The following is a 124,571-nucleotide window of genomic DNA, read 5'->3' as shown; positions in this document are numbered from 1 at the left end:
CTCTGGTGAGTGAAAAGATGTAGTCTTTGGTGGGATCTATCTTTTCTCAGTGATTTTAGACAATTTCTGGCATCTTGGCATGAATCACCTTGTGGAGTTTCCAACCCTTGTTTTCTATTTGGTAGAAAGATTCAGCTATAGTTTCTTAAACCTGGTGTTATTATATGTATGGTATATTAAGGCAAAATTTATGGAAAGAGCTATTGTCTCTATCAGACTGATGGAGAAAAAACAGAAGATTTAGGCTCTCAGCAAATCTTTAAGACATTGGAAATGAAAGACCTTATATTTTGCTTAGCCCCAAGGCTGATTTTCAGACAACTAAAATAGATAGCATGATGACTGCGGTTGACATATTTTAAATATCATGTGTTCTTTCTTCAAAAGCCATAAGACTGTTAAATGTCACTTTGTAACATTTGTTTAAAACTGTGCCTAAAGTCCATGTCATGTAAGTTAGCTGCTTAGGTGCTCTTACATCATTCTCCACAGATAAGGCTTGTACCATAGCAGTTGTTCTTATCACCTCTCAGCATATGTGCTTCTTGAGAGTATGTCTGGAGCTGGAACAGAAATTGTAAGAAACTTTTGGTGTTATTATTTTTTGAATTACAAAAACTGAATTACGTCTAAAAATCATTAGAATTCTCACAATATAACTTCAGCAAATATCAAAAAATCTATGCTAGTACCAGAAAGGAAACAACACTCAGAGTATCACTATAAAAATAAGTTTGTGAAAATAGAGTTAGAAAATGGAGAAATGCATTATTTGACGTGCTGAATCTATAAGTGAATGTCAAATATCTCTTACTTCACCTGTCTATGGGAAACTCATACTCAGAAACATCTCAGCTTTTCCAGGGACATGAACAGCTAAGTCTAAGCCAGGGAGCCAAGTTCTCCTTGCAGTCTTGAGAAAAAGGATCATCCTGGTACCATTTCATCTCACCTGTTATTCCTCCTATTCCACATCAATAGGGAACGAGAATCTTTTAAAATTACCTATGAAAGTAAGAAGGACAATGTCTGGGTACCCATCAGTAGCCCAGAAGGATGCATGATGCTTCAGGGTGACACTTCTGATGCAGGTGACCTCTTCCAGCTCCTACTGCTGCCTTGCTCAGATGCCAGAGCTGAATATCCAGGGCACAACAGTTGTCTCTTTGGGGAGGAAGCTGTCTCATAATTCTCTGATAATTAATCATTCATCCTTAAATGTTCATTGGGATAGAGAGGGAGGAAAAAGAAAGCGTGCAGATGGAAGGATTTTCAATTCCTATCACCTTGTTTGTAAGGAGGAATTACATGTCAGAAAATAGTCCAGAAAACTCCTAAGACTTTTGCCAAAACTATGTGCCTGCCTCTAAGAGAGATGGGTTTTTGTAGATTAATATTTTCTGAGAAAACCATAGGTCTCAGTAAATTTTCACCAAGCTTCAGTTTCAAATACACTTTGTACAAACATCTTTGTGGCTGCAGGAACCCTGAATAGTGGCATATGGTTGGAGTAGAACTTCAGACAGGGAGAAAATCAGGGCTGTCAGAATTAGTCAGAGGTATCCTATAAATTAAAATATTGCCTTAATTTGATCGTATAAATGGCTTTAATATGATAGTAATTTGGCCGACAGAAATAGGATAAAGCAATGAAGAGGAAGAAATTGCTTCCAAAGTATTTCTATATGTAGTGATTATTTATTTGTTCAGCGTTAGGTAATAAGTAATGTGCAGGAAAGTGTTAAAAACACTCAGGGAAGAGTTGTAACTTCAATTTCTAGTAAAAGGACAAGCCCTTCATACAGGTAACAGAATGGAAAACTGATACAGTTGAATATCTGGGTATGGTTCCCCCTCTTGTGCTTTGAACTAGAATTGCAGTCCTATGGAATAAAATTTTGCTGGTCTAAAACAGCAAGGGAAGGTAGTTAAGAGGGATCAGTCCTGCTCAGGGCTGGCATATGTGACTCAGGACCTGTGGGAGAACAGTGTCATCTTAAGGAGCAGCTGGAGGTGTGATGGGGCACCGCAGCGCACCCTGCGTGGCACTGGGTTGTGGTGTTTGCTCTGCAGAGGCTTGGGAGGACCATCAGGAGGAAGATTAGTGGAAAGGATCTCCTATGTTCATTGAGAAGATGCTTTTTTGGCTGTTTGCACGTTTTTTGATGTCTGTCAAAGTTTATAAACTGGAAGCATAAAGAGCTTCTGTTTCCTATATATCTAGCTTTTTATTAAAGTCAGAAAAAAAATGTGTGTGGGTCTATGTATTGCATATGAAGATAAAATCACAGTCTGTTTCACATTCATATTGCTGGTGTAATCTGGTCTAAGCATTTTCTGGAAGTTTGGGAGAAAATATCCCCCTATTAATAAGTATTTTAGGAGACATGGACTTTATTTTTCCCTTTTCTTTTTTTTTGAGGCTGTATTTATACATACATATATATATATACATATATATATAATACATATATATATATATGTATAAATTCCAAGCAAGAGAGGGACTTACTCATAGAGAGTATGGAAAGGCCACCTCTTTCTTTGTATAAATGGTTTTAAAAAGCTTCTCATTTCTTGACTGTTGGTGCTATATTAGAAAAAATATATATAATTTATCACTTGGATATACAGATGTATCAGATTTGTGTTAAGGCCACATGGCAAGAGTTGGCAGATTCAAGGAGTTCCTCTTATTTTGGCTGTGCAAAATAATGCTTTTGGCTCTTCTTTTCTTTTCCTCATTTGCATAAAGTTTTGCAGATCCTTGAAATACTCATAAGGTATTTTCCAAATGGAAAAATTATAAACAACTTCAGTGAAAAGCTCTGTTTGTGAACATATATTTATTTAGCAGGAATGTATTCCATTTATAATTGAAGAAAAGGTAACAGAAGAAAGTTAAGTGGAATTTAACATATTTCCATGTTTTAAAAGTGTATTTCCTGTTAAAAGGAAATGAATCAGTGGAAGATCCACCACAAGGAAAACCAAAAAGTAACACATGAGTAGCTTAATCATGATTTCTATAAAGCCTAAAATAACATCAGAGGTTATCTGAGCTTCTAGACTAATTTGGGACTGACATAATTGTGCGATTTCATAAAAAAAAAAAAAAAGTTTACATACAGGTCAATCTGAGCTGATACACTGAGCATGAATGCGCTTCGTGGTCAGTTCTACTTTTTCCTAATAAGTAAGTCCCAAAGCAGCTACAGTGACATCCACCAGCATATTAGATGATTTGAGTGTTGCATTTACAGGTAGCAGCACACTTCTCTCTCACCACCGAATGGCGGCAGCCAAACAAGGTTTTCATATTTCTGCAGTTTGGAAATGCATCTCGATGCCTGCAAGGATTGGCTAAAATAGAACAGATAGAAAAAGAACATGAAATATTGATTGAAAAAAACAGTGCTGGTCTGATACTTCTGCATTTTCCAGCATGCATCTTCTCATTAATTTTCTTGCCTACTTAGCCTTTATACCTTTGCTCTGCTGTTCAAACTGCTTGAATATTGTGTAAAAGGGAAAACAGACAGAAAGGTGGTATCTTACAGTTCCTGTCTATTTGTATACTTGGAGTTGCTCCGCATGGAAGTCTACGATACCCAGGGTCATGTGGAGATCTTTATGTATACATGGACATATATGAACCTTGACAATCTGTCCATGCACTTAAGATGCACATGCACATCAAGACGTTGTCTTGAGCTTTCCAGAAGAGGGCAGCAGAAGACTGGCGATGTGATCACTCACTGCTTGGCAGCAACACAACGCGCCCACTGGCATAGGATGGATGAGGCTGGAAGGGATTTATGGATCTCATCTGGTGCCCCCCCCCTCCCCCCCCCCCCTTCCCCCGCTCAAAATCGTGCCAGTTGTGGTGGGCTATTTAATCACTATCATGTGTAGAAGGAAAACCAAGAAGCAATTCTACGATATCCTACCTGCAGATTGGCAAAAGGTAAGTATCAAGAAGGAAAAGCGAATGTTATTATTTGAGGTAGTGCAATGTTTGTTGTAAGGAGGCAAACACTTACTGCAAAGCCCTTTGTCGCAGTGGTCGGGACAATCTGCACATCTTGGTCCACTTTTGTAAGGTGCAGCCACTTGCATTATGTTATTTCCTCTGAAATTTGAAAGAAACACAACACAAAATGAGATCAAAGTGTAGCTCTGAGCTACTGACAATTGACTTTCTTTATCCCAATGAAAGACATCCACAGGTTTTGGGTAAAATTATTTTCATAGATAGTCATGTTTCAGTTTGAGCTATGCATAGAATATAAGAACTGTGATTTTAAATCAAATAGGCATTTGGGGAAAGAAAACTAATTGACTATTTGCCTTTATATAACATTATCAGTTTAAAAAGTCTTATGTGCTTCCTGGCTGTGCTTTTCTAATGGCTTTCAAGTGCATCGTGGCTCATAAGAAAATTACCTCAGCAGCCACCTTCTGACATGAAGGAGTCAAAGATATGCTCTTTACCGCTGTGAATATTCATTTGCTGTTGGCTTTCACTTTTTGTCTGTCTTCTTTATGGTCAAAGTTATAGCATGACTTGTGCATGATGCCTTATCCTTACACAGACAGACCTTTCTTTATTCAAATGCTAAAATTTCCCAAATTTCTGTTTCAGTGTGAAATGAAATAAATATTAATATTTAACCTGATGTTAAAAACACAATTCACATGCGTGTTTTCAAAATTACAAGTAGCTAAAAGAAACTATAGGCATTTGATCCTACAAATCACCAATGGACTACTGGAGTTTTTGAAAACATATCCAGGATTATCACATTTTAAGAAAATTAAAAGTCAATACTTACGGAGGACAGTAATGGCAAACATAAAAGTAGTTGTACTGGTTCCTAGGACAGTAGGCAACTGCACATCCAACCTGGTAGCTGTTATACCACACTAGCTGTAGAATCAAAAATAAACATATTATTTCAGAGACATATTTTATTGAATTCTATCAATGAGATTTTTTTTTTCTGATAATAAATACCTCTCAGCAACCTTGATTGTACTCATATAATTCTAGTGTATCATTGCTATTTGCTTCAATTATCCATACCTGAGCGTAGCTCTTGACATTGGCATTCTTCGTAGTTGCTCCAAAACCATACTTGAAATTGGAGCCCTGACTGTTCCAGACTTGGATTGTTTCAGCCCATGTTTTTGGTTGAGAGGAGAGCAATATATTCTCACCACAGGTGATGCCTGAAGTAGAAGTAGGTGTATTTTATTACATAGGAAGGAAGCAAGTTGTAGGGTGGAAGGTATGATGGGGGGAGTGTAGTTACATCCTAAACAAAAGGTCTGCAATGCCAACCTATTTCCCCTGTGATTTTAAAGAGGACAGTACACTCTATCTTATGAAAGCAGCAGAGAATACTATTTTGATTTTGGTGAGCTTTTAACTACAATATGCTACACAAAAATGTCTATACTTAGTCATACCCACAGTCTTCTATTGTGCTATCTTGTCTCCAGCAGGAGCTAGGAGCTAAAAGAGGGTACTTAAAAAAAGGTACAAGAACAGGGCAAGTACACAGCTTCCCTCTCTCAAGCTCCAACAGTTTGTCTTTCAGGGAATTTCTCTGACAAAGATGATGTTTTTGTGTTTAATAATCCTCCAAAGATATTCTACGACAGCTTAAAATGTATTCGTATTTCTAGTTCACATGAACAAGGGTCATCTGCAAATCAACATTAACCCATAAGCTTAGGATCCATGTTGTTTATGTACCATCAATAACTCTCTGATCTGTTGGACTGATTTCCATTTCACACTTCTTTGCCCATTTCTGAGCATTTTTAGCAGCTCTCTCATTCCAAACCTGAAAGACACAAAGGAAGAAACAAGTCACAGGCAAATTTGTGCAGTCCATGAAGGAGAAGAAAAACATGGGGAATTATTTGCGCATTGAGTGCTGAATGCTTTGGGTTCCTCAAAAGAAAGCAAAGGAGCTGTGCCACTTTACACTACCTGGCATGGGGCATGGGCACCATGTTTCTTCAGCCCTTAAGGGCTGCAGATCAAGCAATTTTGCAGAGTATCACACAGTCCTGATCTCCAGAAAATCCCGATTAATAGAAATGTTAAAACATACTATTGCCTTCTTTTACCTTTGTGTCTGAATTAACTTTGTATGGTACAGTGCTCTAAATGGTACAAATTTGAGCTTCAGCCTAGGTGGAGCCGAGATGTAGTGATAGACACCAGCTGGTCTTTGAACCAGGGGAATGTTTGCAAGACTTACCGTGCAGACTTAACCATAAAGCACTGAGCAGCTCATCTGCACGTTGGATAGGTATAACAAAAAATATCAAGAGTGATGGGTATGGTAACAGTGATGAGCAAAGCAAGTTCATCTGAGGCCAGATAGCTATGCAGGTCTAGGCCTTTTTTTGCCTTCCCAGTTATGTTTAATTCAGAAAATTGCTGCTGGTATCCCAGCTCCACCCTTGCTTTGCCCACTTTCCTTCATTCGGGGCATGTGTTTCTTTTCTTCTAAGGTAAAAGTTTTCCCTGAAAAAGATTGCAGTTTCTGCCTATTGCAATGAGAAAACATAAGGCAAGAATTTGTGATTCACTTTGCAGGCTATATTAATACAGGTTTAACAACAATAAATGGATATGGTTGCAGTAAACCTGTGTTCATATTTCCTCTAGACAGATGTCCCTGGATAAGGGAGACGTGCCATGTTGCTTAACTGAGTTTTGCTAACTGCAGAAACTAAGACATGTTGGTTATGAGAGAGGTTAAGAGCAGTGCTTGGGGCATGTTCTGAGATCTTTGCAATGATTTTACAAGCGCTTACAGCACCGAAGTGTGCAGACTTAAAGCATGAAGCCAGCAGAAACAAAGGGATAAAATTCTGATTTCTTACCTTTCCTGCCCTATCTACTCACTGAGTGTGGGGTTTTTAGGAGGCTACAATCTTCTACTAATAATCTGGAAAACAGGCTAGTGGATATGCGTAGCTTACCATCTTCAGCATGTTCCTGGCTGTTGGAACTACAGATCTTCTTATTTCATTGTGTTCTTTAAGGATGACTTGCTTGTTTTTCAGCTGAATATTATTTTGTTGCTGAAACATCTGTTGTTTGCTTTGCATCTGAAAACCATTGTATTTCTGTTGGGCTGGTCGCTGAGGTAGCTGGGGTTTCTGTAGTGGTATCTGTACCGGTTTCTTTATTGGTTTATGTATCGGTTTGTATATCGGTTTCTTTATTGGCTTCTGTATTGGGTTTTTAATGGGAAAAGGTTGAAAGAGGGGTGTGTCCACTTGTTTACTCTGAAACACCTGGAAAACAGTAAATGATTGTTCCAGTTATCTGAGGTTTAATAAGCAAGAAAGACTGTGAACTTCTTGTCAAAGTAAAGCTGCATGGAAATTCTCAATTTTCCTTTATTGGTTCTTCTATTCTTGTAACTGGTGATTTTTTTTTTTAATCTTTTTTTCTCCCTCCTTTCATTTGAACCATCTTTTTAATATGGAGATGTGACCCTAAATGAAATTTGTAATTAATATTTCTACCTTCAGCTGTCTCCAAATCAAACATGGAGAAAGCTTAGCTCTGGAACCAAACATCAGTACTGGCTTTGACCTTCTGTGAGCACTAAAAAATTCCTAGATCTCATCACTTGCAAGCTTCGGAAATACGTGAAGCTGGATCAGAATTTAAAGCCATTTGCAGACCATCTTCTGAAATACATAAGATCAAGAAGGCAATGAACAATTTAAATTGCCTCTTATCCAGTGATGACAGGTTTTGAATCCTGGCAAAGAACAACGGTTGCAATGCCCACATTAGAGTTTTCAGACTGGAATGTTCCTTGGGAAGGGATTCTTCCCACTTAATATCTGAAAATGAATCCTCTCAGTCTAAGCTAGATACCTTACTCTTATTCATTACTGGAGAGGGCAGACATAGCTCATCAAACAAAACCCAAACTCGTTTTTAGGACTGGAAAAGCTATTCTCTAGAAGTACCTCTTTCTCCTTCCTTTGTTTATAGTAAGAGCTTGGGAGAGATCTAGATGATTAATATTTTGACGCTTAGATTGGTGAGATGAATTTCACCATTAGTGTGATGATTTCCATGCTAGGAACCAATTCATCTTACTTAATTTTAGGCATCTATACCATAGATGTAAATTTCTAAAAGTCATCTCAGTTTGCCCTTATGGTCAATGAGAAAACCACAACATGAGAGAGACTAAATTTTAAGATGTCCCAATAATATGAATGAATCCCACTTCTCACTGCTTTGACTTCAGAGCTCAATTCTAGGTTTTAAAAGCTGTAGTCAGTGGCCTAAAATGGCACCTAATGCCATTTTAAATGCCCAGAGAGCCCTAACTGTTTTTTCCAGAAGGTTAAAGCTCTTTGTACAGCCTGTAGAGCCTCTCATGAATGTCTCAGGCACCCCAGGCAATCTCAAACTGCACTAAGACATTTCTGTTTGGGCAACTAAACCTCCCTCAAGAGGTTTTGTACATCTTGTTCAATTTATGGCATTTACAGTAGTAGAAACTACATCTCAGCCAGTTATTTTAAGCCCTTGGTATAGTCAGTTAAAAAAGCAATTTAGGGCATAGATCACCTGAGCTTTGTTAAAGATGGATAGGATATTTCAGATGGAAGGGACCTACAAAGATAATCTAATCCAACTATCTGGATACTTCATGGCCAACCAAAAGTTAAAGTATGTTAATGAAGGCATTGTCCAAACTCCTCTTGAGCACTGACAGTCATAGGACATCGACTGCCTCTCTAGGAAACCTGTTCCAGTCTTTGACCGTCCTCAGAGTAAAGAATTATTTCCTAAAGAAAGAGATGATTAGCATTCCTAAAGAACCTATTTCTTTTCATTCCTTATTAAGCATATCTTTATAAATAGCTCACATCCAAATGTGTACATAGTAGATATCTACATCTTACAAGATTAATCCTTTCTGAAGAGAAGTGAAGACTAGATTTCTGATACTTAGGTAAATTATTTTAGAGCAGCATCAGTTCATATTATTTTAGGAAAATGTATTTTAAAAATTATTTTTGTAAAGAGGAGAATATTTTTGATAGGCAGAATTTTAACACATAAATCTTAGAAAAACAGGAGTTCATCTTTGTTGTGGAAAGGATGTGCAAATAATAATTTCAACCCTGAACTGCAGAGCTCGAGATCACTCAACCCGCTAATGCAGATATCTATACAACGTCCTCAGATATAACTTTTTTGCATACATGAATGGTCCTACCTGTCCATCAGCTTGGTGTATCAAAGCAACCAGGCAAAGGACTGCAGTTATTGGGCCCATTTCTATGAAGGAAAAAACACGCAAAGAAGAAACAAACAAAAAAACATTAATCTCTGTTGCATAAAATTTGTGGTGTACTGTGATATGTAAGCAAGATGCAAAACAGTTTCAAAATCAAATCCACCACAGATGAGATTTTTTTTTTGTCATTACATAATACCATTGCATGTGCTGAGAATGCACAAATGACTATATGATGGTGAATGGTCACCACTATCTTATACGGAGAGAAGGCTCCACCTTGTACTGAGGCGGAGACCACAAGTAGTATAAAGTTGCATGTTTCCTATAACAGATGGATCAACCTCCTCTTGATTTCTTTATTCAAAATGTCCTGAATTTGTAGCATTTTCTAAATCTTTCCCTCCTTGGATAAAATAAATAAATAAATAAATAAAAATAAATAAAATAAAATATATTCACTGGGGCCACACCAATGTGCTGCTCAAGCAAGCATCATCTGTATTGGGAACTTTTATTCTGGAGTGGGGTACTGTTTCCACACATCAACAGTTGTCTCCATTTCTTTCCTTCTCCCTGTTTCCCAATCAAATCAGCATAATAATCTCTCAATCAGATGGTGCTGATCACCCTCAAGCAGCATCTGGCACATAAACAAAACCTTCAGCCAATACTATTGCTATTGGTCTCTGGCTGATAAGATACTTTACAGAAGCAAATACCACAGTATGCACACAGTCTAAAACCCACTCATATTCATGGAATATTTTTTTCTACATGTCAGAAGAAGCAAATCAAATATTACATAACTTTTTTCTACTGAAGACATACATGAAATTGCATCTTTTCAGTTGTTAAAGAATGAAGATTTGGCAAAATCCTTGGTGAGACAGACTTTGAACTCAACAGTTTATCTTAAAACAGAATGAAGGAAGTAGGGAAAATATGTATAATAAAATTAGTTGAACATAATAAACCTTAGATCTGGCTTCTGAGGAAAATCCAGTGTGAGCAGTACAGGTCAGCGGTAGAGATCTAGCAAATCCTGCTTGACAGGGATACTATTGGTATAATAACTGTTAAAACTGTAAATCTACTATGAAAATATTGTAGATTCACCAATTCATCTCTGCTAAGTGATTAAAGAAACATGTTGATTTTAGGTGAGAAGAATGAGTTAAGAGCTTTTCCTTCTGGCAAGAACTAAAAGATTGGTTAACATCACAAAGAATTAACAGCAAGTTTCCAGAGTCCTGTAAAAACAACTTCCATTTCATTCTTCTTTTAATTAGTGGTACAAATATTTTTTATCCCTAGAATGATGATTTTGAAGAGATGGCAGTAATACTGTTATTAATACTGTTATTAATATCCTGTTAGCTGTTTATTAATATTAATATCCTGTTAACTGTTTAATATCTGAAATTGTCTCTAGATTTATGATATGATTTCCCTTTCATTTATGTTGGGTTTATGTTACTGAAGTCAGAGGATTTTCTTGCTCCTCTGTGTGTGAGTCAGTTCTATATGTGTGGTGTCAGAAATTGATGTTTATTATAGTAATAATAATAATAATAATAAATAAATAAATAATGATAGGGGTCCAGAAAATGTGTTTTCTTTTCTTCCATTTACAAATAGAGCATCAACTCCATTACTTTCATCTTCGCTGAGGAGCACTGTGGTCTCTGCCAGGGCACAAGTAGGTCCATTTCTATTTCTCGTTTGGAGCTAAATCTCTAAGCTAAATTCAGCACTGGGCAGAGGATATGGTAATGGCCTACATGAAGTTTTCCTTATGCTTGAGGTCCCTTTTCTGTTCACATTCTATGAGCATTCCACAGTAGTTTACAACGTAGGAAACACTTTCCTTTATGACTGGAGCTCACTCAACCAGAGAACATAAACGTACCATGTGGCTATGCCTAGCCAAAAGATCTTGCTAATATTATATTATATCTTGTGCTAATATTCACAACAAAGCATTCAGGAACAAGCATAAGGCATGAATCAGTGTATCAGAAGAATTTTTTCTTTGGATGCTTGGCTATGCAGAACTTCAACATACAGAAACAAGATCTTTCTGTGACTACAAAGGAAAGTGCTGCAACTGGAAACATAAAACATTTCTAGCTTCAGCAGTAAACTTGATTAAAATACTACCACACATCTTCAACTGTCAGACCACACAATCAAATCCATCTCTTAGAGTAAATTTATTTGGCATTAGTTTCAAAATCAGAAGATGACTGTTCCCAGATACTTCCATGTCAATACTATACTACTCGATCAACTAAATCACTTCTATGCTTTTGAAGAGACAAATACCGGCAACATAGTTTTATGTAGCTCTGCGTGAAAACTCGGACATTTCATGCAACTTTCATCAGATGTTAAAACAATATTAAAAATCTACTAGTTACAAAGCTAGAAAAAAATTCTATTTGAAAAAGAGAGTGCAGACACATTTTTTTTTTTTTGTGTGTGTGTGTGCATGTCTGTTTAATCCCGGTGCTTCACTCCTCAGCAGAGACTTTTTCCTGCCAGCTGATAAAACTTTCAGGGTATAGCAGGTCTGAAAGTTTACAACAGTAAGGATATTTGTCACTTCAGTTACTTTGATATATATTTTTTTTAAACTGTCTTTGAGTTTGCATCTATAAATTTCATTTTGTAACAAATGAATTTTCATTCTGCATTAAGAAGAAACAATCATCTTATTGTATATGAGAAGATATAAAAGATATTTTAAAACGGTATATACCTGCAAGCTTGGACAAGTACTTGACAGCTATAGATAGCAAAATTATGAGTCTAGCTGTACTGATATATACCCACATTCCAGATAAATAAATTTAACGTAACAATAATTCAAGTTTTATTAGAAAAACATTTCTTGTGATTGACTATAATCAAATACAAAATGGATTAATATATGTTCACATTTGAAGAATGAAGCAAACAAGACCAAGTGTTGCTTTTTGGTATAAAGAATCACAAATTAGACTTCATGTAAAGTGTTTCTCACCCAGACAGGTAGATGGTTTTCTAAGCAGAAAATGTAAATTGTTTTTAAATTCTGCCTCTGTGGTAAATACAAGCATACATTTTCTTTTAATTACCAGGTTTAGTAAAACTTACATATTAACTACATTAGCCTGCACAACACAATGCCCAATTAATGCTGACCAAGTGACTCTATGGATAAAATTTCTAATAAATTAAATTCTCCATACGTTACCTTTGTCTAGCTAGACTTCTCTCTTGGGAAGAGTGGTAGAAGTCAGAGGCTCTCCTCACTCTGGGGTTGTATATATATATACATTCTCTTCTCTTTCTTTGTCAATATTTATTGCAGATAAATGACATCAGCTTTGGGGTTACACATTTTAAAAGAAAGAACTTATCTTAAGAAACAGGTGACTGAAAATGAAACAATCTAACTGCATTGCTCTGGACATTTTTTTTTTCCTCTTGTTTACAGGGCAAGGAAAGGGAAGATAAAAAGACTATTCTTTTGCAACACAAAATGACTTTGCCAAAAAAGCTTATAGGCTGATCAGCAGGCTGTAGTGCTGAAGTTGTGTTCACAAAATGAAAGCTCAAGTTTTGGGATAGCTGCTTGGCAATTGTCTTTTCTGTCTCTAGCAAAAGAGTGGTATAAATGTTTTGAGACAGAAACATAAGTCAGCCAGTCATCTTGTGGCCATGCACAGAATGACCTACAAACTGGGGAACACAGTGACATTTTCCTCCAAGTTGTTCCTGAACTTTCATTTACTAAATAAAATGTGCATTGCATTAGGTCACTGAGGCCAAAAGGCTGTGGCACTGAGCATTATTTATATGCACAATAAAAGACTGTCATCCCATGTGTTGCACAAGAGTAACCTACTTGTAGACTGACTACAGATGTGTATCCCTTCCCCTTCAGTCTGAATATTTGAATTATGTTTGATTTATTTTTATTTTTATTTATTTTTTTCTCTCCAGGACAGCATCATATAACTCACCTCATGGCACCTTTACTTCCACTGTCCCTAAAGTAGTATCACAAATTCAACTTTGACAGATTCTCAATGCTCGGCTCTGTTCTGTTTAAATACAATTTGTCTTCCTTCCTTCTGTGTTACCTGTTGGCTTTCAGAGGTCTAAAAACATCTCCTCATTCTTTACATGTGGTTCCCTTCCTCATCCTTGCCTTTGCTGTGATGCCTCTACACTGAGCACCATCTTGGCTGATGCTCAGTTGAGTTTACTGTCTATAAACTACAAATTCAATTTTGTTTCAATATTTCCTGTTTTCTGCAGAATTTCTGCAGCTGTTGCTATTGGTAACATTTTAATATTGGATTATCGTTCCTTTGTAACAGAGCTGCTTTTGTTCTTTATTTGTATAGCGGGCAGTACTATGGGAAGTCACTTTTGATAAGGTCTCCCATATCCTTCAATGTTTTGAGATAAGGGCAAGGGGGCTTTTTTCTCTGTGGAAACTTTTTTTGTTTGTTTGTTTGTTTTTTGTTCTAACTTCATAGACTACAGTTATTATCACAAGAAAGCCCAATAAATTGCCTACCATCGCTATTAAGACTGCATCTCTCTATTGACTGTGAGAGAAGGCAGAGTTTAGCAACACCAGATACTCAATGTCTTGGAAGATTGTTCCATTTTTTCCCCAATACCATGTAGAAAGTGTTTATCCAAGCTTGACTAGAAGACTTTAACTGGAAGCACACATTCCCTTCTGAATCACCCCATCCATTGCACTCAGTAATTTTCATTAGTTTGCTACAGTCACCTGAGCTTTATTTGTATTGTTAAAATGAAATAATACTACTGCAACTATTTCTTTAAAACATGACACACCTGTTTAAATAGTCAAATCCATTTATTTTGTAAAGAATATCTGTCAGATACCCTACAAATCATGGTCTATGGGTTAAATAACTGGGAAGAAAACAAAGATTAATAAAACTGACATCCGGAACCATGGTACAAAGAGCAATTTAACATATCAATTCCCTCTCTCTTAAGTGGACTACCTGAAAGGGTGGAGCAACTTAATAATAATAAAAAAAAAATTAAAAAAAAAAAGATTACTTCCAAAAGATTCTGCAACTGTATTTTTTAATTTATTATTATTATTATTATTATTATTATTATTATTATTATTTTATTAGACACATCTATGGAAAGTTAGTTAGTTCAAAACATAAACAAATTCAGCTTGAGAGATTTTAATGTGGAAGTTCTTCCAGCCCCTATGTAAATTTGAACTATAAGAGACTGATGTGAGCCCAGGCAATGCAGGCAAAATTCCAGTTTCTTCAATTCTTCAATCCCACTGAAATTAATGACAACTTAGTGCCTTTGATTAAAATTCATTCTGTTCTGTGTTCACATTTTGTATAGATGTTTTTCTTAGCTGCAAAAAACACCTTGAAGTACTGATCATTTTTGCTAATTTTGCTTTGCAAAAAGGAACATTATCAATGCATACAACCTTCCACTTCACCTTCCACTCCAGACGTAGAGTAGAACTATTAACAAGAAGATAAACAATGGGATAATAATTATAACAGATGTTCAGATGGGCATAAATGCCCCCCCAAAAGCTAGCCAATGCAAAGGCAAGGTACAGAAATGCAGAAGCTACAAGAATCTTTGAAAGCTGTCGGACTACCAGAGTTTTGAGATGCTGGGCACTGACAACTTGCATGTTGAAAAGTGTGATTCCAGCACTATTCTGTTACATTGTCTTTGATCTGGAGGAGCTGTGTGTTCAGCCAGTGTGGAGAACAGGTAGAGTAAATCCACCCTGCCCACAGTAACACATGCTGTAATGTCTGCCCTCAGCTTTTGGAGAAGAAAGCCACTCACCATGGCTTTTCTCCTCCATCTTTCAGTCCAGGTAGATGCACCAACTCGAATGCTGCCCACTCTGGCACAACTGCAGACTGAAATTTGCTTTCCCTTTACAAAGGAGATATTTCAGGCACCATTGACTATCAGTGATTTTTCAGGTCCACCCTCAGAAACAGGCCTGCAGACCTGCAGTGTGACTGCTTCCCATGAGGGCTCAGCTCCAGCTTACATAGTTAATGACTTCAGCTATAGCTACCTTTGCCTAAAACAGGCTATACAAACAGCTGAAGGTTTTCATGAATGCATTTTTTGTTTGCTATGTGAGTTTGCTGGGAAAAGGTGTTTCTTAAATATAATAATAGTGACGGGCGACGTGTGGCCCTTTGCCATGAATTCTTGAAAAATGTTTCAGCCATTCATACCACATATAAGCATTTTAACCTTTTCTTATGCTTGAAGTAAAAGTATACCAAAACCATATTGTAGACAACACAACAAGAGGTCTGGTCTTCCTGTAACAGTGTCCAGTTGGTAAAAAATATCTTGAATTTATTGAGACTGAAAAGTGTGTTAAAATGTAGAAGAAAACAGGAAAATCTGATTCACAAGTCAGTGAATTCTACACTGACTATTCCATTGGACTGGCCACAGTAAACAAATGAGAAACTTTTGGAGCAGTGAAAAGATGCATTAAAGATGCTTCACCTAAAGTCACAGTATACCAGCATGAAGAATCACTTGGAAATGCTATTGTTGATTAATCACAGTTTGACTTGTTATAATTAATGAAAGTCCTGTATTTGGCCACAGCCAAGCTTATTTGTGCAGCAGCTTCTCATCATGTTCATAACAGCGTAGAAATGACACTCTGAAATGGGAACCTGCTTTATAAAGGACATATAAAACCTACATAACCAGAGGATGCATTACATGCCCTGTCACAGTGCAACTCAGTTAAGAGGGCTTTCCATGCACCTCGCTGAAACTAATCCATTCCATGGTCTGACATGCAGGAATCATGGAAAAGAGGCAAGAGGGAGCATTTAATTGCATGAAAAAGGTCCTGATAAAAAAGCACTGTAAAGGGAGTCATACAGTTCTGGTTCCTGCATCCTGTAATGCCTTTGCCTTTTGCAGAGGCATGATCTGATAGAAAATGTACACACAGCGCAGGAAGCAGAGCTTGGAACACTCTGATTTCTTGAGTGCTGTAATGAGCTGTAGAAAAATAATTGTTAAAAAAAAAAAAAAAAGTTTCCTGGCTGAAACCGATATACTTTTGCAAGATTCTGATATTGGAAAGTACCCAGTTATTCACACTAATATCAATGATATCTAAGTACATGTGCTTACGTTAGTGCTTTTTTATGATCAAGGTGGGGAAAAGCAAATTCACTTCTTAATAAATGAATCAGATGAACAGACTCTTTTGAAAGAAGTCATGAAAGTTAGTTGTATTTAACTAAAAAGGGTATGTGGATGCCTACATAGTTCACCCATTGTAGATCTATGTCTGTGCAGACCTAAGTCTAAATGCAGAAGCCTATATATAAACTCTTGGCACCATTTCATATGAAACAAGATGTACAAGGCACAGTGCACTGCTAAAGATGTTACACAGGCCATAGGGAAGATCTGCTCCCTTCCAAAGGGTACTTGGAGGTCTGGCAGGATACTCTGGGACACCTCAGCAAGTTCTGGGCTTCCAACTGAATTAAGTGCTTAGACATGACTATCAGGGCTGTCTTGGGAAAGTCTTATCTCATGCTAAGATATGCACATGTTGTCTTCATTGACCTACATTCAAGTGGATCTCTAGGTGAAAGGCAGATGAGATCAGTAGTACCTGATCCCCCCTGGAACAGATCCTCCTGGAAGCAATGTCAAGGCACATGTAGGATAAGGAGGTGATCTGAGACAGCCAAATCGTGCCTGACCAGTCTGGCAGTCTTCTATGATGGAGTGGCTGCACCAGTTGACAAGGGAAGACCTACCAATGCCATCTACCTGCATTTCTGTAAGGCCTTTGACATGGTTCCACACGGTCCCTCATTTTTTGCAGCCAGAAATTGTTATATAAACAGTAAATAAATACTCCCAGCCTTCTGTTTTCTTTGTGTGACAGATGTCTCATAAATTATGTCTATATAACAAATTCATCTCATTCAGAAAATCTGCCTTCAGAGTTATGTGTCTGATGGCTTTGTTTCACCTACCATTACAAATTCAAGTGCATTTACTGACCATGGCTGGTTTAAGTTGTCATCCTTGTTCTGTGTTTTGACTTTCTGCAGTATATTATTGTTTTAAAAACTGTAACAGTGACTCCTTTCTATTTGGTTTGCCTGGTACATGTTAGGACATGTTGGAACCTTCACACAAAACTTATTGAATAGGAAGTACTGAGAAGGAGGGAAAAGAAAGGAGACATAAAAAGAGAACCCTGCAAAAGTAAGATACAAGTATACTGAAAGGAATGTCAGCTAAGAAACAGGACACCATTGAGCATAACTGTTGAATTCATAACCACATGCAGTTATGCTTTGTGGAGGGAGCATGACAATGAACTTCTCAGGTGACTAGAACAAAATTTTGCTTGTCTTGTGTCCATTGACTACACAGCCAACAGCTAGACAAGTAATTTAGCAATCAGCTCTTAAAACAGCTGTTACTCTTTCTTTTCCTCATGTCTACTGCTGGCAGTGAGAAATTACTGCAAAATGTTACTGGATTTGCAACTCGCAAGTGCAAAAAGAAATAGGTATTAACTCTTTTACTGTCCTCAGCTCTTAACAGCTTAATACCTTTGGCTAGTGTCTTTTTTACATTTAGGATTTTGGGGGTGGGAATCCTGTCCCTCACTGCATTGGTGTAACTGCAGAGCAGTAGAAAATATCAGTTTTGCTGTAACAGCTGTGGATGTGGGTTTGCAGAGGCTGCAGCTGGGTACAGAGAGGAAATGGATAGGGTAGGAAACACAGGGCTAACAGTTCATAAAACCCAAAGCATAAGGGCAGAAGTCTATGATCAGCACTTTGCAAACAGTGCAGCAATAGCCTAGGGGAATTTGTTGCAGGTTGAAGCTCTTAGGGTTTAATTTCTGATCCATCCAGCTCAAACTAAGCAGTTAAGTGTGTTTGCCAGACAAATAGAAAAACTGTGGCCCAGTGGAGGAAAGCATGCCAGCTGCGAGTCAACTTGTAGCTGAAAAATAATTTCTGACGTTGGAAGTAGCAGATCTTTCGTGTCCTACCTGTGACACCAAACATGAAGAAGAGGTTGTAGAACTCCTAGCTCCATGCAGGACTGCCTCAAAATCAGACCCTATGAGCATTGTCCAAATGCTTCTTGAACTCTAGGAGGCTCGATGCCATGACCAGTGCCCTGGGGAGCCAGTGCTGTCTTTTCGATGGAGAACCTAACATCCAACCTGAACCTCCCCTGATATGGATAGTATGCCACTTTTTAATGTCAGCTTGGGTTGTGAAGTTAGCTAGGCTGATATTCACTGATTTTGAAGACAGTGCAGCCTGCAGAGAAAGGATATATTGTGGTTTTGAAATGAAACACATTTTAATCTGTCCCCTTTGCAAGCTGTAACAAATCATCCCTCAGCTAGATGACTCAGAAACTGTAGAGTAACCTCTTCAGAGGAAAGGGAATGCCTTATCTGGATGGTTTAATCTAAAGAGAAATTATTACTTTGTTATGTGTCTTCATTGCTTTGAATCTGAGTTTTTCAATCCAGTGAAAAAATGCATAAAAACAATGACAGAAAATGATCAGGATGACCTTGCATGCAGAGAGGTCAGAAGTGTATTTTGGCTGATGAGACAACTACAAACCAATTTCTTAGGTTGGGTCCACAATGTCTATTTTTATGTCACTTCTTTTGATCAGGTTATAAATCTATGAATATTTTTTTAAACTTATTTTGGCCCAGAATGTTCAGTGCTAGAGGTAGAGGAGTGTTTCTTTTGTATTCTTGTTTGGAAAATTGTGACCTAGATGAAAAGAACTCTTTTAGTTACCCTGAAACTACTGGTAGTTTGGGTCACATCAGGCATGTTTTGCCTGAAAATAATTTTTCAGAGCTGAGTAGACACTATTCCTTTTTTCTACCACCCAAGGAGGCAACATGAAATCCATCTTAATTCCCTCTGTGTTAATAGAGAAGACGTAGCCATTCTTAACAGAGTTCTCCAAAAGTGATCTATACATTATTTTGGAGGAGCTGTTCTCCCCTATTGACCTCAAGTCTGGAGCTGTAAGCTTAAATACTTCCCTTGGAAGCAGGGCAGATGTATTGCAGTGTTCCTTTAGAAACTGCAGGCCCTATACGTTTAGATGCAGGTGCCCACAGTGTCTGTGGGTGTAGTGTAGGTCTTACCTTGCCTTTTCCTCCTATTCCAGAAGGGTGCGGATCTCTCAGAAGTGATCTGCCAGACCCACACAGATGTACTATAGACACTGTGTCATCTGATATGGTGTGAGACATTTGTGTTTGGGCGTCTTAGCCACTTCCAACAGAAAGAGGCTGCAGGGGAGAGAAAGAAAATGTTCATGAGCACAAGCTACCTCAAATCCCTGGTGATCAGGGCACTCTTCCAAGAGGGATGTGTGCTTCAGCACATTGAGACAGGACGGGGATCCATCCAAGTTTCCTGCACTGTAGGTGAAGTATTTTATTCACATTGGTGAAGGAGATAGAAATCTAACAATGTTGTGCACTTCTCTTTGTCTTTGATTTCCTTGTAAATATACTGAATTAAGCACATTGTTCCCTGATGACTGGGGTGATCCAGTGTGAATTATTTCTTCCCTAATTTGTTTGAGAAATGGCAAGGAGAATGTCACACTTAGTTATCACAAACAAAATTCCACAATTAGGTCTCCGTTTCAGCTGCAGAAAAAGAACACCCAAAAGTAGCAATTATTTTAATGATCTTTCCAGGAAAAACAAAACAAAACAAAAAAGCAAACAAACAAAAAACAACAACAACAAAAACTCATTTCCAAAGTCTGAGCCTTAATTTTAAAACTGTCTTCCATAAAGTGACTCTTCAATAAATATTTCTTTGTTTATTTAGTTCTTACAGAACAGTTTGGCACTGTAATTAACAAGTTAGGATACTGCATAATTACAGATCTTAGTGCTCTTTTTCAATAATGCTTCACATTTGTATTTCTCTTTGAGAATAGTTTATTACAGTGCAACCCTGGGCAGCATTCAGTTCATCTGTGGTGAGAGAGGTTTAGGAATATGACTGATGTCAGCATTTATCTGGTAGTAGAAAGGAACAGTCATTACCCAGATCTGAAAACTAACTTCTGGCAATTATTTTAAGTACTTTGTCAAGGTACCACCTCATAATCTTGAGGAAACAATGCACTGGATGAAAAAAATAGAGATTGGACTGGTTTGGGGGAAGTACTTAACAACTATGGGAGCCCCAGGCTGGTGACTTTTTCATACTTCTTGTTTTAAACACAGCTAAAATTCTAATATCGTCATTTATAGCATTTTGATGAAATCTTAAGACTGTGGCTGTAGATTTCTGCTATAGATGATTGTTGATTGAAGGGCTACTAAGATGATGAGGGGACTGGAGCACCTGTCGTACGAGAACAGGCTGAGAGAGCTGGGCCCATTTAGTCTGGAAAAGAGAAGACTGAGGGAAGACCTCATCAATGTGTATGAATATCTGAGGGAAGGGTGTCAAGAGGAAGGAACCAGACTCTTCTCAGTTGTGCCCAGCAACAGGACGAGAAGCAACAGGCACAAAATGAAGCACAGGATGTTCCGTCTTAATATGAGAGGGCACTTCTTTACTGTGAGGGTGACAGAGCACCGGAACAGGTTGCCCAGAGAGGTTGTGGAGTCTTTTTCTCTGGACGTATTCAAAAGCCACCTGGATGCCGTCCTGCGCAATGTGCTCAGGGTGACCCTGGTTGGCAGCGGCATTGGACCAGATGATCTTTGGAGGCCCTTCCAACCACAACCATTCTGATATTCTCTGATGGTGTGATTATTCTTATTATCTTATTATATTTTAAACCTTTTTTTACATTATAAAGGAGACATATTGATTTCTGGATTGTGTTTTTTTTTTTTTTTTTAAATGGTGGGCCTATGGCCCACCCAGAACTCTGGCTTGGATTATTATTATATTGCAGTATTGCAGTTTTTATTTATTTATTTATTTTTTCCTGACTACGTATTCATCTTGGTAAAGTTCCTTTTTCTTCCTCAAAAAGAAGAATAAATAATCCCTCTGTCCTTGTTGCTCAGGCTGCTTCCTGTTATATTTCTTCTGAAAGCTGTTGATGTAATGTGTGGCCAAATGCACCCTCACTAAAGGTCCCATTGCCTGAGGGGCAATATTGCTTAAGATGGAGAATTATTACAGTTGTGAACTTTTAGTACGAAAGAATTGCAAACTTCAAATATATGCAGGAAAGAACCTACGTTCTTCTTTACTGCATTTGTGCAGTATTTTAAGCTATCAAGCAAATTACTTAGCCCAACAAGGTTGAACTTGCAAATCTCTGTTCTAAAAAGCTATGGTAGGAATTTCCACAAACTGCAGTATAGTTGTTACATACTGAGTCATCTCTGTACTAATATTTACAGAGCAATATATTATGAATTTATTTGCAATATCAATATGTCAATTTAGGACTTACTGACGGTGAACAAAATAAAACAATTAAGTTACAGGTCTTACTAACAGGATGGTGGTTAATGCATCCCAGAACAAAACATGACTTTTTTTTTTTTCCTTTTAATCTCTAATCCATTGTAGAATATAGAATCATAGAATGGTTTGGGCTGGAAGGGACCTTAAAAAACATCTAGTTCCAATCCCCCTGCCATGGGCACAACACCTCCCACTAGACCAGGTTACTCAAAGCCTCATCCAGCCTGGCCTTGGGCGCTGCCAGGAATGGGGCACCCACAGCATATCTGGGCAGCCTGTGCCAGGGTCTCACCACTGTCTGAGTAAAGAATTTCTTCCATATATCTAATCTTAATCTACCCTCTTTTAGTTTAAAGCCATTATCCCTTGTTCTATCCCTACACTCCCTGACAAAGGGTCCCTCCCCAGCTTTCCTTTAGGCCCCCTTTAGGTACTGGAAGACTGCTGTAAGGTATCCCTGGAGCCTTGTTTTCTCCAGGCTGAACAACCCCAAATCCCTCAGCCAGTCTTCACAGGAGAGGTACTCCAGCCTCTGATCATCCTTGTGGCCTTCCTCTAGACTTGCTCTACTAGGTTCATGTCCTTCTAGTGCTGCTTGGGGCACCAGAGTTAAATGCAGTGTTCCAGGTAGGGTCTCAGGAGAGCAGAACAGAGAGGGAGAACCACCTCCCTTGACCTGCTGGTCACGCTGCTTTTGATGGAGCCCAGAATGCTGTTGTAAACATGCACTGTAGGGTCATGTTGAGTTTTTCATCAACCAACACTCCCAGGTCTTTCTCCATAGGGCTGCTCTCAATCCATTCTCTGCCCAGCCTGTATTTGTGCTTGGGATTGACCCAGCCTAGATGCAGGACCTTGCACTTGGCCTTATTGAACCTTCTGAAGTTTGCACAGGCCCACCTCTCAGGCCTATCCAGATCCCTCTGGATGGTATCCCTTTCCTCCAGCGTGTCAACCTCACAACAAAGCTTGGTGTCATTGGCAAACTTGCTGAAACTGCACTCAATCCCACTGTCCGTGTTGCTGACAAAGATGTTAAACAGCACTGGTCCCAATACTGACCCCTGTGGAACACCACTTGTTGCTGATTTTCATTTGGACATTGAGCCATTGACCACAACACTTTGAGTGCAAACATCCAGACAATTCCTTATTCATCAAGGGGTCCTTCCATGAAATCCATATCTCTACAATTTAGAGACAAGGATATCATGGGGGAGTGTCAAATGCCTTTCCCAAATCCAGGTAGATGATGTCAGTTGCTCTTCCCCTGTCCACCAATGCTGTAACACAATCGGAGATAGCCACCAGATTTGTCAGGCACAATCTGCCCTTAAAGAAGCCATGTTGGCTGTCACCAGTCACCTCTGTGTTTTCCATGTGCCTTAGCGTAGTTTCCAGGAGGATCTGCCATCCCACCTTCTCTCAGTAACGCCAATGATGTCATAGCTCTGCAGGTGTGCGCACATCTCTAACTCCTCTTGTTTATTGCCCATGCTTCCTGCATTAGCATAAAGACATTTAAGTTGGACCCCTGATGAAGCTACTGGAGTGGCTGTAATTCCTTTGTGCAGCTTTTCAGGTGCTCTTCTGCTCACCTGTGACTCTTCTTCAGGCTCTGGGCATCGCTGACATTGACATCAAACTGGGAGGAGTGGGATGGATTGAGGTTCCAACCCCTCCCCCGCCCCTTAAGATTAATTTGAAGGCCCCTTCACTAGCTTGGCAAGCCTATGACCAAAGTTGCTCTTCCCCTTGTAAACCTGTGATCTGATTTTAAATCTTTAGGTCATTTCCTGCCATGTTGTGTTCTAGCTTGTTATCTTCCATTTTGCATTTATATGCCTTGTTATTCTTTTGCCTCGTCTTTTATCATCCCAGACAACATTTCCAATTTATTAGGCTTTTTTTGAATTTCAGTCCAATCCTCTACATAATGTGGAACCTCAACCAGCTTGGTGCCAGCAAAATTTTTTTATAATTGAACTCCTTGTTCAACTGTTCAAGTAAACAATGAAAATAGTGATTGCCTCACACAGCACGGGAGCCCTCAGGGCCACTACCTGATATGAATTTTTCACAACTAAGTGATATGCAAATTGAAACATTCTGAGTTTCAGCTAAGTGTGTGTTCTCATCATGGACATTTAGTCTAAACTCTAAACCGGATTATCGTAGAATCATAGAATCATTTAAGTCAGAAAAGACCTCTAAGGTCATCAAATCCAACTGTTAACCTAGCACTGCCAAATCTATCGCTAAACCATGTCCCTAAACCATTAAACAATGTCCCTTTGTTTGCTTATATGCGATTACGTATAGGAAAATATTAAAAGTCTTACCAAAGTTGAAGTACATCTTGTCTATACCTTTCAGTTTACTCATTTTACCAATTATCCATCTATCAGATGAGAACTGATACACCCTCCTTGCACTGGAAACTTCAGGTGTACCTGATGCAAACCGATTAAGTTGTTTATTGATTATTGAAATTGCCTTGAGGTAATACACAAAGCAGTAAGCAATCTAAATCAGTAATTTAAGTAATCAAAATAATCCATACTTCAATTAACCAAAGAACAAGCTACTAATATTAATTGACAGATATGTAGCTGTGCAGGTGATTATACACAGCTGTGAAACTGTGTTAATTATAGCTCTTAAATCTAATGAATCACATGGAGCCACTATTAAATTACTATTCTATAAATACTGTGATGCAATGGTGTTCCCTCTACACCAGAACTTCCAGATGTTGTCCTGATGCAAAACACAGTGAGTTGTCCTAAAGTTTGTCCAGTGTCCTGGTGGACTCAGGTCCATGAGTTAGCATCACTGATGTCTGCAAGTATCCACCCTTGTACTGCCTGAAGATTCAAATACAACTGTTTTTTGATTTTATTCCTTATTTTCCATTTTTCTGAGTTTGGGACCATCTTTCTGCTCCCTTTGCACCCTCTTTTCTTTGATCAAACTCCTCTCAAATAAATAGTCCTTCCCTAATTATGTTTTCTCCATCAAGCCTAGGCTTTCACTATTCTATTGAAAACATGAAATTTCTGATACAATTCCCTAGGCAATTTTGGACTTATATGGCATTGCTGATATGATAGATATGAGTGGCATTACAACCCCAACCACCCCTATCCTTTCCCAATTCTTATTAGTTATATTTACTTTACCATATCCAGTCACTAGACATAATTATTTGGCTTTAGTCTTCTCTCTTTTGCCTAGCTCCACTTGAAAACAAGCAGGCTCTTATCCTGTGTGCAGGTAGTACGCATGCCACAGCAGCAGGGTAACCTGTTTTTCACACTTCTGCTTTGTGCACTCGTGGTTCCCTTTTAAGGGCTTAGTCACTGTGGGGCCAGGTTCTCTTGATGACTGACAGGAACTTTGACGTCCTACATGTGTTTTGTTCTCAAGAAAGCATTTATGGCCTTATGTATTTTTTTTCCCTAATAATTTGATCCAGGATTTTTCTTTGTATCAAAACAGGCTGTTAAGTCCAAAGTTACAATGATTCTTCCTTTCCCTTTTTATTATGAATTTACATATTCATTCTTCCCAAAGCTCTAAATCACCTCTTCAGTCAGGTGGTTGCTTTTATGAAGTTGGTTGTTCATGGTTCAAAGATTTGTTCAATTAGTTCCTTAAGTATCAGTGGTAAATTTCATCATAATTGAATACCTCTCTGCCATCTCACTGCTATCTTTAATCTTCAAGATGGATTTTTTTTTTCCTATTGTAAGAAAGACAATGTGGAGATTTATTGCATTTCCACTGTGTACAACTACCTCTACTGGATCTGGCTGGAATGGAGTTGACTTTCCTCACAACAGTCCACATAGTGTTGTTTTGCACTCGTAGCTAGAATAGCACTGGTATCACACCAATGTTTTATCAAGACTCTGTCCAACCTCCCCCAAAGCCAGTGGGCTGGGAGTGGGCAAGATGTGGGGAGGGGACATCACCAGGCTAGCTAACCTAAAACAGCCAAAGGGATATCCCATACCATGTTATGTCACACTTAGCAATGAAAGCTGGGAAGAGGGAACTCTTGTTATGAAAATCTGTCCTCCCAAACACCTACTACGTGTATTGAGGCTCTGCTTCCCGAAACATGGCTGAACATTGCTTGCCAGTGGGAAGTAGAGAATAGTTGTTTTCACTCTTTGCTTCTGTGCAACATTTGCTTCTTTTTTTCCTTCTTCTTCTTTTTTTTTTCTTCTTTTTTCTTTTAATTAATTTATCCTTACCTCAGCCCATGAGTCATTTTATTTTCCATTATGTTTTCTCCCCCCCCCCCTTCTCCTTCTTTGTTTGAGGAGAGAACAGTGTGGCAGAGTTTAGTTGGCCATTGGTTTGAAACCACCACACTACTTTGGGCATCCTCATATCTGTGCAGCTTCAGGAGAGAGAGAAAAAAACTTTCACGTCATGACATTCTCATATGACAGATTTGCAGATTAGTCTCATGCACTTTTGTCTTGCTTGTCCTTTGCTCTGTAAAAAGCAAACACTTTGGATCACCGAAGTACCACTCCTACGGAGCTAGAGAGTGTTTACCAGGAAACTTTCTGTTTGCTGAAGTAATTTTTCTTTAATATTCCCTATTGTACAACCTGAGCATTTTTTCACCTATTACAAGAACACTTTAAGTGCCAAGCAACAAATTGCAAGCTCTGTTCAGCTTATCAAATAAACAGTTAATGTATATTTACCTTAAAAGAACGTCATCATCTGAAAGCCTAAGTTTCAGAGTAAAGCAGCTGCTTTCCTTGAATTCCCTTCCAAAATCTTTTCTTTTTCTCTCCTGTGTGAAAGGCACGGGAAGATACAGGAAAAACCATGCACAGTGGCAATAATATCAATCAGCTGTGTGGACCAGGGTGAGGGTTATGTAGTTTAGAGGGGATGCCTCCAGCTTCCCAGTTCCTTTTTCTGTCACCTTTAATGTTATCACCTCTCTCGGGTCTATTTGCTCTGGCATCTTTATTCAGGCACAAACTGATCAAGCAGGAGATAGACAATCTTAAAACACCATGAAACTATGCTTCTGGAGATCCAGAAGAGTTAGGTAAGGGGTTCAAAGAAATCTCCACCCTAAGGTCTCAGTACAGTCCAAATATTTTTTTAAGGTTTCCCTTTTGTCTTGCCCTTGTTCAGCTTAAAGGAGCACAACCTGCTCTAGGTTTCTCTGCTCGAGCAGAGGGTTTGGATAAGATGACCTCCAGAGGTTATTTCCAACTGCAGCCTTTCTGGGATTCTGTGAAACGAGGTGATTCACTTCATCTGTACCTAGCATACCCAGCAAATCATACCAGATTTCTTCTGGAGAAGAGAGGCTGCTCACCAGTGTGCCAAGGAGCATCAAAACCAGCCATCCTTCCCTGGTCCATCCCATGGGGGACCGTGGCCAAAGGTGTAGCCAGCAGTGCCAGCTCCTTCAGTTTGTGGTGGTGGACACCTCCAGAAAGGCTTAGGAAACTGCTTCCAGTCTACACAGAGACTTTGGATGGATCATTGATGGTACCATCAGTGGGATATTGTCTCTGGACAGCCAGCACAGAGAAGCATTTTCCCTGCTCAGCTTCCTCTCCATCTCTTTCCTTGCAGTCAGGAATGCCCAGGCATACGGTGTGAAACCCCAGCCCAGCCTCTTAGCATGGAGCAAGCAGAGGTCACTAAATGCACTGTTGAGTATTCCCACTGGAAAAGCAGTTCCAGGCAGTAATTTTCTAATGAGCGTGGTGTTGCGTTGCCCTCTAATGGAGTGCAGCCATGCCCTGCAGAGCAGGGCTGTCACAGACATACTCCACGCACACAGTCTTTAGCTGGGCGTTCTGTCCCCTGACCACTTGAGGATGGCCATCCTAGGGATAAGACAGGTGGATGTCATTATAGGGGCTTCCTTACCTCTTTGCAAACCCAACTCTGCAAGGTTATTTATTTATTTATTTATTTTTGTGTTGGTGTAGTAGATTTGCTCAGGGTATGATATCTGATTGCAGCTTAAAATCTGTATGCTATGACATTCAGACAGAAAGGCTTTATATTAACACAGATTTATTAATACAGACTTGTCTCCAACATGAGAAGCTGTATAGGATAAAATTAATATCACTGCGACTGAAATCCCAATATTGGCTTCTGCTTCTTTGTTTTTTCTTGAAGCGATGACACCACCTTCTTGCAGCCTCTAGAGATTTGCTGTTTTAATTTCAAGTACCCTGCCTTGTATTTTTTTCCTTCTTGATGATTCTTTTCATTTTTTTCTGTATGGCTGATAAACAAATGGTGAAGAATGAAGAGCAGTTTGCAATTTCAAAATACTTGCTTAAATCAAAAATAGGGTCGTAAGGAACTTTGAAAAGTCCAAATGCAGAATTCACAGACCTAGAGCACTTACCTAAAATGGTTTCACTTATATTGAATTTATACTCTGCTGAAGTGGCTCTGGGAAGCAACCGCACCCTGCTCCGCCTGCCAAGCAATTAGTCTCTGACAGTATATAATAAAATAAAATAAAATAAATAAAATAAAACTTTAAACACACCACTGCATATTAAATAAAAAACAACAGTCCCAGATATTCATTCCTTGCAGCATGATGAGCTATATGATATATTTTTTGTCATTTTTTATCCACATAATCTCATATAAATATGAGTAAATTATGTTTAAGATTATGTTAATTCAGAGATGAAATTAAAAAAAAAAAAGTGGGGTATATGAGAATGGAAATTAATGCCTGAAGTTAGGCTCAGTGCCAGAAGGAGTACAATCACAAAATATTAGTTTTATTTCTTTATCATTAATTGATTTTTTTTTATCTGTGGAATTTGATTGGATATCATTAATATTACTTTTTGTTTGCTGATAATACACAGTTATTCTATATAAACAGCAACTGGTTCATAGCACGGCTGTATTTATTATGAAAAAATTTGACTCATTTCTTCTGAATTTTCTTATCTCTAATTTCCAGTTATATAATTCTCTATAGACATTATAAAAGCTGCACTGAACATATGCCACCTGCTATTGTTGCTTGTACTCTTCTGTTATTTGCAACACCAAATCTATTTATTATTTGATAAAACACATAGACCCACACCAAAAGAATGGCGCCTGTATTCCTGTCCTGCTCTCTGAATTTGAAGGGTCTGCAGTTTCCCCAAACCAACTGTCTCAGTGCACATCCTGGCCACAGAAAAAAATCTGTTTCACATGAGATGTGGCCTATAACTGGTCTGGAGCCTTGGAAGTCTAAAAGGAAGTCTTTAAAGCCATCAAGTTGAAGACAAACAACAATTTTTGCTCTACAAGGCAGAGCTGACATCACTTTTGCACGCGTATGTTGGCCTAATAATTTTTGAAATGATGACATATTTTTCCCCCAAAACATAGTGCAATAAGTTTTAAGTAGAAAATGTCATATGACAGTAAGACAGGGTGAACTCTTGTTACAGTAGTGCTGCAGGTGTCGTTAGCAGCTACAGAAAGCAGGTAGCAAGCCTTTTCTGAACCCAAGAATCAGGTTTTACAACCTTCTCACTTTTGAAACCAGTCTTTGTGCTTTTGCATGCAGCCAAATGTACTTTTCAATAAAGACTAGCACAAAAATAATTCTGCTTTCTTAAACTTCAGAGACTGGAAACAAGTTCATGCTGGATTTTTTCCAAACTCTGCTAGTGGCCTTAGCTCTACCTCAGGATGGAAGAAGACCTGTTGCAAATATATAAAAGATGTTAAAAGACAGATGATATTTCTTTTATGGAATCGATCTTGTTCTGACTACACTAGCAGTATATTTAATAACTATTTTTGACTCTATGATAGCACACATTTGAGTACTTTGCTCTTCTATGATAATGATGACTAAGACTGAAGGAAGGACCTTAACTGTGCAGAACTTCTTGGCATAACTGAACTAGTTTTTGACTACAATTTCGACAGCACAAACAGTTGATATCATTGGGCCGTGATCCAGACAAATACTTAGCATACATGCAATTTTAGCCCAGGAGTTTTTATATTCAAGCCAAAAGATTCAGCATCTTGGAGAACTAAGCTCTGCATGTGTCTATTACCTTTATATATATAATTTGAACACAGAGGGACACTGCTAGATGTGAACAATTTCTCTGTCATGAGGTTAAGCTGCCATCATTTAGTGTTGCGATGGGTAGATTTTTTTGTTTGTTTGTTTCTGTTTTTGTTTTCTGTTCAAGCTTGAATGTGAGGAATTTACCGCCGTTAAAGAGACACAGACTGTCTCCCATCCCAATTTTGCCAGTACAGGAGATTCTTTTCTCCTTTATGATTATGATTACATACTCACACAGGATGTTCACTAAACTCAAAAAAAGAGCCATGGAGAGGGGCAGGATAGCTCTCCCTGGCTGCAAGAATAGTTTTTTGTGGTATACTGTCAATAAAGGATGCCTTTTTGTCTGTGCCTAGCTCTCCCATACCAGTAGAGAAAATTTAGTCATCTAATGCAGGGCTCCATATTCTACAATCCCATCTAAATTATATATTCAGGATAAAGTGTGTTACCTTGAGTAACTGTTAAGCAGGTCATCTTTTTAAGTTTCTGGAGATGAAATATGAATCCCTAGTACACCAAGGCAAGTTTTATCCCAAGACTTTTCTTAAAGTAGAAAAAAAGATGAAACCTAAATTAATATTTTACTACTACTACTACTACTACTACTACTACTACTACTACTACTACTACTAAATAATAATAATAAAATAATAATAATCTCCAGGTTACCCGAACAGACGCAATTTTTAGTAAACTCTCTTATTTCTAGGTGAAAATTTCTCTTTGTGTAACTAAGAACAGGCCTGAACCTTACAGGTTTTGTTTTATCAGCAAACTGCATTTTTGTTGTTGTTATTGTTTTGGAGTTGAGGAAAATGTTAATTTTCACTAACACTGAAACTTCAGCTTCCAATGTTCAGTTTTCCACCAGAGGGCACTCCTCTATTTTTAATGAAAGCAAACTTCTGAACAACATTGAGCAGGTTTGCACAGCTTGGCATGTGCTGTACAGTTCTAGCTGAAATGTGGCGAGCAGAAAATTGCGGGATCAGATGCACCCCGTCACACATCTGTCAATATTATGCATTATCTGCTACCCTCCCGCTGCCCAGCTGACGGGCACTGCAAGTCTGCAGTATGACAGATGTTTTGGGTTTGTGCATGTAAAATAAATAGTCAATAATATTATACACAGTGTATGCAGCAAGGGTGCGACTGAGCTTAACCTGGGATTGAAGGGATCTGTGTCTATGTGACCAGGGAGAAAGGGGGCCAACAGTGTCACCATGGTGAGCACCAGATTTTAGCATTTTTTATGGAATATTCCATCCCCTGGGTTGCCTAGTGGTTTTATCTTAGTGTATGGGAATACATGTCATTATAAAATCAAATCACTTTTGGAGCTGATGCAGCTTGGATTGAGTTTTGGTGCTTAAGAATTTGTATCGATACACAACAAAAAGCGAATATCTGCAGTGAGATTTGTAGACATTGAAGAACCTATTATTTTAGCTGGACTGTAAAGAATTTTTACCACTATAAGGATTTTTTTTTAGCACTTTTTATGCTTATTACTCATTTTTAGAAAGATATTGCTGAAGTTAAGGTAATATACCTGGATGCAGAAAATCTAAGTAGTCTGCTTTTTGATAACAGAAGAGAAAGCATATTTTTTTAGGGCTTATACATAAGGATGTCAAAGCTTTCAGAAGAAAAATGTTAGCAAAAACTAGAGGATTATTGTTTATTTTTTTAAAATCTATGCATACAAAATGTAGATGCATTTCTTAGCAGGCTCTATAAAGAAGGAGCTACCTCCTAAATATTTCACAGAATCACATAATATCCTGAGTCAGAAGGGGCCCACAATGATCATGGAGTCCAGCTCCTGTCTCCGCACAGGACCACTCACAACCAGACCCTATGTCTGAGAGCATTGCCCCAGTGCTTCTTGAACTCCGGCAGCTTGGTGCCGTGCCCACTGCCCTGGGGAGCCTGTCCCAGTGCCCGACCACCTTTGGGTGCAGAACCTTTCCCTCACACCCAGCCTGACCCTCCCCTGTCCCAGCTCCATGCCGTTCCCTCGGGTCCTGTCGCTGTCCCCAGAGAGCAGAGCTCAGCGCCTGCCCCTCCGCTCCCCTCGTGAGGGAGCTGCAGGCCGCCATGAGGCCTCCCCTCGGCCTGCTCTGTTCTGGGCTGATTTATTGAAGGTAGTCTCATCCTCTAGTTACTGAAATAGTAGGCAAAAGCAGAATAAGGAAGAAATAAACTCTTTTGATAATTTTACTAAAATGTATAAGAACAGAATCAGCAGAGATTGGAAGTATGATACATCAAATGGTTAACGTGTTCTGGCACTATATCAAAAGTGACGAATTCTCACAGCAGCTCTTAAACCAGAAAGGTAAACACTTTTCCCTTCCTCTGTCAAATAGTAAGTGGAATCACAGAGGTGGTGGGGTTTGCTTAGGGTTGTAGTGTGAATTGGAAAGCTTGGATTAAATTCCAGAACATCTGGATCTATGTTAACCTGGTCCCTGTTGAGACAACAAGGGAGAGCCAAGATGAGCTAACACAGGTGCAAGAATGAAATAGAAGTATGTATTTATTTATTTATTTATTTATTTTTTTCAATCAAGACAGGTTCAATCTCCTGCGAACCTGTACCGTTGCACTTCCGGGTGAGGGAGATGACCTCTGTGCTTTCAGGACTTGAATGCAGGCAATCTGTAGCTAGGTCATCTGTTGGGATTGGTCCCTTCACTTCTCTACAGTGTTTCATTGCTAATTATCCTCATGTGTTTCTTAAACTTCTTTGGACTGACTTCAGAAAATCTGTCTGTGTTTAACTGCCTGCCAGGATTTCCATGATTCATTCGCCTGCTTTCAGCCAGAAACCTTATACTCCCTGCAGGGGACGCACCTACTAATAGCCAAGCCTGCTGCCATTTGAGTTACCTTTGTTAGCTAGCCTCCACACAATCTCCAGAGTTTGCAGACAAAGGTAAATACCTGTCCCTGAAAAAGTATCATCTAGACTGCTGGGTGAGAGTCCTCTCATCCAGCTCCAGAAGCTAGTTGTCTACTTCAGAACTTTTCTCCTTAATACTGCCTTTATAGGTAATGGAAGCACTTGAGGGATGCACCTCATCTCATGTTACAGCAGATGTTTGAGAAAGGATGATGAGTAGGAAAGTTAAAGGACTGCCTTGACGTCATGAAGGCTTTAAAAAAAGTTATCATGTAGATCAAGTCATTCACAATTTTATATCTCTAGGACAAGGTTGAGGAAACCAACAGTTTCAGGAAGAGATGTAAGGGGGAGCTCCAAGGAAGTAATTACTGTCTTTATACTACTGTGTATCTAGGATAATGTTTCAGACCTTGAGGACAGATGGTTTGGCTCTGATCAGTAGAGATGAACTCTTCCCCTTGAAACACTGTGGCCTCATCCAGGCTGATTATAAGACAGGGCCTTTGGCATTACTAACATCTCAACCATGTCAAGGCATTTCGGAGTATAGTGCTAGTTGGTCGGTCCTGAAATTGTGTCAAGGGTGAAGATTATAAAGGTATAGGAAATCACACTATTGCTCAAGTCAGTGTTCTGGCTCTCTGTAGAGACAGCACTTACTCTTCCTACTGTAGAATGATATCAGTGATTGACCTACAGTGTGTGGGTTCTGTAAAATACACAGAGAATGTGTTAGACAGCAGTAGATGTGTGAGATATATGAAATAGTTCATGTTTATTGAAAATAGCAGTGCAAAGTCACCTGGAAGAAAACCTACTCACAGCTTATTTTTCTTCTCATCAAGTGTATCTCTTTTGGAGCCTGCTTGGTAGCTCTAAGCCTGCTCCATAGCTCTATAGGGTCTGTAGGCATAATTAGAATGTGTTATGTTTCCTCTGTTAGAAGCAACACAAAATTGCAGCTCTCCACTTATCTTTTAGCTATTTAACTAATAAAACTGCCCTCATAGCCCTGGTATGACACATCACCTATTCCTGCAATAGACCTGAGTGCTGTATTTAATGTCTGTGTTATTGCTAGTATTGTTTCTCAGTTGCACAGTCACACAACACCTGTTCATGAGAATGGGCAATACTACACATATCAGTTTCATGGAATATCCAGGCATGCTGCAGAACTGCTGTTTTGTCTTTGAAACACACCTGTTTCTTCCCTAACACTGACTTCAAACAGCTGTACACCTACCCAATTGAGTCATATAACACACCTGCCAGAAGCAATGTCATGAAAAATTTGCTCTTCACCATGCGTCTTTCACATGAGAGACGGAATAGTCTGTATGACAAACAACGTAATTGATTACGAAGATGAAGACTCATTGCAATTGCTTTTAGCTGTCTAAAATTAGTCCCCTAACATGGTTGTCTGGCGAACTGAGGCACATTCAGTGTATGATTCATTTCATCTGTCATCAGCCTCTCTTTTAGGGAGACAAGTCATCCTCTAGACATCTTCTCCTGCTCTTCATTGACAACAGAAAGAGTATAAATGGTACTGTTTATACTAAGTCTCTCATTTTGATAATTTGAAAACAAGTGAATCCCACCTATAATGCCTTCTATTTCAACTTCCAGCACATAATTGTACCGCATTATGTTGCCCTTATGTATTAGCTGTTGGATTCTTCCTCTTCCTTGTGAATAAAATGGATCTTCAGTCTGGATTTAAATCCTCCAATTCTTATCAATCGAAATCGGGATTACTGAGGCAAAGGATTATTTGGGAAGTGATGATATTTATATATAAATTGGAAGCAATGCAAATAGACTTATGTTTTCAGTATAGGAATTACCATTTTCCAGTAGTGACCATCTGAGCATGATTATTACCGGTTGATTAAAGGCAAATAAATATATCGGTAGGTTTATCTGGGGATAACAAACAGGATCTTTCAGGAGATCACTTAGAAAGAAAATCATTTAAATCTTTCTAGGGGGACAAGCTGTTGTTCATGAGTTACGGAGAGACAATTTGTCCACAAAATCACAAATACACCCAAATGCCATGTTGTGGTGGTTTTACCCTGATGGGCAGCTAAACTCCACCACAACTGCTCTCTCACTTCCCCTCCTCAAAAGAAGAGGGGGAGAAGAAAGTATGCTGGAAAGAAAAGAAGGGCTCAAGGGCTGAGATAAGGATGGAGAGATTACTCACCAATTATTGACACAAGCAAAACAGACAGCATAGGGAGATTAATGTAATTTATTGTTTATTATTAGCAGACTACAGCAGTGAGAAACTAAAAGGAAATTAAAAGCGCCTTCCCCCCATCCACCCTACTCTATGTCCTCCCCACGAGCGGCACAGGGGAACGGGGAATGGGGGCTGTGGTCAGTCCATAGCACTCTGTCTCTGCCGCTCCTTCAGAGTCACTCTCTGACCCTGCTCCCCGTGGGGTCCCTCCCACGGGATGCCGTCCTTCCACAACTGACCCTGTGGGGGCTGCCCACAGGCAGCAGCTCTTCAAGAACTGCTCCCACAGGGGTCTGTACCACGGGGTCCATCCCCCAGGAGCAAACTGCTCCAGCACGGGTCCCCCACGGGCGGCAGCTCCCCCCAGACCCCCTGCTCCTGCGTGGGCTCCTCTCCACGGGCTGCAGCTCTGGCCCGGGGCCTGCTCCTGCGGGGGATCTCCATGGGCCGCAGGCTCCTCCAGGCCACATCCACCTGCTCCACCGGGGGCTCCTCCACGGGCTGCAGCGTGGAGATCTGCTCCGTGTGGGACCCATGGGCTGCAGGGGGACAGCCTGCTCCACCAGGGGCCTCTCCACAGGCCGCAGGGGAACTTGTGCTGCATGCCTGGAGCACCTCCTGCCCTCCTTCTGCACTGACCTTAGAGGCTGCAGGGCTGGTTCTTCCACAATTTCTCACCTTTCTCTGCCAGGCACTGTAGCACAGTAGTTTTTTTCCTTTCTTAAATCTGCACTCCCAGAGGCCCAACCAGCAGCACTCATGGCTTGGCTGTGGCCGGTGGTGGTTCTCATTTGGAGCCGTCTGGAGCTGGCTCTGATCTGACATTGGGCATCTGCTGGGCTCTGCTCACAGAGGCCACCCCTGCAGTCCCCCTGCCACCAACCCCTTTCCATGTAAACCTAGTACATGTGTTGAAAATTTGTATTCCAATTCAAAATTCATTGTCCATTTTCCAAGTCACCAGCTTCTCATAACTGGTATGTCTGGAATAAAAGCCTTACTTATACTACTGTATCTTATTGTGTCAGTTTGTATGCTTAGGGGTATATGCAATGTGAGGATAGAGACTTGAATTTATTCATTGCAGGTTTTTTCATTGCTTGGTTTTGTTCCTACATGAATTGGTGTTTAAAGCATCTTCTGGATTTCAGTATCACAATCTGAGTCATTTTCAGGTATATTATTCCATGGTTCATCATACTGTGGGCTATGTATGCCTTAGTCATGTCTTCCAGAGAGTTTGTTTGTCTTCTGTGGGATATCAGAGCAGGGAATTGAAAGTTAATGAAGCATGATTTGCCTGCTCTCCTATTGGAAAGTGGATGAGCACTACCCAGAATTAATATGAATTTCTAGGGTCTAGCACTCTTCTCCCCTGTCCAAATAAAATCTGGGTTCTTCAAAGTATGGGTAAGTTTTTTCTTCAAGGACTGGAAGAGGGCTTATAATTACAACTAAGCCAGGAGGCAAGTTACCTAGGTCCTAGGATTTTCTGTTGAACCTTGTGGACGGGGATTTGGCTTGCAAATTAAAATACCTAAATATAAGTGTCTACATGTGGATGTGATCTGAGCATCTAAGCTCCTATCACAATCAATGGAAAGCTCTGTCAATGCTCTCAGTGAAGCCTTCTGAACTTTTAGGTGTCAAGAGTATACAGAGTTTGTGAATTCAGTTGCTCACTCAGAGACATCTAGTGCTAACTTTGATACACCCGAATGTCTTGTCTGGCCTTCTGCTGCTGTTCCAGAAGGGCACTGTTTTTCTATATATTCTGTAGAGCACCCACAAGCCCCATGTGTATATCTTGGCCAATCCAGAGTATCACATGATAGGGATGCCTCTGGTTAAGAAAAAAAAAAAAAGATTTTCTTATGAATTGTTCCACAAAATTAGTGATTTATCACTCTTCTCCCAGTAAAGACCCTCAGTATGACTAAACTGTCTGCAGATGTCTAAAGTAAGTCAAGATGGATCCCACACCCCATATTGATATTCCTGACATTTTAATGTGTTAGCTCATTTGCATTGGTTGACCCAGATGCTGCGTGATGCCTCTTGGCTTACACGTGTCTTCAGCGCCTAGCCTGTGCAATCTTGCTTATTAACTGCTAGTGGGTGGACTGGTTGGCAATACTATGGCTCAACAGGGGATATGTTAACCTAAATGTTTGTTGTTAGTTCCTTAAATCCAGCAAAAAGGTAGCCCATCTATTGTGGCAGAATTAGCCTCCCGCTACCACCCACTAACAGTAAGGCAGGTCCAATGTTACTGATCACAAAGTGAACAAAGGCAGATTGGGCTCAAGGGAGATGCTTTATGCAGAAGATGAGATCAGGTTCAGACATCGAGCTGCTTGGGGCGATGCATTATTAAATGCTATCTACTGATATGCTACTTTTGTAGAAGCTGATTAATGACATCCTATTTTATTATTCTTTATCTTTTATCTTCACCTTGTTTCACAGATGTAACTGGCAGTACACGGCAATAACCAAAGACCCGTGGCACTCATTAGGTTGTGGCTGCTCCTCAGAAGTGCCATCAGGCATGCAATTCCTATTCACAATTTTGCTAATGATGCTGGTTAACATGTGTGTTACTGTTCAAGCAACATAGACGGAATGGTCTTGTCAGTCTTGAACTAACTTATCTTTTAGTTATCATTTCCTTTGACACAGTCCTCTGATATACTGAGAGATAAATACAAGGCAGACTCTGCAATGTGTTCCCCCGGCAGTAAAATCTTAGCAGTAATGTTGCAGAAGGGTTTCATCTAACGAGTACTTCTTTTGACCTGTTTTCTATTTTGTTAGAGAGTTAAAGCTGCAGGTCTTAAGGTACACTTAAATTAGAAACAAATTCTTACTGAGTTGTTCCATGCTCCTTGGGAAGTTTTCTGCCTTTGTGTGAAAGTGGATGCTTAATCTTACCAGCACAGGACTCGTAGAGGATACAGGTAAGTCAAATACATTCAACTTCCTGAGATCCTCTTTTATACCAGCTTTGAGGTTGTGATTTGATGAGAGGAGTGATCCCCTCTAACCAAAAAAAAAAGAGAAAAGGAATAGTTTTCTGCTGGATTAGTGTGCTGGATTATTTCAGCATGGGTTATTGAAAATTGACTATTGAAAAGTTAAAAGGATAAATTCAAAACAAAAGGAACACAAAAAAGTCTATGTCCTGAGTGTGCAGGTATCTGAACCCAGTCAACCCAGGCTAAGCCGAAGCTGGCAATGAATAACTACCCACCGTGACTCCTCAGGTGTCTGATCTTTCTCTGCATGTCCAGTAAAAAATAGGAGGTACTATGTCTCTTTTTCAATGTGGGTTTTGTTACTTCATGTTTATTACAGGATAAGAGCATGTACACGAGCAATTTCTGAAAAACACTTGATTTTGCAAGACTGTTGCAATAGGAATAGGATAATCTTCCCCTTACCTTTATTTGCTTAGGTCTTTATTCATACCGAGAGGTACCTGTATTCATGAGTATTAAATATCACGGGAAATGGCTGTTGAACAGAAAAGACTGAATGGAGAATGAGATAATGGATAATTCTCCTCTCCTCTCCTCTCCTCTCCTCTCCTCTCCTCTCCTCTCCTCTCCTCTCCTCTCCTCTCCTCTCCTCTCCTCTCCTCTCCTCTCCTCACACAGGGGATTTATCCTCAGGTGTTTTTGTTGCATAAGCTAGGTGTTTTTCCTTTTCTTCTAAATTAGATGCTCAGACATGAAGATCTCAGTACTTTCAAAGAAATCACTGGGAAAAGATGCTGCTTCCACTCATGGAGCAACCTGGGGTTAGCTCACAGGTCACCTTTCCTGTTGGTGAGGTGAATCTGTTGGACCACTTCCCACCCACAGCCACTGTCTTCCTTATCATTTCCTTTTATTTCTTTACTTTCACAGAACACCTACTTGATAAGGACAAGCACAACAATTCACTGTTGATGGGGAGAGACCATGCTCATGGCTGAAATGGGGAAACAGATTTGAGGAGAAAAAAGAGAGCTCAGCCATCTCTTCTAAAAGCACATGTGGAATGAGGCTGAGGTGGAGCTATCTGATGGCTTCCCACTATGGCTGGAAGAGATTCAATTCCTTTCTGTGTCCATCTCAGTCCCAGATATCGCCCTTCCTCTTCTGTCTCTGTATCTGTAGTACTTGCCGGACCCAGTAGCAAGCCTGCTCAACTGTAAAGCCAAGAAAAGCATCAACTGAGCGAGACCATGGGTAGTTTTCTGCCAGATTAGGATATGTAATCAATTCAGTAAGGAGGAAACATAGTGGTGATACTGAAGATGATCTTTCTCTGACAGTGGTAATCAGTGTAAGCCATCCCATGTAGCTTCATTTACAGGATGCTGTCAAATGAGGCATCCCATTTGTTTCGCTAATTTTATTTATTTATTTATTTATTGCCTGCTGTTCCCTCATCCCTCAATTCCACCCCTATAAACTCAGTCTCGACACTTTACCTGGTAAAGAACAGACAGACGTCTTACTTTAGTTCTCACATCTAGTAGGTTACCTTATGAATTTTTCGTTTGCATGTTGTTACTAGTTGGATGAGAGCGTTGTGCTTGCTAACAAAATCACTTTGCTAGTATTTTCTGGCAACTGACAAAGCAGCCAGAGCTGCAGCGGTTTTCCATCATGAAACACCAGGTGAAAATCAACCTGAGAGCTAGAGTCACCCACGTAAATGAAGTTCTGCCTCTTGATTTGACTGCGAGGCTGAGATTCCTCTGTGAGGGAAACCAAAGCAGAAGAAGTCACCCTGGCATTACAAAACGGGATTGCAAAAGACCACTGAAGATAGGTCTTCCTCTGTTTTCCAAAGGTCACTGAATGACTAGAGATCCTATATTACATTTGAAAACACACTTGTGAGCTAGGCATGAAGTAATATCATAGCTTAACAGCTATGACAGGCTGAGGGAGCTGGTGGTGTTCAGCTTGGAGAAGAGAAGGCTCCAGGGAGACCTTACAGCAGCATTCCAGTGCCTAAAGGGGCCTGCAGGAAAGCTGGGGAGGGACTCCTTGTCAGGGCGTGTAGGGATAGGAAAAGGTGTGATGGCTTTAACCACCCCTATCCCCTCTTTCCCACAAAGCTAATTTCTGCCTCTTTGCAGCCTCCTAGTTGTACAAAAGGGACTTGATATTGAGCCTTATGTTGAATTGTGCTAAGGAGCTTACCCAGATTAAAAATATGTATATTTTTATAGGATTTTTTTTTAAAAATAGACCAGCTTCCCAATTCTTAACCTCCTCAAACAGCCAGTATAGCAGAAATAGCAAAGCTTAAGGAAAAAAATGACAGAAACTGTTTGGTACAACACTACTACTAAATGAAAAACCTAGCAAACTACGGCTGAAGTATATTATAGGCAGAGCAATAAATAAATATATTTACATCAAGGGACAGTCCCTGCCATTTGAGTCTGAAAGATGTTGGTAAGACATTTATTCTTAACATAGCAAGTACTCATTTGTGGGGAATCTGGGAGCCAGATAAAAGGATCCTAACAAAACGCTCCGCGGGGAATATATATCTGGGGGAAATTCAAATTCAAATGTCTGGCCTTATCCTCCTCTGATTGCTCTCTGCCATGCCAAGGGATGTCTATAACCCTTACGCATGCCAAAGCGCAGAGGGTGGGGGAAGATTAAAACATGTCAGACCTTGTTTCCTTTTAAACTGAATTAGGCCACTCCTTGCTCAGTCTTTGTTTGCAATTTGCATCTAATTTGGAGACACTTACCTCTCTCCTAAAATAGCATGCTGGGAACCTGGGTGCTAGACAGAAGGCTGTGGGTGCCAAGGTGGGATCTCAGGGAGTAAAACACCAGGTTCTGCAGCATTTCTGGGGCCAGCTGAGGTTACTGAAGATCTCTGATAAGAGCCTGAGTACACACCCATTGTTTTCTTATATGGCTGTAAAATGGTAAGATGCTAATCTAAAAATGTGTAAAGCTATCTTTAGATTGTTTCTGTTTTCTTTATAGTTTTACTTTCTTGCTTGTTCAGCACACTGATGCAGCAGAGCAAACAGGCACATGAGCACAGTCAGGAAATTCACCTGAAAATGCCATAGGAAGAGTTACAACAATATTCATTTTTGACTGCATATAACTTATCTAAATGCCTGTCTTTGGCTAATTATTAGTGAGGAAATTAATGACGGTTATCTCCTTATAGGTGGAAAAGGCATGTTTCTGCTCAGATGATTAAGTTATATAGTACAACAATCACGATTTTTTCTAAGGGCACTCTATTTTTTGATGACACTCTTGCAGAGCAGAATAAAAATGTGGCTGATGCAGAACGTGACCGGACAGTTTGGCACCAGATATAACATGGTATGTAGAAGATGATGACATGCTCAGAATAAATCTGTTTGATAAAATCAATTTTTTGTATGATGAGTTAAAATGAAGACAAACAGTATGGAGGGACAAATCGCACCTGGAAGTAAAAAAACTGGATGGGAAAAATAAAAAATGGAGATTTCTTTGTCTTGTGTAAGCTGATGATTCTAATTAATTTTTCTGGGTTTACATAAGTATGTGAGAGAAGATTAAGCCAAATCTACATGGTTCTACAAAACTGCAGCCAAAAATGCACTAAAAATCAATGCATTTCCTCAATGTAGCGATCAAAATCAGAAGTTTGAGAATTGTAAATGCAACTTCATTATGGTACTATACTCACAATCTTTTTAGCTCACTGTAGCCTCCCTTTATAATTATCATCAAGTTAAATTTAACTGTGGATCAGAAGGTTTTATCTACCATGCAATTTCAGCTACTTGTGAATGCATTTCAAATAGCTGTCCTTCCATTCAGTACATAGGATTTTCTTCAAGGCTGTATTTGAATACTATGGAAGTTGTGGCATTTTGGTCAATGCATTCGTGTATTCTTGCTTAGCAGGATGTTGGTAACGACTGGTGAGCCTACATTTCTTGTCTTACTCAAATATTAATATGTTTATTGTGAAAAAGGGGGAAAATTTAATATATTAAAAATAGTGTGCAGGATGTTAAATTTCATTAGCATGTTTTAAAATAGTAAGGTTAGTGAACTTTATTATCCAATGACGATGTGTCTTTTGCATTAAGTATGTTTTTGCCTTTGTGATATATGAAAGACCATGCTTTGCTGAAAGCTGTCAGGCAGATTAAAATAATAGAGTTTCCTCTTCATATCTGAAGAAAGCAGCGAAAGGAATGCACTGAAGGCATTACATTGTCAGAAGTCTGTTTTCAACATTTTTGAATTTATGAGATTTTTTGTTTTGTTGTGCCTGCTCTCAAAGATATAATGTTCCTTATATCAAGCGTACATGATTGTATATTTTCTAGCTCTGTTGGACTGTGTGGAGTTTTTTCCTTAGATTTCAGTTGGATAGAAATAAAGAGGTGCAGGCAAAATTAAATAAAAATAAAAGCCTATTCATGTGAAAATAGTCTTGAAAAAGATAATGTGGGGTCACTTTTCTCTTGTTGTTTATTATGCCTGATATAGTTTGGAAGTTATAATAGGTCTAGCCAGTCTTTGGAGAGCATTGTCATTTACCTAAAATTTACTTCTCTCATAAGTCTATTGGGTGTGTTGCTAAACACTATTTTCCTGCCACCTGCCAGGTTATGGAAAGATAGCTCCTTGATGAAGGCATTATTTAAAAATTAGGGATCCTTCTTGGGCATATTTTACTTCAATGGAGGTACACTTTGTTTCAACTACCTTTCATGGAGAACAACTTTTATTTTAATACATGCACAATATCTTTTTCTTGAATGTGGGGAAGAATTGTTGCATTATGCAGCCTAAGAGAGTCTAAACGAGGCAGTCCTCAGTTTTGGGAGGGATTTTTCAAACCCACTGCACATAGCATGATTTCAACACAGTTTTGCATCCTCACCTTTGAAATGTTGTAACACTTTAAAGTGTCAAATCAATCAAGGCTTAGGCACACATTTGAAGGCTTACTGCACATTTTTGCTTTGCAGGCTTCAAGAACATTTCTTCAAATTCTACAAATAAGTGAATCAAGGCCTACAGCATGAAGGGTTGTAAAATATATTCATCTTTCAGTTTTCAGAAGACTACACGCATTCTGAGAACATCCAGCATTATCATAACTAAGGATGATTCATTTTCAAAATGACATTAAAGTTTCTGTTTCAGTGCTAAAAGGATATTATGACTGCTGAATATCAAATATAGAGAAAGAGCAAAATCACAGGATTTTTCTGCCTGTCTGCCATTAAAGGACATTATTTTTGTAATGGTGAGAGGCAGGATACTGCTTAGCTGAACAGTGCCTATGATAAGCTTGGTTATTCCTGTCCATTACACCATTGCACAAATGAGAGAATTATTGTAGCTGGAATATGTCTTACTCTCTAAACTGTGTACTTGTCCACAGTGAGCCAAAAAGGTCCATCATATGGGGCATACTTCAGCCACTGTTGTCCTAGAGCAGCCAGGTGCCTGCAGAGAACTCCATTTGAAGTAGGTGAAGAAGAGGATGGGAAATAACCTCTTTCCATTGGCCCTCCCATGGCAGTTCCTTGTCTGCTCTGGATCCCTGGTAGAGACAGGAAGGGTTTTGAGGGTGCCGCCTTGAAAGATAAAACTCCCCAAGAATGAGGTGTGCTAGGAGAAAGGCATGATCTGATGTGGAATCTGTAGTTGCTGCAAGGATCAGAGACAATGCACACAGCCGTGCAATCATTATGATGTATCTGTTATAATGGCTTTTAAATCTTTTACTAGCATCAAACAGAAGCAAATTAATGTCTCTGTAGCCTAGCTCTGGATACCACGGTTTTCCTGCTCCTATCTACTGGTATTACCTCTCCAGATCTTGCGTCTTTTAAGTATCACTTATTTATTTTATACCAAACTGTTATGGATTAAAGTTCTGGTAAATTTCTTAGAACAGAATTGGCTCTTAATGTTTTTTTTTTTTGGATGGAATCTGGGAACTTGGAGCTTATTTTTGTCCTAAAAAAATGCCTTAAATGGGCTCGTGATAAATGAGAACTCCTGTACCCAAGAAAGTCATACAGTGAAGGTTTTCCATATTGTGGGTGTTCTTAAGCCATGATTGTGACTTGAGGCTAGGAAAGGTCGTGGGCATTACTTGTGAGAACTGTGTAATTAGCTCCTGATTTGGGTATTGTCAGTCTGTGAGGACACCCAACAGCTAGAGGCCTTGGTCCCAGCTCCCTCTACAGGAACATCGTGGTTGTGTGTTCAACAGCATGTATGTGCTGTGTCTTATTACTTTATTTTGAACCACATCTCCCTAGTTTGAAAAGAACTTTTATGGGTTTGTCAAATGTGCTACCAACGTCAAGACAAAGTCCTCTAGATCTAGTTCCTCATTAAAGGAGAAAGTTGCATTGGTTGGCAAGATTAGCTTGTGACAAATCTATGCTAGTGTTTTACGCTCTACTGACTACAAAATGACTGGTAAACAATTTGGTCCATTATCTTCCTGGATATCTAAATTATACGTATTGACCTTTTGTTCCCTGGACCCTCACAGGTGAGATGTAGAAAGGCTGATTTTTACCTCACTAGACTACTTTTATTTCCTGTTGTGAGTGACTGAGAAATCATTTCTTGTTTTATGGGTTAAGATAGAAGGGAATAGGTCTCTAGTCCCATTACTAAAGGTAGACGGACTTTTGTTAGAGTGGGGTGTAACTGGTCTACCCTATTCCATGACAACCACTGGATTATATATTGCATTGTCATCATTTTTATTTGGATCTGTGCTAACAATTTGAGAGTGTGGGCACTCGTATACAGTGCTCATACCTATATCCCAGCATTGCTTAATTTGCTAGTAGAGAGGTACCCAAATGAGAGGGCAGTATAACATGGAGGGAAAAAGCAGTGGAAATGAATGAGGAAAAAAAACGCATTGAAACAAACAACAAAACAATAAGCTCTTTGAATTGTGAAACCAGGCTTTGAATTTAGAGCTCACCTTTCAGTACTAGCAGAAATGCCACTGAAATTAATGAGTAAGAAATATGTACTGAAATTGCCACTGCAATCAGTGAGTCAGAAATGTGTGCTGAAATTCTTGTGCCAAAATCTCTGGGACTTGAAATGTTAATTATGACAGGAGCTTCCTTATTAAAAGAGCATTGGAAGGTGAAACTACTGTAACGTAAGGCTAAAATAACATGTAGTCCTATTGTTGACTCTGCAGCAGAACAGTTGCTTCCCAAAGGTCACAAACGCAGGTATTGCATGTTATTTGTAGAAGCGTCTGTTCTCTCTGAAAGAGATTCTGAAGAAAAGCTGTTTGCCTGACTGCTGTTTTTGACTAGGAAACCTCCAGTTTCTCATATTAGTGGTTTCTGCTTTCTTTGCTAAAGAATTGGGTTCCTTTCAAGACTCCATGTTGATAAAGTCAAAAAGTTGGTGGAAGTGAACTGTGTTTCATGGTAATAAAAAAGAATGAAAACTAAAATGAATTGGCGAGTGAGGAATTAACAATTTAATGATTGATACAGCAAAAGCAGTCATTCAAAAAATAAGTTTGGAGGACACACCTACTTGTTATTAAAAGGAAAATTTCCAAACACAGGAACCATCCCCTTTGGCAATTTCTTTTTGTGAATTAAACCATTTTATCAGGCTGTTCTTTTTGATTAGAGAGCAGGTTTGGTTATCTGTATTTGTGCTAAGTGTAATCGCATATTATAAAAAGGATCATTAATATAAATGAACTGTACTTTTTTTTTTTTCTAAGCAATAGATGTAACTATTTTACAGCAGAAAGTATGTCAGCAAAAGACACATTACAACATTACAAACTAGAATAGTACTAGTGGAAGCTGCTCTGCTCTCCTAATTTGTTTTATTTTACTTTTTTTTTTTGAGAATTACATATTTCAGGTAATGCCATTCGTCTTCTGGTCCAGTTTACAGAACACAAATTCAAAATGTTGGTAAAGTTAAGATTAGTTCCATTAGTATGCTAAGAACATAAAAAACATATGGAACTTTATGGAACAGAAAATCAATCAGTGCTCCTTTAATAACATTTTGTGAAAACAAAGACGTGAGAAGCTGATCAGTATATATGTCTGATATCCAAATGCCAAATTTCAATTAACACCTCCACTACATTTCCAGAGCATTATGTGAATAGAAGATAACATTGGCCTGTAGCTCTTCCTCATTTGTATCACTGGACTAAGTCAGTCTTACTGCATACATGGAAGGATATTCTTTGTTTTTGTGAAAGAAGTTCTGAAGGAGATGGATGACTGGGAAGGGAAGAGATGAGCCTTTAATTTTATTTTATTTCAGTTTTGCATTGGCAGGAAGCTGGGCAGTTCTGCATAACAAAGGTATTGGCACACCCGTAATCATTTACCAATCCAGGACAATTGGAATAAAGATCCTGAAACTTGCAAGGATTGGCTGTGAAAATGAATAAAAACACAAAATTAATCACAAATTGGAAATAAAAATCTACAGTGTTTCCTTTCAGAATCTTTTTCATTGATAGTTCTTTAATCTCTCATTTTTCCTATTTGTTGCTGTTTACTCCACAGCAGTGTCCAAGATTTTGATCACATATACAGTATTCCTAGCTTTTTTTCAAGGTTTGTTGCTGAACTTACAAGGTATTTTGACCTCATTGCAGTCAATGGATCTTCTTACACTAAGAAGTACTTGTGAGAGCTTCCGTATGGAGATCCAGACATTGTCATCTTTAATTAAAGTATCTGGGTCATATGAATATCTTGATCTATCCCTGTGGGTCCAAAAAGTGGAGGGTATCTGCATCCCAATGGACATAAAATCAGCTACCATTTAACATTTGCCCACCTGTCTTACAGACTCCTTTTTGGGTTTCACACCACAAGTCGTCCTACACAGGTAAAGCACCTAATGTGAGGAAGCCTGGGACTGCAATTGTTCTTCCATAAAAGAGGTAATAAATAGTAATAATATGGCAACCTATACAGCATGAGATTAATAGCCTTTCTTTTGGCCTGGCATTTGAACAAATCATTTTAAAACTTCCCATTTGCATAAACTAATTGGTATTTTTTACAGTGTCAACTTTACCTGTGTCACAATTAAAATGCTTAAAACTTACTGCATAATCCGTTGTCACAAGCATTAGGGCAGTCACCACAGGGTTTTCCTTCTTTGTAGGGTGTCTTCATTAAATCTACCCTATTCCCCCTGAAACATAACCATTACTAACATGAACTATAAACTCACGATAACATATCTGAGAGTAAAACTAATTATATGGATGCATACATATATTAATATATGCTAAATCTTTATTTATAGGTCAAGTTATTTATATATATTAGAATGTGAATATGGAAATCAATTTTACACAAAGTTTATAAAACCTCACTCTGCCTTAAAATTTTTCCCCCTCCCCCCAAATAGTATTATGGTACATACCAATATGCCTTTCTGAACCAAGGTTTCAAGGACAATAAGGAAAATATTTATCTGTGATCTACTATGATGAGAATTAGGGTTTTGGGCAAATTAAATTTAATCTGAAAATCAGTGTCAGCATTATGTTTTATGCTTTTACTTGCTTGAGGATTCTTTTCACAGGTATGTTTCTGTCCATATTCTTAATACGTTCCTTAGACCTGTTCCTGAGTTGTGAATGATGCATTGTGTTACAAATTTCCTGTCTTCTGTCTTATTTTGATAATGTAATAAGAAATTTCAGCAGCAGAATCAATACATACGCAGGGCAGTACTGGCACACATAAAAGTACTTATAGTTACTATTAGGACAGTAAGCAACCGCACATCCAATTTGGTAAGACTTGTACCAAACCACCTGCAGATATAAGAATAAAGATCATTGGAGAATGAAAAACAAATACAATTGAAAATAATTGAAGTAAGTTATGCATTAAAGAAACATTTGCAACCAAGTTAAGTCCTTTATATCTAACATTTATAGTAAATATTAGTCCCATCTTGTTGGTAAAGCATTTTTTTACCTGCTTTCACCCCTCAATCAAATAACATTTCAGGGTATAATTACAAAATTTTATCATATATATATATATAAAGTTTTATGCTAAACTGTCTTGACGTAGCGTATTTTCATTTAATTACAACTCTTGAAGAAGATGCTGTAAACACAAAAGATGGTGTAAAATTTTGTATATGCAGTTGAACAGAGGAAGTTATCATAAGCCACTTTCCAACTGGGAACTCTCTGAAGTAGTGGAACTCCATAGATCATAGCATAACTATATATATTTCCTTCCTGATAATTTAATAACCCTATTCTTCCAGTGTCTGAGAAATTTTCGAATGTTAAACAAACAAATGTTTCTTCCCATTTTATCTTCCTGAAGCTTTGAAATACTTGTATCTTTACTCTGTGTGCAAAAATAGTTGTTTGTGTGTCATGTCATACACGTGACTAAGTGTGTGCATGGTTGGAGACTTTGCTGAAGGGAAACAAAACCAAAGGTGATGATGGCAGAATAACAATCCATATCCCTGGTACTCTAGGAAGAACAGTAGAGCAGAATGCACAATAAATAATTACAAATTTTAAAAGGTCAAAATTACTGAGCTTTCTCCCAGTGGACAAACTATTCAATATCTGCCATCAGAGTAGACTGGGTGGGGGGTGGGGGGCACCATGACACATCTCATGACACCCAGCCATGGTTTTTGGGGAGTGGGGTGGTTGGGATGACTACATCTATTTTAACTCCCTTTGTAAATCTACTCCAGCTTCTCCACTTGCTGCACATAAACTCACTTAATACTTAACCGGATTTGGTGTAATCTAGCAATTTAAACCAAAGCACCGACTTCTAGTATACTTTATGAAAAAATTGAAATGACACTTAAGTCTTTTAAATTCTGTTTTTCGTTGGTGTAACTTTCATATCTCTATTGTACTCGTTGTATTTAAATATGAGAGGGTAAATATTGCTTGGCTGACATGGATTTTTATTTATTCAGCATGGAATATAAAGAGGTTGCATCTACCTGAGTGTAATGGCCAATCACAGCATCTTTTGTTGTTGCTCCTACTCCATATTTGAAATCTTTCTCCTCATTGTACCAGGCCTGAATAGCATCTGACCATGAGGAAGGAGCGGTTGACATGTAGAGATTTTCACCACAATCTACATCTGAAAAGAAAAAGGGACTGAGAAATGAAGAAAACATGCACGTGTGAGAACAAGTAAAAGTTGCTCTGAGATCCCTGGCAGCTTTCATCCCAGAAGGGATGGCAGGGATTTTTTTCTGGTTCCATGACACCACCTTTTGTCAATTCTGAAGTCATCTGACCAATTTGCAGCGTGGCCAACCTGTTTGGCTGGTAGTTTTAGTTGTTGACAGACCTTGTACGTGTCAGTAGATACACATGCACATGTGCACTGTAATAGATTCGTGACTGTATTTTTGATATTTGGAAGGTGGCAGCTCTAATCATCATTCAGTTCACAGTCCTGTAATCTTGGGAAAATCACAATAATTCAAACTTTACTTCTGGTACACACTAAGGTGTCTACTGTGTCGTGTATTTGCCTCCTGTTTTTATTCAGGTCTAGTGCCCTGACCAACCTTACTACATATGCATCACTTCTCATGTGGGGTTCACTTTAGCAAGAACCACTGAATTCATTTTTATTTTATTTTATTTTTAGACAAAAAGCATGAGAACTGAAGGTCAGTCCACATCTTATACAGTATATACAGAAGCCAGCAGTAAATACCACACTGGCCACTGATCATAGCTATTGCTGTATTGCTGTAACCTCAATATCTAATGACTGAAGTGTTTACATGAGCCTCCCAGATAGTTATAGGTTAAAGCAAGGTGCCAGGGGATTTAAAAGTTTTGAATCTTGTCTCAGCATCTATGCACCTTAGCACCATCAGTAGGTTTTGGACCTTCACTCTCTTCCCCGTCCATCCCAGACAGTTAAATCCAGCCCTTGCAAGCTCGTTTAGGCAGAAAATTGGATCAAGATTTTCTTCTTTCTAATGGAGATACTGAAAGTGTATATTTTCTCACCACTTATTTATTTATTTATTTATTTCAGCCACTGAAGAAAATTGGATATGCTCACGTAAAACCGATGCAACTGAGATGAGAAAAGGACTAAATTCTTCTTACTTACTGGACAGATTTACATCTAGAAATCTATTTTTGTCCCATGCACCAATAAAAAACATTGAATGTAAATGATATCTCAAATGCTTAGTCAAATAATTTAAAAGATAAATTAAAACAAAAATAAAAATCTCACAAATTGTTCAGTGCTTTCCATCAACTTAAAAGTTTGATAAGCAAAGTAGTGCTTGAGGAAGGCAATTAATGGGAAATGTAAGACCAGAAATTTTGCACACACTTTTTTTTTTTTTCTCAGAGATTGGTAATTTAACATAAATTTGATAACTAAATGAATTGGTGACAATATATCATACAATTTCCATTGGACTTATACTTTTTTGGTACAAGTATTTTTGGGTAAGAGCTTTTGCTTCATATTTTGTTTTCTGAACAAAATTTAGAGCAAAAAAATCTAGAAAAAAGATGTACAGCTTTAAGTTTCAGTCCATACAATCCTAAAGATTAGGATGAATGAACCATGTCTTAGAAGAATTTTTTTTTCCATCTGCTTACATTTAATGTACAGGAATATACACTGACCAATTCTGGTTTATGTCATTACTTAGTGGACATTTTCAGTTAGAAATGTGAATCACATCATCACATTATGAAATCACAATTATAAAAATAAAGTTATACCAAAAAAAGTACGTGAAACAATTACATTATAATATATAATATATTATAAACTATTATAAAATTATAAAATATATTTAGCTGAGTATGTAGTCTCACCTCAGAAGATATGAATCTACAAAGATGAAAATAAGTAAATGAATTATTTCAGCTTCATTTTGATATCAGCTAATTTAGAAATCCCATGCTCCCAAATTGGTTACTTTAATATTGTAAATGACATCATTCAGTGAGCATTCATTCTTTACTTACTGGTTTTCCTCTGGCTTGAAGGACTGTGACTGAGAGAACATTGATTTGCCCAGTTTTGAGCATTAGTTGCAGCTGCAAGGTTCCATTCCTTCATGAAAGAAGAAAGAATGAAAGAAGAAAATCTGAGTCATTCAGGCATTAAGCACTGACGAACCGCTCCTGAAGCAACAAAACTTGGAAACTACACTTTGAATCAGAAAATTATATGCAAACCCCTATTTTAGCAGGGGTGGTGGTGCTGGGAGTAGAAATGGATTTATTGTGCACCCAGGAATTGACTAGAAACTGTGAAGAATGACAAAGAATACATCAGAAAGGAATGAACAATGTTGTGGCTCCTCCTTTTCCTCCCTTTTCTTTCTCCTCCAAAAGAAAGACACATTACTGTTCATACACCACAAAATCTTCCAAACCTTTTTTTTCTTTCCATCTGTGCAATTTTATATTTTTCCTGGTAGTTGCTGTGCTAGGTCCCTAGGAAAGGTGTGGAGGGTGCATTTGTTGCTAAATAAAATAAATTGACCTTTTATACAGTTCTGTAGCTCTCACGGGGTCCATTCCTCAGTGCCGATAGATTTACAGCACACAACTTACCATCCTCAACATGTTGCTGGCAGTCGGGTTTACTCCTCTCCTGAGCGTATTGTGTTTGTCAACAATTAGCTTTTGCTGATCAGGATTGGTAGTTATCAGAGCAGTGAAAGCTTCAGGTACCTAAATTGAAAGCAAAAGTTGCATATATATATATTTATGTGAATGTAACTAATGCTGCATACTGTCTAGGAAATATTAAAATACCAAATAACTAATATCAATGAAGGAGTTGATCCTTGTAACAGAGGAGGTACTGTGATATGCTTTGTCCCCTAAGTTTTTCTAGGGGAGCTCCCAGGCAAAGTAGCACTTTGAGTGGTTAGCGGTAATAAAAATACCACTGGTTCCTTCGTCCTATGTGCCAGCCCTGTGGAGATGACTAGAATATCTTGGAAGATCTCTTGTGCCATTCATACTTCATAATGTTTTGGGGAAACAGGATCTAAAAATCAGATGAACACATGACTCCATTTATGATGTGTTCCTCTTCTTTGGCATTTTAAACTAGCCAGTTGATGGCTTTTTGTTTGATTGTTTGTTTATTTATTTATTCTTTGTTTAACCACGGGATCATCACAGACCTCTTGTGGTACTTCATCAGGAGATCCTAAAAATACTGTGATAATATTTTTCATGCTGTAGATTTTTGTCCACTCTTGCTATAACTGATGGTATTTCTCAATTTTTTAATATGTTTTCTAATTAAAAAATAACCATATGAACAACTCTGACTCTTTACAATCTTTGCCATTAGTCTTCTAGATGGCATTATGGAAAGCAGAGATTAAAAATTGCCATCATATTTTTTAGGCTGTTGTTCTGTATTATGTTTTATCATGTCTTAGTTGCTACTGATATTTCTGTCATACTGCACTTCATACTCATCAGTGACTAACTTGATGAAGTAACTAGTAAACTGAGCCCATGGATGAACACCCACAATGTGTTTATTATTGATGACATTTTTAGCAGTATAATAGCACTGCCAATAGTTGTAACAAAAGCTTCTTTGTATATATTTATTTTCACTGATCAAGATAATCCAATCATATTCAATATTATCTTTCCAGCATCTAATAGTTCTTCTAGACACTAAAATTTGAAAGACATTTCCTGTTTATGTTTTTTATTTATACTCCATTAAATCTCATTCAGCCATAAAGTTTTGATCCTGTGATAACTTACTCTTTTGTTTAACTCTGGAGGGACTAATCATGAACAAAGCACATCATTTGCACTCTCCACTTCATGTAGTTAAAAAAGTTTTAGTGTTTACATAGCTTTTAGAGAAGCGAGATTTATAGAAAGAAGTAGTAGTTTTAGTTGAGTGGTTACAGACGGGAAAAACATAGTCAAGCCTTCAGTCACATCTATATCTCTGAAGCACAAATATCAAACTTCCAACTTCAGACTAAGTGTGGGTGGGAGGAACCGCTAAGTGGATGTTGAGTATGTTAGTCCGTTTAGCCGCTTGAGGGAAATCAGCGATACCTGTTGAGAGGATGGGACTGTGAGCAAAGGGAGAGGCACATAGCTCAGGTCCTGTGGGATGAGAGAGGGAGATTGTTAGGCAATTGCTGTCTTTAAAACTGAGGGGAATTAACTGGAAGAGGGCTGGATCTTTGGAAAGTGTGTGGGAGATTTCAGGACGTGCAGTTCTTGATGATCCAGCTCCTAAGTGACGGCGAGCCTATGCAAGCATGGATGCACTCTGCTGCTTTGAAATTTTGCCTTTGAGGATAAATGCTTTCCAGATCCTATATATCTCATCAGACTTTTTCTGCATATGATTGGTGTGTATAGGAAAAAAAAATTCAGTCAGACCAGTAGTCCCTCAGGCCCCATCCAGATTTTCTCAGTACAAAGAACAGATCCTACCTGTCCAGTGGATGGAGACAGCACAGCTGCAAGACCCAGGAACACTATTGGCAGAATCATCTCTGAAAAGAGAAGACAGTTTTTTTATTTTTTTTTCTTCTCTTTATGGAGCTTTTATTTCTCTGAACATATAACACATCTTTCTCCCGTGTATCTCCAAGCTTTCCCGCAACTAGAAAGGTAACGGATTCTTTCTTTCTTCCTTCTCTTCTCTCATTTTCAGAATTTCTGTGAATCAGCTGCTTTGTGTCTCATACTTTCTGGACTAATCCTAGTTGAATACCTCCAAATAAATTCACAGTACAAGAGGATATTCATGCTTCTCTTTCTGTAGAAAAACTTCTGCAAATCACCCTGCTGCGGATGCTGCTTTTGGCTTGTTTGTGGCTGTGTTACTCTGAAACTGCCTTCTCCCCATTGCCTGCTTTGATTGGACTGCATTGGTGGAAAGGGTCATTAGACACAGCCCATGTGCAGACCTCTACATCCAGGTTTCCAGGTCTGGAGTCAAAACCCTTCCTAAATGACTTCAAAGCACTTCAAAAACTCACGTAAGCTGGGACAGAACTGGATGGACCAGAAATGGAACAGCACTGCCGTCCTGGGGAAGAGTTGTTTCAGAAAGATTTTTACTTACTTTATTAATTTTTTAAGAAAACATTTGATCAGAGTGCAGGTAGTGTGTAATCACAAAAGAAATGGGTGCTTTCTCTAAGTGAAAAAGCAACAACCAGACTTTGGATTGACCAAAACTACTTGCTTAGGAGGGAGAGTAAAGGCTTCATTCTGTCCCATGACAGTGATCCAGAGGGTAATAAGGTTACTTTAAAATTTTGTTGTCTGATTGCAATCAGTCATAAGAGTTACGTTCAGCCTGTTTCTGCTTAGCTACCTTGGGCAGGCAAGCAGGTGACTAGAGTGGAATTTACTTATTTTGGCAGTTTTCCCATCTTAGAACTCCAAGGGAGTTTATAGGCATGTTGCCACAGAGATGTCTTATTAGCTTAACTTCTTATTTGGTCTTGAAGGGCTGCTGGGTTTAGTTTTAATTTATCCCTGGAGAAAGGCCAGTTGGGTTTGCTGATCTTTCCATACTCAGCAAAGCCCCTTTACCTTGAGGCAACTGCTTTATATAAAACACAAGGTGCTCCTGCTCATGGAGAACATGAGGCGAGAAAACACTGCCCTTTTCCAAATGGTACAGCAAGACCCATTTTCCTCACCAGCTTGCTTACCTTGCACAGGAGGAGACACACTGTCCCTAGCCTGCAGGCAGGGGACCTGCTCCAGCTCTGCTGAAGAGCAAAGCCTCTCAGAGTGGGATCTCTGGTCATGTCTGCACTGGGAAACTAGACCCCGCGGGGAGCTGCTCTGTAGCTCAGAGGACAAAATGCAGGCAGAATAAACACTTCTGTACATTCAAACTCACACAGTCTCCAAAGTAGTGTGGCTTTGTCCAAGTGCTTATAGTTAAGATCCAGCTGATCTGGGAACTCTACTGGGAACTATCCTGATAACTAACAGTGTAAGTTATTGATTTCCTGTTCTTGGTATTGGTTTATGTATTGTTTAATTTTGACATAACTTGTGACTCCTCAAAGCTCTTTAGGATCACTGAAGTTTTCTTTTTCTTTTTTCTTTTTAAGTTTTCTTTTCTTTCTTTATTTTTTTTTGTTGTTTCTCAGAACCTTTACAAAACTTTGCAGTGCATCTAACCTATAAGTTTAATGACAGAAGATTATACTCCCAATAATATGAAAAGCAATTCTTTTCACTTGATTTCTAACTAAAAGTAAATAGATAATTATTTTAATCTCTACTCAAGTTACAAGCAAAAATACATTTTTTTTTTTTTCATCTAGTGAAAAATGTGCTGATATGCAGATAGATAACAAATCTTTTTGCGTGTAAAACATGTGATATTAAACATTTTGTTTCAATCGAAAGATAACCATTTAAATTGTGAACCTTTCTATTTTGTGAACAAACTGAAAAAGCTAACTTAAAAAGAGCCAAAATATTCATTCACTATAATATTTTCAATGAATTAAATTGCAGTTAAATATAATTGGTAATTTAATACATGATACAATTTGGAAAATGCCATTAGAATGTTTTTTAAGAACCAGTGGATTGATTGCTCCAAGATACCAACATACTTTTGGCAATCCCACTGGTTTCAACCAAATGCTTATAGCTTGAGAGATGTAAATTTAATTGCTCTGCATTAATTTCTAGGCACTGGTCCTAAAATCAGTCTCTCTATCCCTCTCCCCTGCTCCCCCTCAATCAGACATAAATCAGGACATGTGCCAAGTCTTGCTGACTTTTCTGCAACTCCATCTGTGTACAGAGACCTGACACTGAAAGAAACTTGTGTGGATATGTTTTTCCCATCCTTTCTCTAAGTGTTCACTTCATGAAATAATAAAACTGTTATATCCTAAATTATTCATATAAATGAATTTATATTACAAAATAACATCCCCATTAATTTTTATTATCCTTGAAAAAGGCCTGAAATGGACTAACGCAAGCTGTCATTTCACTTGTACAGCATTACTGCACAAAGTCTGACTGGAGACCAGAGACAGGGCACAAGGGAAAGCCTCAAAGCTGCACCAGAGAAGTTCAGATCGGACGTTAGTAAAAAGTTCTTCACAGAGAAGGTGTTCAAGCACTGGAGCAAGCTCCCCAGGGAAGTGGTCATGGCACCAAGCCTGCATGTGTTCAAGAAGTGTTTGAACAATGCTCTTAGATATATGATTTAACTCTTAGGTTGCCCTGTGTGGTCTCAGGAGTTGGACTCGATCATCACAGGTTCCCTCCAACTCAGGATATTCAATGATTGTATGATTAGCAGCCACTTTGCACAAGAGCGGTAATTTGTACAAGGAGGTAATTTCCCCACTCTGAAAATAAGTGATGTTAGCTACACCTCTTTTTTGGTTGTTCATCTGTTGAACTTTTTTTTTTCCTTTTTTTTTTTCTTCTCATTTTTTTGCCTCTCTCTCTCTTTTTTTTTTTTTTCCCAACTTGAACTACAGTATTGCCTATTGAATCCTCACTTTTCATTGAATAAAATCCTCTTTCTATAACTGCCCTAAATGGTTGAGGAGACCAGAAGCTTTTTGATAGTAGGTTGCATATTAATACATTATTAGAGTTGTAATAATTTAAGCAAATAATTCATTATAAATCCTACCTTTTGTTTCCAGGAAGACTGGAAGCTTCTTCTGTCCTTCTGCAGGTGGTTGTGGAAGTGACTGGAGTTCTTCACTGGAGGATGATTTATAGCCCTTCTGTTTCCTGATAGGACCAGGTGACTCAGTGTCACAGGTATTATAAAATCCAAATGGTGACCAGAAGGAACAGTGCATTTATCATGTGCACTTCTAAGAAGGAGGTTTCATTTATTTATTTCCTCCCACTTCTTGTGTTGGAACAGATGAAATACTCTGAAATGAGTTTTGTATGTATTGCTACTTAGATGTGAAATTTGAAGTCAATGTGAATGCCAGGTACAAAGGCTCTCTGCTAATGATTGACACATCCAGTTGTAGAAACACTTTATCTTAATTCCCAGCAATGAAATTAAACTCAGTTAGCTACTGACTTGTCTCCAGATTGACATTGTTGTAACCAAGTTGGAATCTTGCCCATTAATTTTTCCATGGCGGTAAAAATGTCTTGGGCCAATTTCCTGTTCATGCTATGGCTTCTTTATATCAATCCCATAGCGTAAAATTTAAAGAAAGAGAAAAGGATATTTCTGCAAATTATACTTTTACCCAGTATTGAATAAAGATTAAAAGATTATTGTGTACACTAATATTAAATAATACATGGTAGCGACATTTCCTGGTACATTAGGTAAGACGAGAACAGGTGGAAATACTGCTGGATCAGAAGGGTATTTGTGTGCACATTGACTTTCTATTCACATTCAGTCTGAAGAGAGTACTGACCACAGCAGCTGCCATTGTCTGCATTTATATATAAATGTTATTATATTTCTATTCAAATTCATGTTTCCATAAATGCACACAACTAGCCTAGTCCCTTGTGAAGTAAGTCTTCAAATCAATCTTTTGCCTTGCATTACCTGGAAAGACAGTATATTTGCAATACCAGACAAAATGGTAGTGTTGTGATTAGTTGCCTGGCAATTACGTGGTAAAGAACATTCTGTCAGCAAGTTTGTGGTTGACACCAAATTGGAGGGAGCAGTCAATATGATAGATAATAAAGCTGTCATTCAGATCTTGACAAACTGGAGAAGTGATGTGACAGAAGTTATCTGAAAGTAAACAATTGGGAGAGACCAATTTGCTAGGGAGCAGCTCTAACAAAAAGCTACTGAGGGTTGCTCTTGGGTGACAAGTTGCATATGAGTCAATGTTGTGCACTTGCAACAGTGAGGGCTAACCATGTACTGCACTGCGTTAGCCACTACGTAGTAAGAGTACAGAGAGCAGTGATTATACCCAACTTTTCAGCACTTCCGAGGCTGTATCTGGACTATTGTGTCCAGTTTTGGGCTCCTAACTACAAGTAAGACATTGGCAAATGGGAGTAAGTACAGCAAAGGGCCATTATGTTGGCAAAGGGAAAGACAGATCCAGACTATTTTGCAACATGGACATGAGGTAAAGATCACAGTTTGCAACTTTGACTAGGTAATAAAAATGTATATGTTCTTTACAGTGAGTTTTGCTACGAACTTGAATGAGGTGATAATCATTGTAATCTATCCTTCAAGCTTGTGATGGGTTTAGAGCAGATGAAATTCAGGGGTCCCGTACAACCAAAAATATTCTATGATTGTGTGATTTTATTTTGCTTACTTTGCAAAGGCATCAAATGAGGTTTGTCTTGTTTTACTTGTTAACTAATATGACAGTTTAATTAATAACAGTGGAAAATTCTAACCGTTTTTGAATTGAATTGCATTGACTAGAATTGACTCAAATTTAGAATAGAATAGAATAGAATAGAATAGAATAGAATAGAATAGAATAGAATAGAATAGAATAGAATAGAATAGAATAGAATAGAATAATTCAGTTACAAGGGACCTACAAAGATCATCATGTCCAACTGCCTGGCCACTTCAGGGCTAACCAAAAGTTAAAGGTTTTTTTTTGAGGGCATTGTCTAAATGGTTCTTGAACACTAACAGGCAAGGGGCATCAATCACATGAAACAGGAAGCCTGTTTCAGTGTTTGACCATCCTCACAGTAAGGAAATTATAATCATTACTAGTGAAAAAAGTTGCATTCAGGTGATTGGTAAACTGTGGATCCTAAGGCTAAGACTAGCTGTTATGTTCAAGTCTCATTTCTCTGCCTAATACACAGAGAACTCCTGAACCAACTCCTCATTCAAGTGTAACAGCTGTCTATAAACATGAGTGTATGACTCAGAATAACCTTTTTATAACATTTATCTGAATAGAAATTCTGTCGCTATTTCATATATTCCTATAAACTAAACTGTTATCTTAACAGTCAAAAACATACATTGCATAATTATAGGCTTAGAAATTACCTCTCTTGCTCTAGAGTTCAATCTCCTAATAGAAGCAATGATATTGTACATTTATTTTCATAAAAGAGTTCTAGTTTGCATTTCCATGCCTTCCGTTTCCAGGCCTTGGATCTCATTCATCTTCAGCTAAATTTTTCTGTCTCAGAGCATTTGGTTTTTGGTGGAAGCCTTAGATATGTTCATCTCAGGATCACAAAAAAAACCTGAGGTTGGAATGGAACCTAATGAGATCATCTAATTCAGTCCTACTCCTACAGTGGTTTGCTTAGTGCCACGTCCACTTGGGTTTTGATTGTCTCCAAAGATAAGAGACTCTACAACCTATTCGAGTAAGCTGTTCCAGTGTTTGACTACCCTCACCGTATTTTTTTTTTCTTTCCTCAGGTTTAAAAGGAATTTCCAGTATTTCAGTTTGTGATGACTGCCTCTCATCCTTTCCCTCAATACCTCAGGATGGAATCTGGCTCCATGTTCTTTGCATGTCCCCATCAGGAATTTGTATATACTGATAAGATCCCTCCCAAGCATTCTCTTCTCAGGCCGCACTTGGCAGACCTGAATAGGACACAGCACTCCAGGTAGTGCTGAGCTGAGGGGAAATATCACCTCCCTTGACCTGCAGGCAATTCTCTGCCTACTACCACCCAGGATGTTGTTGGCCACCTTTGCCACAAGGGCACACTGTTGGCTCATATTCAACTTGATGTCCACCAGGACCCCCCGGTATTTCTCTGCAAGGCTGTTTTCCAGACAGATGGTCCCAAACACGTACTAATGTATGAGGTTATTTTTCCTCAGTGCATGGCTAGACATTTCCCTTTGCTTAAATTCATGAGGTTCCAGCTGACCCGTTTCTCCAGCCTGTTGAGGTCCCTCTGAATGGCAGCACAACCAGCAGGTGCATGAGCCACTCCTCTCAGATTTCTATCATGTGCAAACTTGTTGCTGGTGTGCTCTGACCCATCACCCAGATTAATGAAGATGTTTCAGAGCATTGACACTAGTATCAACCCTTGGGGTGAACCCACTGTTTTTTGTTTTTTTTTGGTGGTGTTGTTTTTTTTGGTGAGCCCTTCTGTGTTTATTTTGCACGTTGCTCCACGTGCCCTTACTGTTGTACTCTCTGCTCAGAGAGAATGGAGAAAACAAACAAACAGGATAAGGACTGAGTCTCTGTTACTCTGTTAGTGCAGTGACCTTTATAGCCTTATCTCATGAAGCAATCGCTATTCAAACACTGCAGGATGCCCGTAAATATTGTGTACCTTGTCTTTCTATGAGCTCCTTGTATTCAGTCTTTTGTCCCAATCTCCTTTTTTCACTTTTTAGGTTAACTATTGGACTTCTATTATGGTGCTAATTAATATTGACTTTTTTTTTTTTTTTGTACTTCGGTCTGTAATGTTATAAGTACCGAAGTACTTCTATATTACTTCTTTTCACTGTTTTGTTCTTGGTATTTATGTTACTATTATACTGAACTGAAATGCCTTGTTATTCCTAATCAGAAAATTCAGTATTAGTCTTACTGTTACAAAAAATATTTATGAAAGACATGCGCATTCTTAAATGTTTAATAAAAGTTGATTTTCCTCTCTTTCCCCACCCTCTTGAAAATATCTTCTTTTTTATGCCTGGCTGGTTATTTTCATTAAGTTTGAGGAAAATAAATTTTTTGATGTCCTTGAAGCTAGTCAGGTGCAGCTCCCTTGGTTGCATATGGAGAAAAATGGACACTTCCAGGATGCAAATCATTTCATCCTGTATTTCTTATCCAAAATAGATTATGTTTGTTGTACTTCATTTTCTCTAAATAAAGCCCAGAGCAACTAACTCAGCTGTTGACTTCTATACTGAAGATGTCTAAATGGTGATGAAATAAATCACATCCACTGAGAAAGAAAAATGGTCACACACACAGAAAACATGATTATCTGAATCTCACCTCTCTAGTAAATTGCATTAAGTCTCTGGCATTTATAATGGGTCTGTATATATGGCATTGCTAATAAAAATGCAATTTATTATCATTCTTAAAATTTTCTTGCCAACTCCATCTCATCAGCCAAAGGGTACTTGTTTCCATTTTTAAAAATATGTAGAATTCCTCTTTGTCACCTGACAGCTGTCTTTCACCCAGTCTTCAGATCCTGACTTTGACTTCCTCAGCCTCCAGTGCTGACTTTTACCTTTTCAGCTTTTCAGTTTTGTTGCAGGAAGGTATCTAGTAAACATTTGCAGAGTTATCTCTGGATCATCTGTGTAATCTCTTTTTTTCTCTGATGTCTACAAAATGTTTCATGGCAGGGAGGTAGCTTTAGTCTATAGATATTGTCTTACAAATGGGTCAAAAACATTTTGTATTTATTTTTTCCATTTATTCTCCATATTTATCTGTACCTTTTTTTTTTTTTTTTTGTCTTATCTGATAGCTAGTATACTTCCTCTAGGAGGAAAAGCATTCATTTGTTCTCATTTGTACAGAAATTTCTAAAATGGTTTCTCAGCCCGGAACACAGTCCCAGAAACCATCACAGTATGAACACTAATAAGCTATATAAAGCAGATCCCTGACAGGCTGCCCTGAGAGGTTGTGGAGTCCACCTCCTTGGAGATCTTCAACAACCATCTGGACATGGTCCTGGACAAACAGCTTTGGGTGTCCCTGCTTGACCAAGGGTGCTGGAACAGATGGACCCAGAGGTCCTTTCTAACCTTAATCTTTCTGTGATGCTGTGATTCTGTGTCTTTAGATGTCCAGATACTGCATATCTAGCACAAAATATGTTCCTAGACTCTCTCAATAGTCAATATAGAGACCTTTCTCTTTTCCTGTATTAGACACCTACCTTAACTAAATTAGCTTCTGAAAGTATTGTTCTGTTGGCTCGGTCTAGATGTTGCTTAGGTCACCAATTGTATACTTTACGGGAGTATTGCAAAATATCTTAGTAATTTTCTTGAAACAATATATTGTGGCACATCTATGGACTGTGAGATCACTCTATTACCTGTGCTTACACATTTCTCTCTATGCAATACCTAATAGGAGGTACAGTTGATGAAATCTTCAGTAGCTCTTAATTCAGTGTGTCTGCAAGCTGGGTTGTCATTTTTGGGCATTGTATGCACAAGGTACATGAACCTTACGCATGCAAGGAAGAACTGAAAGTGAGGTTTCCTCACAGAGTGAGGAAACCAAGGAAAGAGATGTATCTGTAGCATGTTCCCAACATCATTGTAGCTCACCTATGGAGAACTGCCATTTTCCAAATCAGTATTTTATCTTCACTAAGACCCTGGGCACAAATTTGGAAGGAGAGCGCAGAGTTGCCTTTTGCATGTGCCTGATTTTGGGATCTATGTTCACTGAACTTATCATCTTAGGACATGAAGCTCACAGGTATCAGATATGTCACAGGAATGGCATCTTGGCTGTAGAACACTGAAGCCACAGCTCTGAGAGGAGGTTGTAGGAAAAAACAAAAACAAACAAACAAACAAGCAAAAAACACACAAAACAAACAAACAAACAAAAAACAACACTGACACCAGAATATTCTTCTGTGTGGAAGACAGTCTCCAAATATCTGGATGTTCTTGTTTTTGTGCTAATTCATGATTCTAGAAAAAAAATAGATAAGGATTCAGTGGAGGGAAAAAAACAAAAGCAACAAAAAAAAAACATTGCTTCCATAGATTAGGATTCATCTCAGCTAAGTTTAAGTTTATCACTTTAAAAATTAGTTTTTAGTCTTTAAAGAGGTAGGTAGCTCCACTTTCATCCTAGTTAGACACCAACCTTGGCTGACACAGAACAATAGAAAGGATTGAGCTGGACCTTTAAAGATCACTTCAGTCCAACACCCTGCCATAAGCAGGGGCACATTCTACTAGCTCAGGTTGTTCCAGGTCCCATCCAATCTGACCTTGACCACTTCCAGGGTGTACAGGGTCTGGCTGGGATGGAGTTAACTTTCCCCACAGAGGCCCATATATTGCTGTGCTTGATGCTTTTAGCTAGAACAGTGTTGATATCACACCCACGTTTTGTCTGTTGCCGAGCAGTGCTGGCACAGCATCCAGAATCTCTCCAAACCCCATCAAAGACAGTAGGCTGGGGGTGGCCAAGAGGTGGGGAGGGGACATTGCCAAGGCAGCTTACCTAAACCGACCAAAGGGATATTTCTTACTGTCATGCTAATTTCTTAATTACAGTAAGATGTTAAATTCAGCAATAAAAACTGGGAAGGGGAAGGAGAAGGAGGGGTACTCTTGTTATGGAAGTGTCTGTGTTCCCGTGCAACTGCTGTGTATTAAGGCCCTGTTTCCTAAGATGTGGCTGAGCATCACCCTTTCCCAGCTGCCCCTGCACAGCCTGTTTTATTCTAAAGATGTTTCTGAAAGAGATGCAAACAACACTGCTCATTGGCTCAGCTTTGGCCACCAGCAGACCTCTTTTGGAGCCAACCCTACAGCCCCTTGCTACAAAAACCTTTCCATGTAAGCCCAATACACAGGGACAAGGGATTTATAGCCTCTCTGGGCAACTTGTTCCAGTTCCTTGCCATGTTCATAGCAAAGAATTTCTTCCAAATATCTAATTTAAATCTGCTCTTCTTTAGTTTAAATGTTACCCCTTGTCCTATCACTACACACCCTGGTAAAGAGTCCCTCCCCATCTTTCTTGTAGGCCCTCTTCAAGTATTGGAAGGCCATTATAAGGTCTCCTGGAGGTTCTCCTCTCCAGGCCCAACACCCGCAGCTCCCTCAGCCTTGCTCCAGAGCAGAGGGGCTCCAGCCTCTGCTCATCCTCGGGGCCTCCTCCAGGCTTGCTCCAGCAGCTCCATGTCCTCCTGGTGCTGGGCCCAGAGCTGAGTGCAGGGCTGCAGGAGGGGTCTCACAAGAGCGGAGCAGAGGAGCAGAATCCCCTCCCTTGTCCTGATGGCCACGCTGCTTTTGGCACAGCCCCGGATAAGGTTGGCCTTCTGTGCTGTAAGCATGCACTGCAGGGTCACGTTGAGTTTTTCATCAACCAATGCCCCCATGTCCTTCTCCATAGGGCTGCTCTCTATCCACTTGCTGCCTAGCCTGTATCCACATTTGGCATTGTCCTCACCCAGGTGCAGGACTTTGCACTTGGTCTTTTGAACTTCATGAGGTTCACATGGGTCCACCTGTCCGGGCTGTCAAGGTCCCTCTGGATCCCTTCCCTCTGAAGTGTCAGCTGCACCATCCAGCTTGGTGTCAACTGCAAACTTGCTGAGGGTGCCCTCAATCCACTGTGCAAATCACCAATGAAAATACTAAACATTCCTACTCCCTGATTAAAGCAGACACCTAGAGATGGCAAAACATCTGTGAAAGAAATTTCACTTGCTTGGTCATACAATTACTTCTGTTCAGCAGTCCTGCGTCATAAATGGCTGGAGTTGTCTCATTTTTTGCCTGACACAAAGTGAAAGCCCAAATGCTCACCTGGAGTTTCATGCCTGTTGCGCAAATAGAGAACTCAATAAATGCAGTGCTTTTTAAGGGCAAAGAGGCTTTCTGGCAGTTTTCCCACTAGTATTTTAGACACAATCAGCCCTATTCTTTTCTCATGCTCCATATGACTAAAAAGACCCCAATTATTCAAGGATATCATTTTTTTTTTAATTACTCTGAACAAAAGTGCACTCTTTTCTGTGTATCATCTACATTTATCTCAAGGAGGCAATTACTTAGTGATCAGCATAACCTCAGATCACATGCCTGATAAATATTTTGAGTCCATGATTGAGATTGCAAGGTATATTAATACTCCTAAAAGAAATATGATGCTTAGTTTCCATTTTAACCTCACTTCCCAAGGCCTCAGTGTTAATGATAAACTGGTGGCAATACTGTCCCATTAAGAACAAACTTTGGGAAACAGCAGCCTGAAGGATCCACTATATATCTCTAGGAATAGGTTGGTTGCACAGTCAACCACCAAGACAGAGTGATTCCATCCTAGAGAAGATACTGGTTCTTTTATGAGTCATTATCTCTTCCTTCCTTCTTCACCATCCCTAACTTCTGCATGGAGAGCACAAAACACAGGCTCTTCTGTAGTTCTTCCCAGAGTGCTAAAGTCAATAACTCTAAGTAAGCATAACTTAGAAGAAGGTTAAACAACTCCTTTATTTAGTAACTTTAGAGCTCTGCCATAGCAAATGCATTTGGCAGCAATTATTTGGAAGTATTATGTTTCAAGGATCTAATCTATTAGGCATTTACACAGAAAAATGCAACTGAAAATGAAATCAAATTTCCATGGTTTATCTGAAAGAAAAGTTTCCATATCACTGCTGACATGTGGCTTTACCAATTGTGATTAAAAAACAAAGTTAAGAATAATACATAGATGCCACGGAAGGGAACAGATGGGATATATACTTTGGGCCTGGAAGTGATGATAGAAAAGGAGTGTTCTGTGGATTTTTGTAAAAGTCTTATAAATATTTGTTATCCTTCACTGAACATGGTATCCTTTAAGGAAACAATTGGTTCAAAGGATTGTTCAAAAATTCTCTATCTTCCAGGAATGTTGCATGGTTGGACTAGTGGAACTCTCATTTCCCTACTTCCCAAAGGTTTTTTTTTTTTTTTTTTAGGTTCAGTCTAATCTTTAGCTTTATTGAATCTTGAGGTAGTCTAAAGCAAGTGTCTATACCAGAAACAGTAAGATCATAGAATCTTAGAATCATAGAATCACAGAATATCCTGAATTGGAAGGGACCCACAAGAATCATCAAGTCCAACTCCTGGGTCTGCAGAGGACCACTCAAAAAATCAGACCCTATGTCTGAGAGCATTCTCCAAACACTTGCACAAACTTACCAAGCACAAACTTACCTCAGTCATAAACCTTAGTAATCATTTCTATGAATAATGTGCTTCCAGTTTTATTAAGAAAACTCCAGATCCTTGGGAATAATTTCTTTTCATTCTATGGGTTAAAAATATAGTACCATCAAGTACCTGGGCATGATTCCAAATAGCTTCTGAAGTAGCATTTTATCCATCAGCACACTAACTCCTATGCATATAAAGGTAATACAAGCTGAACTTTTTTTTCCCAAGTATTCTACTGTAATAGACATACACAATACAGGAAACTTTACATATCAACCTACACATCTGAAGAACTGCCATGCCAAAATTAAGTCAAATGTGATGACAGTCCAAGAAAGAAATATAGACAATGTTACTGATCTGTGCATTGTGTTTCTTTTTAAGAAGTATTTGCACTCTACATAACTTTACAACTGTGTTCAACTTGTGTATCAGTGGCTTGTATAGCTACACTGCCTTTGAATTCACTTAAAAGCAAAGTTTATTAAGAAAGATGAACAGTTCTGAAGAAAATATTGCAAAGACTATTAAGACTGCATTCACCAAGGCATTTATGTAAAAGAAATGGAATTAATTTAAGGATGTGCACAAACATCTACATTTGAGCAATGCTCCTTTCATAGACTTTGAAAATTAACAGGTGTCTTTGGGACAAAACTCATTTCATCCCAAAGTTAACATCTAAACAAAATCATATTGTGTCCAAGAATACTTACATCTCTCACAGCTTTTGGATGTCCATATTAAAATCTCATAAGCTTCTTATTTCTTTATTTCTTATTTCTTTACTTTTATTTTTACTAATTAATTAAAGATACAGAAAGTTAGTGTTGTTGTCAAGATAATAGAAATAAACTAATAGATATGGGTAAAGGAAGTTTCCTTCCTTCATAGGAAGGGAACTATGAAGGTGTACACCAACACCTTCGTATGTGTGTTGGTGCACAGCTATGGAGAGTTAGTTTTTCCTGTCCTTTTCTTCTCTTTACAGGGAATTTTTATAGTTTCTCTATGTTTTATGTGCAATTTTCTGTGATTTCTCATGCTGGGAAAAATAATTACTCTTACAAAAACAGACCGAGAAAAGGCAAAATCCAGACAGAATCAGGACAAGAGGAAGAGAATGCCAAAATATGGAAGTGAAAACAAAGTCTTTGTCATTAGATGAAGGATGAATATGTGCAGATTAACAGTGTCTTTTTGGCGGTCAACAGGGAGAAAATAAAAGGGACCAAAGGGGCTGAAGAAAAGTGAAAGAGTTCAGTACTGTCAGGAGGTAATTATCTTGCTAATTGCTATCTTTTTGGCAAGGATGTGAGGATTTTAAAAATTTCAGTGGTAAAGATATTTCCAGACCTCTTTGATAAGCACCTACGTATGTGTCCACCCAAATAGTCTCAGAAGAAATAACATGATATTAATTATAGGATATAATAGGAAATGAGGAAAACAGTTGTTTGTCAAATGCAGGAAGTTTATGGCTCAGTCACAATTGGAACTTAATTTCTATATCACAAAGCCAGCCCTTCCTTTTTTTTTTTTTTCTTTTTTTTTTCTTCTTTTTTTTTTTTTCCCCTTTTTAAAAAAATAAATCTTTGGGAGAGATCTTCATGATCCAGATTTTACTTGTATGATGTATATCCACCAGCATGGTCTGACAATTCTCTTTAGGATATCATCAGTAACAAATATGGACAAAAGTGAGCAAGCTTGTATTATAGGCATGAAGAAACACGTCTCTGTTCTCAGAGATATTGGCACTGCCTGGGAATGAAGGTTATCATGGATTGCACACTGTACTACATGGATGTGATTATATTGGCCCGTGTCTCAGACAGCTGATACTTGCAGTTCTGTGCTGTGTGGGTGATGACTTGCGAGGTTGGATCTACACACACTCAGGGAAGTTTGAAGACAAAGAGGAGAGGATTTTCTTGCTGAAACACGGATGTCTTATGGGATGACCCACTTATGCTAAAGCATATCTGAAACATATGCATGGTGCTGACAGGTATTACACAGCACTTAGGGGACACCATCCTTCTGGAATGTCAGAGGGATGCTAGGTGGGACATCCTGTAGTACTTAATATAGCCCTAAATATCTGTATGTAGGCAAATGGATCACATTCCTATTATTTCAGGCATTGTGAGTTATATTGCCTGGCTTCAGCTGTGCTTCAAAACTCTGTGGATTTCCTAGAAGTTATCTGTCATATCTGCATGGCTTTTCAAATGACACTAAATACTGAAGTTTAGGCAGCCGAATATTCGGCTGTCTTATTCAGTCTCTTTCCTTCAGATGTTGTCTCAGCTTCAGTGTCTGGCACTGTCTTGAGATGCTGCAAGATATCCTGCCTTAACTTTAGCTACTGGTTCACAAAGCTTGAGGTTCCCATTGATCTTTTGTTATATATGACAGCCTTGGGTATCTCTCTCGGATATGCCAGGACATCTTACTCAGCCAAGAACAGCTAACCTCAGGGAAAGAAATGGAGACTCAGCTGGGTAAACATTAGGCATTTAGTTCAATTTACACCTTAGCACTCACTCCATACTCAACAAAGATAAAAAAAATCAAACAAAAAAAGACAAAAAAACAAAGATAAAAAGTCAGACTCTTTTATCCAATTTTTCTTTAACATCCTTTTTTCCCTTAGACTTAGAAAAAGATGAACCACCCTCTACAGGTGTTTGTGTATCTCCAGTTACTGACAGTAAGACGAGATTCACTTTCACACACCTAATTGGAGGTGTCCACACTTGACCTGAGTGTTCTGGATCTTGTAATCACAGCAGGAGTCTGTTGTCCACAGGGGTCCAGAGGCATTAGAAGTACCTTTGAATATTAGAGATATTCATGTGAACCATTTTGTTTGTTTAGATCTACAGGAATAGAGTCATGCAACCCAGTGGATCCAAAATATGTCTGAGTCACAAGGAAACCAAGGAATTTCTTATGTCATTTGTGTACTGTAATGCAGATGCTTTAAGTGGTCAAAGCTTCTTGAAACAAACAAGTCTTGTCAAAACCTGATCTCAGCTGAGATGCTTCCATTAATTTCCCTGAATGCTGCATTATATTTGCAGGCAGGATTCAGCTAGTGCTGGTAGGAGATAACACCTTCCTGTCATGGTAGAAGACCCAAAAAGGATATTTCACTTGGAGCACAAGGAGGTTGGATACTGTGACTTTGCAGCAATGTGTCTTAGACTAATGTGGTAAGGTTGCAACATCCCAACAGCATGGTGCTAACCATGCTAAAGTTATGAAAATCCATTGCCAGGTGCTTTGTAATTACCTGAATGAGGGGGATTATGCTGGGATGACTTGAAGTTCACACCCATTGAGTGAGCCTGGGCCACTCATCACTCATAGGCTTCTCGTTTATTAAACTATATGTAAAGGAAGGCACCAAAGGCGGTGAAGGGTCTAGAGGGCAAGAAGTATGAGGAGCGGCTGAGGTGCCTTGGTTTGTTCAGCCCAGAGCAGAGCAGGCCGAGGGGAGGCCTCATGGCGGCCTGCAGCTCCCTCACGAGGGGAGCGGAGGGGCAGGCGCTGAGCTCTGCTCTCTGGGGACAGCGACAGGACCCGAGGGAACGGCATGGAGCTGGGACAGGGGAGGGTCAGGCTGGGTGTGAGGGAAAGGTTCTGCACCCAGAGGTGGCCGGGCACTGGGGCTGTGGTCACGGCACCAAGCTGCTGGAGTTCAAGAAGCATTTGAACAATGCTCTCAGACAGAGGGTCTGGTTCTGGGTGGTCCTGTGTGGAGCCAGGAGCTGGACTCCATGATCCTTGTGTGTCCCTTTCAGCTCAGGATATTCTGTGATTCTGTGATCTAGTCTTCCATTATAGTTGTCTTGTCAGAAGCATTAATGGAAATAATTTCTAAAGTGAAAATCTCCACTCCAGTAAATACTGTCAGAGATGAGTTCTGGGTATAAAACAGAGATGTTACTAGCTTTTCAGGTAGAGGTTAAGAAACATCCCTTTGAGTTTAAATGTTATGCAGTTAATTTTAATGAAACCATTAAACATGCCTTTGTTTGTGAGATTTCAGACTTATGTAGGAGTGCTCTCTTATTTATTTTTTTCCATGCTTGGACCTGAGCAGTAGTCAGTGATGTCTTTCTCTCTCTCTCTCTCTCTCTCTCTCTCTCTCTGTGTGAATGTGTGTTTGTGAGCCCAGTGCCATATTTGAAGTCTTTCACCTCGTGCTTGTCTGACAGCTGACCAAGTACTGAGAGTGTCTGTTACAGACAGATTTTCACTGCAGTTCGCAGCTAACATAACAGAGGGAGAGGGGAGGGGAAGACGGTTCACAAAATGTATGAGGAAACGTGTTGGGAAGATGCAGGGATCTCTGTGCAGACAGAGTGTCTTTTGTCTCTCAGGCAGAATGACTCCCTGGCTCGAAGCCCGCAGCAAAGCAAATAGCAGAGCAGATTCATTATGCCCTAGTGCTGCTACAAGACCGTACATCTGGGAATTAAATTATAGACAAAGGTGGGTTCTCTCTCTATTATTTCTTGTAATCCCAAGAAGTTGCCATTGTCTCCCTGCTCAATAGCTTCTTTGTATTCACTAGATCTGCAAAACCCCAAATTACCTTACTCAAAGGAAGTTACAGTTGTATTAAAAATGTTTCCTTATATTCTCACTCAGTTTCTAAAAGAACTAGGGCCTGTTATTGTTCAGGATTATACAAAGCAGATGGTATTTTCCTTTTTTTTTTTTTTTTTTTGTATAACTGTATTTAGATGTGAATGGTGAGATTATTTTTTTACAGTTTTTGTGTATTGAAGTCTGATGTCTGTATAAACTAATGGTATAGATGCCCTATATTACTTGTAGGGATTAAAGTGAAAAAGACACTAACAGAGCATGATTTATCCCAGCTGAGTAACTTAGGACAAGATTCTGGAAATGCTTGTATTGCTCCATTGATTACAGAGATCTAAGACAGACGTCTGTCTTACAAATCACTAAAGTAAAGGAGCTTAAATTCTTCTGAACACTCAAAAATTTCTGAATTTTCAGTGATGTTGATTTCTGTTCCTACTGGTGGTCAGGTCAGATTTATTTAAGCATTAGTTTATTTATTTATTTTGAAAACTTTTTTTTTTTTAAGCAACTGGGTAATTAAATAAAACTTTAAACAAGGTTATATAAAAATATGTAAATAAAGGCAAAAAAATACCCCTAACCTCCCCAAACATCATTTTAAGGCTTATTTTAAGAAGCAATGACTCTGCTAGGAAACAGTTTATTGTTTCAGTAAGATAAATCTACATAAGGTGTGATATGTCAAAGAGAAAATATTTGGTGTTACACAACCTTCAGATGAGTAATTCCTTCAAAATCCAGTCAAATCTCAGTAATTATCATTGATTCTTTATTGACTCCCATAGCACCTGGAATTTTTGCAGGTATATAGACTTCTCATAAAGAATGATCCCAAATGGAACCTGGAAAGTAGTCTAGAAAAAGTACTGTTAATTTTGTTTATAAACTTGTGAGCTATATGCTAGCTCCTTATACAGTATTTTCCTCCTGTCAAACAGCTAGTTTGTGTTTAGAATTATAGAATCAGAATATCCTGAGTTGGAAGGATCCTATGAAGACCATTGAGTCCGACTCCTGTCTCCACACAGGAATATCTAAATGTTTAAAAGCACAGGATTTTCCTAATGTGTAAAATGAACACTAAATGTAATTTTCAAATTTTGATTTTGCACAGTAAGCCCAGAAGAAAGGTGCAGTACTTAAATATGCTAAACAGACAAATATGAACTTTAAGTGCTTACAGATAAATTATGCTCTTACGTGTCTACAGAATTACAGAATCTCAGAAGGCTTGAGATTGAAAGGAAGTCTGGAGGTCATCTGGTCCAAGCCCCTTGCTCAAGCAAGGAAACCCCGAGCAGGTTGCTCATATATTCCCTTAAGAATAATGAAACAAACAAGCAGACAAACATAAATACTAGAGGATAGATTACTGAAGACAGATAGCAGAGATGGATTACCCACCAATACATTTCTAATTTAGAGTATCTTTGCCTGCTATTACCAATTGTACTTAGCTCTGTGATGATTTTTATGATCAAGCTATATCATTTGTAGATTGACATGACCAAATGGATTTCACTTGCGACCTAGCTGAAATGTAAACCAAAGTGTTAGGAGATTAGAAGTTTAAGGGGTTATCTCAGCCCACAGGCTAGGCTAGCTTCAATGTTCACAGCTTGGCACAGTGTTCCTTGCACGTCAAGCCCAGCATCAGGACACTGGATATTGTAAGAAAGACAAGGTAAACAGAAATTTCTAAATGGAAGTGCTGAAGTTAAGGCCTGATCTTTCCATCCTCTGAGTCTTTACCTGCTACGGATACCTACCGTATATTAACATATATAAGCACACAGACTATCAATTCTCCCTCCCGCTCTCTGTGTATATATACATAAATATGTATATGTCTATATACATATTTACTTTTACATGTATGTGTAGCAAATAAATCTGTGCCAGGGGCTGTTCTCTGGCTCTGAGATAGTTTGGTAACTTGTTCAGCCTCCAGACTGGGTGACTACATTTAAATAGCCTCCTGGGGATGGTCTCTGACATATGATAACACTTCATGTATACCTGGACATTGTTTGGGAGAGACTTTTTGGGACAGGTATTGTTCCACTTGTTAAATGTCATAGACAGTTTCCAGTGCCCATCCCCTGGCATTGTTTGTTTACTGCGTGGACATATTTTAAGTCTCCCTAAGCTCTAAAAATAATCCTTCTGAACTCATGCAATACTAGTGCCTGGAAATGCCAGCATTGCCCATAGTTCATAGAACCACTGAATAGCTGAGGTTGGAAGTGACTTCTGGAGGTCATCTGGTCCAACTCCCCCGCTCAGGCAGGGACACCTGCAGAAGGTTGCCCAGGACCATGTCCAGATGGCTTTTGGATATCTTCAAGGAAGATCAATTTTTATTTTACAACTGTAAAAAAAATACTGCTGAGTGAACCAAAGTCTGCAGAGCTATTCATTTTGGCTATATTTACTTGACCCTCACTCACTGCAATGGGAACCTAGGTATCTAACTTGATAATAGACACTTCTATATGCTTGCTCAAATGCTGATAAGTTGAATTCCACTTCAGTTCTCTGAAGACAACTTTAAAAGTTGAAAACTCATGGGTAGGTTGATTTGCTTAGACAAACATGTAAAGAGTTTTCTAAATGAATCTTTTCCTTGTGTAACTTATTCTTGAAAAATAGAAATTTTAACAGGCTATTTTGAATGTTCTCTAACAATAAAACAATATTAAGAGACAATGTAGAAACTCCCCAAACAAAAGAAGCAGCTCCTTCCAAAACCCCAAAATAGTGTAGTGCATTTAAAATTGCTGCTTTTCAACTCATTCTGGTACTCATCCTGAACCAATTAAGTCTTCCGTTGATTTTAATACAGAGTGACAGACCTCTCTTACTTTACTATAATCAGCATGAATTTAAGTCTATATATTGACTGACTACAGGTACCTAACCTGGACGCTATAATCATAATGGTTTATAATTTAAACAGTATATCTGCATCCATTGTAGAAATCCTGCTTAAACTGAACATATTTCTCCCTGTTCATTGCACAAAGCTGAGTATGGCAGGCCTGTACAACATGCTGTTGCATACTTTTTTTTTCTTTTTTTTTTTTTTCTACTTTTATAACAGTAATGCCTATTTACAGAAGACCGCTCAAACATGGTCTTTTATCTTTAACTTTTGAAGGACATGACTATGACTACCTAAGCAGATATCATTGGCTCGCCTACTCATTTGCTTGTATGGTTATGCTGTTTGTTAGGAAAAGGCAAAATCTAGATGTATTTTAGATGTTTCTTAGTCATAAGGCATACTAAGACAGATATTAAAACTACGTTCAGCAAACAGAACTTCAGAGATTTTCAAATTTTTAAATTCTCCCAGAACATTTCACCAAGAGGTGATTTTTATTTAGGTAGCTGCACCAAGTTCTGTAAAGATGAATGTGAGCCAAGCTCATGTTGCACATGCAGCCCTCTATACAAATAAACATATGTATGTGTGCACATGCATATTTATAAATATGTATAGGTAGCCACTAAAAATACTTTAGAATTGATGTGTATGATACATTATAAGCTTCATTAAGATTCATTTGTGTAGTGGGTTTACATGGCAAGGTTTTGGTAGCTGGGGGGCCATAGGTGTGGCTTCTGCTAGAAGAATCCAGAAACTGCCCCATATTAGATAAGGGCCCAGCCACTGGCCAGAGCCGGGCTAATAAGCAATGTTGTTTGCGCCTCTGTGAGAGCATATTTAAGAAAGGGAAAAAAAAACCTGCTGCTCAACAGCAGCTGGGAGAGAGAGAGGAGTGAGAAACAGCCTTGCAGACACCAAGGTCAGTGAAGAAGGAGTGGGAAGAGGTGCTCCACACAACGGAGCAGAAGTTCCTCTGCGGCCTGTGGAAAGGCCTCTGGTGGAGCAGGCTGTCCCCCTGCAGCCCACGGGTCCCACACGGAGCAGATCTCCACGCTGCAGCCCGTGGAGGAGCCCCCGGTGGAGCAGGTGGATGTGGCCTGGAGGAGGCTGCGGCCCATGGAGAGCCCCCGCAGGAGCAGGCCCCGGGCCGGAGCTGCAGCCAGTGGAGAGGAGCCCACGCAGGAGCAGGGGGTCTGGGGGGAGCTGCCGCCCGTGGGGGCCCCGTGCTGGAGCAGTTTGCTCCTGGGGGATGGACCCCGTGGTACGGAGCCGTGTGGGAGCAGTTCTTGAAGAGCTGCTGCCTGTGGGCAGCCCCCGCAGGCTCAGTTCGGGAAGGACGGCATCCCGTGGGAGGGACCCCACGGGGAGCAGGGGCAGAAAGTGAATGTGAAGGAGTGGCAGAGACGAAGTGCTATACACTGACCTCAACCCCCGTTCCTCTGTTCCCCTGTGCCACTTGAGGGGAGGATGTGGAAGAAGGTGGATGGGGGGAAGGTGTTTTTTGTTTTTTTTTTTGTTTTTTTCTCCTTTGTTTCTCGCTTCTCTAGCTTATTAGTAATAGGCAATAAATCTTACTGTCTCTATTCTGAGTCTGTTTTGCCCATCATGATAATTGTTTAGTGATCTCCCTATCCTTACCTCAACCTTTGAGCCCTTTGTGTCGTATTTTCTCCCCCTTTCTCTCTGAGGAGGGGGAGTGAGAGAGCGGCTGTGGTGGGGTTCAGCTGCCCACCCAAGTAAAACCACCACAGTTCGCTACTACATACAGTAGATATAAAATCCCTACTGAAGCAGTTGACAAATACTTGACTTTATTTTTAAGATACTGAAGACAGAGTAAGTTACCAAGCAAAACTGGAGGACTTCCAGGCTATTTTGGCTTTAATCTGTGTAAAACATTATTGACCAAAAATAAGCAGACCAAGACTCAGAACAACCTATAAAAAAGAGGTTGAAGAGTGTGACCCTAAGCATCTGGGTTCATGACCGCTGTGTTCTCATCAGTATAAACCTTTAAGAAACTCATACAGAAAATTAATGTATAACTAGAACACCAAGTACTGATTGGAGACTCTTGCTGATTCATCCAGTGAATGGTGCAACAGGAAAAATGTAATAGGTGTGTATGTAATACGCTTGGTTTCTACTTCTTAGAACATATAGAGAAGTATTTTTAGGCATGGAATGAAGAATAAATAGGCACCACTATATATATATATGTATATATACATATATGTATTTGCATGCATGTGTGCAGGTGTGCATGAGTTTTCAACTTAATTTTTTTAGCTCAGAATTTCTGTCCATCTTGTGTTTTCTCAGTATGGGTGCTTGTTGACTTGGTGTCCACATTACAAGAAAGATACTTGCAAATTGCAGCAAGTTCAGCAGAAGGCCAAGAAGGTGACCTGGTGCTGGAATGCATGACACAAGTAGAGTTACTGAGAGAGTTGCATTTGTTAGCCTGGAGAATAGAAGGCCAGTGAGGAGGATCTAATTACTGTTTCAGCAGGGGTTATAGAAAAGACAGATTCAAACTCTTCTCAGAGGTGCCAGCAAAAACACATAATGGAATGGGCATGAATTGTAAATCAACATGGGTTGATGAGGTGAGGCTAAGAGAAAGTCATTTTTAATGGTTTTTACATTGTGAGAATATATTCTTCATTTTTCTGCCTTGCTTACTGCCAGCCTGCCATAGCTTTAGTTATATAAGGTAACCTATCCTGCAGTGGCTTTTAGTGGTGCACATATAGTCCATGATGGAAACCGCAGGTTTATCCTGTTGAAAATTCCTACTAACTGTTAACATTTCTAAGCTGTCCCCACCTCTATTCTGTATAAATGTATATTTCTCCTCAAGAAACTGGCTGCTCGTGGCTTGGACTGGCATACGCTTTGTTGGGTTAAAAACTGGCTGGATAGCCGGGCCCAAAGAGTTGTGGTGAATGGAGTCAAATCCAGCTGGAGGCTGGTCACTAGTGGAGTCTCCCAGGGCTCAGTACTGGGGCCAGTCCTCTTTAATATCTTTATCGATGATCTGGATGAGGGGATGGAGTGCACCCTCAGTAAGTTTGCAGATGACACCAAGTTAGGTGCGTGTGTCGATCTGCTCGAGGGTAGGAAGGCTCTGCAGGAGGATCTGGACAGGCTGGACCGATGGGCTGAAGCCAACTGTATGAAGTTCAACAAGTTCAAGTGCCAGGTCCTGCACCTGGGGTGCAACAAACCCAAGCAGAGCTACAGGCTGGGAGATGAGTGGTTGGAAAGCTGCCTGGCAGAGAAGGCCCTGGGAGTACTGGTTGATAGCCCGCTGAATATGAGCCAGCAGTGTGCTCAGGTGGCCAAGAAGGCCAACAGCATCCTGGCTTGTATAAGAAGCAGTGTGGCCAGCAGGTCTAGGGAGGTGATTGTCCCCTTGTACTCGGCTCTGGTGAGGCTGCACCTCGAGTACTGTGTTCAGTTTTGGGTCCCTCGCTACATGAAGGACATGGAGGTGCTTGAGCGAGTCCTGAGAAGGGCAACGAAGTTGGTGAGGGGTTTGGAGAACAAGTCTTACGAGGAGCGGCTGAGGGAGCTGGGATTGTTCAGCCTGGAGAAGAAGAGGCCTTATCGCTCTCTATAGGTACCTTAAAGGAGGCTGTAGCGAGGTGGGGGTTGGTCTGTTCTCCCACGTGCCTGGTGACAGGACGAGGGGGAAGCTGCACCAGGGAAGGTTTAGGTTGTATATTAGGAAGAACTTCTTTACTGAAAGGGTTGTTAGGCATTGGAATGGGCTGCCCAGGGACGTGGTTGAGTCACCATCCATGGAGGTCTTTAAGAGACGTTTAGATGTTGAACTTAGTGATATGGTTTAGTGGAGGACTTGTTAGTGTTAGGTCAGAGGTTGGACTTGGTGATCTTGGAGGTCTCTTCCAACCTAGATGATTCTGTGATTCTGCGATTCTGTGATTCTGTGATATCTTAAATATTCTCATTTCCGAACCAATAGGACAAATTACTTGCTGAAAAACCTATTCTAACAGTTGTTAAAGTGTGCAGCTGACAAACAGGGAAGTTGATATTCTGAGGACTGCTCAAACCTTAATGTTAAATATTCTTTGCTGAGTCAGTTGACATTGACTATAGCTACAGGGAATTAATATGAATTTCCCATATTTTCCAAAATTTTCTTCTGATCATTCCCCCTCACTATTTTTTTTTTTTCCTGTCAGAAACAATTTCACATGTGCAGACTATAACAGGTTGCTATTGTGAATCTGCTGCAATGCTTCCAGGTATTCATAATATTGTTTACACTGCTAAGTGCAGTGAGGGAAATAACATTGAACTTAAGGGATTATACTCTGCTAAAGCTGGTTAAACAGTTTCTTCAGTTCATAGAGTTATGACAGAAAAGCTTTTACACAAGAATCAAATTATCCAGGTTGTCTGTTAATGAAACAGATGTCAGTTTGCTTAAATGTCAGGCTTCTTTTTTTCTTTTTCTGTACTTCAAATCCTTGAGTTGTTGCCTGAGCAAAAGCTGAGTGTGCTTCTGCATAACATTTGCACATATGATAAGAAATTTCCTTAATTTGGCTCCTCTAGAATTAAAGTGGGGGTCTGATATAAAAAGAAAATGTTTGAGAAATTGGATCTCATTTCTTTCTTTCTTTTTTTCTTTTTTTCTTTTTCTTTCTTTCTTTCTTTCTTTCTTTCTTTCTTTCTTTCTTTCTTTCTTTCTTTCTTTCTTTCTTTTTTGGTTTTCATCTTGTATTTGCTTCACTGAAAATGAAATTGTAAATTAGTGTAACAGAGGGTAGAATTCATCTGACCTAACTTAATCTTCTCACCTAAAGAATTTAATTTAACAGGTTGTGTAGGTTTCCTGTGTAGAAGACAGAGGAAGACAGAGACCTGTAAGAGGGCTATTCGTTACAGGTTTGTCTCTGAAAAGTGGGTTAAAACATTGTCTGAAAGATATTCATTTTATTCAGTGGTAATAGACAGACTATACCAGATCAAATCCTTATAGTTCAGAGGCCTAGAGTTAGGCAAGATACCTTGATTTTTTTATTATTATTATTTTTAAATTTTATTTATTTATTTAATTTATTGTTTAGATGTATAGAAAATCAGACTGCAGATTCTCTGAGAATTATAGTGGTGATGAAAAAAATGAAGCAACTTTGCAGAAATAGTATCTTTCCTGATTTTTTTTTCAAACTGCAGTAAGGCAAATAGTACTGAGAAAAGATTTATGCTGTGACCCAGTATCCTCATACTTGCAAAAGCTGGCTTTAAGGAAAGAGGACATGCAGTTAGTACGGATTACTCTGCAGTTAGCATCAGGTATGTTGTTTAAGTCTCTAAGGTTGCGTCTTTCCTGAAACCCAGGGCTTTGTTCATAATTTAGGCAGGAATACCTGAGATGATTTTCCTTTGTTTAGTTTGGGTTACAGTCAGGGCTTTGATGTGGGGGAGCATATTCTAGGGTGAGTTCCCTCAGAAAACTACAGGCTTGCACAACTGGCTGTCCCTCCCTGAAGGCTGTGTTGACACATCTTCATTCTATTGCTCCCACAACAGGTGATATTAACACTTGTTCAAGAAGGCTTATGTACGATTTGATTGGAGAAATATTTTGTCTCTTAAACAAAAAGCTGCTCAGCCAGACTCCCTAGGCTGAACTGCTTCCTCTCTTTTCCAACATGCAGGGGAAAGCACCCCAGTAAGAAGACTGATGCTAGCCTCTGTGGATCATTCTGAGTATGTGTTTCTTAATTTGGGGTTTCTTCTGAATGAATGTCAGAGCAGTTATGAAAAGCTTCATGAATCCAGCAGTAGTGTAAATGGCTTATGATAGGATCTGGGCTCACAGGTTTGGCAGGTGATATGAAACGTGGCCATGTTAAGTGAGTTCCTGTTTCTGGTCTTCATTTGGGTGACTGAGCAGTCCAGCTTTTATTGTTTACCACATGATGATGATATTTTTTTCTTATGAATTATTTCTCTCATTTTGATAAACTTTTTTCCTGTTCTGCTTCTTTTCTGTCTGTATTGAGACACTTAATTTGTAGCAGGACTATGTTTATCATACCAACATCTTCACCCAGGCTCAGGTCTATCTATAGGTACCCAACAGAGGTGTCATACGTATTCCCATTAATCACATTGCACTGAAGAGAAAGATGACTGATTTAGCATCCTTATTTTAGGGGTTATGTCCATGGTAGGTGTGCAGGGTTGTTCAACCATCATGTCCTGGAGGAATGGTGCCGTAACCCCAGTCTGTCTTGCTGATGCTTTCATTTAGTGAGGGAACTGTGAGTGGATGTCACTGCACATGTTAAGAACTGGTTGCCTTGGAATGGTGTTTCTGGGTATTTCAAGGAAAAGGGCAGTGTCAGAGAACAAGTACTGAAGGAAAAAGGCAAAAAAAGGGTTTGGCATCTCCAGCTCTTGCTCAACAACAACAATAAGGGCCTGGTTTCCTTCTTCTCTTCCTTCTTTAAGCTCTACCAACTATTCAATTAAGTCATGAAATCCTGTTCTGCCAGCCTCACTAGCCAAATATCTGCAGCTGTTCCAGTGATATCAGCTCATTTGACCCTGATTTTATAAATTTACCTATGGGCATTGTGAAGTCATCGCATTCCCAGGTATGTTAGTTACTACTTAGCATTTTTATTCTTGAAAGTGATATAAACAAAGCATTATGTCCTTTCTCCCTGCTTTTTAGAAAGAGATTTTTTATTTCTCGACGTTTGAAGCGAACAATATCATATTCACAGACACTGATGCATTGACTCAGCACATCACCAAACCTGAGATGGGTGAGTGAATGGTTGCACTCTTCTTTTGCATCTGCTCTTTGAGATCAGTGAGGATAGTCCCATAACAATAAGACTAAGCCTGGATATAAAATGAGTTGCTCCTTTGTCATGGATGCCTCTTCCAGAAAGAGGAAAATAGGACTCACTTGCATATATTTGGATGACTAGCATATAGATGCCCTTGCCTCACCCGGTAAGCTTCATGCTCCTTTAACAGACAACAGAGAACAGTGGTTTGACAAGTGTCAAGTGATTTTAAGATGTATCTCTACCAGAGGAGATGTGCCTGTTGTTCTTCATCAGCTTTAGCCATGGCCAAGACTATCTTAGGTGAAGACATGAACACTGTGGACAGAGGTCCTTGTCCATACTTAGGCATCTAGAACCATCTGAGATGCCTCAGGGCATCCAAGACACCCATGGCACCGGCAAGGAAGGGAGGCCTAAAGAGATACAGAACTTTCTGGAACAGCAGCTGGATGCTAGATAATACAACTCTGAGCATGTAAAATGACATTACATGAATATATTTAATCCTGTCACAGTTCTCCATTGGTAACAACAGTAACCTGGTCACCTTGCTCAGAAGTACACACTATGTAGATACTCAAATCTACAACTGACCAGAGATTAATACCTTTAAAATCAGATGAGTTCGATCTCGCCCTTACAAGTGTATCTAAATTCAAGAGACTAAGATCATGTCGATATGCATTGAAAGCCATGGTTACAAGACTCAAAATTCTTCCGTAGTCTAAAACCGAGGTACAATTTTTTGTTCTATGTGGGCAAAACAGGTGTAATGCTCTGTTGACTACTTTGACCCATTATCAGTCATGGATAATATTCACACTAATTCACTCATATTTGTTCTGAATTTAAAACACCATAACAGTTAATCCCATTTTGTGTACCATTGCAAGTAGTTAGTTACATGCTGGATGTGAACACATTCTGTAATACAAATATGTATTGTTTAAAGCAAACAGACAAGTCAAATCCCCTTGACTGAACTTGGACTGGATTAGCTAACTCAACATTACCAAACCCCCACAAAATCTTGACAAGTATTGCTTTCATCTATTCACTTACCACACAGTCCATTGTTGCACGTGTGCATACAGTGTCTATAGGGGATTCCTTTTGGTAAGGTGTATAGGTAGAGCTTGTTAAATTTCCTCTGAGATTTTCAAATGACCTAGCATGAAACAAAATCTTTTCTTCATATTTATTCCAGAGAAGACAAGAAACCTTACTCCCTGGTGCTGCAACTGCTGCCCAGAGGGAGAAATATATAGCACCCTGCAGAGGCACTGCTTGCTTCTGTGCATGCTGTGCACGGCATGACTGGCTGACTTCAGCAGAGTGACCCTGAGCAAGTAACCATTGGCTTTTGGTGGCAGTTCTGGAGCTATCTGGAATTTCAGTGCAGATTTAATCAAACTTTGAGTGGCAGCTGAAGGCTGTTGTGATATCTAGTATTCATCTAAGTTTCAGGAAACTGGATTCCAACTTTTAAAAGTTCAGATAAACACTGGTCACACTTATTTCCCCAGCCTCATCTGTTGTAGGGAGAACTTAACAGTAGTGAAATTTAATGGGTTCTGAAATGGGGCACATGTACTACTAGCCATAATTTTCAGTATTTACCTGTTATAAAGTAATAAAAGGTTGGCACAGCATTGGTAGATACCACTGCCATTTGGCAGTGCTACACAGCAAAAGGTGGGTTCTCCCAGTGTAGCATAATTTTATAGTTAAGTAGTACCTGGGATTCTTATCCCACCACTGTCCTGGATGTTGTTATTCCATTAAATTTAAAGTTTTAGGTTTCATCAAACCACACCTGTAAAGAAGAGTATCACAAGGTGTGTGTACTTGCAAAATAGGGATTTTACCATAGGAAAAGTACAGACAGTACCAAGTAGGAAAGTTTTCTTGCTTTTGTCAAGGAAAAAACATTAAGCCATTCAATCATCTCCAGAATTAAAGAGAAAGATATATAAATGAGACAAAGCAAGTGCTTCAAAATCACATAAATGGAAACCCCTCAAATATCCGTATCAACAATAAGCTGTTTCTCCTTGCGTGCCTACATGTACATTAAACACGTAAATCCAACTTCCATTTATACCAAGGTTTCTTTGATCTGCTTTGACAGCCAAAAGGGGACTTAGAATGTGAGCAAATGTGTTGCAACAATCTTGTGACGCTTGTTTGCATTGCAAAGACTTTGTGAATATGAGAATCTGACTCTATATTTTAGGGTGATTCACCTGTAGAGCTTTTAGTATGAACCACTTTAAACCTTGACCCTTTCCTGAATTCTCTTACAAATGCTCAGAGTCTTATCAGGTAAACTAAATTATCTTTGAAAGGAAGGTTTTTCTTCATCTTTTCCTATTCTTCCTTTTCCTTAGTGTCCCATTTCTACTTTACCTAAGGACACCTAAAATTCTTGCTGGTAGCTGATGCAGAAAATTAACTTTAATAATTGATTGGTGCCATCAGATTCAGATTTCCGTGTTCCTAGTGTAGATTTTACCACCTTGGGTAGCTTACTACTACTTTAGACTTTACTTTGTTCCAGTGCATCAGATAATTCAGAAACCGTGGCCTTTTGGAAACAATTTGGTTATACTTCTGCCAAAAACAAATAAACAAACAAAAACACAACACAAAACTTTCCTTTTTCATTTTATTCCGGAATTAGGAATGTAAGGTAAAGGTTGTTTGTTTAAGTTTTAGCATTCTTTGCAGCTTCCTCATTTTACACATTAAAGAAATAAGTGATAAGGCACACAATGAATAAAATAAAATACTGAAGGTGGTTTGTCTGCTTTGGTGGCTTTGCCTAAAGTTGAATATACAATTTTTAATACCATTTACTGAGAACTATTTCTAAACTCCTAGGACCTCTTTAATTTATCAGTCTAGTGTACACAAGTGGTATAACTGCCTGCAGAACAAGTGCTTAAAATTACTTATTTCTCTCATGGACATTGTTCTTCTGAATCTCTAAAAGCTGGCCATGTAATCAGGTTTCTCCCTAAGAAATTAGATCTCTAAATATATGTATCTAATCTTTTAAAGGAAACTTGTTCTCACTTGTTTACTGTATCAAATGCCTCTTGAGATATAATGATAAACTTTTACCTTTAGCTAACTGAATATAGTTAATAAATACTGATCTAAAACCATGTGCCACTGTTACTTGTCAAGCTGGTTGTTGATTTCAACTCAGTAGTACTTGAAGAACTGCCTACTGAATAAAGAAAACTTCCATACTAGCACAATTTTTCCAGCATTACTGTCTAATTAAAGCTTTGTCTGCACTGGCAGCTGGGGACTTTAGGCAATCTAATGCCCATATGCACTAACCATTTACATTGTAAATCTTTTGGCTAGGTCTTAAGTGACAGTCTTGCCTGATGCTGAAAAAAATGTTGGCATGAGGCTGATGTGACCCCTTCATACCATGTGCTTTGAAATTATCTGGGCACACAATCTGTAAGCCCTAGAAATCGATCAGCTGCAATCCCACAATCCACCAGTTTTAACTTCCTGCAGTTCTTGCAAATCCTTTCTTTTCTTTTTGCCACCAGTAAGTACAGAGAATCTCAGAAAAAAGGCAGACAATTCTCAATCGATTACTGAAAGAGTTCAATTTTTTTTTTTTATGGTATAGGGCAATCTGAGATTCATCTTAGCCCTCAGACAGGTGATATGAAGCATCAAGTACATGATTTATGGTCTTTTTTCGGGGGTGGGAGTGTTAAGTTCATTGTGAGCAATTGAAGGTTGGTCATAAATATTGGAGGAGATTTCCCTTGTGCAACATTGTGAAGACCATGCTTCAAGGTGTTTGAAGCAGAGACATAACATTTAGCAGGATAAGCTAAAATTTACAGGGCAAACATGATACACCTTTTATGCGCAGATTTTTCTGAGTCTTTGTTCTTGTGAAGCTCTTGCTTTCATTACACAAGTGCTTAATAATAAATTGAGCCTTTGACTAATATTCATGCTCAATACATATTGAATAAAAGTATTCCCAAGACTAATAATGCATAAAGTACAAGGAATCCTGGATTATTTTTTTCTGATAGCTCAAAACTCAACCTATTTTTATTGATTCTGAAACAGGGCATTTTTTTCCATCCTTGGCATTTGTTCAGGGGCTAACAATAGTTTCAACCCTTATTTTCTATGTTTGCCTCCTTTTTTTTTTTTCCTCCAGATTTTCTTCATTTCTCAGTGTCATCAGTACTAGTTAGTCTTCTGATTAAAAGGACAGATGACAATTTTTAATATCTGCCTTCATGATCTCTTCACAACTTAGTGCATAGATATGTTGTTACAGACAGCCTAAAACCTTCTTAAATTAGAACTAGATCTTAGATTTTTGCATAGTTTTCCTGTTGCAAAGCAGAAATAAATGTCACTGGAATAACTTTTTGTAACTGTGCATGCTTGTAATTTATTTATTTATTTATTTATTTTACTTATTTCCTTCTCTGTTTTATCTAAGAGTTCCCCTACAAGAACAGGGGGGAACAAAAGTGAAGTTTTGGATTCTGCTCCCTGGAATGGTTGTGTATTCTACCATACAGTCATTGGAAGAAAGGCGGAAATAGTCTTGGTAGCATAGACCAGAATCCCTAAATCTTCCTTCATATGAATATTCTGCAACTGGCTTTGATTTACGTCTTCCTCATCTGCTTCAGATCCCCCAAATCTTCCATTCTTTCACTTCCTCAGAGAAGATTTGAAAAGCCTGCTTAACCATGATAGATTAAACCCTGTGAGAGGGTTTCCAATCTACCCAGCAAGGATACAAACTGTGAATCTCATCTCCCCATTCCTGGGTTGTCTGTCATGATTTGGCTGAACCCTGAATTGCACTGAGCTCCAAGAGGAGTGATCCATTTTACCTCAACTCCCTTTGCTCACACTGGAGGAAGTACTTACATTAAATGAGTGACATTTATATTAAATGAATGTAGGATAAGCAGACTGGATCTTCCTCTGCAGAGGCTTTCCCTCTGCCAAAAGTTGCAAAGAATTTCTATCCCTGAAGTCAAGCTCCTCAGCACTTATCAAGACAGTGGCAGGCCAGATTCTGCCCAATTTTAAGAGTTGAGATCATTGTTATCACTTTGTAGTAAAATAAAATACAATAAAAATGAGAAGCTGAGTAATTTGTTTTACGTGACTTGGTGGTCTGGAAGTTGTAGCTCCTGTTGCACCTGGTGACAAAGATGAGGTGTCAAGACATTTCAATGAAAATGGTTGCAAACTTTTAATTGTCCCCAGCAGAAGATCAATAAAAATTGACTCTGCAAGGCTTCTGGTATTAAAGCATGTGAAAAACACTGTTCCAGAAACATGTGCAACATCTTTAACAAATGTATCATCAGCATTTTGCTAGCTGTTATTCATCATAGTACGTCAGTATGTTTGACAGTGACCTCACCTTGTTATTCTTGCAAGTCAATAGACTAAGCAGCATAAACTGCATCAGAATCCTAAAATGCAATTAGAGCTTTATTTAAATTTTCAGATCTTATGTAATATTAATTTAGGTGAAAGAGTTGTTTTCCAGCAATACTGGCAGTTTTCCAGGACCATGAGAAATATTCCTGGCGGCCAAGTGTCAGACCTCCTCAAAGGGTTTCTAAAAAACCTGCAGCTTTCTGTGGGTACCTCAACTTTTGAACTCATACCTGTCCAAGGCAGCCAGAAGCCAGCAACTGTTCAGATGAGCACAATTGGTAGACTCATCTCTGAAAAACAAAAAACAATTTTGAATTCCCTGAACACGTTTAATCATCTAGAGTGTTCCTGTAAAACTATCTTGCAAAAGACATAATTGAAGGATCAAAGGGTGTGACTTTACTGAATGACTAAAATGCATGCAAATATAGGAAGGGATTTTCTTAATCTTGACAGTGAAGGTTGGCTGTGGGTATTCATTTTGAAATGCTCCAGACAAAGATACCATTTGCCTTACAGGAGCTGAACACAAAATCTGATTTTCACCCCTGTAAGAAAAGTTAAAATACATACTGGAGAAGTCTGCTTGGCAAGTGCTTTGGCCCAGCTGCACATGAATCCCATGCTATGGAATGTTTTCATGACATTTTCCATCAACTCCAGCTTTTGCAACTTTCCGGTTAGTGGGTATCAGCCTCTATATTTATATTTGTACATTATATAAGGAAAGAGCATGATCCCAAACGGTGCAGAGCAGTGCAATGCCTATTGCTTAAACTGTTAGCATGGGCTATATCTGGAGTTCAGGCTGTTAAGCTTTGTCTAAACAATTCCAGTGCATAACTCAGGAGTTACCATGGGCCAAGGACCATCCCCCACACATAGTTTGGGATCCATCCATGCTGTGTGGAGTGTAACAGCTGTAGCTGGGCCCAGTGATTTGGCCTTAAGATCAGAAGACAGGCCTGGCAACATTTACATCACTTATATAGATATAGCCTCAGTTGTAGCACTGATGGACTATATGTTGTAGATTATATAGATAAAGTAAGATACTTCACCTCACAGTGTAAAAAATTTGGGCATGGAAAACTCCCTTGATGATTCCTGGATATGTTGGCTTTACTGGGAATGAAGTAGTCAGTGATAACCCACTGCTTTGGGCTTATGTTACATATACTACACAGTATGTGTACACAAAAATATTCCTGCCTGCTCCTAACTGCAATGTGTCATGGTAGCAGCTTGGGTGTAGGCAGAGTGGATTGCAGACTACGCAATTGTATCTTATCTTATGGGAATAGCCCAGACATTGCTGTCTTTTTTTATTATTATTTTTTTCTTCTTCTGAGGCATCCATGTTCTGTGCATCAATTAGACAGTGAAGTTAGCTGCTGGAGGAGGATATATGGGGATTATTAGCAGTTTCCAGTTCTAGTGAATAGCTTTTGATGGATTTACAAGCCACAGGTTGAATACTACTACTGCAAAACAACCCCCAAAGTTGAATAATTTTACTATCCCATACAGGTCATATCTACTCCTGATTTTACTATGGTGAAACGTGAGGAAAACCTCAAGTTGATAATTAGTGTTTGGTTATGGTTTGTTACCAGTTATGCGATAACTAAAGACCAGTACAATTTCCTTGAGCAATTGCTGTCTCACAACATGAACTGTCACAATCCAAGAGTCCAAATACCCTGTGTGACTCCCAAACTTGGCATCCATAACTAGCTCTCTCTCCTCACCAGGCTAAAGGTCAGTTCTTGCTCTAGAATAAGAACAAGTCATCAGCCATCACACACTGTGATACCTTAGGTTGATATATTCTTACTGGCAAAAAAAGTACAGAAAATTTCTGTGTATCATGTGGAGAGGATCCTCTTCCCACTGGGCCACGAATCTGAGCTGAATGCAGGTCTGACTGAAGGAGACACAGCAGGCCTGCAACATTACAGAAGATTCTTGTTCACAACTGTCAAATAACATTTATGGGCACTTCTTATAGTTTGTTTTTATTTGCTCCATTTATTATTATTATTATTTTAACAAAGAAACCAAAGCCATATTTATAGCTCTGCAAAGAACTGAAATGTGTGCTCCAGTTCATCCTCATTCAGGAAAAGGTGGGAAAAAGGTTACTTTTAACATTTTTCTCACACTTTTCTGATCATAATGGGATTTTAATGCATGTGTTTTCACAGGGAATTTTTTTAATGATATTTTGAATATGAATAATTTTTCAAAAAAGGTCTAATCATTATTAAAGGGATGACTGCTTACATAGGAGGAATCAGAGCTATCTTGATGTCCAAAACATGGGATAAATAGAACACTATACAAATTGTCTCAGTCCTACATCAGAAACAATTCTATTGCACAAGCTCCTATAAAGGAGTGTTGGAATGCTAAAATAAATATGTCGGTGGGTCATTCAACCTTTCTGCTGTGTATTTTGTATTTTTTTCATCAGAAAACTGATAGATTCAAAATGCCCAGCACTCATAGAATTGAAATCTCTGGCTAAGGATGCAAAATTGAGGCCCATTTTGAACTAAAAAACCACATCATTGTTACCTTTACTCATATATTGCTGGGAACTGCAATCTTATGTAGACATAAAGATAAACTCATTTGTACAGAGATGTGATTGTGAATCTTCTGAGTTCAGCATCTTCAATTGTGTATGTGGAACAGAAAAAGGGCTTGACATATACTGAGGTTTTGGTGATTCTGCAGCTACAGATTATTCAAAATAGCCAAGATAACTGAATGTTACTAAGACACTACCTAATATATTACAGCAGTATAAGAGAAGTTCGTAACATTCTCTTACTGGGAGCTGATACAGGAAAAAAATACAGTCAGAATATGAAGTTGTCTCTGGTTTAATTTACTTGCTGATATTACAATAAATTATCATGGCCATAATGGTACTACAGGCTTTAGGACCTGAAGAGTCTCGTGTGTATTCTGAAGGCATTCTTTGTAATAGGTATTCTTCCACTTTTTTGTCTGTACCACAGTGCTGCAAGTTCTAGCTAATCCCTGCTATTTACTTAGGCACTGCCTGTCAATTAAAATCAAATATACACCTACAATCAGCAGTCATGATCAACTCAGCCTGGCTTAAGATTGAATGGCTCTCAGCATCTCCAAAGGGAGTGTCGTATTTAAATAATCCTAATGTTTAATGTCTATTTTAGTGGACAAACAGAAATGGATTAAAAGTAGCATTACCTTTATCTTTTATGGGATTAAAAATCAACACAGTATTAAATTGTCCTTGACAAACAATTTCTACATAGAGTACTGATATGAAGTTTGAAGAACAAACAAGGATCCACTTCTTGATTTTGGGGCCCTTCTGTGCTAATCATTCACACAACGTTATGACAGATTTGCATAGCTTTGGCATATATGAAAGTATAGCTAAACAATATGAGCCCTAAAAGTCACTCTGCCAGCTGGGGAGCACAGTTTACCAGCTGTGCTTTGTGTACTATCTATCTTTGTATTCTCTCCAATACTACATGCATGTTGGGAGGGCAGTTTTTTTATCATGTTGACTGCTTACCAGCTGAAGACACTCTCGTAGTATGACTGTTCCCACATAGCTTTAAGGATTTTCCTTGCATTCTCCAGAGTTTACATCTCAACAAAGCTTTCGGGCAATTTTTCAGGCTTTGTTAGCCTCAGTAAAATTTAATATAATTTTTCAAATGACAGCTGATAGAAGTTTAAATGCTCATGATCTGACACCATCTGAAGAGCAGGATGGAAAAGAAGAACTAAGAAAAGAAGAACTAAGCTGAGAACAACTGGCTTGAAAATAGGTAGAAATATTAAGCTGTTAGGCTGTCTGAATGAAAAGACATCTGATAGTTGTAGACTGTAGGAGGACGTTAGTGAGGAAAAAAAATACGTTGCCTTTTAGGACATCACGTCAGCAGGAAAATTCTGGGGGACACTAGAAGTAAGAGTTCCAGAAAAAACAGGGAAAGGACATACTCTCTGCAAGGAAGATAATGGTGGCAAAAATCAGTGGCTGAAACTGAGAGAATTTTATAAGTAAAAACATGCAATTTTTAATGCTGAAACAGGCTTCGTTCTTTTCCTAACATGGTTGGCATTTGTTTAAGTTCATGCATTTTTTGCTATTTGTGTTGATTTAGATAAATCAAAAGAAGAGCAATGTGTACAGCAGCTTACCATGCAGCAATCACATGGTAGAAGTTTTAATCTGAACAATTTAAAATGTTCAGTGACACACACACACAAAAAGATACACAGTATCAGCGTTTCTTTTTTTTTTTTAAATATAATCAAAAAGATTATATTTCATTCTGAAATACTAAAAATAAACTTGATAAGTTTGATTTCTAATACAAATAAGATGATTCATTTTGTTTTAGTAACAAAAGTAATTTCCCTTGTGGTATGCTCATGATGTTAACTGGTCTTTTATCAGTGGTTTTATAAGAACACTGGACAGTAACAAAGTGAAGTTACTGCCATAGAATGGTTTGAGATTGATCAACATCATGATTTTGGTGACTATGGAAGTATTATTGTTAATCTTTTTAATGAGATCTTATTGCAGAGGAAAGAGATCTTATACAGTAAAAAAAAAAAAAAAAAAAAAAAGCTACATCATCCAGAGAACAAGTAAATATGAAGTCAATGAAGTCAATAACCTGAAATGACAACAGTTATCCTGTATTCAATCCATGAAGAAAATTTCTAGAAAAAGTATGTCAGTCTTCAACCATGTATACACAACATTGTCTTCAGCAACATTCAACTTTATTGATATCTTTATAGAATGGACATAAAAATGTGCTGCTATTTCTATGTATCTTAGGTTTGTCTTCATTTGTTGTGTTTAGAAGTGGCGATGTAAAGGACAATGTTGTTGAAAATCAGGTTTATGGAGTAAAACGTTACCTTAAAAGCATTGAGCAGTTTAGACACAGGTCCATAGTGGAAGATGGAATTACACGAAGCTGCAAGAGTGCAGTAGACTATGCAGCTTGTAATGAGCTGAAAGTAAGTCTAGAAGACCCCAGAAATCCCATTGGGACACCAGATCTATGAAATGTTATTTTGAAAACTGCACTGTAATACTTAGCAAAAAAGGGTAATTTACAGTTTTGTTAAGGTAGACTGCGATAGCTTGACTTTTGAATTTTTTGGACCACAAGTTGAAAGCCATGTTCGAGTAAGGCAGCACTACCTTACCCAAATATCAGAAAGTTCAAAGCTTAATCAGAGGCTTGTAGGTGGATCACATATTCTCTGCCTGTTTGGTTCAAAGGAATTGCAAGCTTTATATATACTTTCTCTTGATTGTAAACAGGGGACTACTTTGGAAGTAATAAATATGCAGCAGATAATACAGAAATGATAAGACTGAGACTATGAGATCACATGCACTTGGTATAAACAGAAGACTAACTTGTTGCATTTGTTGAATCATGAGGACGCAACATACCTTTTGTTTTTTAATGGCATGGTATGTTGTTTTAACCTGAAATTTGAGAAGAGGAATCAGTAATGCAAAAATTTGCATTCATGAAGAGCTACTATTCAGAGTGTAACCATAAAGGTTTAACACATAAAGTTCAAATGCTATATGCATTCATAACATTAATAGCAAAAGTCTATTCTACCCTCCTATCTGCCCTAGCATTCCAGGAAAGGGACAATACATGCTGAACAATGAAGCATAATTCCAAAACAAGTGGCTAACAAGTCTATATTTTAAAAGGAAAGGTACCTAAAGAAGGCTTCTGCTTGCTTCAATTAGTTCCCTAGAAACTGAAAAACTAAAATGAAAAAATCTAGTTTACTAGCTCAGTTTCAGTTATAAAAATATTTCAAGGATTTGCCATTGGATCACTATTTTAAAATAGAATAAGACTGAAGTGCAGTAGACTTTAAGTGGTGCTATAATAAAGAGATATACAGGTATTCAAGTGATCTGTTTTCTCTTGAGACAAATTAATTGTGCACACAGTTTATAATCAATATATACTCAACAGAAATCTCTTTTCACAGAGCATGGGACATTCAACAATGTTTTGTTGAAATAAACCACTTGTTTTCTGGTCTAGTTTCTCACTTAACATGTGCTATAGGATTTCAGACCTTATTTCCTGCTTTGAGGACAAATAATTTATGGAAACCAGAGAAACTAAGATGTTGCACAGGATAAGTCTAACCTTTATAGTAACTCTGCTGGCACCAGATTGCCATATATCAGTTTGTTCCCCCGAAGACAGAAACTTCCATGACCCCTCAGTGCTGTTTTACAACTAGTTCTCCTGAAAGTGGAGGATAATCTCATATTTGCATTTCCTCCTCAAGCAAGGATGAAGCAAGAACTGCAAAGCCTGATCCTGAGCCACGTGAAATGAATCTGCAGGGTAGCTAGAGGATCCTTCCCCCTTCCCTCTCTGCCACTCCCCAATATTTTTTGTTCTTTGGAAGGCCAAAACAATAAATCTTTTCCTATTTTTATTAAAATTGTTCTAGGATATAATGTGATATGAAACTCTACTCCAAAATACATGGATATGGCTTTACCAGCATGGTATATATTAGTATACACTTTATTCCATGATAATTACATATGTTTTCCTGTTGTTTTGTTGTTTTGCTTCCTTCTTTTTAAAGGTATTACAAGACACAGGTATTTATCAGTCATATCATCTCTTATAACATTTCAAAAAACTACTGACTGTTCCCAGAATTAAAATATTACTGCAGTGATTCATCATGGATTTCCTGTAGCTGGCACTGAATTATGATTATACAATATGTGACCTTTTCAATGCTTATAAATATTATACATGCTTTTACAGAAGTCAGTTTCAACACTGTGTCAAAATATTTACTTAATAATGATGTATTTGGGTTTATAATAGGCTACAAGTTCCTGCCTCATTCATCCAAAGTAATTGAAGGCATAATTGGCTGAAAGCAATTTCTATCCACTACTTGCATGAAGGAACATTTGTTAAACTTGCCATTGCCCTGTAAGCAATTATCAGATTTGTTATTGACAGTATCATATTGAGCTTCATTAACCGACAGCTCTGGAATCCTACACAGCTGCATGATCAGAACATGTTTAATTATAATCCCAGCCTACTATGCTAATTATTACAAATGCTTTCTAACTGTAAGAATGAAACCTATTAATTGCAGCTTTATTGCTGAATGAAGCAATAGCTGAGTTAGCTTTTTCTAGGTTGCATATGACATGGAGACTGCATGGTTGAACAGAGGAACACTATAATTATTAATGACTGAAGGAAGTTTTTACCAAATTTGTAATATCTCTGAAAACCGAGGCATAATATATTGTGCTCATTGATGTGTTACCACAGCTTTGTACTGCAATGATATCTCTACTAAATGGTAGTTATATGAATAGTGGAACTACTGAAGCTGTGATTGGCAGATTAATATATCTGTACTTAAGTAGCTACATGCAGGTGTGTGCTAGGTTTTCAAATTACATTGCAGCCAACGGAGCTCAGCTGATACAGGGAAATCTACAGCAGTCCAGCTGACCAAGTGTCTAGATAGCTGCAAGATTATAATCATCTTTCTCCTGTTAGGGGCACAAATTTCCATTTCTACTCTCTATCTAGTCAGTAAGTTTCATATAATTTTAGAAGTTGAATACCTGCTATCAGCTCGGTGTCAGGAAGCAAAGCAAGGCTAGGGAATAGACCTGAGATCTGGCACTGACTGATGTGTTAGCATGGCTCTTGGTCTGATGTTGGCCTGAGACAATTTGCATCCTCCTAAATTATTCCTGGGTGTGATCTGAGAGCTAACATGGACCAATGACCAGTCCTGAGAAGCCATTTGTATTAGCTGCCTGGTTTTGGAAGTCAAAAAAGTTTTAATAGTATAGCATGGCTTGTGCCTACAGGTACAGTTTTAAGTATAACTGCAGCCAGTAAAATACTTCATTTTTGGCAAGTGCAGTAGGTTGGACAGCGTGTTCAAGTGTTGTTAAGGGGAATATTGACCGTCAAAGAGATATACAGATGAAAATTGACTAGATATCATGATTGCATGGAAACCAGGCTAACAGTACACTAGCTGAGATGACCATGATTCAATTCTCCTGACCTGAAATAGTTTCAGTAAATTATGGGGTACAAACTCATCCTGTCCATTAGATTTCTATGTAAAAGTGTGTTACCAAAGCTGCTTCTTGAAGGTTATACCTGAGACATTTCAGCAACACCCTTGCACTGGGACTTTTGCATTACATGTATTATCTGCACTCTATCATATCTACAGATGGCATGGGCATGCCAACAGATCCCTCACTACTGGAAGACTAGCTGGGTAAGCTAAATATTGTCCGCTCCTATTCTGCTGCTGTGAGAGCAACTACCACAATCTGCCCCATTCATACTCTGAAAGAGGGAGTGCTCAGACGTGATCTGGTGTTGCTCCTGAACACTGCCTAGTAACTGTATGTGACAATGCTCATAGATTCAAGCCCAAACACCTTCAAAGACTTTTCTAAAAATTCAGCAGCATAGACAAAAAAAAATTCTAGTGCAAAGCCCTGTGCCCCAGCACTGTTGTATTCATTAGTACAGCTGCAGGTTTTGGGAATGTGTTCACTCAAGCAGGAGACAGAGTCTTTCACTATCCCTCTGTTCATGGAGTGTAATGTAGGTACATAGAGCACAGCCTTTAATGTTGCATGAGGTGGGACAGTACATCTTGTAGGTGGAGCTCAGAATCCAAATATTTGCTAAAGCTCAAATGAAGTGTTAGGAAATGACCTTTGCTCTGAGGACTTGTAATGAATCATTCTATTCTCTAACAAAATTTGCAACTTAAAAAGGGTCTATTTTAGGGAGAGATTAAAATGCTCAGTTTATGTCTGCACCACAAAGACACACCAGCAGGTGTAGTACGAGTTAACCCAGAACATGACGTGGTAAAAGGAAATTTCACACATACCCAAGTTAACATATCTGTGCCAAGAAGCACTAAACAATATGTACTTGCTGCCTCAAGTTGGCTCAGTTTTGGTGGTTCTTTATTACTCACAATTTCATATTGTGTATACAACATTCCTTGCTTTGCATTGCAGAACGTTCCCTGAATTAAACAGCCCTAACTTTCAAGCAGTGTGTTATTGAAGATGAACTAAAAATTTAGATTTGACTTCATTATTATTATTATCATTATTATTTTTTGAATCTAAGCCCCATTCACCAGTCAAATTTGATTTTTTTTTATTTAATTTTATTTTTTTTATAGATTTTGGGTCACTCACTTTATAAAACAGTTACAGAGGCAACCCCTTAAATCAACAGTGCTCTTTTTGAGGCACTCATGTCATTCAGAGTACATGTATTGTGGTGAGGTTTTGGTAGCAGGGGGGCTGCAGGGGTGGCCTAGTCATCGGCTGTAATAATCTTTTCTTCAGAATGCTAATTAGTGTCAGACGGTGAAAAAAAAAGTTTTAAAACTGATTTAAAACAATTAAAGTAAAATGAAACATATAAATATACCCTGAATTTGTAGATTCTAATTCTGCTAGTCATTTTCTGTCCATTACAGAAAATTATACTGAACACAGGATTTAAGATGTTAGACATTTTCTATGAAAGCCAAAATTTAATGTCTTCAGCAAAGCCCATGGGTTTGATGGCAAAGCAGTTAACCACAATTTATGTGAAATGACATGATTAAAATCTGTCAGATGTTTATTGAAAGCTTCTAATAATTTTCAGAAGCTTTAATTAAGAGGATCTAAATCTTTGGTAACATAGATAATGAATTCTTCTTAAATTTTAAAAATGGCAATGTTTGTGCAGAGAACAAATAATCGTTGTACTGGCTGTTTTAACTATCTAATAAAGATAGATTATTGTAACGTGTGTATTCTGCAGTGGAGTCCAGTCTCACCTAGTACCAAATCCATCTTCTGTAATTGCTTAAAGGTGAAATTGGGTGTATTAAATCTTTGGATAAAATAAATGTAAATGTTAGTGCATTCTATTTTTTATTATGGTAATTACAGCAGGAAAAGTTCTGATTCTTTCACAGACAACAAGGAGTGGAGGAATCTTGTTTAACAACAATTATGTTCCAAATCAAGAGGTGGTTTTAAAGAACCACTTTAACTAAAATACTGCTTATAATAAAAATAATGTTTTCAATTGTCTTCTTTCACAGAAATGTTGATAGAAGATCTATAGAAAAAAATGAACTGTTATTTTATGATATACATTAGAAAACGTAATTTTTACTTTTCAAAATGCTGAAGTAAATATAGTAAAGAAATGATCAGTGAAAAGTTTCTCTGATTTAATTTGCTTGCAGAACACTCCATGTGGTTCTAGTTTACAGATCCTAAATATAGGATGCATATTTTATCAGACACTACTTTTTGAAATCTTTTCTCTGAAGAGTGGCAATAATTTTCCTAAACTCATGTTGCTGATATGGCATACTTTATACCCAGAATTAGTTATGTCCTCTCTTAGTTATCTCCTCCTTGGAGTTTAGTTCAGTCCCATTCTGACTTTTTTTTTTTTTTTTTTAAGATGATCAACAATGTGTTAGTAGTAATGTGTCTTTTAAACGTTGATTCCTCTTTGCACAGACACAAAAAGTACATTAACCAATGTCAACAGACAGATTATGTTTTCAACTACCTGCTGCCATTTCTTAGCTTGCTTTTCCTTTTTAGGTATCTTTATCTTAATACAAGCAAAGAAGTCAATCCATGAGATAGACATCACAGTGTCTCTGTGATGAGTTTCACCTTAAGTTTCTGGTTTCCAGAGTTACAAGTGAAGATTAAAAAGATTTAGCTTGTCCTGACAATATCTTTACAACTCACATCATGTATCCATAAAACATTCAGCAAACCTAAGCCAGTGGCACCAGACATCTCTTCCTTAAGGTGTTTGCAAAGAGCTCTTCACCATTTCTTTGGGTTTTCCTGCTTGTTGCTCCAGTATGCTGTTTCAAAATATACCATTCATAATCTCTTTGGAGAGGATGTTGCTTCATTCTACTACACACCCTGCATGCTTGTGCCATAATCCCTCACTGATGTCTTTGGACACTACTATCATGTCATAATAATTGTATTTGTAATGAATTAATTAATTAATTACCATTAATTATCACTGAATGAAGGCTACCTATGGAGCGTCAAGTATGTGTTAGATCACTTAAAAACATTCTCACATGAGAAATGTGATTTAAATTGGTAAAACGTGAGATTCACATTTTTTTTGGTGGGGTTATATCTGTGTAATATATTCATGTTTTTGATTTTGGTACTACAGACCAAGATGAAATAACTGTGGCAACTGGATATTATTGCAAGTTTATCTGTGTAAAGTGTAGCCATCATCACAGATAAAAGGAGTGGTATAAAAATCACTTGAAGTGGAGCAGGACACAGCACCAGAACTTAAACTGTGTTATCACAGAATTCTAGTAAAAATAGATGTCTATATATCAACCAGTTACTTGAATTCACTTGAAGTGAATGAGAACAATTAGGCATTTTAATGACATGATGCATACGTGAGATTTTAGTATTTACTGTTGGAAGAAATGAATTGAGATCCGGAAACACCCATTTCCTTCTTTTAACTACAATAGGGAAGTTAGTAGATTTTCAAAGGGATTTTCACTTCACTGATTGCCAAAACTGAAAGAAATATGACTTCAGGACTTACTACAACTCCCTACTTTGCATACAAAAAATTTGAAGATTAATTTCTAAAGAACAGAAAACAATTACTCTCTTGTGCTTGCATTTGGAGCACTGATGAAAAGGACAAAAGTTTAAGGAACTATTTTTTTTAAACTAAGATAAAAAATTTCTTGAATATCAATCTATAGTTAATTAGAAATTGAATATATCATAAAATATGTTTTATATGCATGTATATTTATACATACACACATATAAGAAGTTTATTTTTCCTCTTTACAGACATCTTAAAAGGGAAATTGTCTTTTTCATCTAATTTTTTAAATCTCAAATATTTTATTCTGTTCACAAAATATAACCACAGAAATTGACAACAGAACAACAGCTACCAAAAAAAACCCAAAACCACTCAAATTTTCAAGATTATTATTGAAAAGGTCATTTTTCCCTGTAGGGTTGACTACCACCCTTACACACCTTAATTTAGAAAGTAGTTGTTCCCCAACTGTGCTATGTGCATCATACACCCTTATGACAAGAAATTTTTCCCGATTTGGGAATCTTCTGAATATATATGTGCCATTATTCTGACTCTTCATTTTTCCTTTCTTTTCCTTTTTTTTTTTTTTTTCCTCCATCTAGGAATAAAGACAAATCATTAAGAAAATGTCACTGTTGATATATACTCTACAACAGCTAGTGTAAAGAATCATGAAAAACAAGGAAAACAAAACTAAAAGGAGTTATCATTACCTATTTAAGTAATATGATGCTCTTAAGACATAGGAATAGGTACAAAGTAGGAACATTAACTAAATTAGCAGTGTAGTGGCTGAGGTGGAAAAAGTACTTCAAATATCCTGCTTGATGCCTTGCTCATTTGGATGAATGATTTGCTGAAATGTTGTCTTGAGGGAAGACTTTTGAGTCATCTAGTCCAGTCTCCTGTTCAATGCGGGACTGAGCGGGATGCAGTAATAAGAAAAATCAGTCTCTGACCCAACTCTAACCATGCCTAGAGTACTAGATTTTAATAAGACATGTATGAGACATTAATAAGGGACTATGTTCATGTAAAAGGGAATTTATTAAATAAGATAAAGGTGTTACATTTTCCCTAATTCTACACATACAGAGATCTCATCCACATATGTAATATCTGAAGATTTTCAAAAATGTTTAATGTCTTCATTTTACGTAGATATCTAAATATGATAGAAATCAAGATTTGATAACCCAAATAATAATGTTTAAAATGAACAACCTCCTCTACCTGGATAAGAGTCTTTAAACCTTTAAGCAATTAATAAAAAGAAAGCACAATGGTGCTGCTGGTCTTTGTTTTTAGCTGAATTTAGCATGCTTTCAAGTTTTGATGAATCAGTTACTTTTGGAGAGGAATATATAAGCTGAATAATAATTTTAAGCGTAAACTTGATATCTGCACTGTCAGTGCATGAAAATGGAGTCTATCCTCAGTCACCTAAGAATGTTTTTAGATAAATTTATGCAGTTATAGACTGTTATACGATAAGTATTAGCAGGTGTTTTAATGGCTTGGTCCACTCTAATATATTGGTCCATATGGACCATAGATAACAAAATGCCATCTGTGTTTTAAATTAAGTGTGTGTTGGTACACATTTTGTTTAATTGTGAAAATATTTGCAAATTTAAAACAGAACTTACAGGGAATTAGGAGCTAGATTTTAAAAGCTCATTCCTCCAACTCCCCTAGTTAATTTACAGTTATTGCAGAACTGTAGCAGTCTCTAATTTTGCACCAGTACGATTCCCTAGAGCTTAGCACGTCATTCATTTCCTGTCCAGGTTCAGCTTTGACTCACAATGGTGATGTTCCCATGCCTTTGTCATTTGAGGAAGCAGTCTTTATTGTCATTCTCTGAAAATGTTATATGTTCGTCATGTAAACTGGACTCCACAGTGAAACCTGGCTACCGTTTTGATGTAACAAAGTAAAATATCAGCAACAGAAGCCCGTGAATGCAGCTACCAGTGTTCCACTTCCCTATGGCACTTCAGTGGCCAAAATAGGTACAAGAACTGTGGAAGGAAAGTGCTGGGTTTCTTTTCTTCCTAAAAGGAAATTCAAATGTTTGGTCTTCTCAGGCAGGACCTCACCATGAACAACTTTTTGCTTTCTACTTCTGATTTTGTTTCCATCCCTATGTCTTTTTGGAAACCTGTTCCTTTGTTGCTTGTTCAGTGCATCACTGAAGTGAAAGGCACAGTGAGGTTCTGTGCCCCACAGCACTGCAGTGAGGATGAATAAATGAATATCAATAAGGTGCTCAACAGAATGTTGATAGATACCAGGAAAGAAACTGAAATATGGATCATTAACCAGGGCTTCCCTTTTAAGTGTAAAGTTTGATTAATCTTTAACAATCTGTCTCCTTTCTGGAAGAGGTGTGCTACTTATGTCATTAGGACTGTTACCTCCATATTCTGTAGCCATATTCTCCTACATGTCTATATACCATAGGTATATTACCTTATATAGCAACTACCTACTGTATATATAGATATGTATATATATGAAGAGAGAAAGAGAGAGTTAGTGACAATTAATTAAAATAGCTAAAATGTTTTTTTCAGCATTATGCAGTCTGGTGGAATGATTGTTGGAGTTAACTTTTTCTAGAACAACTAAACCTCTATAAAACCTCTATAAACTATAAGCAATAGTTTTTATCCTGGTAAAAAATGAACATTAATAGTTCATTCATGAATAAATTCAAGATGAAATGCTCAATGAAACTCCTCGTGTTGGTATTTCTTCCATATTCTGTTTTTCTCCCATTTTAATATATCTATGCTATAGCTTAATTTTGACTCATATTTTTGGAGCATAACTTTGCTATCTTTCTGACACAGGGTCTGCAGTGAGGTCTCCTCGGAACCTTCTCTTCTCCAGGCAGAAAGACCCTGACTCCCTCAGCCTGTCTTTGTAGGAGAGATGCTACAGCCCTCTGGTCATCCTCATGGCCCTTCTCTGGACTTGCTCTAATAAGGTCCATGTCCTTATATCAGGGGCTCCAGAGCTGAATGCAGTAAATCAATCAGTGCCATCATTTGAAATCGTATCTGTGCCGAACATTTTATCTACTTATAACTCACTTCAAATAAAATAACTTATAGTAAGAAAGATTTTAATGTCCCTAAAAATCCTGTTTCTCATTGCCTGCGGCTACATATTTCACTACCAGAAAACACTTAACTAGTTTAACACATACAACTTTAGGACAGACTACAATGACAGTGTACTATAAATTTACTTTTGAGGTTCAGCGCTGCCATTAGCTTTGATATCTCTCCACAGAGCTCACTGACTATGTGAATCCTACCATTAAGTGACAGCTTTGGAGCATATTTGGGCATGGGTAACTAATTTTAAATTGAAAAATCACCTGTAGAGAAGGAAGCTGATAATTAAGCTCTGAAAAATCTCAAGATCCTTTGTTTTTAATCATTCAGTCCAAGGTCCTGATGATGAGAAGGCATTAGAATGGCCATTGAACGTATGTCATTTCTGCATCAAAAAATAACTATCTGAAGGAAATAAATAAATAAATAAATAAATAAATAAAAACAACAACAAACCCCAGGTAAATATAAGCATATCTATACATTGAATGACACTGGAGAAGATCTATCTGAAAATAAATAAATAAATAAACCAAAACCTAGATAAATATAAGCATATCTATACATTTTATGACACTGGAGAGGATATATGGACTTCCTAGGACATACTATTTCTTTAGATCTAGTACAGCTCTGATTAAATTACATCATTTTGGGTCTGCAAATCCAACCTATGAAGAAAAACAGAACTTTCAAAATGTTTCTGGCAAGCATGCCCATGGCCTGCCCCAAAAAGAGAGACAGAGCAAACAGTAGGATGTTGACGCAATTCTATAATTTCACTGTATATCCTTAAACTCTCAATGAGCAAATTACAAATACTTACCTTTTCAAAGGGTTTATACTGATGCATTTTGTGGACATCTGATCATCCCTCTTAGTATGAAATGATGAAAGAACCGAATTTGTTGTGAGCCCGGGGCCTTTTGCAGCCAACGTTGCAGGTGTAATTTCAGGTGTTAAATGCTCTAATTATCAGATATGGCAGTGATCCAAAGAAAACCATAATTAGAGAATGGCCAATACATGCTTACTAAGGACGTAAAAGCTTTAGAAAAACAAAAAATTTGAATGTGTGTGGGTGTTTTTTGTTTGTTTACTTATTTTTTGTTGTTTGTGTTTGTTTGTTAGCTTTTAAGCATGCTAATTTCACTGCCTATGCTTGATTGAACATCTTCAAATGAAGACAAAATTTTAAACACAAGAGAGGAGCAAAGCTAAGCTTCCTGGCTTCCTGGGTTTGTTACTGGTTTTTGATCTCAAGTGATGTCTTAAAGCAATTTAATTTTGCTGCCAGTTTTAGTTCAGTGTTCAGAAAAGAGTTATTGTAGACTGTCTACATGTATCACTCCAAAATAAATATTTATTGGGTGCAATTAAATTATTTCCCTCTATTTTTCTGACCAGCTACAGAAAATACCTCTAGAAGACTGAAAACAAAGGTTTCCTGCTAAACATAACTGGGAAATCTGTGTTTTGCCCAGGCCTAAATTCAAGATTTCAGGTCTCCCGAACCTCTGTCTTGCAGCGGTAAAACCTCACTGATACATATCCCTTGATCAGCTACATTTTCTTCCAAACTTAGATCCCCCTTTTTTCAGCAAAATGAACAAATAGTTCACACACAATTATATGGGTTGTGTTATAAACAGAAATGTCAAACAGCTGTAGAAGCAGTTTTAAGTTAATTCCGTTACCACTCAGTACCTAATTAGAGCAATGGAAAGACAAGACTCAAGCAGTATTGGTCTCTGTCACATAGGCTATATCATGCACCCCACTGTGCATGTACACATACAAGTACAGATGTTCATGAGCACTTGCATTCACTTGAAATAGTATATTTGCAACTGTTAGTAATTTCTGTAAAGCTGTCACAGCATCTTAAATCTTTTCCCATGCCTTGTAGCAGACCTGATTCGAGATATCTTAGGCAAAATTAGATTTTGTGAACATGGCAGAAGAACTGTGAAAGTTTTATAGAGACAGATGTGATGATGAGTGGCAAGAAGTGTCAGTGGGGTTCTGGAGGATGAAGATGTGGGTTTGAAGGAAGCTCCAGGGATATGAAGGGGGGCTTTAGGAGGAGACCAAGAAGAGTCAATGAAGTTGTGTAGAGCTGCAAATGATTTCACAAAGTTATTCCAGGGAGAAAACCTTTCCCTCTTTCTTCGTTAACCTTCATTAACCTCCTCTTGACAGCTGAGCAGACTGTGGGGTTGCAGTGGGAGTACAGAACACTCCTCCGCTGCCAGTCTCCTCCCCAGAAAACACCTCCTATCTCATACATTCCCTTATGTCCATGATTGACTTCCTGGGATTCTTGGGCTCTTTATCTCTCCAGTGGAAAGTGGGAGAAGATGGGCCTGCTCCTGCTGTGGGGCAATGGGATGGGGGCCAGGAGTTTTGGGCAGAACCTAAATCAACCCAGTGGAGCTGGGCTTGAGGCAGAAGGCATGCGGAAGAGCGCAACTGGGCCAAGAGGGACTGCTCCTCTTCTGCACCACCATCCACCTCCCATAAACAGATCTCTATCAGTGGCAAGAGCAGTGAGGTTCTTTGTGCCAAGTTGTGCAGGCACAGGCAAGAGAGGTTAAGCAGTTCAGAGGGTTCAGGTTAATCAAATAACCAGGTTCTGTATCCTCTAGCATACAAAAGATGGCACAACTATTTTATTGTTCCAGTGGACCACTTTTCTAGATAAATCCTTACTTTGCTAGCTATATATCCCACTTCTCAATAATGCTGTTAGGATAAAATATCAAAGCCATAGAAATGTGTTCTACGGCAATATGGCAGAAAGAGAAGGAGACATTTGGCTCGGGGTTCAAACTCTTTTTTTTTTTTTTCCCCTATAATCTCTACCTCAAGACAGTCCGGGAGGCTGAAAACTAGCTTGGACCCGATGACCTTGAAAATCTATTACAATATGTCTGTTATTCACTGGAGTTTGATCAATTGCATAATAAGAAAAAAGAACTTTATGGAGTTTCACTTTGTTCAAGGTCACTGTCTGGAATTGACAGCAAATATTTCTCCTGGCTCGTGATCTGACCTGCTGAACTAAGAAGTGAGCTAAGCCCCATACCTGTCCTCTAGGGTCAGTACTTGCCAAGAGTAAGAAACTGGGCAAAGTGGAAAGATGGACTATATATATATATATATATTTTTTTTTTTTTCTATTGTCCCTCAAAGTGTAAGATGTGCAAAACCTACAATGAAGAAAACCAGGATACAGGTAAGGCCAGAAGTTCACCTCCACAGCTCGGACATTTGTGTTGGTAGAGGAATCTGAAATCAAAGTTAACAGCAAAATAAGAATTTGAACTATTTAATACCTGATTATTTTTGATGGAGGAATCTAAGCTCTTGGGCCCAGGAAGTCACATATTAAAATATTCGCATGCCCAGTTTTATGTCATGCAATGAAGATCTGGATGTGTAGCTAGATACCTGGACATTTTGGTTGTGGTATCTTCATCAGCTCCCACTGGTTCATTTATTTTTGTGGATCATCTGTGCAGCCAGCAAAGAGCCACAGACGGACATTCAGCACTGCTCTGAGACAGCTTGCCAATAGTATGGGGCTCAGTAGCCATAGGATGACAAACCAGCTTCTGTGTTCCTGTTAAAATGCTCTTGAAAGATCTGTTGTACCACCTCTGTGTCAAACTCCTTCTATCTCCTAATGTCTTTAAAACTCATTTCACTTTCTTTCCTGACCATGCTTTCTTGGCCACTGAAAATTGAATGCAGTTACCTGACATTGAAAGCTGAAGCTGTGGAAGCAGAATTGAAAAGGACAGTTAAAATCACAAGCAAACCCAAACAAAGGCAGAAGATCCAGCGTGGACTGTCTTATTCATTATTATGCATTTCATACTGAAGATGTACATTTAGGTTTCTGAAGCAAGTTGCCACAGTATTTTTAGGTTTTGCCAAAGTCTTCAATTAAAACTCATTTCTGTCTGCATGAAAAGTGCAAAGGCCTTAAGACATCCCTATCCTGGAGGGAGGAGATGAAAAGCCACAAGGATTTTAAAGACTTACTTTTAGGACAGTAAAAATAACGTCCAAGAAGGCTATGAAGTGAACTCATTCTTAATTTTCCCAAACTCAAGGAATTCCAAGTTAAGTGCAATGCTGTAGAATGAGAAAACGTATATACAATGTGTACACATATATGCACATATGTTGTTTTATGCCACATCATTGTGCTTAATCCTCCATTCTCTAAGCCACATTGTAAAAATAAATTGGCATAAAATGTAATATATGCTGGAAAGTAGGAAGATCCTCCTAACTGACAGCGGCTTGTAATGCCAGGACTTGTTCTATATTCATACTTACAAAATGCCGATTATATTTCTCTCATGCTGGCAAGCCAATAACTACGCTTCACTGCTTTTGGCATTTACTAAATTTTTGTCATACCTCCCTAATATGCCTTAAGGGTACTTGTTGATACCAAGAAATGAAACAAAGCTTATGCTTTCGGTTGCCAAGTCACTTCAGCCAGCTGGAAACATAAATCTGGAGCCAGAAAATATTATTACTGCTGTTTGAATTTGGAATATACAACGATGGCTTTGTCTTTACAATGTTACAGTTTCTTCTTATCACAAAAAAGTCTAACATAAGAAAAGACATATCTCGTTAAGGCTTACTGTGTTGCAGTTCTAACAAGTTGGCTAGAATATGGTGTAAGTTCTGTAACCCAATTACGGTAAGGAAGTGTGCCATGTTCCTTTACGGGAAGTTACTGAAGGATGTCTTCAGCTGAAGAAAGAATAACAAGAAGTAATGGTTGTAAGATGAAGGCAGGCAAATCACAGCAGAGCAGTGCACACGTACGTAACAGAGAAGATGATTAAATATGGGAATCGATTATGAGAGATGTAACATTCTGATGCTTTTAAATCAAGGCTAGAAGTCATTCTGGCAGATCTGTTTTCATGGAACTTGAGGTGTTTTTTGTATAATACAGTTGTATCTGGACAGGATATTATTGATGTATTGTGCAAAAGGTCATGTTAGCAGTCCTAATTATCTCTACCGTATAAAATTTACCCTTGAGACTGGAAATGACAATGATCTTCAGAAGATACCAACTGCATTAGCGTAGCTGCAATAATTACTGGGAGCCATGTGGGTTTAATAGAGGTAGACTGAGACTTTACACAATGTCACCTGAGGATGATGAGGCTGGTTTTTTTATCACTGTAATCAGTGGAGCCCCACATTGTTCCCTTTATTCTTTTCAGGAGACACTCATCAAACTGAGATAACACTTCCAGCACTCCTAACTTTAGTATCTGCTTCAGCTTTTTTACAACCAACAGGAATGAAATAATTCTCAAAAGGTGGCACAGGCCAGACTTCTGTTAAAGGCTGCAGAGCAGTGATTTTTGAGAAGCGCCATAGTTTATTCAAATGTGGCACTGCTTCCCAGCAAACAAACAGACAAACAAACAAAATTGCTGAGCCCTCACTGCAGAAAACATCAGCCATCTGATCTAAACTTTGCAAATTTATCTTCTACTCAGCCCAGGGAGACTGGAGAAAAGAGGCACCACTTGGCTAGAACAAAACCTAAGAGAAAAGACAGGAGTTGAATGGAAATGAGTGATGCTTTTCTGCATTACCCATCTCATAACAAATAAGAGCAGAATCAGAGTCTTTTCTTCCTGCACGTGCAGCTGAAGGGATGTCTGTGCTGCTTGGGACATGTGGGGTGGGTGGCTTGAGTGAAGGGCTGGATCCCCAGAGCTGCCTGCCTCATGGGCCAGGTTTCTCACCAGCCTGCCCAGACGCCTGCATCCCGCCGGCTGGTGTCCGAGCCAGGAGCCAGATGGTCTGGGAGGCTGGAAACAGGGGGACCGGTGCTTCCCAGGCAATCTGCATACATGCAGTCTTTCTGGGGCTGATCTGGAGCTGCGAGTCCTCCAGCCGTTGCAGCTCTGATGGAGCCTGGCCAGTGCCACTGTTAAAAGGCATTGCTATTACAGAGCAGATTGTCCCTTACTGTCAGCAGCTGTCAGGGTACCTAGGGAGTGTATTTTGCTTCGGGATCACAAGTTTATCAATATTGCTGAAAGAAGGCAGTGCATTTTTTTTTCTTTTTCTTTTCTGATATATTTGTGTTTCTGGTTGTGTTTTTCTGATGCCGGGTAAGTTTTCTCTTTCGCAAAAACCCCTCTTCCCCAAAACTCCAGCATTACCGTTTAACGAAAAAAAACAGTGCCTGTGAGCACTGCGGATTTTACTAGAGGTTAAAAGCACCATCTAGTGGCTTCAGGGTGGCTTTACAGGCAGAAAGAGAAATTCTGGCTCACTTCCAGTCGATAAACTGAGTCACAGACACTAGAGGTGTCAGGTCCTTGCTTTAATGTTTCTCTCTGCAACACCTTTTCAAAAGATGCTTCCTGCATGAAAGATAAGCGTGCAGGCCACACAGAGCAAACCCTGCTTCCTCACAACTTCAACATGTCACTGTCTCACATGCCACTCTGTCACCTGCTTCCAAAGAAGGTGGCAATTTTACTCTGCTCTCCCAGAAACAGCCGCCAAATTCATCAGTGCAGGACTGAGATATTGCAGGGACGTTGGTAGGAGAGGTTTCAAGGCAAAGGAAGTGTTCTGCTTGATTTCTGTATTTCCACCAAGATTTTAATCATTCATGTTTAACTTCAGAGTAGGATTTTTTTTATCATTGGTAGCAAGAGATATCTTTTTTTGGCACAGTGGTCAGCTTTGGTCTGCACCTTTCACCCAGCTGGCAGCCTGAATGACCAAACTCCTTTACTTCTACCCCCACAGACATGTGGGCTCATCTATCTTACTGGAGACTCACTTTCCAAAAGCATGTCTCTCTTCTGTCCAGAAGTCCCATAGACATTGTGTAGGATGTCCCATCTCTCTAATATATAATGATGCTAAGCAGGCCTAAAACACTGAAAGCATAATCACTAGAGTGATGGATGGGACGTGGGAGCTAAGCATGTGGGTACTAGACTAACAATTTGGATGCCTAACATCTAAAGATTTAACAAGAGTCTGCACAAGACAGCTGGTGCATTGCAGGAAATCCAAGAAGTCCAAATACAGCACTTAAGTCGTGTAAAGACTGAAGGGTGCCCTTAGTGACTGGAGCTGGTACTTTTTTTTTTCTTTTTTTTTTTTTTTTAAATGTAGGCTGCTTTGTCATGCTTGTAGCTATTTGTATTAAAATTACTCTTTCCCACTGAGCAAGGACCCTCATTCACATAGCTGATCTGCTTCCCTGTCTTTATGCTTCCCTACATATTGTGTTATGCATCATATGCATTTTCCTCAACATCTCCTGTCATCAACCTCTCTTCCAGATAGTAGAAAACACCAAGGGCCTGCTTCAAATTTTGACATTATTAATAAATGTGCAATTGGTATCATTAATAAACTCACAAGTTTTCATGAGCTGTTCTTTCATCTTCTGTTCTCTGACATAGCTTCAAGTACTATGTGTAGTACAGGATAAACACAAAAATGCTTCTGTTCAGTGCTGGTGTCCTAGGATGAGGGTAGTCTTGAAGTCCATCTCGTTATACACGCATCATTTAACAGTATAATTCCTATTTTATCATCATTCCCAGCCTCATTAAGGGCTCCATGATATTTCTTTCCTGAACTGATGACACAGAAAAATTTGGAGTTCGACTTATTGCCATGGCATGGACTTGATTTCCTCAACAAGGTGATGGAAGACCTTTATGGTCCCACAAGTTCACATCTATTCTTCTGGGAAAGTTGCTTCATTCTGGTAGTGATGGCCTGGCTAACCTATGAACTTTGATTCTTGGTTGCTGAATGCACTAGCAGAAGTTCAGTGCCTTCATGCAGTTGGGATCAGAAACTACTATAATGAATTCAATAGCAACAAGATAAAAATGTTAAGGATATAATAATTTTTTTTTTTTTTTTTGTATAAAATGGGAGGGAGAAAATGTCTTACTTGCCTGTTGAATACAAAAGAAATATAAAGACTCTTTTGAAAAGTCAAAATATGTATTAGAAAGAAAGAGAGAGAGAGAGAGAGAGAGAGAGAGAAAGAAAGAAAGAAAGAAAAAGAAAGAAAGAAAAAGAAAGAAAGAAAGAAAGAAAAAGAAAGAAAGAAAGAATATCTTCTGTCCATATCAGTCACATAATTACAACATCACATACATGACAGTTTGACAGATGAGGTTAATTCAACAGCTACTGGGTATATATCTATGAAGGATGGAGCTACTTGTATGTTTTGCAGAGATAAACATTCCTAATGCATCTAATTTTAATCACCATCACACTACTGTTATTCTTTCATTGCTAAAATAAATAAATAAATAAATAAATAAATAAATGTGAAATTAAAACTGTCATTTTCACTCTGAGGTAGGTAGCCAATCTGAAAACTGAAGAAATAGTGCTGGCCTTAGCTAGGGATTGAAATTAAATTATGAATGTCTGCGTTGGCTTTGATTTTATATGAACAGAGCTGTGCTGAGATAGATTTCATTCTAACAAAAAAAAAATAATAATAATAATTAAAAAAACACAAAACATTTTCAAACTATAACTGTACAAGCACAAAATATTTTTGTGTTTGTCCTAATCTACAGTCCTAATTCTAATTCTACTGTCCTAATTTGTCCTAATTCTCCCTTTGTAATACTTCATGTCAGGCAGGTAACTTTTATTCAGTTTAAAATAGATTTTAGCTAGCAAAATTTAAGCAACAGTCTAAAACTGTTGACAAAAGCCAGCAAGGTGAGGCATCCTTTAGTATATACTAAATTACATGCAGTCTTTGATGATATAAGGCTGACCAAATGGCATCTCTTAAGTTTCATGTAACTCTTCTGGGGTGAAAAAGCAGCTCTTGGAGCACAAACAACATGAGTAACAATAATTAATGATCGTGGTCTCTAAGCTCAGCTGGAAGTGTGAACTGGGGGCTCACACTGAGGCAAAATGTGTGTGAAGCAGCAGCTCCTGCCTTCTGCCGAGTTACAAAATTGGCTTGAGCCAAGGAATAAAAGGAGCATGAAGGCGTAAGGGTGGGGTGATTATGGAGGAGGAGCAGAACGGACACAAGAATGTATTTTGGTAGCAGGAGTGGAAAGACTGCCAAAGTCAGTAAAGTCATCAATGTTAGTGATAAAAGATATTTTCTTGTCTTTTAATCTGGGAAAGACTGGAAACTTCCAGGCTAGGCAGTTTTCAACTGTGCAGGAAAGTAGAGCCCAGACCTACTGATAAAATTTGAGTGGGTACAAAAAACAAGGACTTTATGCAAGGAAACAACCCATTCTAAATCTGTGTTTCTCTTTAAACTGGTGAAGTTGATGGCAATTAAGCACTTATTTAACTGGAAAATTATGTACATGTTTAGAAGCATACATAGATTTCAGAAATTTTTTTCATGAATTCTTTTTTTTTTTATTAACACTGTTATAACATCGCATATGTATATAGCTATACAGAGTAAAGATTAATCCAGCATAGAGAAAATATGGAGGCAGAAAATCAGAATAGACTCTGAAGATCAAAAGCTCATGTTACCTTTGCCTGTGTGATTTTACTGTCTACTTAAATAAATTGAGATTCATACTTTTTTCTGGGGTCATTCTATTCCTTATATTTAGACAAGGATTATCTAATTAATTTTTGCCTTACTATTTTTTTTCCCCTTCTGTTTTCACATTTTGGTGAAACACATTCAAGTTCTGATACAGAGCAATCTGATTTCTTATGCCTTTAAAAGCCCAAACTGTGCTGAAAACCTGGTTAATGTTGATTTGTCAATAGTTCATATCTGATGCAGTGGTAAAAATGCAGATATAATACAAAAATGTGATGGCTTCAGAGAGATTGAACTTAACCTGTTCTTTCTGGGCATAGAAACATTAGAACAAAATCCCTTCTCAAAAACATTTCTCCAGATGACATACAATCTTTAGGGGAGTTAAAATCAAATGAAATACTGGAAGATAAAAAGAGCAGATATTAAATTATCCCAATCACTGGCCACAGAAGAGTGTGAGGGTAGCAGGGATCCTTCCACAAGGACACAGGGAACATCACTTTCAAGAGTGTGTGAATACTCTGGAGTGTTCTAGCATCAGAGGCACTTAAAGCACAGATAAAATGTTTTAAGGCAGACAGACTGTCTAACCTGGCAGGTTATAGCATAAAAGATCTTTAGTATCCTCAAAGAACAAAATTACGAATTACCAGAGGGAAGGAGCCTGTAACTGCTCCTCCCATCATCTCTGGCCAATGCCATGAATATTCCCCTGTCACACCACATAGCTGTCATTGAAACATGAAACTTTCCCATTCTACATTTCTCCAGTTTTGTCTAGAGCTGTCTAAACTGGTGAAGATCACAAGTAACTCATAAAGTTGATCTTTAAGTAAAAATCATAAACCACAGATATTTTGATATCCAACAGATATCTAACAGATATTTTGCTTACAACCACAATTTTATTATTATTTTTTTATTTTATTATTATTATTATTTTTTGTATAAGACAGTATCATCATATGAACATGGCTGGCTACTCATGGGCTTTGGGGACAAAAAAATGGGGACAACCACTGCTATGGTTTAGTCTAATAACCAGATGTCATGGACTAGAGATTTTTTCTGCAAAAGGAGCACTTGAAATCCTGTGCTCTCACAGATAAATTTACTGATTGGTCAACTAGACTTTTTATGTGTAGCTTCATTAACGAAAAGAAAAAACAAATTCTTTGTCCTAAAAGTGCACAATGTAAGATGCCGTCTCTAAATACCCAATGAGTAGTTGGTACTTGTACACTTTTGGGGAGGAATCTAGGCAGAAAAGCCCAGTTTCAAGAAGGAGCCACCACAGAAGTTGAGTATGATTTTATCGGGAAGGAGCTATCTGACTTGGCTTCATTACAGATTCACACATTCAATCACACCAACATCACTTTTCAAATACCATCTCTTACAAATGGATGTTGTTAACTTTCCCCGACAGTAAAGGCACAGCATGTGATTTTCATCCATCAGAGGAAGCTTAATAAATCAACCAGTACATTACAGCTTCACGCCAAGTTAGCACCTTCATCATGGAATGAAATTAGCAAAGCAAATACACTGGCTAATTGTGAAATATGCTAATTACCAGCTCAACCCGTGAAATAAGGCATGAGTGATGTGTGACGAGCTTTGTACAGAGTCGTGAACACTTGGAAATGCGACACTTAAATAAAGTCTAAAACTGCTTATGCAGAGAGAAAGGAGAACAGACAGGGCTAGGGAACAGGCATGGTGGAAAAATATTTTCATAAGAAGTTTGAAACCTTTTCACTTCTGCTACTCTCATGGGATAAAAGGCTGGGAGTAGGGAAATGCACTGATAACAGGCTACCAACCATTTTCCATCTATTTCACACCAATCTAAATCTATTCGGGGTCATTACCAAAGAGAATTGGGCTAGCAGTTTGGGATAAATTCACAGCTTGGCACAGTCTGACTTGAAGTCAACGGAGTTATGGTTTTCCATCAGTAGAGAATTTTTCTTTTTATTTGATGAATTCAAACTCTTCTGCTCACAAACTAGGCATTGACAGTTGGTCTTTGTAAATGTCTCCATTACTGAGAATGATTAGATGATGCATATCCCAGCCTGGGGGTTTCTCTGCTATTCACCTTGGCTATTATGTAGACTCTTATTTGTGTTTTTTTTTACACAAATTTCCTACATGTTTCTGTATTGGTCTTCTAAATTACATAGCATTTTCTCTGTTTAAGGCCCTTCCTAACACCTTTCAAAGACAAACAAAACAAGCAAGAAAACAAACAAAACAACAAACAACAGCATCAACAAAAAACAAACAAACAAAAAAAAACAAACCAAGACAAAAAAAATACCACACAACATCTTGCATAAGGGAGAAAAAAGTATGCAGAGGTGCATAAGGTCTTGCTATAGTTCAGAAATGAGGGAAAGCAGCACAGATGCAGAGAATGAGGCCTTTTAAAAGGGTTGCCCATTTAATGCCCTTTATCTCTTCAACTCTTTCCATGGGTCTAACAAGGTCTATTAATGTGTAGATTTAGGTAAGAGGTGCAGAAGGAACTAAGCATTCAGAAACTTTGAAATACAGTGCCAATGTCTGAAAAGGGTCTGATGTTTTGATTTGTAAAAATGGAATGAAACCCAACAGTTAATTCCATAAGAAAATGAGCAAAGAAACAAACAAATTCTATAGCTTTAAAAGTTCTTTTCTGAAAAATGCTATCTAGAGTATTCTCAGCTCTCCATTAGAGTGGAAGGAATATAATATTTTTTTTTCAAATTCTGCTGTAAAACAAGTGATAGAAGAAAATATCTCACAATTTCCAGAATCGCTCAGAGAAACTCAAGACTGAAACTAAAGAGAGTTTGGCTTTTTATATCTCACTGTATTATTTTTTAAAAAATTGTAATTCACTAAAGCAAAAAAAAAAAAAAGATACATTTTCATCATTTACTATTCACACTAGAATGATCTGCAGTTGACCATGTGTTAGTAAAATGGAAATTGTGTATATAAAATAGCTTTTCAACCTTTTGTGATTTTTTTTTTTTGGCAAAGATGGAGACCTTGTCTAGCTCCTGCAGGCTTTTTACAGTAACCTAACTTGAGAAAAATGCGTAACTCCACAATCACTTTAGTTAACATAGCTCAGCACAGTTGCCAAAACATCCTCTCCCCCCGTTCTTTATTCTCACACCCTCCCTCAAACCACAAATGCTTTTGTGACCAGACTGTGAGTTGGATCAGGGAACTGATCCAGCTGAAAACTAACACAGTGAATTTCCAGTGTTACTGAATTTCATTTATTGCATGCATGGATGAGTCTTACAGAAGCTCTACCTAGTTCAACACCATCTCCAGCAGAAACCGACAGCACCTCATTTGGGAAGAAAAGAGAAAGCAAGTGCTGAATGGGTTTTCTCCTCAATAGTTTCTTGGTGTCTACGCAATTTGGAGCTCAGGGACCATGTACATCTTATGGATTGTCTTTGTATACTGTAGAGAAGCTATTGCAGAAGCATGGAGTTGCTTTACTCCTCCAGACCCCACAGAACAAGTCAGTGGATGCCCAGAATGTATAGTAGCTTGAAAAAGGTGAATATGTAGATTTTTATTAAGTTCTTTAAGTATCAAGGAGCAAAACATACTTTTTTTTTTTTTTTTTAATTATCAGTTTTTAAAAACATAACCTCAGGAAGAACAGATGATAACTGATGTATTTCTACAAATGTGACATAACTTTATCTGTCTACACTTAATTTGAAAAAAAAAAAAAAAAAAGAGAAAAAAGTACTTTAAAATTAAACCTGAGTATTTGAGGTAGCACTGTGCTTTGTACCTTGGTTTGTTCTGGCTCTGTTGACCAAATTTCAATGCTTCTTTTGACTTTCTAGCTAGCTAAGAAACCCTTTTCATGTCAAACTGAGATGCAGCATGCTGGCAGAGTTGAGATGTTGCCTTATTCCTTGAATTTACCGCCTTGAAACAAACAAACAAACAAGCAAAAACCTATCCTCTTGAAGGACTAAATAGCTGATCTGCTTTAAGTTTTTTTTGTTGGATCCCAGCAACGGTAAAGAGAAGAGACAAATGGGTGGGACCTGGTCATTTTAACTCTGATAGGTCTGCAAGGGAGAAGGCGTTGAAGAAGTTGCATAAGACTGCCAAGAGGTCTTGTCTTCTCTTTGTCACCCTGGAAGAATTTTATAGAGGCACCGCTGATGGAGATGGAGTACCTCTAGGGCATGGCTTGCACTTCATGGAGTCCCCTGCCACATGCAAAGGCAAGGTACCACCAGACATCTCATCAACAGCACTGAGCCCATGGCAGAAGGGGGTACGCCTCACCATTACATGAAAAGGCCAGATGTTGCTTCTATCTTAGTCCAAAGATAAGGAAATTTTGGACTCTGAAAAATCGTGGGAACAGACTTTATTAACCCTGTTTTCTTCTCACTTGCTCATGGCCCGAATCAGTCACTAAACATGCCCACACAAGGCTGATCAGTTTGACAGGACAATCAGGCAAGAGATTTTAGCACTCTGAATATTAGGTGTATCTGGGGGCATGGGGGAGTAAGATGATATAAAGGAACAGTGTGTTTGGAGGAACTTACGTGTTCCTCTGAATTTCCCTTGACACTTTGCAGACATACAGTGAGACAGCTGTCATCGTAAAATATATTAGTATAAAACTGTGTAAAAAGGGACAATATGCTTAGGCACTGATTAAAGAGAAAAGGGGAAAAATCCCAACATAACGCCAACAAAACAACCAAACAACCAAGTTCTTTGCTAGTGAAATGAATTTGTGAGAAAGTTTGGAAATGTGCCTCTGCTCAACTTCAGGAATTAGTTTTGAATTAGTTGGAAGTATTTTCATGCAGGCTGCAAACCAGCCCAAAGACCACCTGCTGTGAAATAAAGGAACACAGACCAACGGTTATTATAGCAATAGCCATAAGTTTATTGCTTATTGGTACTAAACTTAAATCTTAGTAATTTTGAATTACTGAGTTAGCTTAGATTTATGGAGATGCAGGATCATTTAGAACTGCAGTCATTCCAGAAGTGTATATTATCTAAACCAATTTTCTTATAGTGATGCAATTGCAATACCATAGTTACGGTTGTATCAGCGTTTCCATTATAAACTCCTATTTTCAGGGTTTTATAATTTGACTATAAAAATTCACTCCTTGTTGAAACTTGGCACACAAGGTTTGAGATGAACACTTATTTATTTATTTTTCCTAAAATTTGAAGGAAAAATATCTGGTCTGCTCAGCCATAATGTTTCAACATTACAAGCAACAAAAGCAACAAGGCAGAAGTTGGCTATTTGACACCGTTCATTGTCCATTTACCTTAACTTAGTTGAAGCCTTTCTAGCTAAGTGGAAGATGGAAAATTGCTATGCTGTCGTGAGGAGGGAGACAAAGCATATACATAGTTAAAAACCCTTGGGGAATTTGCAGTTCTGTGAAGCTTTTCTAAAGCTCATGGGTGAGATTTCAGGTGTTCAAGAACAGTGAAGAACAACTTTTTAAGAATAAATTTTTAAGAATCACTAGATGCAAAATGGAGGGCTCAGGTTTTAGAAAGTTAAGTGTTTCACATGACGGCATTGGGCCTTATGAAAACACATTCTCTTATTTGTGTTCACTCTTTAGAAAATTTTGCTCTGCAACATTATCAACTTCTTTCCACTACAGAATTCCCACAAACGTCATTGAGTTATAATATTAATACTTACCTAAATTAATTGAACATCTATTTGATATTTTAATTTTAATTTATTTATTAACAGTTCCTTATGAATTAGTTACAGTGATATATTTGCTCAACCTTCTTATTTCAAATATGCTTCTCTAGCCACTAGAAGGCATACCTTACATTCAAATTAATGTATTGCAAACTGTGCAGTCTCATTCAGAAGCATGTCTAAAAGCACATTTTTTCCACCTGATCTTAGAATAATGAAGATAAGGTCTGACATTTCAGCCAACAGAAAATATACCGGTTTTGGCTTTAGCATTAAATGAAACTAGCAATGATTATTTTGCCTCTGGCTGCTAATTATTGCCGTACAGTACTTCAGAAATACTTAAAGCCACAGAGTGTGTAAACCTACAGCAGAGTTTGCAAAGTCATACAGCTGGATGAAATACCTGCAACACAATTGCTCTGGCAAAGCTGTCTTTTAATCTCATGGTGCATTTAGCTGAAACACAGATTCTGTAAAATCACCTCTCCTTAAGCAGTTCCTTGAACAGTGAGAAAGGCCTATATTTTTGTTTATTTCTCCTGTGGTTAATAAGCCATTGAAATGGAAGGGTTGGGTTAATCTCAGAAAGGAGGCTAGGTATTACTCTTGCTTCAGGGGTTGATCCTATGCTCAAGGAAGTCAATGACAAAATGCCTATTGACTGCAAAGAATTGAGATTAGACTAAAAACAATAATAAAAAATACAGCAATGGGTGTTATTCACAGAAATATAAAGAAGTTTGATATAACTTTGAAAGTTGAAATGATGTGTTTCTACATTAGACACACAATTTGCACATACCTAAAATAGAGCATTTAGTAATGCTTTTGATGAAGAATAGGAATGAGTGCCAGCCATAAGATTTAAGGGACAAATCCCTGCCTGATTTATGCAAATCAGTGTTCATTAATGTTAAAAACAGTGAAAAATCTATTCTTATTATTAATTTATGTAATCTTTATTTAAAGCTTCTAAATCAATTTCTTTTTTATTCCTGCAATTCTGAAAAATAATAGTAAAATATTGAAGTTGCATAAAAAGCTGAATATAAAGTCAGGTTTTATTTCTTCTCATATTTGGATATTTAATCTCAAACATTTAAAGTTATATACTAGACAAACAATTTTCAGTGCTTATAATTTACTGTATGCAATTAGGATATCTCAAAATAGTAATAATAATAATTATAAAACAAGCTAAGATTTAAACCAAAATGGAAGTTCTGCAAGGAAAACTATTTGCCTGTTATGTTGTCCTGAAAAGTGCTGGTAGTCATCTGATATTTTGAAAGAAGTAGTAAACAATGCTTCCACTCACTGACTTTTTTTTTTTTTCTGATAGTTAAAGGTGTGTGCATTCTAAATATGATTACTCATTAAGAATTTTTCCTGTAGACTTAAACATGTGACATTAGTCAACCAAACATGGTAACCTTGGCCTAAAGCTAAACTACTGAAACATCTTGTTATTTTGAGGCTTTATTAATGGCTTATTAATAGAACAGGAGCATGAAAGGCATCAGCTCTTGCCAAAATAATCATATTCTTAAAGTAGAAAATATCAACGCTGGATAATATCAAGGAACTATCGGACTTGCCACTTTATATTTAAGAAATCAAGGCAGAGAATAATTGAGTTGGAGGTTACCCTTCAGGTCTGGAGACTGAATATTACATCTTATGGAGTTTTGTAGGAGAAAAAAATAAAGATGAAATTCAAGCGGTTTGTTGGCATTTTAAAATATCCCAGCATCTTGACAAAGCAATTCAGAATTGCTGGTCTCCCTTATTACGGGAATATTTTGGCGATGACATTAATGGAACTTTAGCATTGCATTTAGCCCCTACTTGGTTATGTGACATTTACACGGAGACCCAGGAGCAGACTGAACATAAGCCAGTAATGGGCCCTTGCCACAAAGAGATCTAATGGTATCCTGGGCTGCATTAGGCAAAATATCACCAGTAGGTCAACAAAGGGTTTCTTTCCACTCTGTTCAGCATTGGTGAGGCCACAGTTGGAGCACTGTGTCCACTTCTGGGCCCCTCAGTACAAGACGACCTGCACATACTGGAAAGAGTCTGATCCAGGGCCACCAAGGTGATCAAATAACGGGAGCACCTCTACTGTAAGGAGAGGCTGAGAGAGCTGGGTCTGCTCAGCCTGGAGAGGAGGAGGCTCAGGAAGAACCACGTTGAAGTCTATCATTACCTGAGGGGAGGCTGCAGAGAGGATGGAGCCAGACTCAGTAAACTGTAAAGTTGTGCCTAGGGCCAGGATAAGAAGCAATGGGCACAACCCCAGGACAAGAGGTTCCCTCTGACTATCAGGCAGCCTTTCTGTGTTGGGCAGGTGCTGGAGCCCTGGAATGGGTTGCCTAGAGAAGTTGTGTCAAAGCCATCTGGATGTGGTCCTGGGCAACCTGCTGTAGGTGGCCCTGCCTGAGCAGGGGAATTGGTCAAGACGATCTCCAGATGTCCGTGCCAACATCAGCCATTCTGTGATTCTGAGATTCTGTGATTCTCTGATTGATTCTTTGATTGTGCCCAGTGGGCAGAATTGGCCTGTGCTCTCCTAAACTTATATCAAATGTATTAAATGCTTAAGACTGCATGAGCTGGCTTAATGTTCTCGGTGATGACAGAGGTGAATGACAATGTCAGAACTGGGAGAAAACAGCCTCTGAACCAGGATTAATTTAAACTAGTGCACATTTTTCCAATTCTGGTACAGGATGTGAGAGTGAAATAGTAAACATTTTCACTAGACAAAACAAAATAGATATTATTTTGGATCAAGTCAAACAAAACAAAACAAAACAAAAAAAACAATCACTTTGATCATTTTAAAACATTTTGTTTCAGAACCAAGCTTTTTACACATTCTCAAGTGGCTAATTAAGTCACTGTTTGGAACACTCTCAAGATAGAAAAATCATTGAAAATGATCCTTTCTCATACACTAAAAGAGTTGTTTCTGAAATTTTGGCATATTTTAATAATTTGCTGAGTGATAAAGAAATGCAGCTTCAATTACAAAATTAATGAACAGTATCACTGAAAATAGACAAACATTCACAGGAAAGGTGAAGGGAAAGGTATAGATCTCATGGAACATCTTTCATATTACTTGTACCTACTTTTGCTTTTGCCTTTGTCAGTGAGAGGACACTGCGTTTTACAGGAATGAATGTATCCCTTGTTTTCAGGTATTACATCTTCTAAAACTGTTTGCTATCTCCTAAGTGAAAGATATATTCATATACACTTCTTGTTTCCTAAGCAAAACCTGGAGGTTAATTCCTTATAGGATCCTACTTTATAAGTCTGATGTCTTTTATTCTTACATTCACATTGGACAATAACAATAGGTTTTATTTTATTTTATTTTATTTTATTTTATTTATTTATTTCTTTACAAAGTAGTGTTCCTATACTCACAGTCATTACTCTTGATTAAAACTTGGGTTAAAAAAAAGGTGTGAGAGCATTGGCAAAATCAATCATGTCTATCAATTAAAGTCAACCATATTTATCAGTTAGGGATCTGCATTAGTGCCTATCAGTTAGGGATCTGCATTAGTGCCTGTTTCCTAACAAGCAGAAGATTGCATTGATTATGTGGAGAAGAAATAAGGTGTCTTAATGAGGAGAGGCCTGGATTTACATTAAAAGCAGAACCTATACTAGTAAACAAAATGGGCCATGGACCTTTCACTGGATGGAGGTGACATTCTGGTATTAGCACCAGCCAAAGCAGTGCTAGGGAACCTGCTAACAAATAGTGGAAGGACTGTGGGACACTACTCAAGTGCTGGTTTGCTTATATGTATAGAAGCAGTATGAGAGTTTGAGTTCTGATTTTATTTCTTTTTCACATTTTTGGATTTCAGAAAGAAATAAAACAGTAAAAATACTTCACCTGATTATGTCTTCTGATTATGAGGATAAAAATACAGATCTCCTTTACAAAGATCCTTGAGATCTGCAGATGAAATATGCTATATGCCAGAAAGGCTTTATTTATTTATTTATTTATTAGTATTATGCATGCAATATTTTAGAAGGGCAGTGAAATTAGATCACGTAATCATTGCTAGGGAGTGAAATGAACATGAATGACTTTGGCATCAGCCACTATAATGTAGAAGTGTCAGTGTGACTGGGGCCAATAAAGTTGAAAAACCCTGGTTCTTCCAGCCAAAAATGTGGCTTGCTGGCGAGTAGAAAACCAGCCAGACCTCTGCCAGATACTGCATGCACAGCTGTATAGACTACGTGCCACTGCTATTCCATCTGTAAAACAAAGCAACAAATGCAATACTTCATGACTGGGCAGGGGTTGAAAGTGAATTCATTAGGAAAAAAAATGTATCTGCATCTCAGAACAAGAACTTTAATATTCATTTTGCCAGATTGTTTCCTTTCCTTCTCCTTTTAATTTATATATATATGTTAAAATGCAAACAACTAGTATTAATATTTTTTAGTACTACAGTGATCAGAAATCATTGTTTTAATCCAGGATTCTACTGGATATGGATAGAAAGAGAATCATCTAGTCTGTGTTCAACTATCTAAGGATCTGAGACAAACTTCTCTCAGGAGCTGATATATCCAGGGAACAATGAATGTCTTAGATAACTATTTTAGGAGAAGATCAAATACCCCTTCCCCTTCCCTTTCCTCTTCCTCTTGCTCACTAGAAAAGAAGAATGAATTATCATGGATACAAAGACAGTCTTCTGGCATTTCCTCCTTTACCAACTGGGAGGATAAAAATCCTACAAAAATATGCAGAAGGAAAGTTAGAGAGAGAAGAAAAATGGAAAAAGAAAAAAAAAAAAAAAGAAAGATTACAGAAACTAAGGAGTGAACAACAGGATTTCAAGAAAAACAGTTTGGATTTCTTGGTCTGTGTTGCAGAAAGCAACAACTGGGAAGCCACTTCTGAGACAGGACTAAAGAGAATAATATCAAGAGCCAATTCCATTTAGTGCATGATCTGAAAGGTCAGGGGAAAATTCTGAAAGGTCCAATATGAACTTCTTTACTTCTGAAGCCAAGTGTGATAAAACCTTATACAGAGTGGTCAGTGCAGGACACTGAGTGACTTTGGGATGAGCAATCTGACTTAGAAAGACCAAACCTTCCCCAAAGTTGTACAGAAGAAGAGTCTATATAAGACTACAAAGAAAAGTCTACACAAGAACTTTAGGATTTTCCCAGGAAAAGGCACAAATCAACCTCCTAGCAAAACCTTAACTGTGATATCAGCTTTCTCCTTTGTCCAGTGAGCAGTAGAAGCTGTCTTGTATGAAAATGTAAGAATGTTAAATTAAAAGGGAACGTAACTTAGAAAATGCAGTGTTAAGAAAGGGCAATGTCACCGTTGTACAAGTGCTGAGGTCAGATGCCATCTGGTGGCTGTAAAGCTAGGACACCAGTGACTATCTTGAATTTTTATGAGCACGAACTTTTATTTTGTCTAAATCATTGTCTACATTAAGCACAGCCAAAGAGAGTGAGATGCAAAACTAACAAATGAAGAAAAAAAGGAAGGTGGAATTAATGTTACTCTCTTTGAGCTAATAAATAAATAAAACCTGCTTGTCTTCCAGGGCAAGTTTGGTTTTCTTGTTCAGCTTAGTCCATTTCAGCAGTTTACTGTTCTCTTTCAGAGAACTTTGGTCCATATTTATAATTTAAAATTACTTTCCAAGATCTCTGGGAGTTATGACTTAGTGGTTAATTTCTGCACGTGTTCAGTGACCTTTTGTCCTGTTCAGTGATTCTACCAGTCTAAGTTGAAACACGTCTTTATTAAAGCCAGTATTTATGTCCCTATTTTGCCTTTTCCTTTGCTGAAGTCAATATCCAACCAAATGCACTGCAGTTCCTCCATTTGAGATACGCTTGGATTTTTTTTTATTTTTATTTTTTTCCCCACTATAAATTTAGATTCAGAATTCCCTGCCCAGTAGGAGAGGGAGGAAAGATGCATGTTGGTCATTTGCATATTTTAACAGACGGAGCTGCTTTTACTGTGCAGCTGTCAATGCAGAAGAAATATTCTTTGGGGTAAAGCATTAGGTTAGACAAAAATGTCTTCCATCTCCTCCAGTTCTGCCACTTCCACCAATGGGGATGGAAGATATTGTCATGGTGTACGACTATCTCTCCTCCTGTAGTTAGAAGGACAGATATCCCTGGTGGCTTCTGGAAAGCTCAGCTCCCCCAGACGCTAAAATCCTTTCTATTTTAATAACTCCAAGAACAGATGAGTATGCTCTGCAACTGCTTGGATTTTGCTAATCAAACAGATTGGATTAAATTTTGTGCTAGACCCATAAAGTAAAAAGTTTCTAGCTCAATGGTCAGTGATGGCATCTGTTGCAGTAAAATTCAATATATTCTTTCTGTGAGAAATCACAGCTTAGAATCAAATTAAATTCTTGTCAAAACTGGGCATTTGCTGTCATAACCCATGATACAGAGTGATATAGAAATGTTCCTGAAGATGGTAAAGTGGTAGGATTCATTTCAATAATTTTAATTGACTAAAAATCAGATATACAAAAATGTATTGCCTAATTCAAAGCACTTAATATTGGAAGTCTAACAGGTAAGTTGAATATGTATGCTGTGTCCTTACTCAATGAAAAAAAAATAGCCGTCTTGAGAGAGTTATTCATCACACCATAATACTTAACATCTAAAGTAAATGGAATATCCCCCTGGAGCTGCCCAATTTTATTAAAGGTGAGAAAATCTTGATGGATAGCTTAAACTGAGCAGACGAGTTTTAGATGGGTAAACAATGGATGTGGAAATTCAAGCTTGTCTTGATTTACAGAGCTGTAAAGACTATTCTTACAGTCTTTTATAATGGTGCTTAAATATATCTTATTTTCAGAAAGTTCCCTTGTCTTCAAATTTACATTCTTCAGGTTTCAGCTTCTGAGGATATTTGCTATATCTTTATCTATTCATTTACACTGTGTCCAAAATTGCTATCAGTTTGGGGGCAGCCCTTGTACCACCAAAAGATACATAGAAAAAAAACGGGGACAGTTACAGAGGGACAGTAGCGATATTTTATGTATGATGGACTGTAGGGATGTGACAGGGAGTCATCATCTCCTCTCTCTACATCCAGTCTTGTATTCTGACCACTGCTGACATCCGTGTGACCCACAGCACATTTATTGACCCAGACAGTTTTAATATGGCCACTACTTTTACTTAGTTGCTCTGTTAAATTTGTGCTACGCTTATTGTCAAAGCATAATCCACTTATTTTATGTTCTGCTCCTCATTGAAAAATATGTCATGTAGTTTTTGTTTTTTTTTTTCCCCCTTTATTTTGTGTTTGTGAGTTGTGTCCAACAATACTGCCCACATATTTTAAAAGCAGCAACATAAGGAGTTATTTGCAAGAAGTCTTGAAGCACCATCAAGGACACCTGCTTGCAGGATTGTATTAAATTGAGATCAGCCAACATTACAGTGTATTTCAGCACTGGGATCAGCCAAAAATATGTCCCTAGCAGTGCTATTTTCATTATTCAGGCCTTCACCCAAAATCTGTGTAACTGCCTCTTAAATTAATTTTCACACTTGCCTGTCTCTATAACTAACTTCAGCAGTGTGCTGTATATTTTAACTACAAGGAAATATTTCAGGTAGAAGAGTTCTCCCTGAAGTCACAAACATCCTCCTTAAATTCAATCCACGGTCTCTCAGTCCCATGCTTGCAGTGGGGGGCACCCGTCAGCTTTTTTTATCACAGCAAGCTCTGCCCTAGATTCTGCACCCCCTCCCCTTCCCACCATACAGGTACGTGTGAGAGTATGTGCTTTTTCCACTGAATTTTTAATTCAATAAATAAATAAAACTTTCCTGATGTTGTTAAGGTCTCCAAGGTGCAGGAACTTGTAATATGGAAAAAGAAATAAAAGAAAAAAAAAAAAAAAGAAAAGAAATGAGTTCAAAGACAGCTAGACAATGTAGAAAGGAAAAGATGAGTTCAACGGGACAGGAGAGGAAGACGGAGTTTTTCTAGACCAGTACTACTGGAAGGGATGTGAAATATTAACAAAGTTTGAATGAATATCATATTGATCTTATGCGTATGGGCCAAAGTCATCTGGGTTTACTGCAGCACCTGGCAACAACTGGCAAAATATTTAGGGGGGTGTTACAAACTTCCACTGGTAGAGAAATACAAATTTTCCAAGCAAACAATAGTTCATGATACCACAACTAAAGGATCTCTTCTTTCAGTATCCAGTAATATGCAGCTGTACTGGACCTTTTCTCCTCTTACACAATGTGCAGACTACACTTTACTAATATGATAGGCATAAT

The 124,571-nt window shown here is 38.3% G+C and overlaps 1 protein-coding gene and 3 long non-coding RNA genes across 5 annotated transcripts; 2 read left to right on the top strand and 2 right to left on the bottom strand.

Annotated features, from left to right (window-relative positions):
• Positions 1–2,928: 2,928 nt before the first annotated feature.
• Positions 2,929–57,118, bottom strand: LOC310897471 (uncharacterized protein). The gene is made up of 17 exons (XM_083831123.1): positions 56,901–57,118; positions 53,696–53,757; positions 53,309–53,359; positions 51,818–51,937; positions 51,224–51,311; positions 49,201–49,346; positions 47,928–48,022; positions 47,303–47,391; positions 46,494–46,617; positions 19,558–19,637; positions 9,282–9,343; positions 7,006–7,323; positions 5,762–5,852; positions 5,087–5,232; positions 4,836–4,930; positions 4,044–4,132; positions 2,929–3,363 (listed from the first exon to the last, which is right to left on the bottom strand). Exons 1-17 carry the CDS (start codon positions 57,073–57,075, stop codon positions 3,236–3,238), a joined length of 1,959 nt encoding a protein of 652 aa, XP_083687249.1. The 5' UTR covers positions 57,076–57,118; the 3' UTR covers positions 2,929–3,235.
• LOC310898056 lies at positions 40,877–44,662 on the top strand. Its single transcript, XR_014582928.1, has 3 exons — positions 40,877–41,105; positions 41,458–41,520; positions 43,173–44,662. It is a non-coding gene; the product is annotated as an uncharacterized lncRNA (long non-coding RNA).
• Positions 57,119–76,816: 19,698 nt separating the features above from the next.
• Positions 76,817–85,533, top strand: LOC310898057. The gene is made up of 3 exons (XR_014582929.1): positions 76,817–77,269; positions 80,369–80,462; positions 84,994–85,533. It is a non-coding gene; the product is annotated as an uncharacterized lncRNA (long non-coding RNA).
• A 10,412-nt stretch (positions 85,534–95,945) lies between these two features.
• On the bottom strand, positions 95,946–102,539 carry LOC310897489. 2 transcript variants are annotated; one of them, XR_014582342.1, is made up of 4 exons: positions 101,684–102,539; positions 101,121–101,262; positions 98,443–98,649; positions 95,946–98,327 (listed from the first exon to the last, which is right to left on the bottom strand). It is a non-coding gene; the product is annotated as an uncharacterized lncRNA (long non-coding RNA). The 2 variants fall into 2 exon arrangements; XR_014582341.1 differs by having other exon boundaries at positions 95,946–98,649.
• Between the last annotated feature and the right edge of the window lie 22,032 nt (positions 102,540–124,571).

The sequence above is a fragment of the Anser anser genome, assembly GCF_964211835.1.
Source record: "Anser anser genome assembly, chromosome: 3".
NCBI lineage: Eukaryota > Metazoa > Chordata > Aves > Anseriformes > Anatidae > Anser > Anser anser.
The sequence above is the reverse complement of the archived record's forward strand: the minus strand, read 5'-3'. Positions and strand labels throughout refer to the sequence as shown.

Coding starts and splice junctions, on each gene's coding strand:
- LOC310897471 (XM_083831123.1), bottom strand. CDS start 57,075: ATGCACTGTTCCTTCTGGTCACCATTTGGATTTTATAATACCTGTGAC. Junction 53,758..56,900: donor AGTCTTCCTGGAAACAAAAG/GTAGGATTTATA, acceptor TTCTCTTTTCAG/AGATGATTCTGCCAATAGTG. Junction 47,392..47,927: donor GTGTGCCAGTACTGCCCTGC/GTATGTATTGAT, acceptor GTTATGTTTCAG/GGGGAATAGGGTAGATTTAA.